Below are 144,179 nucleotides of genomic sequence, written 5' to 3'. Positions count from 1 at the left end.
TTTTGCGAGTGACAATGATTTTATTTATTTTTCACTGTCTCTGCCTTCTCAGTTATTGGTGATTTTATTAATGCAGTTTTAACACAGTTGATTATATATCCAGATCATTTATTATTTATAGGATCTAGGTGTTGTTATTCCCTCACTGATTTCTCATGGCTTAAACATTCTTTAACCCACTAGAAAATAAATATGATGTAGTTCTTAGGCGCTGCTCTCCATGTTTCCCATTTTCTTTTGGATTGTGCTAACAGCTGACTCTTAGAAAGGGGATGGCTGAGACCCCAAGTCATTGTTCGGTCAAATCCTTTGAATGCTGCCTTACTTTTCTTACTTACATACCAGTGATATTTAGCCTTTTCCACTTCAAGGGTTATCCAGGTGCTTTTCTGGCAAGACTGAATCACATCAGAGGCCTCAGCTTCTACTGAAAGGGCACAGGTTGTGGGGGGCTGCCTATATAGAGCAGCAATGTTGGAGGCAGAGAGATCCAGTGGAAATCTTCTGTAGCTCTTCTGTAGGTAGCATCAGCCTGGCTCCAAGGAGCATCTCACTTGGTACTTCTCTTTCTGCTTTCTTCTGACCATTTACCAACATAGCCATCAGCCATATATTTGATCTTTTTTTAAATTTTCACTTTTTAAATTTAACATCTTATGAGGTTTCTGCATATGGATAATTCAAAAGTGGTAATACCAGTGGTTTAGCTAAGATAGATAAATAAGGCTGTGATGAATGTTGGGTTTCCCCGGTGGCTTTGCAATAAAAAATCTGCCCGAAATACAAGAGCTACAGGTGATGCGGGTTTGATCCCTGGGTTGGGAAGATCCTCTGGAGGAGGAAATGGCAACCCATTCTTGCCTGGAAAATCCCTGGACAGAGGAGCCTGGCATGTTACAGACCATGGGGTCGCAAAGAATCAAACATGACTGAAGCTACTTATCATGGACACACAAGATGAGTGTCAGTCTGTGGTAAGATTGATTTATATACTGTGTTGTAAAAAGTAATAAGAAAAGAGCTCTAATTTTTTGAAGTAACAAATAGGAACTCTTTAATCTGAAATGTTTAATGATACTTTTTCTTTTTTTAAACAAATCACAAAATAATAGTATGGCTACTACACATGGTGATAAAGTTTGGATAGGGTCATCTTTTGTGGCCAACTTATCTCAAAGATCAGAGCATTTTTCTTAAAAGAAAAGATTGCATAGAAATGATGAAATACATCATGCCCCTGTATTAAACCAGCATTCCTGAGAGGTTGAAATGTTCCTCCTTAGAAGTTTATACTTGAAAGAGACACTCAAACTATGTGTTTTCCCTGAGGAGCTCAAAGGCCAAGACTGTCAGCCTGTCCAAAGTTCACCTTCCTACAGGGAAGGGACTTGCCTTAAAAAGCGATTAGTAGGATACTATCGACGGTTCAGTGTATAGTTACAGGGAGTGTGGGGTTAACTCAGCCTGGAGGATGGCAACCAAAAGACCCTTTGCTCTTCTTTTCTAAGAGAGTAAAGAGCTCGCTTTTGCTTGGATCATGCCATATTTCACTTTCAATTACACTTAACCATGGGCTTCCTAGGTGGCTCAGTGATAAAGAATCCACCTGCTATGCCGGAGCTGCAGGAGACGTGGGTTTGATCCCTGGGTCCGAAAGATGCCTTGGAGGAGGGCATGGCAACATATTCCAGTATTCTTGCCTGGAGAATTCCATGGACAAAGGAGCCTGGCAGGCTACAATCCATGGGGTCACAAAGAGTCAGACACGACTGAGCAACTAAGTAAACACACTCACTTAACCATAGAACTCCCAAATGCCCCGAACCACCACCATTCATCAAGATGCTTCCCAAGACAGTCCATGGCCAGTGGAATCAACTCCATTCCAAGTTCTTCCCTCCTAATTTGGAGAGCCTCTGTCATACTATTTTTTTTTTTTCGCTCTTTTTTTTTTCCCCTCACTTCTGATGTGGCTGAAAGACTGCACTCACAGCTCTCTCCAATAGTTTAAGGATATTTGATCCCTCAGTATTTATCCATTATTGGCTCTGTTTACCCAAGGGAAAATTAAGTGGTGGGCCTTAGAACACTGAGCACTTTAATACGCGGATGCATATGCTGAGCTCGGACAGATGTTGGTCTTTGGGAACAACAGAAGCGGAGCTACGTCATTTGCTTGGGAAGCTGCTTGTGCAAACTGACTGATCCTGCAGGTGCCTAGGACCACGTGGGGTGAGCAGCCCGCGATGCTGAGAAAAATGTCTGCTGCAGTGGCAACCCTGAGAAATAGTATGGGTTTTCACACACACAAACGCATCCAGCCGGCAAGGAATTCTGAGCAGTGCTGGTAGGAAAAATAGCCAGTCTATATTAGCAGGCTTTAAAGTTTAACTGTTTCTTTTTTTTTTTTCTATTTTTTGTTTTCTAGAAAAAGAGAAATCTTCTTTGTATATGTCATTAGGTATTTTGGGACTTTCTTGGTGACTCAGTAGTAAAGAACCCACCTGGCAATGCAGAACACTCTGGTTCGATCCCTCAGTTTGGGGACTTTCTTGGTGACTAAGTAGTAAAGAACCCACCTGCCAATGGAGGACACTCTGGTTCAATCCCTTAGTCGGCAAGATCCCCTGGAGAAGGAGGTTGCAACCCGCTCTAGTATTCTTGACTGGGAAATCCAGGAACAGAGGAGCCTGGTGGGCTATAGTCCATGGGGTCACAAAGAATCAGACACTACTTAGTGACTGAACGACAGTCTGATTTGTAAATCTACCCTTTCTCAGGATAAAATGTATTTTAGTCAGTGGTTTTTGTACATGTAGATGGTGTGTGTGTCTCTCTGTGTGTGGTCTCATGTATATTTGAGATAGAAGAAAGCCCTTCAGGCAGGTTTTGGTAGACTCTTGTTTCTGATTAAACTTTTTTCCTCCCTATTTTTGCTGCTATGGGAGCCTCTTAGAAATGAGGTGACATGTTTGTGAATGTGATGCTTTTCTATTGTCGAGTCGGTGTAGGGGGGGGCACAGGACTGTCCCTCCACCTCTCTGTGCCAAAGCACCTTGAAGTCTGGGCTGTCTTATTCATCTGTGTGTCCCCTCCCCCTGTTTCATTGTGGGTGCTCATGTGTTCTTCGGAGGCACGCCCCAACCCAGGTAGGCATCCCAAACACCAGATGTCATTGCTTCTGTGTGTCTTGTTCCAAAAGGGGCAGAAACCCGATGAGGGCAGTCACAGCCCTGAGACTTTGTATGAGGACTTTAGGGAAATTTTATCTTCATTGTGCGTGTCAAATTGTTGTTTTCTCAATCACCTCTCATTATTGAGACAGTGTCGATGTAAATTACCATCAACATCTTACCTGATTCAGGTGCTCTCCTTGGGCTCTGTGGAGAGTCACCATCACCTTTCAGAGACCTCATCATGATAAGCAGCAACTGGGGCCAGGTGGCCCATGTCCAGAGCTGAGCTCTGCCTGTCACTAACCTTGAGGAGTTAACCACTCTTTAAATTAGCTTTTGGCATGCAGATTAAATGAATCAGTCTGTGTGAAATGTTTGAGAGTAGTGCTAACATATATTGGGTTGGCCAAAAGGTTTTTCCATAAAATCTTACCAAAAAACCCAATAACACATGCATATATTAACTATCATATCATATCATATCATATTGCTAAGTTCTCTGATAACTTCCTTCTTCTGTTCATACCCAGGGAATGAGGTGAACTCCAATGGTAATCTATGGACTTTTCCTTTACTCCAGTGCCCAGACCATGGCACTAGCATGGCATTGGGTTCCTGAGATCTCAGATCTCCTCCCTGCCCTGCCTGCCCAGCCCAGCTCTGCCCCATCCCATCCCCTCTCCTGGCTCTCAGACTGGACATGAACCCACATCTCCACTCAAATGCCTCCTGGTATCCATCACCACTCTCCCCTGGGTGGTATAACTTTCTGTGGCTGAAGGACTCTGTCATTTTAATTTTAAGAACTTGTATCAAATTCCACTTTCCTCAGGTTGAAACCAGGAATCCACATTTTGAGATTATCGAGTGAATGTCTTACTCATTGGAAGGCATTGTTCAAGCAGAGAACAAATCAGAACACCTTTACTCACGGAATTCTCATTCAAATGAGGGAGTCATAGTAAGCAAATAGATGTGTAATTAAGTGACAGGTTTCTGGTGACCCAGATTTTCTTAGGAGTTGCAGTGTGGCCGTCTAAGAAATAACCTCCATCTAAGAAATGTTTGGCCCCACAAGACCCCCTGTGAAGTCGTACTTGCGAATAACACAGTCATTTCAGTTCATTTCAGTTCAGTCGCTCAGTCATGTCCGACTCTTTGTGAACCCATGGACTGCAGCACACCAGGCTTCCCTGTCCATCACTAATGCCCGGAGCTTGCTCAGACTCATATCCATCAAGCCAGTGATGCCATCCAACCATCTCATCCTCTGTTGGCCCCTTCTCCTCCTGCCTTCAATCTTTCCCAGCATCAGGGTCTTTTCCAGTGAGTCAGTTCTTTGCATCAGGTGGCCAAAGTATTGGAGTTTTAGCTTCAGCATCAGTCCTTCCAATGAATATTCAGGACTGATTTCTTTTAGGATGGACTGGTTGGATCTCCTTTCAGTCCAAGGGACTCTCAAGAGAGTTCTCCAACATCACAGTTGAAAAGCATCAATTCTTCGGAGCTCATCTTTCTTTATAGTTCAACTCTCACATCCATACATGACTACTGGAAAAACCATAGCTTTGACTAGATGAACCTTTGTCAGCAAAGTAATGTTTCTGCTTTTTGATATGCTGTCTAGGTTGGTCATAGCTTTTCTTCCAAGAGAGTTCAGTTCAGTCGCTCAGTCATGTCCGACTCTTTGTGACCTCATGAATCACAGCACGCCAGGCATCCCTGTCCATCACCAACTCCCAGAGTTTATTCAAACTCATGTCCGTCGAGTTGGTGATGCCATCCAGCCATCTCATTCTCTGTCGTCCCCTTCTCCTCCTGCCCCCAATCCCTCCCAGCATCAGAGTCTTTTCCAATGAGTCAACTCTTCGCATGAGGTGGCCAAAGTATTGGAGTTTCAGCTTTAGCATCAGTCCTTCCAATGAACACCCAGGACTGATCTCCTTTAGAATGGACTGGTTGGATCTCCTTGCAGTCCAAGGGACTCTCAAGAGTCTTCGCCAACACCACAGTTCAAAAGCATCAATTCTTTGGTGCTCAGCAGTGGAAACAGTGTCAGACTTTATTTTTGGGGCTCCAAAATCACTGCAGATGTTAATTGCAGCCATGGAATTAAAAGACGCTTACTCCTTGGAAGGAAAGTTATGACCAACCTAGATAGCATATTAAAGAACAGAGATATTACTTTGCCAACAAAGGTCCAAGAGGCAAGCATCTTTTAATTTCATGGCTGCAGTCACCATCTGCAGTAATTTTGGATCCCTAAAAAATAAAGTCTGTCACTGTTTCCACTGTTTCCCCCTCTATTTGCCATGAAGTGATGGGACCAGATGCCATGATCTTAGTTTTTTGACTATTGAGTTTTAAGTCAGCTTTGTCACTTTCCTCTTTCACTTTCAAGAGGTTCTTTAGTTCTTCATTTTCTGCCATATGGGTGGTATCACCTGCATATCTGAGGTTATCAATATTTCTCCCAACAATCTTGATTCCAGCTTGTTCTTCATCCAGCTTGGCAGTTTGCATGATGTACTCTACATATAATAAATAAGCGGGATGACCATATACAGCCTTGAAGTACTCCTTTCCCAATTGGGAACCATTCCGATGTTCCATGTCCGGTTCTAACTGTTGCTTCTTGACCTGCATACAGATTTCTCAGGAGGCAGGTAAGGTGGTCTGGTATTCACATCTCTTGAAGAATTTTCCACAGTTTGTTGTGATCCACATGGTCAAAGGCTTTGGCATAGTCAATAAAGCAGAAGTAGATGTTTTTCTGGAACTATCTTTCTTTTTCCATGATCCAGTGGACGTTGGCAATTTGATCTTTGGTTCCTCTGCCTTTTCGAAATCCAGCTTGAACATCTGAACCCCTTTAAGGAGGAGTTATCACACTGGCAGATGCTCTTCCTTCCAGAAAATTCTCACAGTGCATGCAGAGTCACAAGGTTGAGTTGGAGCTTGGCCTAAAGTTGATCGATCCCTTCCTCCCAGTAGGAGAACAACTTTTGCAAACAAAACATTTCTGACCATCATCAGAAGGTGATTCAACATGATTTAACACAGTACAAAATAAGCTGTAGCTAATATTTAAAATCAGTGAGCTAACTGTTTTAGAGTTGGAAAGAACTCTGCTGTGACAAAATTGGGAAGGTACACTCTAGAGATCTCAAATGGAATTTGATAGTAAGGAATGAGTAGTATTTAATAAAGTAATAAAGCTTTTGCAGGAAGTACTATGATAAATATATTTTGACTACTTTTTGACTCTTACACATGATGGTATAATTTTCAAATAACAGTTTCTCCTGATAGTTGATAAGTGGTATCTACCTGGTCTGTTCTCCCCAGATAGCATCTCAGAGTCCTTCCCTTCTCAAACCACTACTTAGCCTCCAGCTACTGCAGCCAAGGCCAGAGAAGCTGCCACTCTAGAATTTCTCTTCCATTATCATAGCCTTAGAAGTTGAGGTTTCTGCCAGTGACCTATTTGAACCTGATCAAAAACCCAATCCCTATGCTTGTAACACAACACCAAAGCAGAGAATAAGGATGTCTAATATTTCAGCCTAATTTCAGCATTAATATTCCCCAGCAATAATTAATTGTAGAAATACACAGAACCTACAAAAATGCATAGAACATGCTAGAAAAACACATGAGAAGTCATATTACCATTTCCTGTAGATCTGTGGATGTGGTCACACAATATTCTACAAAGAGGAAGTCTTTCCTTTTATGAAATTATTTTATACTCCCCATTAAGCTCATTCTAATATGTGGTAGCCTCGCCAACACCCTTTCTGCCTGTACTATAACAATACCTGCTCATTGATCCCCCTTGTCTTCACATAATGACACTTTGAGCACCTAACCCCATCGGCATCCATTTGTTTCTTTAAAAATATAAATATGCCCATGTATACATATCTTAAAATGTTTCAATGGAATATGATTGTCTGTGGGATAAAGTTTATATGTTTGAATATGATATGCAAGACCCTTCACTCACTGGCCTGCACGTGCTTCTCCAGCATTTTCTCCTGTCTCTCTCCCATGTCAGTTCTGTCAGTTCCTGCCTCCAAGCATTTCCCCATCCTCTTGTTGTGCTGTGAGGCCCATGGTTTCCATACTTCACACCTACGCTCTCTTCTTGAGTCCCCCTGTCAACTGATGCACATGGAGAGTCCCATGTACCCTCCTTCAGTCTCCCTTGGTTTCACCTTCACTTCCAGACAGAACTAACTTCTTCCCTGTCTCTCTTCCCATATACCCTGGTTTCTACTGGAGCATTTCTTATGCCTTTGAATCTATTGATTAATGTGCCTGTCTCTTCATCAGCCTGGGCAACTTAAGGATAGAGATTTTCCCTCTGTTTGTATGCTCCCAGGGATAGGATAGAAGGGGTGTGAAATGTGTGTTAAATTAAGATTAATCATGGAATGTCTCACAGTCCCAAATCTCTTTAATCCTTGATTATTCCAAATCTACTGAAAATGCTTTTGAAATATGAATAATCTTAGTGAGTGGCTTTGCATATTTAGCATTCAACAAAGATCTTATTCTAAATACTCAAAGCCAAAAGATGTTTTCAGCTGGGCAATGCAAAGATCATATAGCTATTTGGTGGTTGAATGGTCAGTTCAGAAGAATCCTGAACATGACTTTGACAACTTCAGTTGTGTCCGACTCTGTGCGACCCCATAGACGGCAGCCCAGCAGGCTCCCCCATCCCTGGGATTCTCCAGGCAAGAACACTGGAGTGGGTTGCCATTTCCTTCTCCAATATAGCATTCTGTATAGTTACAAAGTATTTATTAGCATATTTGCAGACCACCTTATTGATTTTCATTTGTTTTCTTGGGCTCCTCAGCTAGTGAACTTGACCTATGAACTGATTTCGAAGAATAGGTTGGAAATGGAGACTTTGCTGTGCACTCTGGCCCCAGGTGAGCACTGGCAGTAGCTGTCACATTTTGTTCAGCGTTGTGTTTTCTGGCCAAGAAGATGCGTCCCTGGAGGGACCAGTGGACATGGATGGGCGCAGTTTCCACAGCCCCTGACAGGTCACCGTGTCTCTCATAGACTCTTGCATACAGGAGGACTTGTCCATACTAAGGACAAGTTGCCTTACCGGGCTGCTCAGTGTCCTCTGCGCCACCTTGTACATTAAATGGTGCATTTTCCTCTCTTTGCTGCTGTGCCTCAGGCCCTAGAGTCTCAGTTCAGAGTGTTTTTTGTTTTATTGGGTTGTCCAAAAAGTCCATTTGTGTCTTTCCATAACATATGGAAAAACTCAAATGGACTTTTGGCCAACTCAGTACTTTCTGCTTTCTTAGCATTTGGGTGTTAGTGTCCCAGCGTGCATCACACTTGATTTCACTACCTGATTGCTGACTTGTTTCTTCCTCTGGACCGTGGTCCCCTGTCCTCCTCGAAGCCCTTGATTTCTGTCTGGGTTGTGCCTAAAATAGTGCCTACCACATAGTAGGCACTCACTGAAGTTTCTTGGTGAGAGTAGTAATGGGTAAGGAAGCTTATTTACTTACCTAATATGTAAGTTTCTCTCCCTGTGAATATTAACCAAACATTTTTCCTTTCTTCCTTTACCCCAAGTTAAGAACCTCCTCATTGCAGGCTTTGGAAATGCAATCCTTAGGGGGCAGTTTAACTTGATTACCTTCACAGAGGATCAAGACTCTACTCCTGTTCCCATATTTCAAATGATCATTTTTCTGGATTGTGTGTGAAATGTGCTTTATCTGTGGAGGAATAGATCAGTTATGACCACAGCTCACATCTGCATGTTACCTAAGGAAGACCTAGTGCAGTCCGGAAGCTGTGAAATCATTTTAGTTCAAGTGAATGTCTGGGGGTTCTTTTTTCGTGGAGACGGTGTGAAACAGGGCACACATGTTGCAGTGGTAATTGCAGCCCCACTGAGAAAAGGAGTGCTTGAGTTGTGTCTTGAAAAATCATTCTTGCATATGTGCGAAAAGACAGGGTAGGAGAGAGAGCAGTCACTTCACAGAGAAGAAGGTGGACCTCCGTTCTCCTGAAACAGTGGGGTATATCTTGTCGTATCAGTCACTCAGTCGTATCTGACTCTTTGAAACCTCCATGGACTGTAGCGCGCCAAGCTTCCCTGTCCTTCACTATCTCCTGGAGTTTGTTCAAATTCATGCCCATTGAGTGGATGATGCGCACCCACCTCTCTTTAAACTGGCCCCAAATAGCAGTTGTATGTGGTCTGCTTCCAACCCCAGTGTTCTCAGTGAAAGAGGGACAATGACCATAGGGTTTATTTCAGGGCATTCAGGTCTGATCATAGGCAGAAAGCTTTGTAGGTTCTTTAATGTATGGACATGGGAAGGCAAAGTTGACTTGGCAGTTACTTTTTAGAAGAGACAAGTTGTATTGTGAATATCCAGATCATCTTAAAAGGAGAGAAAGAATGGGCTTGCTGAAAGGGATGGCATCTGAGTTAAATTCTGAAGCATGAGAAAGAGCTAGCAGGCGAAGATTACAGGGGAACAGGTATTCTAAACATAGGACACAGTGTGTGCAAATACAAGGAAATGAGAGACCAAGATGCCCCGCTGAGAAAAGTAGTTCTGAAACAGAAAACTGAAAGCAGTTCGGTAGAACTAGAGAGGATAGGGTGAGGGGGTGGGAGATGAACCTGGAGAAGTGGGCAGAGGCCAGATAAGGAGGGACCTTGTGTAACTCCCTGAAGACTGTGCAATTTATTTCCTGGTGAAGGAGGAGCCAGTTGAAGATTTCAAGCAGGAAAGTCACAAGGTTGGGTCTCACAGAAAGATAACTTTGGAATTAGAGTGACCCACACATCTAATTGAAGCAGCACTTGAGAAGACCTGGGAATGAATGCTATACTTCCAGGTTTATAGAGCCGAGAAAGCGCCTCATGTGTGAGTAAGAAGCACTGGCTGAGATTCATTACAGCCTTCTTTGTAGGATCAAAGAATCAGAAACAGTCAACTCATTTTTAAGAAATTGAATATGTCAAATGATGTAGAGTCGTTTGAATATACATGTACTAATGTAACATACTAACATAATTAAATGGTATGAATTTGATTTTTCTATAGACTGACTCTTGAGAGTCCCTTATACTGCAAGGAGATCCAACCAGTCCATTCTAAAGGAGATCAATCCTGGGTGTTCATTGGAGGGACTGATGCTAAAGCTGAAACTGCAATACTTTGGCCACCTCATGCGACGAGTTGACTCACTGGAAAAGACTGATGCTGGGAATGGTTAGGGGCGGGAGGAGAAGGGGACGACAGAGAATGAGATGGCTGGATGGCATCACCGACTCTGTGGACATGAGTTTGAGTGAACTCCGGGAGTTGGTGATGGACAGGGAGGCCTGGCGTGCTGTGATTCATGGGGTCGCGGAGAGTCGGACACGACTGAGCGACTGAACTGAACTGAACTGAACTGACCTTAAATAATGTCACCCTCCCAAAAGTGAAAATTTTAGCATGTGATCATTTATATAAATTTAAAAAACATAGAACCAAATAACATATGACATATGTGTGTAAGTAAAAAATTTTAATGAACTGGAAGGCTGTACACTGATTTCATGATAATGGCTGAGAAGGAGGGCAGAGAAGGAAATATGATTGAATAAGGGTGATGGATTAAAGAAGCTTTAGCTTTATCTGAAATGCAATAATTTCTTTTTGTTTTTAAAGGATAATATAGGATTATTATTACTTATTTAATTTTCCTAAGGTATAATTAGGGGGAAAAACGAATCTGATAGCAAATATCACACAGTGTTCAGTTCAGTTCAGTTCAGTCGCTCAGTCGTGTCCGACTCTTTGCGACCCCATGAATCACAGCACGCCAGGTCTCCCTGTCCATCACCAACTCCCAGAGTTCACTCAAACTCATGTCCACAGAGTCGGTGATGCCATCCAGCCATCTCATTCTCTGTCATCCCCTTCTCCTCCCGCCCCCAATCCTTCCCAGCATCAGAGTCTTTCCCTGTGAGTCAACTTGTCACATGAGGTGGCCAAAGTATTGGAGTTTCAGCTTTAGCATCAGTCCTTCCAATGAACACCCAGGATTGATCTCCTTTAGAATGGACTGGTTGGATCTCCTTGCAGTCCAAGGGACTCTCAAGAGTCTTCTCCAGCACCACAGTTCATAGATATTAATTCTGAGTTGTGAGTCTGTTAAATTATACTTTACATTGTTCTATACTTGAAAAAACAATTCTCTCCTTTTAAGTAAAAAAGAATATTGCGTATGTGTATGTGTGTTTGAGCAGTGGCCTGAGAAGTGTGAGTGCCAATAGTATGATGACTATAAAGCCAAGGAATGTGAAAGTTCAAGAACTGTCAACGGGGTCAAGATGAGAACTGAAATGAGTTGAATTAACTTGTGATTTAGCAGGTCAATGGGGGCCTTGATGTGAATGATTTCAGCACAGTGATGTTGAGTGGAAGTCTAGTGCAGTTGACAGAGTAAGTGGAAGATAAAGACATGACAGCAAATTCCATCTGTTTTCAGAACTTTGACCATAAAAATGAAGAAATAGATGGATTTGTACCTAGAGAGGGATGTCGGTTTAAGGAAAATGGTTGTTATTTTAGAAAAACTTGATATTGTTCATCTGAGACAGGACAAATATGAGAAGGAAGAGGTTGAAGGTACATCTAAGAGATGAGATAACTGATGGGGCAGGAGAAAGAAGGAAGGAATATAATCTATAGTGAGAAGGTGGAACCCTCCCAGGGAGTGGAAGTTGATGGGTATAAGCAGAAACTCAGGGCTCTGGGGAAAGAGGGCTGGAATGATTTTGAGGAAGTTCAGATCAACAGCTTCAATTTTTTTTTAATCAAAATGCAAATTATAGTTCTGCTTTTACTTAATATTGCCACTTATATAGAATAAATATTTTAAGATACATACTTTCATGTACATAGGTAACTGTGCAACTATTTCTCTTATTATTAGAAATGATCAAAAGTAGTAAAAATATTATCCTTCGGGCAATGAGATCAATTTTGGTTTCTGCAGGTATAATGAATATTAGAAAGAAAAACAAATTACCAAGTAATGTAGATAGAGATATGGTTTTAAATGAAGCATATGCCCACGAAGCATGGAGGTTAGGTTTACTTTTCACTGATAGATCATGTGAGGAAATTACATCAAAGTAATATGCTAAAGCTGAAACTGCAATACTTTGGCCACCTCATGCGACGGGTTGACTCACTGGAAAAGACTCTGATGCTGGGAAAGGTTGGGGGCGGGAGGAGAAGGGGACGACTGAGAATGAGATGGCTGGATGGCATCACCGACTCTGTGGACGTGGGTTTGAGTGAACTCTGGGAGTTGGTGATGGACAGGGAGGCCTGCGTGCTGTGATTCATGGGGTCGTGGAGAGTCGGGCACGACTGAGCGACTGAACTGAACTGAACTGAACATGTTCTGCCCTGTCCTAAGCACATGAAATATTTCATAGAACTTGATCATGGCAAAACCCTTAAGGCATCTGTTGCCCTCCTCTTCCTTCCCTGCCCTGCTGAATTAATCTTGTATTTCATCTAATTAACTAGGTTGATTGATATTTTAGCATTTTTAATGACATTTTCCTTTTAAATAATGCAAACATACTTGTAAATACTGTCTATTGATTTTATTCATTCAAGAATACTATTGGGATTTCCCTGGTGGTACAATGGATGAGAATCCACCTGCCAATGCAGGGGACACGAATTCGATCCCTGGTCTGGGAAGATTCCATATGCTTCTGAACAACTAGGCCCATGCACGCAAATACTGAGCTCACACACCTAGAGCCTGTGGTCTGCAACAAGAGAAGCCACTACAGTGAGAAGCCTGAGCACAGCACCTGGAGAGTAGCCCCTGCTCACTGCAACTGGAAGAAGCTTGTATACAGCAATGAAGGCCCAGAACAGCCAAATATAAAATATATAAATCAATAAGATCAATGCCATATTATAAATACAATGCGAATGAACTGCTGATATCAGTGTCTCATTATTGTAACAAATTAATTTTCATAGGATTCCAGGATTGGAAAAAATATTATATGGCTTCTGCTCATCTATTTCAGCTTCCATCCATCGTATTAGAATGAAAACTTGGAAGGATATCAGGACCCCAGTGAGAGAATTAAAAGGAAAAAAAAAGCAACGTTTTCCTCTTTCTCTAGCTAAAGCAATCATGTGTGACCGATTGCTCACTGATGAATATGCTAAGAGCAGCAGTGAGTTGTTTTTTTTTTTTTGGTGAGGAGTGACTGAGCATGTGTTTATCAAATAAATGCAAAGTTATATAGAAAAGGGTTACCTCCTTTGCCAACTGGGAGCTTCCAGTCAAATAAGATATAAAAACCCCCAGAAATCCAGTAAGATGCTCAAATACGCTATACCCAAGGTAAAGCACAGCTGGTTTTGTAGTCATACAGCAACAGTTACTTGTTTGTGGACATATATGTTGCTATAAAGATGTATACTTGACAGAGAGTGGGAATCAGGAAGTCTTTTTAAAATTTCCTTATTTTCCCCTTCTTGGCTGGATCACGAGTAGGTACATGGCCACTGGTTTTACTCTATGTTGAGAGAGGAGAGAGTGTAAATTATGGTTATGTCAGAGCAAGGTGAGTGGTAAAGCTTTGCTCATGGGGGGCTGATGTCTGCAGATCAGTGTGGTGTCAGACCCTCCCTGTCCTCTCCGTACTCTGACTCATCAGCTGTGCTTATATCTGTTCACAGCAGCTTATTTGTGCTAAATCTGATTGGTTGTGTCATATTACCCATATTTTGTGGTGCTGGAGAAGGCCCTTGAGAGTCCCTTGGAGAGCAAGGCAATGAAACCAGTCAATCCTAAAGAAAATCAACCCTGAATATTCGCTGAAAGGACTGATGCTGAAGCTGAAGCTCCAATACTTTGACTGCCTGATGGGAAGAGCTGACTCATTGGAAAAGACCCTGATGCTGGGAAAGATTGATGGCAGGAGGAGAAGTGAGTGACAGAGGATGAGATGGTTAGATAGCATCACTGACTCAATGGACATGAATTTGAGCAAATTCCTGGAGATAGTGGAGGACAGAGGAGTCTGACGTGCTGCAGTCCACACGACTGAGTGACTGCACAACATTTCCAGTTATACTTCTGACTTTCCCTCACAAAACCCTTGCACTCTCAGAGAATTTCTTCTGGTTGTTACCTAGTTTTTTCTGTTTCATGGATCTCTGAGTAAAACGAACCATCGTGAATTAACAGATATCTTGACAATACTTTATTGGAATCAGAAGAGTCTAAGAATTTGAGGGTAAACTCAGCAGAGATACCACAGAGATTCTTTTTCAGCACAAAGGAAAAGGATAGAGTAGAGAATCTTAGGAGAACCACAGAGCTAGTCAAAAATTGTCCTATCAATTTTTGCTAATTTAGGCTATTATTTCAGTTATCTTTCTACTTAAGAGGTATCTTATTAGTTAATTAGTGAATGATCAAAGCCTTTACAGAGCTTCAAGGTGTTTGGTGTGTTAATTTTGTCACTAACCTCATCTAATTTGTATATTCTTGGAAAGCATCCATGTGAAGAATGCTGCGTGAACTGTCATGATAATGTCACAGTTGAATGTCAACATTGCTAGGAAATGACTATGCTTTCCATTCATTCTACCTACTGCCTAACAGCAGTTTCAGTTTCCAATTAAAGCTTGTGTGTCGATGTTCTTGAAAAGAAGGGGCAGAGGAGGTGGAACTTATGAGAGCAGCAAAATTCTCACTCGGGGGAGGCTTAACACTAACCCAAGTTTTCTTCAGAGAATTAGACCCAAAAACTTAGGTGCCAAAAGGAGAAGTAAATCAGTCAGATTTTCAGTCAAGAAGTTGTATTGTGAGGTGGTAACCCACAACTCTTTATTTACATCTAAAGAACTAAACTTTCAATACCCTAATTTCAGCCAAGACCCTTCCTAAATTGTTCTTCCAGATGAATTGCACTGTTTTAAGCAGATCAGTCGGTTTGGAGAAGCAGAAGTTGAATGCACCTTTTTGTTTGGAAAGAATTTTCATCCTATATTATTATACAGAGAGTGAAAGTGAAAGTTGGTCAGTCGTATCCGACTCTTTTTTATTCTCCAGGCTAGAATACTGGAGTGGGTAGCCTTTCCCTTCTCCAGGGGATCTTCCTAACCCAGGGATCGAACCCAGGTCTCCCACATTGCAGACGGATTCTTTACCAGCTGAGTCACAAGGGAAGCCCATTATACAGAGAAGGTATGGGTAAATTGCATATTTGAATTTTTTTCTGATTTAGCATATTTGACACAAAAGTATTTTATCATTTTTTATACATAAGTAAAGTTAAAATGTTTGTTAATGAAAGGCTAATTAGTTAATGTTGAGGTGTACTTGAATTTCTAAGTCACTTCTTGGGAGGGAAGGAGTAAAGGTTGCAAAGCCGAGCTACTGTGCACAAAAGCACCATCTAGTGGCCAGAGTGAATAACTGTATCACACAATTCTTAATAAAAAAGCAGAACTCATAAAAGCACCCATTACAGGGACTGGCTTCCATGTGCTCATTGTTTAACCAGCCTCAGTGTTATTATCAGGCTTCCCTGGTGGCTCAGTTGGTAAAGAATCCACAGTGAGGGAGACCTGGGTTTGATCCCTGGGTTGGGAAGATCCCTTGGAGAAGGGAATGGCTGCCCACTTCAGTAATCTGGCCTGGAGAATCCCACATCCACGGGGTCGCAGAGTCGAACACGACTGAGCGACTTTCACTTTCAATGAAGAATATCTAGTCAGTAATTAGTTCCAAGACAGACCTTCATCTCCTTTCAGTAAATTCTTAGGTTTTAATGCATTTTCCCCCTTTTCAATATTAACTGTTTCAAAATGACCTGACAATCACATTAACTTGTAAATGACTGAAAATTGCTCTAAACTGTTCTCCTCCCAGGATGTACTCAAATTTTGAAAGACAATATTCTGCTAACAATAAAGGTATCTTGGATGTTACCTAGATTATTGTGGTGATCATGTCATGATATATGGGCTTTCCCAGGTGGTGCAGTGGTAAAGAATCCACCAGCCAAATGCTAGAGAAGCAAGACATGCAGGTTCAGTCCCTGGGTGGAGAAGATCCCATGAAGGAGGAAATGACAACCCACTCCAATAGTCTTACCTGGAAAATTCCTTGGACAGAGGAACCTGGCAGGCTACTGTCCATGGGGTGGCAAAGAGTCAGATGCAACTGAGCATACACACACACATGTCATGACATATACATATATCAAAATCATTATGTGGTATACTTAAAACTAATATGTCATTTATATCTCAATTTTTTAAGAGATTTTATGGGTTCATAGGTCCATAACTATTTTTGATAAAGGAAAACTCCATAACCTTTTAAAATAACTGACTAACTATCTATTGTTGTTTGTTGTAGTTGCTAAGTTGTGTCTGACTCTTTTGAGACCCCATGGAATGTAGCCTACCAGGCTTCTCTATCCACGGAGTTTCCTAGGCCAGAATAGTGAAGTAGGTTGCCATTTCTAATTCGGAGGATGTGCTTGACCCGGGGATCAAACCCACATCTCCTGCACTGGCAGGTGGATTCTGTACCACTGAGCCACCTGGAAAGCCCTGACTATTAATAGCATAAAATTTCCCCTGATTTGATGGCATAACCATTAGAAAACCACTTGGAAACATCATCCAGGCATTAAAATTTGTGGCTTTTAGTACTTTTCTATTGCTTAGGAGGGCAATACACTTAAAGCTGATGCTGGGAAGGATTGGGGGTGGGAGGAGAAGGGGACGACAGAGAATGAGATGGCTGGATGGCAACACCGACTCGATGGACATGAGTTTGAGTGAACTCCAGGAGTTGGTGATGGACAGGGAGGCCTGGCGTGCTGTGATTCATGGGGTCTCAAAGAGTCGGACACGACTGAGCGACAGAACTGAACTGAACACTTAAAGCAAAATGCTACAAAATTAGGTTGATATATGTTGACATTACATGTCATCACAATTTTTTGTTGTTTCTTTATATCCAAAATAAATTTTACTACAACTTGAAAGATAGCAAATTCCTCTTATGAAGAAGAAACAGATTTCCTGAGAATATATCCAAAGAAGTTTATTACAATTTTTTTTCAAACCTGGATTTTCAGTTCCTGTTTGCTATACAACCTGCCCATTTGGCATATTCCCACATGCTTCTTGGGCTAAGGAAGTGTCATTTTTATCATTTTTATTTTAGCCAACTGCTTGTTAAGAAAATAGTATACACAAACTAAATGTTAAACAACAGTGGAATGATTAATAAAATACAGCCCATCTCTATGGTGCAGGAACATAAAGACAGCAAAAACAATAAGAATATTTACTGATACAGAAAAATGTTTCTAATTCAGTTTGATGAGATTTTCTTAACCTTCATAACTGTATTTTTTGTTTGCTGTCAAGTTTGAAAAAATAAAATAATTTTTTTTGTATCTCTGGGAATAATACTGTAGTGACATCATTATTAATCCTAGTTTTCTGTGGATGCTGAAATAGGGGATGCATTTTAATTTCCTATTTACCCTATCTTTTTCAAATTTCAGCTACTACAAGATCACCTAACACAAAGTATTTTTTTTTTAACCACCCCTTATATTTGGGTTCACCCAGTGACTTGCTTGGTGGGCTGCAGTCCATGGGGTCACTATGAGTCAGACAGGACTGAGCGACTTCCCTTTCACTTTTCACTTTCATGCACTGAAGAAGGAAACGGCAACCCACTCCAGTGTTCTTGCCTGGAGAATCCCAGGGACGGGGGAGTCTGGTGGGTTGCTGTCTATGGGGTCGCACAGAGTCGGACACGACTGAAGCGACTTAGCAGCAGCAGCAGCGGTGATTTGCTTTGATCAACAGGATGTTAAGAAGCACCCATGAGCAAAGGCCTGAAAAGTGGTTTTGTTTGCCCTCTTGCTCCTCTGCCTTGGAACTCTTTATACTTAGAATAAGGTACTGAGTTTCTCAGTTCTTATCAGCAGGCTGTGTGCATGCATGTCCGGCTCTTTGCGATCCTGTGGACTGTAGACTGCCAGGCTCCTCTGTTCATGGGATTCTCCAGGCAAGAATGCTGGAGAGGGTTGCCATGCCCTCCTCCAGGGGATCCTCCTGACCCAGGGGTCAAACCCTCCTATCTTATGTCTCTTGCATTGGCAGGTAGGTTCTTTACCACTCGAGCCACCTGGGAAGTCCCATTGGCAGGCTGAAGTTGTTCATTCCAGGAACACAGCAGCACTTCCTCCTGCTTGAAATAGGTAACTCACAGGAGTGCAACTCATGCACACTGCCACTTATCTGCCCAGTCAGCCACTTGGTTTGACTCACAGACTTGGACTTGACTTTCATTCCTACCACTGCAGCCACTGAAGATAATGTAACTAATAAAATACTCCTGGAGTGTCTGCTCTATACCAGGTGTTTCCTTGCTTATTGTCACATAAATGTCACCACAGTACAAAGCCTTATCAGTCCATTTGCCAGATGAGGATTCTTTGGCTTGGATCATCTCTCCCAGCCAAGGTCAGAGTTTTAATATTTCTTTCCTGACCTTGTGCTCCTTTGAGGCAAGCCAGGGATCTTCATAGCCACACCCACCCAGGTAGCCACACCCACCCTGCCAAAGAAGGTGTGGACAGGAAGTGATTTTCCAGAACCTGTTACAATGGTTCACAGCAATGATACAGGAATATTCTGTTGACAACAGCATGCAGACTATTTCTATCTTTCTTTCTTTCTTTCTTTTTAATTATTTATTTGGCTGCACCAGATTTTAGTTGCAGCATGTGGAATCTAGTTACCTAAACAGGTATCGAACCCAGGCCTCCTTCATTGGGAGTTTCAAGGGACACATACAGATTGAAAGTAAAGGGCTGGAAAAAGATATTCCACTCAAATAGAGATCGAAAGAAAGTAGGAGTAGCAATACTCATATCAGATAAAATAGACTTTAAGACAAAGGCTGTGAAAAGAGACAATGAAGGACACTATATAATGATCAAAGGCTCAATCCAAGAGTTTAAAGATTTAATATTTGAATAAACCCAATGAGAAACTTTTTATCATTGAGGTTTCTGTTTATAATACAAGCAAGTAGCTGTAGCTGATGTTTGTTTAGTACACTTGGATCATTTTTTTTGTCTGTTTGGCAGAGTTACCTATAAACTGTCATTTTGTTGTTGTCCAGATGCTCAGTTGTGTCCGACTCTTTGTGACCCCATGGACTGCAGCACACCAGGCTTTTTGTCCTTAACCATCTCCTGGAGTTTGGTCAAACTCATGTCCATTGAGTCAATGATGCCATCCAACCATCTTGTGCTCTGTTGTTCCCTTCCCCTCCTGTCATACAGCATGTTAAACTTGATTGCACACCACATTGAAATATCAATAAAAAAAGTAATATTAAGCACACCCAGAGATACTAAGTCCGAAAAAACATTTGACTTGTTCATTTGGAAACAAAGTAGAACCATTGCTCAAAAAGGGTTGAGTCTATTTATTAATACTTTAGGAGTTCTCAACCCTGAGGAATTAATATTCTGAGTGACAGAAAATAGAGTTTAGCCTTTCAGGGGAAAAAAAAAGTTCTTTGAAGTAACTCTTCCTCCTGAAATGTTGCTTAGCCTCTGATTCTGAGCCAGCCCCTATACTGCTCCTTTCTGATTCTAACTTGCAGCCTTTCAAAAGGCCCCTTTCCTTGTTGTTCAAATCACACATCCTAAAATCCTGCAGCTGTTCACTCAAGATTGCCGGCAAGATAACAGCTATAAACCTCCAACTGTAAGATGCAAATGTTTGCACATTTTCTCCATTTTAACCTAGCAAAAATATTCTGCCTGCTTCCCAGGAGCCGCTTGGTGAGGTTTTATGACTCTTCACAAGGAAAGGAGAAGACCCCGCAGACCAGTTATGCTCTAAGACCCTGTGTCTCCATTTCTCTAGAACCTGAGATTGGCCCGGGAGTGACTCAGCTTAGAAATACTGTTTGTTTCAAAGGACAGCAGACACAGCAAGGGCCATCTTTGAAGTGAGGGGGTGCAGACCACCCTTTTGCTCCCTCCAGTGAACAAAACCCCAGCCTTTCTAGTTCTAACAGTTTGGACTAATACAGTGTGAAAAACTAAATATAGAATACTTTTGTTAAAATCAGATTAGACTAATTCTATATGAAGTGCTTTAATGAAAAATGTTTAATGGTTGAAATACTATAACTCTGGCGTTAAAATGCAGGTGCAAGAAGGATATTCTACACTCCCCGGAGGGCAAACCAGTACATACTGTGAAATATCAATTAAAGTTTATAGTTGCCTGGGTTGGCTTAATGTCTTTTTCATGGGAAATTTTCATTCTCTTATGAAATAATCATTTGGAGTTAAAATATGTGCTGAATTAGGTGGGCATTCCAAGTTATTAAGAAATGGATTTATTTTACAAGCAAGCTGGAAGCATTCTTTGCTGTTTTTATGAGGTCATCGACATGACTTTTAAATGGGGCTCCAGGCCAACTCTGATTCTCACATCAGTTCATTAATTCACACAGCTGTCTCTGAAAACTACAAGAATAATATATACTGCAGACAGAGGGGGGTGGGGTGAGATTTCAAGGCTGTATTTCAGTCAGGAGATCCTGCTGACATCATAAACTATGAGAAGACAGCTTAAGCTGTTTGGGGAACAGCAGTAGCCCCCTTGATGGAAATATGGTTGGTCTAATTGATTCTTTTTCATTTCAGAATATACAGAGTGGGGATACCCGGTCGTTTTTATTCTGAGCAAAGTCAACATGAAAGGCAGGCACTGCAGGAATGCATTAGTGGGGGAAACCCAAGCAGCGACCTAAGGTGTGGGGATGGATTTGATTGTGTTAATGACGTCTGAGCAGTCCTGCTGACACATGAAGGGCACTGGCAGAGTTTATTGCACCATGATTTTGTTTTATAGGTGATTGTGAGCCCACTGTGTCTACAAAGAGATTTTCCAAATGAGATGTGACAAGGATGATAGGATTGTCCTGAGTGAGAGTCTAGGAGAACCAAATCCTCTGATGGAGGCCCCTCACGCTCTCTCTAAACTTCCAGATTTATAGCAATCATAGAATGTGAAATACCCTTCGATGGAACTTCTGACAGCTTTTCCCACTTGGTCTGAAAGAGGCATTGCTCAGAGCTATGTGAAAATCTCTTTCTGCTCTGAACCCACGTTCAGAAGGGTTTGATACCAAACCAAATTTGGAGGCTCAACCTGTGCAAAACTAATGTTTATGAGAATGTCCTGGTTTCTGAGGCCTCCTTCAGCCTTAATAGGATATTTTTTTGAAAGGCAATCTGCAGTTTCATATCCTTGAAATTCCAAATTTGTTGTGGTTGCCATGGAAAGGTGAGCTAAGTCTCCTTGAGAGTAATTTCACTTCTGCAAATGAATCCAGCCAAGTTTTTAATGTCTTTGGATAGGGGGAAATTGTATGAAATGTGACATTTTAAGAGTGCTCTTCAGTGACTCTCCATTAAAACCTTGACACCTGAGCACATGTGGATGTCGGAGGTTTTGTGGCCCTTATCTCATCTGTGTACACAAGTGTCTTTCTGTACACGTGAACTGAAGCCTTGCCTGAAAAACAGATGTGTCCTGAAAAAGTAAGAGACTGTTAATGCATAAGAAAGAGTGGAAACGTTCAGAATTACTGAAGAGATCAGGGTTGAATCTCCGTCTCCTCTACGTTTCCCCTGTATACATGCTTTCTCATTCCTTTCCTTATACTTAATTATTCTATGGACAAATGCTGCGGACTATTCTCTTGGAATATTAAAGACTTAAGAGTCTGGCATGTTGGGTGTTGTCTTAGGCCTTTCAGGCTGCTACAGCAAACTACCATAGATTAGGTGGCTTATAAACAAGAGACATTTAGTTATTTCTCACATTTTGGGAGCTGGAAGTCCAAAATGGTACCAACCAGTTCTGTCTGGTGTGAGTCCACTTTCTCATACAATATCTTCTTGATGTAACCTCACAAGACAGTAGAGGTAAGAGGGCTCTTTCTGGGGTCTCTTTTATAAGGGCATGAATCACATTCATGAGGACCCCCCCCTTATGACTTAATCACCTCCCAAAGGCCCCATCTCCTGATACTCTCATGATGGGGATTAGGATTTCAACGTATTCATTGAGGAGAGGGACAGAAGCAGTAGATTTATTGCATCCCACCCCGGTTCCCCCAAATTCATGCTGTTCTCACACGTCAATTCAAAAGTCTAAGTCCAAAGAGGAAAAAAAAAGTGAAAATGTCAGTTACTCAGTTGTGTCCAACCCTTTTGTGTCCCCATGGACTATAGCCCACCAGGATCCTCTGTCCATGGGATTCTCCAGGCAAGAATACTGGAGTAGGTAGCCATTCCCTTCTCCAGGGGATCTTCCCAACCCAGCGATCAAACCCGGGTCTTCTGCATTGCAGGCAGATTCTTTATTGTCTGAGCCAAAGTCCCATCTAAATATCATCTGAATCAGACATGGGTGAGACTCAAGAATGACTCATCATAAGGAAAATTCCTCTCCCATGTGAACCTGTGAAATCAAACAAGTTATATGCTTCCAAAATACAATGGTGTGACAGGCATACGTAGACATTCCCACCTGCAAAGAGAAAAATAGGAAAAAAGAAAACAGTAACAGATCCCCCACAACAAGTCCAGAATGTTAAGACTCAAGAATAATCTTTGACAGCTCTTCCCACCTGTCCCTGGGACTGAGTTTCCACCTTCCAGACACACTGGAAGGGGTCGGGCCCTCTTGGCTCTGTTGGGCACAGCCCACACTGCAGCTCTGCAGTGTAGGACTGGAACTGTGTCTACCAGTCTGGAGTTGTGAGGCAGCTCAGCCCACGTGGTTCCACTAGGTCCTGCCCCTAAGGTCACCCTCTGCCTGGGTCTTGGGGGCTCAGAAGCTCCATCCTTGGAAATCCAGGTGGAAGGACCCACGTCCTCACAGCTTTATGGCTATCTTCACAGGGGCCCACCACATGCATCAAGGGCTGCCCAGGAATGTGGGGATGTGTGGGAAGCAGAGACTATGATGTGAGGCTGTGTGGTACAGTGGGCATCAGTGGCTCCTTTGAAATTGTTCCACTTCACAGACTCTGGCACTCTGGCCTGTGACGAAAGGGGTGACCCTGATGGTCTCTGAAATGCTCTTAGGATCATTCTCCCATTGTCTTGCTAGGTCCTGCCTTTTGTGTGGGTGACTGACTAGTGTCCTCATTGCCTTGATGAATAGCCCTGGACTTCTGGCCTGGTCTATCCTTTCTACTCCCCTGAGTAAATCTGACCACATGTTTCATGTTCTCTCCCAAATAGGCTTTCTCATTTTTAATACACAAACAGACTGAATTTTTTCAAAATTTTAAATTCCCCTTCTCTTCCCATTAACAATTCAATCTTTAAGCCATTTCTCTCTTCTCTCACTTTACTGAAAGCAGTTAGCAGAAGCCAGCCTACACCTTCAACACAGGGCCTAGAAATTTCCTCAGCCAAATATCCAATTTCATCACTCACAGGTTCCACCTTCTACAGAATACGAGAACACAAGCATAATTCAGCCATGTTCTTTGCCACTTTATAATGAGGATGGCCTTTCCGCCTTTGTCCAATAAAGCATCCCTCATTTCCACCTGGACCTCATCACGGTGATCTTCCCTGTTCATATGCCTACCAAAAATCTGTTAAAGGTTGCTTAGGTATTCTCTAAGATTCTCTACAGCCTTCCTCTCTTATTTCTGGGCTCTCAGTGTACATATGCCTACCAGAAAATCGGTTCAGGACTGGGTTTGCTCTAAGAAAATTGAGGCTTTCTCTACAGCTCTCCTCTTTTCTCTCTTGAATTTTCACCAACTTTCCCTTAGTGGTCCATTCATGGCAGTGTAGGGTTTTTCCTGCATGCACCTCAAAATGCCTCCAGCCTCTGCTCATCACCCAGGTCTAATGCTGCTCCCACACTTGTCAGTGTGAGTTACAGGAGCACCCCCACATCCCAGTACCAATATTATGTCTTAGTCCATTCAGGCTGCTGCAACAAAATACCATAAACTGGGTGACTTATAAGTAAATGTTATTTCTCAGGGTTTTGGAGGCTGGAAAGTCCAAGACTCCAGAACCCAGCAGATGTGGTATCTGTGGTGTGCCCTCTTCCTGTTCTTAGAGGGCTGGCTTCTCACTGAGTCCTCACGTGGTGGAAAGGGGGAGAGATCTCTCTGGGATCTCTTTTACAAGGGCACTAATCCCATTCATGAAGGCTCCACCCTTATGACCTGATACCTCCCAAAGGTCCCACCTGTAAATACTACTGGAGGTTAGGATATCAACATATGATTGAGGGAACACAAACACCTATAGCTGGAACCCCAACAAACAGGTGGCAAGTCTCGAGCTTTACCTGGGAGACTTTCAAGTTGGCAGCCAAGACTCTGCACCCACTGTTCTGGCCTTGTCACACCTTCACAGCCTCCTCCACTGCTCTGATCTATAACACAGTGGGTCAGTTGGGAGCACTTCCTCACCAAGAAAAGTTTGAGGACTCCTCATGGAAAACAGCTGAAACCTCAAGATGGCAGCTCTACACTTTAAGGGGCTTGCGTTGAGAAACCTAGGTTTAATTAAATATGTTGAAATTTACCTTAAAATGTTTTATGTTACAGTTCCACATGTAAAGGAAGTGTAAGTATAGCTAATAATGGATTTTTATGTATTAAAAGAGAACGATTCTTAATTTTGCATGCCGGAGGTAGTAGATGGTTTAGGTAAATGACAGTTTCTCATGGGTGAAGAAACCACAGTAAAGCAAAATCAGACAGTTAATTAAGAAGGAGTAAACTTATAAATTAAAAAGAAGAGCAGGAATTAAGAGAAAATTCAGTATATCTAGGAACCTTAAATGTTAAGCAACCAACAATCAGAGAGTGTGTTGAAATCAGAAACCAATCTTGCTGGGTTTTTGAAGGTTAAGACCTCTGAAGTTAATAGTTGGCAGGTGTCACAGACTGATGTTGATGTCCGCACAAAATTCATGGGTTAAGCCCTAACCCCCAATGTGATGGTGTTTGGAAGTGTGGCCTTTGGAAGGTAATTATGCTCAGATGATGTCATGAGGGTATAAAAAATATAAAATTCAACCAAGTAAATTTGAAGACCTAGCTGGCTTTGTTCCGGAATTCACGAATCAGACAGCACTGTTGTTGTTGTTTAATCACTAAGTTGTGTCCAACTCTTTTTGACCCCGTGGACTGTAGCCCACCAGCCACCAGGCTCCTCTGTCCATGAGATTCCCCAGGAAAGAATACTGGAGTGGGTTGCCATTTCCTTCTCCAGGGGATTTTCCCAATTCAGGGCTCAAACTCACATCTCCCACATTGGCATGCAGGTTCTTTACCACTGAGCCCCCAGGGAAGCCCATTGAGCAAACAGAAGAGTGCTGTGAGGGGTTATACAAAATGGAAAGTTTTTATAGAAAGAAGGAAGGGAACTATTAGCAAAATGAAAGAAAGGATTATTTTTAGACCAAGACATTTTTGGGGGAGGAAGGAACAGGCAAAGGTTTTATCATGCAAGTACTCAAAAAGATATTTAAGATCTATCCTATTATCAAGAACAACCATGGCCAGAGAGTCTGAGGATCTTTGCTGGACAACTAATACCTTAGCCAAAGAATCTGCGATGTCTGTAAGAATTAAGGAGAGGGTTCTGATCATATTCCTATTTGTATCTACTCCTATTCAGGGAATGGATTTGTTCACAGGAATCGCTGTGTTTACTCATTTAAGCCAGGAGTCAGTTGTAGACTTTCTCCCAGGCTGAAATAGAGTCATCCTAAACTCTAGAGGTAATTCCCATCCACCCCTTCCCTTAGCAGTGGCCTGAAAGAGACAATTGTGTTATCTTTCTAGGTCAATGCCAGAGTAATGGAAAAAATAGAAAGGGTTCTTAGTTAAAAAATGAAACCTTGATATTGTCTTTGATGGAAACATTCAGCATTGATATGAGCTAGACTTCTGTTTGTCAGTTTGATCAGGAAGTCTCCGGTGTTCGTACAACACCAGGTGTCATGTGGAGCCTTCGTCCGCTGTGAGATGTGTACCCAAGACTCAAATTTCTGAAGTTGGATTGCCCTCTGCATAGTGAGGGGTACCTGGCACAGTCCCTTCCAAGGAGACTTAAGGGCAATCTTTCTTCTAAGTGATTCCACATCCAAAGGGTGGGAGACAATTGGGAATGTTAGTTGGAGAGTCATGGCCAAATATTTGAGGAAACTAGAAGAATGCAGGATCCAGTTTACTGATATAACAAACCTCAAAGATAATAAAACTAGAATCTAGTTTCTACAAAAGTGAAAATGTAGTTTTTCTCTTTACAATACTCCCCATTTTTTTCCCCTACATGGGAAAACTAATTTGTTCAACAATGAGTATGAAAATAAGAATGCTCGCTGAGAGTTTCTGAGTTCTGGAAGGATCAAGTAGGGAGAAAAAGGTTTCATCATTGTTCACAAAGATATATCTTACCAAAATGTTGACAGCTTAAGAGAAAAGATTTCTTTACATATGGAAGATAATTTTAAGAACCAGCAACACAAAGTCAAAAAGATTATAATCATCCCCATCAGTTCATTTAGTCCCAGGTAATTCATTCTTGTTCTGCTTGAATTCAATCTGTCCATTAGTTTTCTCAGACTTGCCTGATGACCAAGGGTGGTGCAGGCACTGAGAATTCCAAGAAGTTGGTGAGGTTTTTGCTAAGACTCACATGGTTTGCCCAGTGAAGGGATTGCCTCGCTCCATGAGGAACAGGTTCTCTAACAGTTTCTTTGCCGTGGTAAGGGCATCAGCTTTGCAGCAAGGGAACACGTTACTCCTCCAGAAAGCATACATGCAATTCCAGGGCATATTGATAGCCCACACTCAGTGGCAGTTGAATGAAGTCCAGCTGCAAGTATTCAAGTGTCCAGAGGGAGAGGTCTGAGTCTTCTCTCTAGGGACAAAAATAGCCTTTTTTTTTTTTTTAAAGTGCACTAGGTAAGTGAGTGCTGCCATGCTAAGTCACTTCAGTCATGTCCAACTCTGCGACCCTATGGACTGTAGGCTGCCAGGCTCCTCTGTTCATGGGATTCTCCAAACAAGAATATTGGAGTGGGTTGACATTTCCTCCTCCAGGGGATCGTCCCAACACAGGGATTGAAACTGTACCTCTTATGTCTCCTGCATTGGCAGGCTGGTTCTTTACCACTAGTGCTACCTGGGAAGCCCAGGTAAGCAAAGGAATTCAAAAAGAAAAAGAAAAATGGGGTTTTCCAGGCAGCCTGGAAGAACCCAAGGACCATCTCAGGCTTCCCAACAGCCACTGTTTACCCATCTTAACTTCTCTGACTCAGGAGCAGACTATTGTCAGTGTTACAAGTTACATCAAGATGGCAAAATTCTGGCAATGAGGAGTCATTTTTTGCCAAATTTTCTGATCATAAAGTTATTAAATCATTTCAAATATCTTGTCAGATTTTAGCCAGCTGCTGCTGCAGCTAAGTCACTTCAGTCATGTCCGACTCTGTGCGACCCCATAGATGGGCAGTGCACCAGGCTGCCCCGTCCCTGGGATTCTTCAGGCAAGAACACTGGAGTGGGTTGCCATTTCCTTCCCCAATGCATGAAAGTGAAAAGTGAAAGTGAAGTCGCTCAGTCGTGTCCGACCCTTAGTGACCCCATGAACTGTAGCCTACCAGGCTCCTCCATCCATGGGATTTTCCAGGCAAGAGTACTGGAGTGGGGTGCCATTGCCTTCTCCCGATTTTAGCCAGAACAAACAATAAATATTATTGGCAATGTTGAATGACCCCATTAATTTTCATTTTAGTTTACTTGGCTGTTTATGGGAATAACATAGTTTTTTTTTTTTTTTCCAGGATATCCCTTAGAATCCTATAAACTTTGGAAGGAATCCATGCAGGGACACTGAAGTTGATGCTGAAGAATTTGCACAGGGCCTTTGAGGATAATCTCTGTTCCTGTGCCCCTGTTGATTATAATTGAGACATCAATCTCTGGGCCAGTGTTTTGATAATGGACCTCTCAGAGTGTGTAACGGGGGAAGCCTGGATGTGGTTTTAGGTCTCTGGCTCTGGTGCTGCTGTAGCTGTAAAGCTATTAAATCGGCAGCTTTCTGTTTTCAGTCCTGCTCTGGGATCCTTTCAAAATGCTCAGTCATAGTCATGGCTTCAGGCAGGTTTGTGGCACCCCATCTTATTTTGTGTTTGTTGATAATGGCTTGCAAAAGATCAGTTGCTATTCTGTGAGCCCTTTCCAGCCACAGATCCGGAATATCATCCTTTTGCTTCTGAAGCCAAAACCTCACCCTCGGGGCACCAGTGCTGATAGAGTCTCTGAGACGGAGCTTTGGGAGAAGTAGAAAATAATAGCTTTATTGCTTTGCCAGACAGAGGGGAACACAGCAGGCTCCTGCCCTTGAAAACTGTGTCCCTACCTGGAGGATCTGATGAGGAGTTTTATAGTAGTAGTTCAAGGGTGAGGGTGCTGACAAGACTAGGGTGTGTGCAGGGCCTCCACTCCTCTAATCTGGTCTCAGGTGGTCTTCTTGTGGAGCTTCTCTGGTTCCTTTAATCCTGCCTCAGATGGTTTCTTGGCTGCTTCGCCCTTGATGAGCAACCAAAGAGCAAGTGCACCTTTGGAAATCAGAGAAGGTCACAGAGGCTGGAATCTTCCCTGCAAACAGGAAACTGGGTGGTAGGGTAGATAGAGAGATTTCCATGCCCAGGAGCCCCACAGGGTCCTGCCCAGTTTCACTAGCAACATGTGCCATCACAAAAGGTAAGGTCAGCCTCAAAATGTGGTTTGGCCAGCTTTTATGGGCTGGGTAATTTCATAGGCCAGTGAATAGGAGGATTATTCCAACTATTTGGGGGAAGGGGCAGATACTTCCAGGAATTGAACCACCATCCACTTTTTGGTCTTTGATGGTTGGCCTTGAAACCGTCATGGTGCCTATGGTGTGTCATTTAGCTTACTGATGCTTTATGATAAATGTACATTAGGCTCAGGGTCTGGTGGAGGTTGACCTGTCCACCATCTTAGAGCCCTCTTCAGTTTATGTTGTGTCCTCAGGCCATGTCATTCTTTCAAAGGTTGTGCCCTGCCCCCCTTTCTTCCTGTTTCAGTGTGAGGAGGTTCATTTGTAACCTGGGTTGTTTTCTTATAAGTGGTAACAGTCTAAATAGTCTCTTCAGAGTGAAAAAGCAGTTCAGACACAGTTAGTAAAACACAAATGAGTTCTCAGGTGTAAAAGGAAAGAACGAGGCAGTAGAAGTCATGTCAGTGGTCTCTCTCTTTTCTTAAGGTATCATTTGTATGTTTAATTTTGTATTAGCTCTTTGCAATGAATCTTTCACTGAAGCTACTTTGCTGTTTAGAAATCTTTTGTAGACTTTTTCATAGCCTTTGCTTTTAAAGTGCACTTTTTAAATGATTTTATCCATTTATATTGTTCCCAAGATTGTTGTAATTCCCCTTATGGCTGGTAGAAGTTTGGTTGGTTCTTGGCCATGAATAGAGTTTAACCCATATTTTTATCCAGCCATGTCTAAGTGCAAATTGGGTGCAACTCACATTTCTATTTGACCATACTTTGGAGCCCCCAACCTCATGGCTACAGAGCCAAGCTGTCAAGATGTAAATAAGTTTCTATGCAAAACAGGACACACATGTGCCCCTTAACATGTCTGTAGTAACCTAGAGATGTTACTGCATCCTGGCCTTTAACAGTTCCCTATATGGAATCTGGGGGAGGATCCCAAACAAATGGGGAATTGCAGCCTAAACCATCCACAGTTCCCAATGTGAAATCTGGAAACAGAATCAAGGGCTGGGGTTTTCCACTGTTGGCAATAACCAGAAGATATTACTGCATCCTGGGAATTGTGGTCTGAAAGACGAGGAGCTTGGCTCTGGGCAGAACTGTCTGCCAGCTCAGTCAGGCTCCAGACTAAATCCTCGACCAGCTCAAGCTGACCTGCCCTGTAAAAGAAAGTCAATTATCTTGAGAGCTTGAATATACAAAAAGTGGAGAAACTTAACAATGACCCTAGGAAATGGTGGGAAAAATAGTGAACCCAAAGTGTTCTCTGGGCTCCATGTCTATGTATCTGGGGGTTGTCCCCAAGTGCCATTGGAAATTCCCTTCAGTCCCACCACTCCTACCATATAAATGTGTGAAAAACAAAACAGAATTCAATCAACAGAAAGAACCAGTTGTCTTTACTCAATGGTTTGTGAATCAGGCAGCATCCTGTCTAGCAACTGGAAGGGTGCTCCAAGGGGCTGTACAAAAATGAAGGACTTTCACCAGAAGTAGGATAGGCAAGGGAGCTATTAGCCAAATAGGAGAAAGGATTATTTTTAGTCAAGGACACCTTCTTTTGAAGGGGAAGAAACTTTGAGGGTTTTTTCCTGAAGGTACCTCTTTTTCTTGAAGGAGTTGGAGAGGGCCCAACTGATAGATTACCTTACTGGTTTGACCAGAAAATTCCAGACTCGTTGATTAAGATTGCTTTTCTGGAGAAGGTCAAAATTGCAGTTAAGTCAGTAATTAAGGCTAGGTTTGGTACCAAGGGCTTTAGCACAAGTGATGCCCTTTGGGGCTTGTGGTTTTCTCTTTAACACTGACTAAGACAGCAGATTAATTATGAATTGTATTAATTTGTTCCAGCAAATGAGTCTTTTTTTTAAATAGTTACTGAATTTTCTTTTTTTGTTATGAAGTTGCTGGTTACAGTTATCCAGACTCACCAATTGTTTCCATATAGCTGATCTGCTCAATTGCATATTTCATGTCATTGCTCGTACTGTGTATCACATTTTTTCAGTAAGTGGTAGCAGCAGAACTAGAATGCCCAGATGACAATGAAGACATCAAAAGAATTCCCATAAAATAAGAGATGTTTTAGAACTTCTGGATCTTTAATATGTTCACCTGATATATAAATCTAGTATATTTCTTGGTGAATAAAAATTGAAGTTTTAAAAAATTTATTAGTTTCTTGTTAGAATGTGTGATATTGATGTAATAATGATTGAAACCCTGTTTTCGCCCTTTGGGTGTTCATCCTTGTTCTTGAGTAGAAAGCAGACCTGGGAGAGGGATTCTAAATACTGAATAGATTCAAATTGTGAACAGTTTCTGATTCATCTGTTTCGAGTATATCAAATCATTCTGATGCCAAATATTTTGCATGTAAGCAATGGTCTAAATCTCTTTTGAGACTAATATTATTTCCTGCTGCTGCTGCTAAGTCACTTCAGTCATGTCCGACTCTGTGTGACCCCCATAGACGGCAGCCCACCAGGCTCCCCTGTCCCTGGGATTCTTCAGGCAAGAACACTGGAGTGGGTTGCCATTTCCTTCTCCAATGTGTGAAAGTGAAAAGTGAAGAAGTCGCTCAGTCATGTCTGACTGACCAGCTATTCTTTCTGAGATTAGATTGCTTTTTTAAGTGATATATCCCTCTGATTCTTTCTTAGAAGGAAAGCAGGCCACTTTATATAATCCCATGACTCATTGGTAAAGGACTTTATTTTATTGCTGATTTTGTTTATTCCCAGAAGCACCTGGAAACTGTTCCTCCCCCACTGCTGGTCTGCTGTCTGGAATCGAGGTTCTGTGGTGAACTAGGTGGTTGGGCCAATTATCCAGCCATCAAGACTGACTGGACTTCAGCCTTCCCCCTTACACAGGTCTCCCTATTCCCTTAGTTCTCTCTCATTTTCATGGTTTTCTCTCACTATTCCTGGAACCCTGGGGATCAGTGTTATCTAGTGGTTAAAAGCATAGATTCAAATTTCAGACTGATTTCAGTTTAAATCTTGGTTCTGCTATGTAAAGATTATGTAACACTGGGAATGACTCTGTGTTCATCTATAAAAAAGGCATCCTTGGGAATTTTCTGGCAGTCCAGTGGTTAGGACTCAGAGCTTTCACTGCTATGGGCCCGGGATTCAGTCCCTTGTCTGGGAACTGAGATCCATCAAGCTTCTATCGCTCATGGAATGTTTAGGGGGGGGAGCGGGGAAAGGGGGTTAAAAAGAGATGACCTGTATGAAGTACCTGGGAGTAGCTGCACACGGGAGGGATGCACTGAATGTCAGTTTCCTAAACCCATTTCTTCCCTTGCTTTTCCAAGTTTCAACTCTAAACTGACCTCAGGTAGCTGTCATTGTAACAAATGTAACAAAATTCAACCAAAAGAAAGATCTAATTGTCTTTACTTAATGATTTTTCCAGTTGAGCTATTTCAAATCCTGAAAGATGATGCTGTGAAAGTGCTGCACTCAATATGCCAGCAAATTTGGAAAACTCAGCAGTGGCCACAGGACTGGAAAAGGTCAGTCTTCATTCCAATCCCAAAGAAAGGCAATGCCAAAGAATGCTCAAACTACCGCACAATTGCACTCATATCACATGCTAGTAAAGTCATGCTCAAAATTCTCCAAGCCAGGCTTCAGCAATATGTGAACCGTGAACTCCCAGATGTTCAAGCAGGTTTTAGAAAAGGCAGAGGCACCAGAGATCAAATTGCCAACATCTGCTGGATCATGGAGAAAGCAAGAGAGTTCCAGAAAAACATCTATTTCTGCTTCATTGACTATGCCAAAGCCTTTGACTGTGTGGATCACAATAAACTGTGGAACATTCTGAAAGAGATGGGAATACCAGACCACTTGATCTGGCTCTTGAGAAACCTGTATGCAGGTCAGGAAGCAACAGTTAGAACTGGACATGGAACAACAGACTGGTTCCAAATAGGAAAAGGAGTACGTCAAGGCTGTATCTTGTCACCCTGCTTATTTAACTTATATGCAGAGTACATCATGAGGAACGCTGGGCTGGAAGAAGCACAAGCTGGAATCAAGATTGCTGGGAGAATTATCAATAACCTCAGATATGCAGATGACACCACCCTTATGGCAGAAAGTGAAGAGGAACTCAAAAGCCTCTTGATGAAAGTGAAAGAGGAGAATGAAAAGGTTGGCTTGAAGTTCAACATTCAGAAAACAAAGATCATGGCATCTGGTCCCATCACTTCATGGGAACTAGATGGGGAAACAGTGGAAACAGTGTCAGACTTTATTTTTTTGGGCTCCAAAATCACTGCGGATGCTGATTGCAGCCATGAAATTAAAAGACGCTTACTCCTTGGAAGGAAAGTTATGACCAACCTAGATAGTATATTAAAAAGCAGAGACCTTACTTTGCCAACAAAGGTCTGTCTAGTCAAGGCTATGGTTTTTCCAGTGGTCATGTATGGCTGTGAGAGTTGGACTGAGAAGAAGGCTGATCACCGAAGAATTGATGCTTTTGAACTGTGGTGCTGGAGAAGACTCTTGAGAGTCCTTTGGACTGCAAGGAGATCCAACCAGTCCATTCTAAAGGAGATCAATCCTGGGTGTTCATTGGAAGGACTGATGCTGAGGCTGAAACTCCAATACTTTGGCCACCTCATGCGACGAGTTGACTCACTGGAAAAGACTCTGATGCTGGGAAGGACTGGGGCAGGAGGAGAATGGGATGACAGAGGATGAGATGGCTGGATGGCATCACTGACTCGATGGACATGAGTCTGAGTGAACTCCGGGAGTTGGTGATGGACAGGGAGCCCTGGCGTGCTGATTCATGGGGTCGCAAAGAGTCGGACACGACTGAGCAACTGAACTGAACTGAATGATTTGTGAATTAGGTAGCCTCCCATCTGGCAATTGGAAGGGTGCTCCAAGGGCTTGTACACACGGATGTCAATAACCGGTACAACTGAGTGTCAGGGAAGTTACGAATCTTTCCTAAGAGGGTAGAATCAATGGCAAAGTCAAGGATCAAACGCAGGGTGGTCTGCATGCCCTTGACCACTGCACCAGACAGCCTCCCGGGAGCTGCTGCCAACCCATACACGATGGGGAGCTCCCCTTAAAGGCAGGTTGAGATACAGAGCACACAAAAAGACCAGAGTGGACACAAGATAGCTGAAAGTAAGCAAAAAGCCGTCATCGAAGGATATATAGCATCCCCTCTTGAAAACACGGAGAAAGCACAACCATTTCTCCACACACCAGCTGACACTGAACATTATTGACCTTTGCTACTTTTGACTTGCTGATGAATGGAAACTGTCACTTTGCTAGCCATTTCTTTTTCCGGAGTAGATTAGATTCGATTTTGGCTAATTTCTAATGTCCGTTCATGCAAAAGCACTTTTTAAAAGAAATAAGAAAATATCATACTGATAAAATGTTATTGGGTTGGCCAAAAAGTTCATTTGTGTTTTCCATAACATCTTAAAAACCCAAATGAACTTTTTGGCCAACCCAATATTTAGATGGCTTAGCAACAGAATTTTGATATGGTGTTATTATTATTAAAAATATAGTGAGCAGTTGTTTTCTGACTAATGAAATAAAGATAATAGAAATTAAGGTGCTTGTTGCATGTTTTTGAGTAAGAAAAACATAGAAATATAGAAAATCCCTAGAACCTGACAGTAGATTCCAACATACCTACACCAAATGTTAGGTCTCTGGTCAGTGTTAGGTGAAGTATTTGTGTCAGTCATTTTTCTCTCTTAGATATCTGTGTTTTCTTCAAGTTATGCCATTGTCTTAACGCGTCACACTCTCAACGTTGGGACCTGAGCATTTAGACAGAAGTAGTATATTTGGGGGCTTCCCTGGTGGCTCAGTGATAGAAGAATCCACCTGCCAGTGCAGGAGACGCGGGTTCAATCCCTGGGTCAGGAAGATCCCCTGTAGTAGGAAATGGCAACCTGCTCCAGTATTCTTGCCTGGGAAATCCCATGGACAGAGGAGCATCATGGGCTACAGTCCATGGGGTCGCAATGAGTCAGACATGACTGAGCACACACACACACACAGTATATTTTTAGAATTTTTCAACAATTAGTATCATAGAGCCTGGGTGTAGGAACAATGCCAAAGCTTGAGACCTCATAAAAGTATGCATATACATTGTTTACTTTTGTGCAAATACATATCCATACAAATCTCTTTTAGTAAAATGTTGTGTTGGGGCAGGTACACCATTAACAAAAGATATTTCACATACTAAAGCACAAAATGAATCTCAACAAATATCAAAGAATTTTTGTACATGGAGAGAGACTATTCTGAGTAAAATGTGATTAAGTTAGCAACAATTAATCAAGATATCCTCCAAATTCTTTTGGGTTATGAAGAACCTTCTAAGTAATTGATGAATCAATAAAATTTTAACTGAAGTCTTAGTTTTGAATATATAAGAAATTCCAAATAAAATATTTGCATATTGAACCACAAATATGCTAGAAAAATATATCAGAACCATTTATTGTTCAGCATAGGAATGCAAAAATGAGTTAACATTAGATACTATTAAAGCAAGTTAGCACATTAACAATTAGTTGGGATAGTGCATTATAAATTAAGAAATATGATCTATTAAGTTAAAAATTCGGGGGAATTGGTTATGATATGGAAAAAATAAAGTTAGGTTCCAGATTCGCACTGCACACAAAAATAAACTCCAAATTGTTTAGTATATTTTTCTAAGTATTACCCTTAAGTGGGGTTATTTGTTGCATAGTTCACACAAATAAATTCATTTAACTGAAGTTCATTCATATCAACCACATTAAGTTAGCTGTGGTTCATTTGTGGTTCTATGTATTTAATAGTATTTTATCTTTTCTCTCCAGTTTGAAAATGAGATGCTCACAATAGAAATGTTACTAAAATATAACAAAAAACGAAAAGCCAAAAGGAAGTTACTTTACATGAAATTTGCCTCTTGCCATGTAAAATTAATGACAGTCAGGTTTATGATGCTGACATTTATCAGGTATTGGGTTGGTAATGTCTGGGTGTTTGCACAGGTAGATGTGTGCACACACAGAATGAGTGTAACTTGATCTAGGTGGAATTTCACGTTGAAAGAAGCAATTTGCTGCATATATGATGCACTAGCTCTGACAAAGGAAAAATATTCCAGAAAAAAAGTGTAGTACCTCTTATAAAGAATTTCTTAGATAACTGTTCTGTGCTATCTTAACTTTGAACAGATCGATCCTTTCTCAAGTCCTTGTCAAATAAAATAAGTCTTCATCAGACCAAAATGAAATTGTCTATTTTAAAGTTTATTTGAAGAGGAGCTTACTTTCTATCCAAGATCTAAACTTATTTTGTAATGTAAATGCTAATTATGGGAAATAGTACGTAACCATTATCAAGGTTCTCTTTCAAAACAAACCCAGCTTGTGGAGTTTGACACAGATTCATTTCCATGTTGTTGGAGTGACTTCTTGAACTGCCACAGTTGTCATTCATTTGAAAGGAGATTTTAAATGAATGTAGGGAACTTCCACCCTCCCCATCCCCATCTGTCTCCCATTCAGGTTGCCACAGCAATTGTCACCAATCTTTCCCATTCCCGTTACCTTAGCAATCAGGAGAGCAAACTCCCATCTAGCCTTCATAGCTATAGAAATTTGCGTGCCTTAGCCTTCTCTCTCACAGCCCCGACACTCCACTTACCACTAATACCGCCTCAAGTCTCTCCTTCTCCACCTTACAGCCATTTCCTGGAGTTTCGGAGGCCCACGTTTCCTCTCCTAGGCTTTTAGAAGGCTGTGCCTAAGCTCTCTCTCCCTCATCTCCCGAGTCACTGAGCACATGTCTGTTGCTTCAGACACACTAGATTCTCACCTTTCTCGGAATATTTCTGCCCGTTTCACAAGTCCTTGACTTTTTCTTCCTGGCCTATTTTTATTTCATTTAGCTGAAAAAAACAAAAAGCAAAAACCAGAAAGCTAGCCACCAGTCAGGATTCATCTCAAATGCCACCACCTCCGTGAAGCCTTCCCTGACTGACACTTTTGTATTCCAACAATGTATATTTTACGGCACACAGCATACTGTAGTGTAACTTATTTTTAATTACTGCCTCTCCCCACTGGACTAAGCTGCCTGAGAACAGGGATGACTTCTTAACTCGTCTGGGTAACTGACACAGCTGCATTTTAGATTACATGTCTACTCTAAGAAATGTATTATTTTTTTATTTTTAGAATTAACTGAAGATATGCATTCTAAGGGCATGGAAGTACCTCTCAAACTACTGTAATCGTCCTGTCCCCAAGGTAAGTCTGTCCTCACATTGTCCACAAATGCTTCATCCAGCATCATTCCAAGTGACAACAGGAAACAGAGGCTGCCACCACTCACATAAACAACTCTCCACTGTGATGGGACTAATAGATTTGGGGGAGATTTATCCTGATACGTGTGCTTTCCTCCCAATAACATTGTGTGTTGCTTGCTCTCTTTAAGGCCTGACTTAATCGATGCTATGAATCCAAACCACATTTGGGGCTCCTGTTAAGAATCCAGTGCTTCTGAGTATTAGCTTAGTAGCAATCAGTTTAACATCCCCATCATGGATTCTATTGTGAGAGGAGATGTAAATTAGGCTTTAGATTGCTTATTCTGAGTAGCTCAGGAGCAGAATTTTCATGAAATAATCTTGAAAATCCAGAAGACCCTATATACCATGGCACCATAGTCCAGTTTCTTTCTCATTCGCCCATCTGATATCTTCTGGGGGAAAAATGAGTATTTTAGGCAGGAGACAAATTCAAGGGAAAGAACGGGTTTGGGGGTGAAATGGGGGTGCAGAAGAGAACTCCTGTTTTGGTGAAATGGATCTTCCCACTTGGTATACCAAGATTCTCCATCTGCCGGCTTCCTCTACTTTTCCACTCCATTTGACTCCCCCACCTGCAAGGTCAGCTGCTCCAAGGAGCAATTTATAAACTCGCAGCTCATATTGTGGTTGCTGTTCCAGGACTGACATGAAATTAAATCAGTCTTGAGTGCTGCAGGATACAAAAGCTACCTTCCGAGTTTACGGAGCCCTCCACGACTCCTCATAAATCTTGGAGAGGTAGCATTCCACCAGTAACTGCCCAGTTTCTCTGCTCACAAAAGGACCTTGAAATGGAAACAACGGAGTTTTCTTTGAGGCCATATTTCATACCACGGAGAGAAAGATGTATGTGGAAGCCACATTCTTAAATGCCCTTTTCCAACTCTAGGTGAGCACTGGGGAAGACAGTGTGAAATAAGCCCTTAACTTACGCCTCCATGTTCCAAATTATGGAGGTCACAGGATATGAAAACACCCACAAAAAATCTGTCTGTACTCACAAAGCTTCCTTATTGTTTTTCAAGAGCAGAAGGTAAGGTTTTAAAAACGCAGTGAGCCTAGAAACATGCCTTTGCTACAAATGTGTCACCCCTCAATGTCCAGAGACTCCAACGCTTATTACTGGGAGGCTCATCAGTAGACTGAGAAGGAAGCAGAGGCTGTCACGTGGTCATGTTGAATCTACCCAATGGTAACTCATTCATGTTTTTTTAAATGTTTTAAAACTTAGTCTTAAACGATGAATCAAATCTGCCTTAACATTGTGGGACACAGAGTCTATTACTAAGTCCTATGCAAAGTGTCTTTTAGGCATTAACATTTATTTTCCCCAAAGCTCTCTGAGCAAAGATTATTATGATCCCCTGTGATGGTTAACTTTATGTGTCAGCTAGCTCAGCCATGGTACCCAGTTTTTGGCCAAACACCAGTTGAGATGTCACTGTGAAGGTATGTTTTAGTTGAGATTAACACAAATCCGTCGACTTTGAGTAACGCAGTTTACCTTCTGTAATGTGAATGAGCTCTTCTAATCAGTTGAAGGCCTTAAAAAATGACTGAATTCCGCCCAAGAAAGAGGGAATTCTGCCTCCAGACTGCTTTTAGACTCAGGCTGCAGAATCAGTCTTCCCTGAGCCTAAGCCCCAGGCCTGCCTTGCAAATTTCACATTCACCAACCCCCACAATCCATGCACCAGTTCCTTAAACTAAATCTCTGTATAAATAAATGGATTATATATATAGATACGTTGCATTATATATATTGAAGAGAAAGAGAGAATTCTCTGGAGAACCCTAATAATCTCTATTGTACAAATGATGAAACAAAGTCTCAGATGGATCCAATAATTTGCCCTCAGCCACACAGCTAGGTGGTGGTGGGCAGAGTATGGGGGCCATCTCTTTTGCAGGGCTATTCTCCCAATCAAACTAGAACCCCCATTCCTTTCAGTCTGTAGCCAATACCACATGAGGGACACAGGAGAAGTTGCTTGTATTTAATCCTGTCATCACTTTATTGGAAAGCTTTTCACTACAGTCCGAGTGAGGGAAAATGATTTGCTTGGGATGAATGTGGCCACCAGTGCGTTATTTCTCTTAATCTAAACAGAGCCTCAGACACACTCCATTGATCACGCCTTCAAGCTGAAAGGTGGCCTTAAAGCCGGCCAGCAAATATTATGTTTCTCAGGCAGCCCTACGCTGTCAACCACATTTCCTGATCCACTCTGATTAGATATATAAACAGCTTCAGTAAAACAGAGCCTGAGCTTTGCTGTTAAAAATATAAGATAAGGTTCCATAAAGATTCATCAAGAGCAGAGATGCTGTCTAAGTGAGGCCAGAACTTTTGTGTGTGTGCATGTGTGTGTGTGTGGTAAGAAGGGTCAGTGGGCAAATAACCCATGATTTATAATCAGTTTTAATAGTGGCTGGTGCTCCAGCTATGGAACACCTTGGTGGGAAGAAAGGGTTAAAAGAATTGGGCAGGATCACAAAGTGGTCTTGCGTTAAGAACCCAGCACATAATTGACATTACTAAAAGTCGCTTAGTCATTTTGTATCTGCTAAGAAGTATCACCCTGTCTTAACTAAGAACAGGAAGAAGTGATGATGCCAGAAAGGTGCAAAAGGCTTATGAAGGAAGGATAAGGATGCAGAGGGACATGAAGTAATGAAATGAACATCTTATACCTTCAAACCATCATGACTGTTTCAATACATCTTGTACTATAAACACATACAAGGCAGGAAAAGTTTTTGGAATTTTATTATAGATATAAGTGTTTGCTTGGTACACATTTCAAAATATCCTAACATTTGTCCCAATGATGGACTAAAGGATTTTTCCAGCTCCAGTTTCTTTAAATGACAACATATGTCCTTTCCAGATAGTTTTTGGTGTGTGTTTTTCAGAAGGATAAAAGGACTATCAATATCAGTTTTAAAATGCAAAATGTAAAAGTGGGAGTAAAAAGAGAGCTCTCCAAAGTTGCTTGGTGGGAAAATGTAAGCAGTTAACATGTTAGATAAAGTTTTAATGTGCATGAATACTTGCATGTAATGTCTAAAAGATATTCTGCTCAAGTGAAGGTTGATCCCCTTTTTAAAGATCACCTCTTTAAAGACTACTTAAAATTTTCCTAAACTAATTAAGCAATGCAGTTTCTCTTCAATACTGAAAATCATTGTTAACATCTTTTAAGCATTTACTGTGTACCCAGAACTGTCCTGAATATTTTATACAAATTAGCTGAGAATATCCTGCCAGCAGTCAAATAAATGGCTGCTTCCCACCTCCCCCTCTAACTCTTAATCTCAGTCTATAAAATTATACATGCTAACTTTAAACCTGTCATGAACTAGAATAGTATTCTCCCAGGCTAATGCCTGGTTTAGGTTCACATCAAATATAAACGTCGCTGGGACTTCCCTGGCAGTCTAGTGGTTGACTCCATGCTTCTACCGAAGTGGGCACGTTCCCATTCTCAGGGTTTGATCCCTGGTCGGGGAAGTAAAATCCTGCATGCTGAATGATGAGGCCAAAAATTAAATACATAAATGTCTTTTTTTTTTCCTGAGATAGTAGTCTTATTTTCTTGGAATTATCAACCAGTGGTTCTTATGTCTAGCTTTTCATCAGAATTGCATGAAGAGCTTTCCAAAAATGCAAGTTCCTGGGCCGTGCCCCAACTGCTGGATCCCTAAGGGTAGGACTACCGGAAGGTGCTGTTTTTCTCCCTCTTACTGAAGATGTAACGGAGTCACATAAAATCACATAAATAATAGCCTGCAGTTGGAATGATAGTTAATAGAACAGCTACCTGCAAACATAGAATGACTGTAGGGTTGTGTTTTTTTTTCACCTTTTTTTAAAAAGCTGGAATATACTTGATTTATAATGTTGCATTAATTTCTGCTGTACAAGATCATGAATTAGCCATATGTATACAAATATCCCTCCCTCTTGAGTCTCCCTCCCAACCGTTATTTCCATCCCTCTAGGTCATTACAAAGCACCAAGCTGAGCTCCCTGTGCTATAAAGGCACTTCCCACCAACTCTCTACTTTACACGTGATAATGTGTATATATGTCAGTGCCACTCTCTCAGTTCATTCCTCCCTTCATCCCCCACCCTGTGTCTACATGTCTGTCTTGTTCTCTACATCTGCACCTCAACTGAAAGCAGTGAAAGTGAAAGTCGCTCAGTCGTGCCCAACTCTTTGTGACCCAATGGACTATGGAGTCAATGGAATTCTCCAGGGCAGAAATACTGGAGTGAGTAGCCGTTCCCTTCTCCAGGGGATCTTCCCAACCCAGGGATTAAACCCAGGTCTCCTGCATTGCAGTTGGATTCTTTACCAGCTGAGCCACCAGGGAAGCCCTACCCTGCACACAGGTTCATAAGTACCAATGGGTTTTTAAAATTATACTTTAATGGGTCTTAATGCTGTTTGTGCTTCTATAACAGCAACATACTTTCTTTGTACAAGGTATACACTCACTAAACATTGAGTGATAACCAGGCCTCTTTGAAGGATACATTTGGGGGAACTTGGGCCAGCTCTCTGAGGCTTCCAGAAAAATGAGCAAACATGGATTAACTTTCATCCTTTCCTTTAGATCACATATCCTTAGGGCTTGGTTTCCATGCGCAAATAGGTTCGATTGCAAGACTGGTTGGAGAGAAGCAGGCAGACTGATGTGGGGAGGCAAGCCCAGCTGAACAGACATCTGGAACCACAGTCATTTTCAGGAGGAGAAGATACAACACAGACCTAGAATCAGAAGCTTAGGGAGGGGCTGCTGTCCTGGTTACTTCCTGTCTGCTCAGCCCTGAGCCAATCTCAGGGTATCTTTGACATCATTTCCAACTTTTGCTTCTGAAGTGTCAGGGACCCCTGAAGAACAGTGCCCCAGGCATTCTCCAATGAGCATTCTGCAGCTTCCAGAACAAAGGTTCAGAATGGAGGAGCGAGGCAGGCATCTGATGAGCCCATTGCTGAATCAAGGCAACTTCTTCATGAGGGGCGAAAAGTGAATCTCTGATAAAATCCAGGTGTGGAGAGCCTTAGAGAAGATTCTCCCCTTCAGTTTAAAGCGGGTTGCTTGACAGGACATTACCAAGCCACAGGTGATGGGGAAGGACATGGTACACTTAATTTTTCATCTGTGGAAGAACATTCCGTTCTATGTGCTATTTTTAAAAGTTCCTGCAACGTAGTTCCACACATTTTCTAAGGAAAGGAATTTTTTATTGTAAACATTGTACTCGGGGCTTTTACTATTACAGTAGGTTTTTTTCTTCATTTTTTTCTTAATTCCCAAGTACACAAGGCAGAGATAAACAGACTTAGTCTTTTACCATTTACAGCTTTGAAGTGTTTATGTATAAATCCAGGAGCATTGCCGTTCAGTATGTAGAGTGATACAGATCACATTACTCTGTCTTATGGTGTGTTCTTTGGTTGTAATTTCCTGTTTATTCAAGGTAAAGAAGGGTCTTACTACCACGGACTGGAATCAGACATAAGCCATTTGCACCTCCGAGAGCTGAAGTTCCAAGGACCATCTCTGTTTTTTAAACAAGTGGTGTTTAACTCCTACAGGGTTTAGACCTGCCCATTTCCTCATTATGTTTATGCTCCATTGCTCTATTTACATATTTCTTCCAAAAGCCTTATGAGAGCAGCTGCATACATTGTAGTTTCTTTCCCTTATAATGTAACACCTTTTCCTGCTGTATCACATGGGCAACAGATACCTTATGGCACCATTAGCTCTCTTCTCCTGCTGTTCATGGCCTGCTGATTACCTAGTAACATCTGAAATAAACATGAAGTTGACAGTGATTCAATTTCTAAAACAAATAAGACAGTTCTCTGCAGCCCCAACTTCACAAAATGCAGTTCATTCCATCATACCTAAGTTTAGTTAAATTGAAAGAAATATTCATCTCCCAAGCTGTCCAGGGAGGCCAGAGCTTTGCCTGTCCTTAATGCCTTCGTTATTATTAACCGGTTAGGGGCCCCTACATTGCTGCCCTTCTTGCTGTAATGCCTTTCAGAATGCAACTGTGATTAGTGACTATGCCCTCTGCCTTCAAAGCAAGTACCTAAGAAATGCTCATTTTTTGTTTCTGACTAATCTGCCTATTTTCAGATGCGATGCTGACTAATCTTTCTATTTTCAGATGTGGTGCTGAGTGGACTTACAGAAATGCAAAGTAAGGAGGCAGTTTAAGAATTAGCAAAAGTCTCTTAATGAGAAATTGACCTAGCATCGAGGGACATCCACATTGGTAGCTAGAACACATTTTGAGAGTGTCATAATCTTATAACTAGAACTACACATGAGCCCCTAGAGAAGGAAATGGCAGCCCACTTCTGGCCTGGAGAATCCCATTGACAGAGGAACCTGGCAGGCTCTAGTCCATGGAGTCACAAAAAGTCAGACACAACTGAGTGACTGAGCACACATGAGCCCATACACAGTGATGGGAGATAAATAGGCCAGATCTTCTGGAAATTCTAAAGAACAGTTCAGTGATGACCCTTCTCAGATTCTGTTTCTGTTCTGACTCACTTTTAACTCTCACAGGGCATCAGAGACTTTTGCAGTGTCCTAAATATTGCTCCTCTAATCCAGTGTTTGTCAACCTTGGGCTATTGAATTCGGGGTCTCTGTTCTTTGGTTCTTTGTTGTGGGATCTGGCTTATATATTTGGGACGCCGAGTGACATAATCATTATATGCAAGTAGCCTCTCTCACTCCAGTAGTGATACCCAAGATGTCCCTGTCTCCCATTTTCTGCCCCCCCATTGAGTACCACGGCTATAATCCTATACAGCAGCAGCCCCTGACCTTTTTAGCACCAGGGACCAGTTTCGTGGAAGACAGTTTTTTCATGGACTGGAGGTGTGGGGGTGGTTTTGGCATGATTCAAGCACATTTACTTTTATTGTACACTTTGCTATTATTATTTGTACACTTTGTCATCTTATTACATCAGCTCTGCCTCAAATCATGTAGCATTAGATCCCAGAGGTTGGGGACCCCTGCTATACAGTAAGTCCGCTACATATGAATGAGTTCCATTCTAAGAGCGTGTTCGTAAGTCCAGTTTGTTCATAAGTCCAACAAAGTTAGTCTAGGTATGCAACTAACACAATCAGCTCCATAATGTAGAACTGTACTATCATAGGTTTATCATATTTTTCTCACAAATAATACATAAAAATAGCAGAAACTAAAGAAAGCGTTTGTAGTCTTACAGAGCAGTGCTTTGAAAAGTACAGGAGTACAGTACGACAGCTGGCACACAGGGACTGGCATCTAGCGAGCAGGCAAGAAGAGGAGGAGGGAGATGAGGCGGGACCTGGGAGAGCTGAAGGATCGGCAGCAACAGGAGACGGAGGGCAAGTGCAGCACCACTCACGCCTGACGCTGACAGAACTCACAGTCGGATCTCAAAGTTCACAACTTGAAGGTTCGTATATAGGAGACTTGTTGTTTAGTGGTCAAGTCATGTCTGACCCTTTGTGACCCCGTGGGCTATAACCTGCCAGGCTCCTCTGTCCATTGGATTCTCCAGGCAAGAATACTGGAGTGGGTTGCCATGCCCTCCTCCAGGGGATCTTCCAGACCCAGGGATCAAACCCACATCTGCTGCATTGGCAGGTAGATTCTTACCACTGAGCCACCAAAGAAGCCCTGTAGTTAGAATGCATGTGTGCTCAGTCCTGTCTGACTTTTTTGAGGCCCCATGGACTGTAGCCTGCTAAGCTCCTTTGTCCGTGGGATTGTCCCAGCAAGTATATTGGAGTGGGTTACCATTTCCTCCTCCAGGGAATCTTTCTGACCCAGGGATTGAACCTGGACCTCCTGCCTTGCAGGCAGAATCTTTACCGTCTGAGCTACCAGGGAAGCCCAATAAGTGAGACTGTAGGCAAAGGAAGACAGCCAAGGTGTGGATTGGTCTAGATAGAATATTTCATTAAAAAATACTGGTGGAAGTGAGCTTGTTTGTACAGAGAAGAGAAAGAATGGAAAAACAGAACCCACACTATTAATTTTTCACTTTATAAAATTACAAAGGAAAAGTTATATGCTCACCAAGAAGGCTAGCTAGGGCAGGGGATAGAGGAAGCAAGTATAAAGTAAAACATGGACCATCTGAGATTTTGCTTGTGCTGGTGATTGATGGCAGGAAAACACTTGAACAGATCTTGAATTGCATAAAGTAATTACTTTAAGAAGTGCATGAAATCATCATTATTGCAGCCAATTCATTTAGCAGTGGTATTTGGGTTCCAGTGGATACTGGGTCTGGTCTGGGGCTCCCTTGGGGGTCGCTGTTTATTAAACCATCTTCACTGCCAGTTTCTTCTTTCTGGCTCTGAGGAAGGCTGAGTGTGCTTTGTCCTCAGACTAGCCCTGGCCCCATGACCCACCCTTGAGCTGCACAGGAAGGCAGGGCTGGACCTCAGAGTGTAGATGATGAATAACCTCTGCCAGCCCAGTGAGTCACTGGCAGATTCTGCCTTTCCTCTGTACTATCAGATATTGGACAAGAAAAAAAGCGGGCTTCTTTTCTTTTCCTGGCCTTACTGAAATATAATTGACACACGTTTAAGGTATATAATGTTTTTATTTATTTATTTTTAATTGATATTTTTTTATCAGAGTATAATTACTTTGCTGGAGAAGGAAATGGCAACCCACTCCAATATTCTTGCCTGGAAAAATCCATGGACAGAGGAGCCTGGTGGGCTACAGTCCATGGGGTCACAAAGAATTGGCCATGACTGAACGACGGAGCACACATAGTTGCTTTACAAAGCTGTGTTAGCTTCTACTGTGCAGCAAAATGAATCAGCCATATACATATATCCCCATCAGCATATACATATAGCCCCTTTTTTTGGATTTCCTTCCCATTTAGGTTGATTTGATACATTTATAAAATGCCACAAGATTATCACCATAGTATTAGCTACCACCTCCATCCTGTCACATAGTTACCATGTCTTTTTGTGTTGAGAACATTTAAGATCTACTCTCTTACTCAGATTGACAGATGAGGGAAAGAGATGGAGGGAGAAATTTTCACTAGGTACATTTTTAGGTCTTTTAGTTTCTGAAACACATGAATGTATTAGCTATTCAAAAATTAAAATTAAATTAAATTTAAAATAAAACTTCCCAAGGATACCAACACACACACACACACAATCTAGTCTTTCAGTTCAGTTCAGTTCAGTCGCTCAGTTGTGTCCGACTCTCTGCGACCCCATGAATCACAGCACCCCAGGCCTCCCTGTCCATCACCAACTCCCGGAGTTCACTCAAACTCATGTCCATCAGGTCGGTGATGCCATCCAGCCATCCCATTCTCTGTCGTCCCCTTCTCCTGCCCCCAACCTTTCCCAGCATCAGAGTCTTTTCCAGTGAGTCAACTCGTCGCATGAGGTGGCCAAAGTATTGCAGTTTCAGCTTTAGCATCAGTCCTTCCAATGAACACCCAGGATTGATCTCCTTTAGAATGGACTGGTTGGATCTCCTTGCAGTCCAAAGGACTCTCAAGAGTCTTCTCCAGCACCACAATTCAAAAGCATCAATTCTTCGGCGATCAGCTTTCTTCACAGTCCAACTCTCACAGCAACATTCAAATATATGGTACAGGATTATGATCTATAATCACCACACAGCTCTTCTTTTTTTTAAATCTTTTTATCTTTTCCTTTTGGAAGTCTAGTCTCTCAAGCATGAACTTCAGATTCTACCCTCCTTCTGCTCTTAACCAAACTCTTTCAAACTGATGATATTATTTACTGTGTCCACATTCTGGGAGAGACAATGTCTCGGGTTGGCCCATCAGCCAGAGAAGTTCATCCTCTGTGTCCACATGTTGGCCTGTGTAATAGGCATTCAATAAATATCTGTTGAATGAATGGTCAGTCAAGAAAGCTGAATTTTATTTTTATTTCTGGGGAAATTTTTGTCATATTCATAACAGTGATAGGATGAAGATGTGTTTTAAAGTCATATCTATCAGTGAAATAGAAGGATTTATTATGTGCTCATTAGAAGATGATTATCACAGTAGTAAATTGTGTTTGCCTTCAGGCTCTGTAGAACTAAAGTCAGTTGAAGCATAACAAGTAGAAAAGACCAAAGTATTGGGTTGACCACAGAGTTCCTTCGGGTTTTCCCATAAGATGGTATGGAAAACCTTGAGTGAAAATTTGGGCCAGCCCAATAGCATGGCCACAGAACTGGCACAAGCTGATCAAAGAAAAACTCCATTAACATCCAATTATTATAGAAAATCAGTAGTTACTTAGAACAGTGGCTGGCACTTGTGAGGTGCTCAGTAAAGGTCAGGATGCTGATGATGACATCATGATAACAAGATAATTTTAAATGATATTTGGATAAGACATTAAATAATGCCCAATCACACTGATAAAATTATTTCCTTTTATTTTGATTTCAAGTATTCTGATGATCTCTAGAAATGTTGCCAAGTGGTACTAACATATCTTGTACACCTACTGATGTTCACTCTTCGAGCTGACCTCAAGTTCAGAGCTTAAATTTAATAACATTATTCTGTTTTCATTGCATTTATCTTTATGATCACTTTCTGTTTATTACAAACAATATTGATTTTGTTAATAGTGATTAAATTTTCCTTTAATATTTCTTTATCTAGATAAAGCAAGTGAGTTTAAAGAAAAATATGAAGTTAGGAATAGAACAGAAGGTAGGTAGATCAGGCAAAATCCTGATGGTGGAAGGCTTAGGTATGTCTAAAATTTGCAAAAGGGACTTTCCTGGTGGTCCAGTGGCTAGGACTCTGGTACTCCCAGGGCAGGGGACCCAGGTTCGATCCCTGATCAGAGAACTAGAGCCCCACATGCTGCAACTAAAGATCTGGCCCGCTGTGCCTAAGACCTAGCACAGCCAAATAAATAAATAATGTAAAAGAAAAAAAAGCCCCAAAAACCTAAAAATAAAGTCTGGGAGAGCACTTTGGGGCAGTGTTACTTGGACCCACTGAACCTCCATATTCCAAATGTTTCTACTCAAAACTGATGCTGTACCACCTGTGGGTGCCCCGTCACCACTGCCTGGCCACCTTATTGACACAGGTGGCCCTGGAAATACTCCTCCCTGAACTGGATTACTAATGGAGAGGAGGAAACACCACACACTAGTGGCTACAGCACCCTTGTCAAATACATTGGCCCCCTTTCCAGCTCTCCCTGCCCAGCTGGTAATTGGATACACTCACAGAATCCTGTTCAGCAGCAGGTAGATATCCTCCCCAAGAGACATAACACTTCTCTCCAATGATGTGCAGGTCAAGGGTAACAGCAGGGTCTCTGCCGGGAGGGCTGCTTTGTGACAGTTGCTGATCTCAGTAGTCTGAGTACTTCACCTTAGTTGATTGACAGCATGGCTGACAGCCCTGCGATTAACACAGGGCTGACAAAATTCCTGAAGATTTGACAATTGCCTGGGGTGGGTGTGGGGAGCCAGTACCAGAGGTTTCAGCACACCACTGTAAGCCATTGGCCTTGGAAGCGTTCGATCATGGAACTGTTCCCCCGCAACCCCCAAGTCTGTCTTTTCTTCTAAACTTCTAAACTCCAGGAAAGAAGAACACACATATGTCTTATTCACCATCCTAGCCTCCATGCCTAGCACAGTCCTGAGGATTAGCAGATGCCCGGCAAATACTCCTGGGCTAATGTTATTGGTGAAGGATGTGAGGGTAAAAGAAGTTCCCACAAAGGCCCCAGTTCCTTAAATACTGCAGATTTCTTCTTCTTTTTTTTTTTTTTTTTTAACCATATTTAACTGTGGAGTTCAGTGGCACTAAATGCATTCACATTGTAGTCCAGCTCTCACCATCATGTATCTCCCCAAGTTTTCACCTTCCTAAACTGAAACTCTGTCCCCATTAAGCACTAACTCCCCATTCTGCTCCTCCGCCATCTACCAATGTACCTTCTGACATTGTGATTTTGACTCTTCTGGGAATCTCATGTAAGTGGAATCAAACAGTATTTGTCTGCACTTACTGTATACTGGAAAAATCTTGCAGATTGCTTAAGCTCAAAAAAGTTTTAGTTTTTAACATTTTAAAAAATTATGTTTCTTTGAGCAACAGAGCATTGTGGTTCCCAGTTTCAGAGATGAGCTGGGGCTGGAAGGAAATAATTCTGGAAGCAGAACAGGTCAGGTCTCTCCCGGTTCAAGGGCTCCCTGAGCCCAGTGCTCTCTCCCATAAGCGCAGTCCCCCTGCCACCCACAGGCCCTCTGGCTTAGTGTCCTACAACTCTGTTCCTACCAGATGTCTCCTAGAGTCAGGGGAGTTGGACTGGCGGTCCTGCCCCGCTGACAGTGGGGGCATTCCTGCCTGCGCCACCCTGGGGTGGGGGCAACTGGGATGAGCCAGGTGCGGCAGGGCACTCATCCCCACCCTGAGGTAGCGCGTCCAGCGGGGACCGGAGGTGGCGCGCGGCCAGGGCGCAGCGCTGGTGGGTGGAGGGCGTGAGCACAGGACGCTTGTCCCCCCAGCGCTGTCTCCCAGGCCACCCGAGAGGCCACCTACGCAGCCACTGTCGCCCCTGGATGTGGGCGGCGACAGGCTGGGGTGTGTGAAGCTTCAAATTTCTCTTCTCCTTTAAGTTTAGGATGGGGGACACCTCTTTCCTCGCAGAAGCAGGGACCTGCACTCACCCTTTGGGGATTGCTTCAGTGGCTTAAAGAAAAGTTGTCCTTGTATCCTACCCGTCTGACCGTTCAGCAGAGCCTGCATGGGACTCGGTACCCTCTCCTTGGGCTTCAAAACCTCGGAAGCCGGCGGAGACTGGCTGAGACCAGAGGCAGGATGTTTCTCCCAAAGCTGGCCCCCAGCCTGGAGAGAACCTACTTTTCCCATTCAGCACCTCTGGCCTGGGATCTTATAAAGCGCTAACGAAGAAGCTATACAGGCCAACATACCTTGGTTCTGTTTCCAACGCCCTCACTAAAGGGCTGCTTGGTGACCTCAGGCAAGTTACTTACCTACTCTGATCCTTAGTTACTGCCTCTGAAAACGGATGGAATTGGACCAAGTGACCATTAATACTAAGGTATTTTTCAGCTCTGATGGTCGAAGATGCTAATATTCTAGTTCCTAAGGATATGAAAATATAACACAATTTCTTCCTTTAGGAAAATTATATACTTATAGGGAAGAAGACTAACAAGTAGAAAACAAATGCCTCAGGCTTCTTTCTCATATGGCAAAATAAAATCTAATACAGTGTGTATTTAAAAGATGCAGTGCTTTTGAGTTCTCCAAGTGCAAGGCAGTTAAAGCACTTGACTAGGAATGGATAAAAACAGTCAAACAAAAGAATGAACAGTCCGCTGTTTCTAAAGATTTTATATATAAACACTTTTTTTGAAAGAAAAAAGAGTATATTTACACTAAGGGATATAAGTGTAAAAGATTACAACACACGACAGCACCCAAAGGAAGAATGGAGAAACTGAGTGTTGTAAAGAACATTGAGAGAGAACTATAGCGGCCACTGGAGAAGGAAAAAAAACCATCATTTGGATTATAGCTAGAACAGGAAACAAGGCAAGAATGATCAGGTGATTGCTGTTGTTGTTGTTATTCTAGGTCAAGACTCAAGACAGTCCAAATATATTCATAGTGTCATTCAGTTCAGTTTAGTTCAGTCGCTCAGTCGTGTCCGACTCTCTGCGACCCCATGAATCACAGCACGCCAGGCCTCCCTGTCTATCACCAACTCCTGGAGTTCACTCAAACTCATATCCATCGAGTCGGTGATGCCATCCAGCCATCTCATTCTCTGTCGTCCCCTTCTCCTGCCCCCAATCCCTCCCAGCATCAGAGTCTTTTCCAGTGAGTCAACTCATCGCATGAGGTGGATAAAGTATTGGAGTTTCAGCTTTAGCACCCAAATCCTATTTTCTATTAAGTACTATCATTCACTGCCATCTAGTGTTGAGCAGATGAATTTTTTTGTACTATATTTCTTAAATTCCTTTCCCAGCCAAGTATCAGGTTAAAGTGAGCATGCAAATTATCTCCTGAACATCTAGTCTTGTGCTGTGATGTCTGTGTGTGAGAACTCCTGTGTTTTTCCCCTGCCCCCAGCCAGGCAAGCCCTGCTGCTCAGAGGCTCTGTTTATTTCCTATTCATCTTCCCTGGACCTCCATCATTGGCTCCAGCCTCTGTCCATGGACATTTCCTTCAGATGCCATAATCTCATAGGACCAGATGCATTAATTGCTGGGCAGAACATTCTTAGCAGAAAGAGAAAGTCTATAACTCACAAATAAATTGGTAAGATGACTAAGAAAAGTGCTCCATTTTTGAAAAAAAAAAAAAAACTCCAAATCAAGAGAAGCCTTTTAACTTTATGTTAAATACTTGAGTTACAAACACTCTGAAATATTTTTTTTTAACTGACTAAAAGTGATTTAAGTAAACGTCAATTTGCTTTCAGTTTGTCTTATGACTTTAGTAAACATGTATCTGGGCATAAACAGAAATGGCCTTTACTTCAAATATCTTCAGTTACATTTGTCGACTAAAAGTCACAACCTGAAAGTAGAGAGTTGCTTTATTTAGTGGGACAGTTTAGGGTATGGAGACAGTATCTCACTAGCTCTGAGGAAACTGCTCCAAGGAGGCAGCACTGGGGGATGGGGCAGGGGTGGGGTGGGGTGGGGGGGTGAAGAGTCAGGATACATACAAGTTTGCAACAAAGGTAGCAGGTAGTCTGGACAGCAGAGATTAGGTATCAAGGAATTTAGCTTTCTGTGTAAGGGAAGATGCAAGCCTCTGGGCTCACTGAATTCATTCCTTTCATGTGCACCTCAGCTCTCTGGGGCCAATCCTATTTCCTTGTTCACCTTAAGAGTGGTACATATGACAGCTTCTTGCATCTCCCTGCTCCCCACCCCCGCGCCCCCCCAACTCCTCAGTAATCACCGTGGGGATTGGTGGCATCTTCTGGATTGTACATTTGGGAGCCCTCAGTCTCATTTGGAGGCCAGAAATGGCTGATGGCTATGACATTTCTTATTTATTGATATGGAGGAGATATTTTCATTTCACAGTTTGTTTGAATTCCCCCATTTTATTTCAAACTATCTCCAATCACTCAGTAAAATTCCTATTATAGTTGTTTTAGTGAAATCATTTAAACAACAAAATTGACAAAATATAAAAATTTGATTACTTGGAAATAGAGTAAAAAGAGAATAATTCACTCACAATATTCAAATTTAAATCCTCTGTATTCATAAAACAGTATCTTAAGAATCAGAATTCTATCAACCTTCCTTTTGAGTAATTTGTATAATCCCTAAATAGAAATAAACTGAAGTAGATTCAAAATCAAATTTTGTAAGAGATAAAAATGATTGTTGTGTTCCTGAATCTTCAGAAGTAAGCTTATCCGAAGGTTGAATTAATTTCTGTGCTGAGGATGTAGGACTAGGAAAAGAAACAGTGTTAGTGGAAACATTTCATTAATATGTTGTGAACAGAAGAAGCGTTAGAACAGGAAAATCCCTGTTCTAGCCACTTAGTTCATTCACTCTCTCCTTCCCCCTTTCCTTTTAGTAAAGCAGATTTATTATTTCTGAAGACGGAGATTTTCATCAAAAGCCTCTTTTTGTTGTTGTCCAGTCTCTAAGTCGTGTCTGACTCTTTGCGATCCCTGGACTGCAGCACGCCAGGCTTCCCTGACCTTCACTATCTCCTGGAGTTCGCTCAGACTCCTGTCCATCGAGTCAGTGATGCTATCTAACCTCTGTTGTCATCCTCTGTCGCCCCTTCTCCTCCTGCCCTCAGTCTTTCCCAGCATCAGAGTCTTTTCCAATGAATTGGCTCTTCACATCAGGTGGCCAAAGTATTAGAGCTTCAGCTTCAGCATTAGTCCTTCCAGTGAATATTCAGGGTTGATTTCCTTTAGGACTGACTGGTTTGATCTTGCTGTTGAAGAGACTCTCAAGATTCTTCTCCAGCATCACAGTTGGAAAGCGTCAATTCTTTGATGCTCAGCCTTCTTTGTCCAACTCTCATATCTGTACATGACTACTGGAAAGCCTCTTTTATGGCTCTGTTAAGCTATTCTTCATTCTTCTGACATATTCAGAAGGCTGTTTTGGCTGTAGCCACTTGAGACTAACTGATTTTGATACAGCTTCTCAAATCCGGAGTAACTCTTTTCTGGAATGTCCATCCATTAGTTCAAGAGTTAGTAATTTATTGTGCTCAGTCACTAGTTGTGATTAGACCTTTCTATACCAGCTTGAGAGCCAAGGGTCAAATTTTCAGGAATTTTGCAAATATCTTTCTCTCTGTTTTTTTCCCTTGCTGTTGATTCCTGAGGTTATGAGAGCAGGAAGACAGTTACTAACTAGTTCTTTTTTGGTTCATCATATTGGTGGCCATGGACCAGCAGGTACTGAACTTGGGAGATGAGCAGAGAATTGGTGGTCTAAGTCCCCCCCAGAAGGAGAAAAAGGTAGAGGAGAAAAGGAGGAGAGAGAAGAGAAAAGGAGGAGAGAACTCTGGGAGTGGATGCACTAGGCTGTATGAAGATCTTAACTCAGAGTGAGATAAGTAGCCTTTATTTGTGTTTTTCATTTTTTGGCCACAAACCTTGTGGGATCTTAGTTCCCCAACCAAGGATTGAACCCATACCCTCTGCATTGGAAGAGTAGAGTCTTAACCACTGGATTTCCAGGGAAGTCCCAAGCCTTCTTTATTAAAAATACACACTCCAAACTTCCAAAGTTCTTTCTAAAGAAAGTTCTACTGGTAGGAAAGGAAGTGGTAATGGGCCACGCCATATCACACCTGCAGTCAGAAAAATTGCTGCTACCTTTACCATAGGGCCCTAGGTAGGCTTCTCTCCATAATTTAGACAGTCTGACCTAAGTGTGAGCAAAATCCCTTGACTCAATAACTGGCTCACAGTTGAAACAGAAATGGAATGATTGAAAATAAACCATAGTAAATTCTTGAGTAAAAAGAGAAATAAACACGTAGAATTTAAAGCTAAATAAATTTGGTTTCCAGAAAACTGTGCTGCTCACCATGGGCTTTCAGCTATTATCCCATTCCCCCATAGACATCCAGGAAGAAAAAGAAGGCCTTTCCTAGGATATGATATTAGCTAGTTTCTAATGTACTTTCTCAAGACTGCTTTTCTGTTTACACCTAATCTCTTTCACAGCGTTGTACCATTTCAAAAACCTGATTAAGCCAAGTTGTCTCTGCCTTTTAACTAACACAGCCTCCCACTGGCTCAGTGGTAAATAATCCACCTGAAATGCAGGAGACAAGGATTTGATCTTTGGGTTGTGAAGATCCCCTGGAGAAGGAAATGGCAACCCACTCCAGTATTCTTGCCTGGGAAATCCCATGTACATAGTCCTTGGGGTCACAAAAGAGTTAGTGACTAAACAACAATAGCTTCCTGGGGAATGCTTCTGTTCTAAGTTTCATGTCTTCCCCACTGAGGTACCTGGCATTAGAAATGGCTCAACACTTTAAGGAGCTGCCTTCTTCAAACAGGTGTTAGAATTTTGTGATTTTCCTCTTCTAATTTGTGGTAGAGATTGCTGGTTGACTGCTGACATCCATTAATCCATTCTTTCAAAGAACAGCACACAGATGCATGGAGTAATGGAGAAGGCAATGGCACCCTACTCTAGTACTCTTGCCTGGAAAATCCCATGGATGGAGGATCCTAGTAGGCTGCGATCCATGGGGTCGCTAAGAGTCAGACACGACTGAGCGACTTCACTTTCACTTTTCACTTTCATGGATTGGAGAAGGAAATGGCAACCCACTCCAGTGTTCTTGCCTGGAGAATCCCAGGGACGGGGGAGCCTGGTGGGCTGCCGTCTATGGGATCTCACAGAGTCGGACACGACTGAAGCGAGTTAGCAGCAGCAGCAGCAGCAGCAGCATGGAGGAAGAACTGTATTTCTCAACTTCTCTCAAAGCAAAATGTAGTCATTCTGCTAAATCCAAATATAATAGTATATATGTGGTATAATACATATGGATCCTAGGAATCTTCTTTAAGAGACCATTGCTGCAGTCCTTTTTCCTGTTCCTTCCTGCAATCCACAGTCTAGAAACTTAGATGCCAACATTTTGGACCTTGAAGACACATGCTTGGATGATGTGCAAAGGAGTCTATGGAGCAAGGTGGCTATATTAGTCCTGTACTCCTTACCTCTAGCCTTTATGATGACACAGAGAAATCAACCATTGGTTTATATCATTTTAATTTTAAACTTTTCATTTATAGGTACGTTATTTTGAGTTTTGCTGTTGTAAGCAGACCTGTTACGAGGTGAATTGTATCCCCTGTGAAATCTGTATGTTGAAGTTCTAACCCCCAGTACCTCGGAATGTGACCTTATTTGGAAACAGAGTCATTCAGATGTAATTACGATGAGGTCATAAGGTGGGCTTTAATCCAGAATGACTGATGTTCTTATAAAAAGGAGAAATTTGGACACAGACATGTACAGAGGGAGAATCCCATGTGAAAATGAAGACACAGATCTGGGTGATGCTTTTACAAGCCAAAGAATGCCAGTCATCAGAAACTAGGTGAAAAGCATGGAGAAGATCCTCTCTCATAGCCCTGAGAAAACTAACTCTGCTGATACCTTGATCTTGGACTTCTAGTCTCCAGAATTGTTGGAGAATAATTTTCTCTTGTTGAACCACCAGTTTGTGGTACTTTGTTATGGCAGCCCTAGCAAACTAATACACTATCCTAACCAAAGTCTGTATAAAATAACCAGGACAATAGCCTTACCATGCAGATAATAGGAAAAACAATGATCTTGAACATCTATCATAATCTCTTCAGTTCAGTTCAGTTCAGTTCATTCGCTCAGTCGTGTCGGACTCTGCGATCCCATGAATCGCAGCACACCAGGCCTCCCTGTCCATCACCAACTCCTGGAGTTCACTCAAACTCATGTCCGTTGAGTCGGTGATGCCATCCAGCCATCTCATTCTCTGTCGACCCCTTTTCCTCCCACCCCCAATCCCTCCCAGCATCAGAGTCTTTTCCAGTGAGTCAACTCGTCGCATGAGATGGCCAATGTATTGGAGCTTCAGCTTTAGCATCAGTCCTTCCAATGAACATCAAGGACTGATCTCCTTTAGGATGGACTGGTTGGATCTCCTTGCAGTCCAAGGGACTCTCAAGAGTCTTCTCCAGCTACCAAAGAAAAGTTTTGGCCACACCTCAGTTTATCTGGCATACCAAACCAAAGGAAGCTGGTGACTGTCCCATGAAAGTACAATACTCTATCACCAGGAGTGTGTTAGCCACAGCCAAGTATTAGTTTATTTTAGTTCCCACATAGAATACTCTCATTTCAGTGGAGCAGCTCTCAGCTGTCAGCATTTCAGTCAAAGTGTTATATTTCCTATCATTGACTCCTCCTGGTAGAGTGAATACGTGAATGAATGAGATGGAGTTGACTGACACTAACTGAAGGAATTATTATACATCAGAACTTTCCACTAAGCACTGGCTATATTGTCTAAAGGCAGGACTTCTAAAGTTATATGTCCTGGGATTCAAATCCCAGCTGTCTTTTACTTTTCACATGATCTTAGAAAACATTTTGTAATCATTCCATACCTCAATTTCCCCATCTGTAAAATGGGGGAAACATAATAATTATTTTCTTCCCAAGTGGTTATGATTTATTTTATGTGAACTACTTAGAATGGTTCATGCCATGATGTGCTGTTTGTACTGGCTCACAAAGACTGATAGTTTACATCTTTTCTGAATCTACAGATCTTCCCACCCCCATATTAGGTGATGTCATATTAGTTGCTTGCAGTAATTGGCCTTGGGGAGAATATTTACACCATGGAAACTGACAAATATTATACATCAGAGGCTGGCTGGCTAGCATTTCTTTGATGAAAAACTACCTATTAATAAGTTCTATATAAATGCTCAGATTATTTTTGTTACTAGCCAGTAGGTACTCCTATTCCCTGTGGGTTTGAGAAGGCATTCTGCTAAGTAAATAAATAATTCTGAGTTAAACTAACACTTATAGGATTCCTTTAGAAGTTGATTATCTCAGGGGAATCATTACATACATTTGTGGTCTTTAGATCTTAATCCTTAATTTACTTGAAATTGATTTTTGGCTCCATGGAAGTAGGAACTGTGTCTGCTTCTTTCATTGCTGTAGCCCCCACACCTACCAACAGAGAAAGCACTCATAAATATTTTCTAAATGAATAAATAAATGAATTAAATTTTCAAAGGGCTTTCACATCTATTTCATCTTTTTCTTAGCTGTCAATAAGTCAAGATTTATCCCCAGTGCATGGGTAAGGAAACTGAAATCCAAAGAAGTACCTGATTGCTGCTTTGCTTTCTTTCATCACATTATGTCCATTAGCTCAGCATTTCCCAAAATATGTCCCATAGATTGTGAATTTTGAAGGATATTAATAGTTACCATGTGACAAGGGATCCGTGGATAGTAAATATCAAACTTATTATGTTATAAAAACAAAATATATTGGTTTGTTCACTACAGGTTTTATCAGAGCCTTTATTAAGTCAGTATGCATTGTGAAACTGGAGTGGGGGTGGTTAAATATGAGCATTTCCTGTATTTGATTGTAGGTTTTTAAAATCATGTATGCAATAATAGTATTGTGAAACAATCACCAGAGCAGTGCTTCTCTAGGTCAGAATACTAGAGTGGGTAGCCTTTCCCTTCTCCAGGGGATCTTTCCAACCCAGGGATCGAACCAAGGTCTCCTGCATTGCAGGCAGATTCTTTACCAGCTGAGCCACAGGTAAGCCCCGGAATATTGGAGTGGGTAGCGTATCCTTTCTCCAGCGGATCTTCCTGACCCAGGAATCAAACTGGGGTCGCCTGCATTGCAGGTGGCTTCTTTACCAACTGAGCAATCAGAGAAGCCCCTGAATCACCAGGAACCTTGTTAAAATGCAGATTCTGACTCAGTGGGTCTAGGTTGGGGCCTGAGACTCTGCATTTCTAACAAGCTTCTGGAGGATGCACATGCTGCTGGTCCAACAGGCTATGCTTTTAATAGCAAGGCACTAGAACATTCCAGAATCAAGAGCCATCTAGCATCTCAGTGAAAGAGTACATGATACCCCTGGAACATGTGCTATTCACCATGAGAACTAACTGTTGAAACAAGCATCCTGTTTGGGGTGGGCAGATGAGGGAATATGGGGGGTTCCCTGGTGGCTCAATCGATAAATAATCCACCTACAATGCAGAAGATGTGGGTTTGATCCCTGAGTTGGAGAAAGGCATGGCAGTCCATTCCAGCATTTTTGCCTGGAAAATCCCATGGACTGAGGAGCCTGACGGGCTACAGTCCATAGGTTTACAAGGAGTTGGACATGACTGAAATGACTAAGCATGCACTTACAAAGGAATATGGGACAAACCCATATGAAGAGCAAGATTTGGAGGGAGCAGAGGGCAAGACTGAATTTTAGTAGCATGAATAGGGCAGGTCCCATACAACTAAAGTTTAGATAGTAGATTAATTGGGGAAGGGACACAGGGAGGAATCAGTATCTTCTCAATTGGCATATGGATTAAAACAGCTTCATTTTGTCAATAAAAATCAGGGAAAAGAGGAAGAAAGCCAGACCCAGTAATGGTTCAGATTTAGTTATTATTTTCTATCTCTACTCACAAACTCAAATTCCAAGGGTTATAAACTCTTTACTATTTTAAACTTTCAAAGCTTTGATTCATTAGGGAAAATGGGATTTTAATGTCAGAAATTGGAAGAGGGAAAAAGTGGGCTGGGATCAAAAGAGGTTAACCTTGCGTCAGATGAGGAAGTAATACTAAAAATATAATCAAGAGTCTAAAGGCTTCCTAAACCCTCCTGTCTCCAAAGACCCATCTTTCTGACTGGGTCCCCTTCTAGTCTGGGAGCCTAATTTTGGCACCTGTGTTACCCCTGCAGCTGCTACTCTCTGCCACAGCCTAGCAGACTCTTCTCTGGTGGTTCCTCGGCAACTATGTTTTAATAACCTTTGTGGGTCACACAATTCATAAACGTAGAGCTGGGATTAGGCTAATGGAGGTGTGATAAGATTCTCCCGCAGTATTTCTATCAATGATTCATGACTACCAGGTATAGCTTGACACATTTTGATAACTTACTTGAAACAAAAAGGTTAGTAACTCATGACTTCCTAATACATCAAAACTTTTATCAGTGTAAAGCAATATATTTTTCTAATTTAAAATTTTTCCCTTGAATTCTTTGTGCTAAGTTCATTTTGTCACTCATGTTGCTTACATTTTCACATTTACCCTTGCTCATCTTTCTATAATGCTGGTTTAGATTATTCTCTAGTTAATTAAATTTGTTAACCCAAATGGAGAGTATTTTTGCTTTTACTAATGTTTATATTTGTTGTCAGAATTGATAGGTTTTATTATTTTTCTGTTGTTTATGACTTTGGATTTTTGTGGGTCTCAATGTTTTCCTTTTTTTTTAATGTTTTGGTTATATTGTTTGTTTTTGCTTATTTTCTTCTCTATTTTAGTACATTGATATGTATTTATTCTGTTTAAATTATGTTTGTAGTTACTTTAAAATCTTTGAAAAATAATCTAACCTATATTTCTTTAGTTTCAAATGTGACACTTTAGTCACAAATGACGCACTATCTTTAACTTTGATTTGAGTAGAATCAACTCTTTGCTAAAATAATGAGTGATGCAGTATGTTTACTATCCCCTGATCACCATGCATAGCTGGGAAATGCAAATGATTTGACCTTTTTTAGTTACCAGAGCTGTCAGTGATCAATACAGAAGATGTTGATATAATCTACAGTTATATTGCACTGGCTCGGTCTTTGAAATCTGTACAGTGGAAATTGACAAAGAGGTTCGTCACTTTCCCGTAAATATCTGTGTCTTGTGTTGTATACATACATGTTATGTTCATGTTACGCTGTTCTTGATCTCTTGAAACATTTGTTGATAAGTGAGAACTCCTAAATGTCCCTTTTTTCAAAGTATGGCACACACTTAGGCATGATCAGTTAAAAATAAGTTTTAAAACATCATAAAACAACTATGTGTGCCCATTAGGACCTCAGAAAGCATTCTTTTCTTTGTGTTTCGACCCTGTGTTTTATTGTTCCTGTCTTATCTAGTGAAATTGTCGTACACGTCAAATGTCCTCCTCATTATGGTGAAAAATGAAACAAAAGGTGCTTTTTTTCCATTACCTTATATCCTGAAATAGCCAAAATATATACACACGGCACCAGAAGAACAGAAAGTTTGCCTTTTTCTGACTTGTTTTTAAAGTGCAGTGCAGACAAGCTAATTCCAGCTGGGATTTCTGTGGGTCACAAGTGTCATTAGCTGTGCAGGGTTGAAGCCCCTGTTTGGGGCTGACTCTAGAATATTTACATGGTCAGGTTAAGCTGGAAGTGTATTTTTGTTTGTGTTGCCTTAAATCATCTTCTTTGAAGGGTATGAGAGCTGCTAAATGACTAAGTAGTTACTTTTTTCTTTCAGTGATACTTTCTTTGTTTAATTCAAAAGCATCTGATTCACATCTCAATAAAAAGTTTCAACTTACACACATAGAATTCTGTATATGAGCACAAGAACCCCAGTGTGTAGTCGTAGTTTGCTATCTACCCGTTTGATCTGTATCATTTGAAATGTACTGTTTAAATCTGATTTTACATTTCAGAAATTATCTTCAGTAGTAACTCAATATATTCACTTGTGAATAGTTCACAGAATGTCATTTTTCAAAATATGAAGATATGTGTATATATATCCATGTGAGCTTACATTCTGCAGCCAGTTACTTTTTCTGATACTCTGTGTATGTGTACATGCTGTCACAATTCAGTTGTGCTTTATTCTTTGAGACCCTATGGACTGTAGCCCACCATGCTCCTCTGTCCATGGGATTCTCCAAGCAAGAATACTGGAGTGGGTTGCCATGCTCTACTCCAGGGGATCTTCTCAACCTAGGCATCAAACCCACATTTCCTGCATTACAGGTGAATTATTTACTGCCTGAGCCACCAGGGAAGCCTTACTCTGTGTATGTAATATTTTTCTATGATAATAGTTTCCTTAAATATTTTTGTAAAAGAAAATATTAACAATAACCAAAAACATTTAAAATTGTACTTATTTTTTGCGAATGCCATTTTTAAATGGATGATTTAATCAAAACACCCATATTGACTTTCCTCATTCATCCTTTCCCAGCAGGTAAGGAACTGAATCTTAGGAAACATTTTATCCAAGCAGTAGAGCTGTGCCCAACCACAGAGGCCTTCCCCACATTGTTTGCTTTAGTTACTTGCTTTTCAAATTATAAACAACCTTAAAAGCTAAAAAATAATTTTTCAAACAACTTAACACTTTTTGGGGCCCTGTTTTATTCTATTTCAAAGTGGATTTCGATAGTTGTGTACCAGTCTTGGGAAAAACAAGAAGCACCAATTCAGTTTTTCACAGATAACTTCTCGAGCTGAATCTCCATGTGCAAAGAAAGCAATGAAGCCCTGGGTATTATATTCATAGCAAGGAACTTGCCACATTTTGATGTTTCTTATCGTAAACCTCTCTTTGTCTCTCGTGTGCCTTAGTCGTGTCCGACTCCTTGTGACCCCATGGACTGTAGTCTGTCAGGCTCCTCTGTCCATGGAATTTTCTAGCAAGACTACTGAAGTGAGTCGCCATTTCCTCCTCCAGGGGATCTTCCCAACCCCGGGACCGAGCCCTTGTCTCTTTCACTCACTGCTTTGGCAGGCAGGTTCTTTACCACCGCACCACCTGGGAAACCCTGGGATTTAAAATGTTAGTAACAAACATACATCAAAAATATTTTCACAGAATTTAGCTTTTTCTCTCACCTGCTTTTCTTCAGGGTTAAAAAAAAAATACTGCCTTAAAAACTACTTAAATGGAAACTACTTTAAAAATGTAGCATTTTGAAAAATTAGACCAGTCACATAGGTGGCACACTTCTACACTTCATATTATGAAATTAACATAGTCCGTGTTTCAAAGTTCTGTGGATTGTTATTCATCAGTTTATGGAAACTTCCAAAATCCCTGATTTTCTCCCAGTTTTTGGCAGTGTCACTTATCAGCTTGGGTCAAATCCGTTTCAAGGCAGCACAGCAATTGTAGGAAGGTAAAATGTGCAAACAGGGCTTGTGTGCTGAGTGGTAAAACTACAGTGATTTGAATGAAAAAGGGCCCCTTCGTTCCTCAAGACTAAGAGGGAAGGACTCTAGACAGCGCTATGCCTGCTGCAGAACTGAGGTTCCACTCTTCTGAGTGGAGGGACGATTTGGATTAACGCATTTCTCATCTTATTTAAATTTGGAAGATTACATATATTTTGCAGATTTATATTTGGTAAGGTTTTCAAAGTGACGCTGCATGGTGGGAACTGCAGACGTTTTTACAGGCAGTTCAGTGTTGTAGTTCTGGGGACTTCCCTGGTTTCTGTGACATACTCAGCATTTGAGGCAAAACCCTCCAGGCCATCAGGCTGGAGCATCTGTGTCTGCCTGAGGTGGTCTGAAAGCAAAGATGTCTGCACTCTTCAACCCCACTTCAGGTTTGTCTCTACTATGGTTCCTTCAGACAACTTTGGCTTCTTCAGAATCAAAGTTTTGTGTCTGTACAGAATGTGGTTCTTGACTGAGCTGGACAGTGTTTGCCTTTACTGAGTCAATCTGAAGCTACTTGATTTGTCACCCATATGTTCCTTTTTTGTCGAAGCCCTTAATGGGGATTAAACTGAGGACTCTGCCTTGTCCCTGGACCATGTCCACTGAAGGTCCTGATGAAGAATTCGAGTTCGAGAACAACTGTCTGAGGGGCTCTAGCGGAGTTGGTTGTTATTCTCACAGATTCCTGAGCTTCAGTATTGCTTCACAATTAGATTCTTGCAGCTGTGTAGAAAGTGCTGGTGAGACCCTCCCTTCAGGTTTTGGTGGTTCTGACATACTGTCCTTCCATTTCAGGAGCTATAATCACCCCTCTCCTCCTTCCCTTCTCTACCAATTTTTGAAAACAGCTGAACAACAACTGAAGTTGTAATTTTCTCTTCCTAGAGTTTTCTTCCTCAACGTGTGTGCTTAGTCGCTCAGTCATGTCTAACTCCGCGACCCCATGGACCGTGGCCCACCAGGCTCCTCTGTCCCTGGGGATTCTCCAGGCCAGAATACTGGAGTGGGTTGCCATGCCCTCCTCCAGGGGATCTTCCCAACCTGGGGATCAAACCCAGGTCTCCCGCATTGCAGGTGGATTCTTTACCATCTGAGCCACCAGGGAAGCCCAAGAATACTGGAGTGGGTAGCCTATCCTTTCTTCAGGGGATCTTCCTGACCCAGGAATTGAACAGGTGTCTCCTGCATTGCAGGTGGATTCTTTACCAGCTGAGCTACCAGGGAAGTATTAATATAAGATTAATGCAGATTGACACAGTGAAAAAAAGGCAGAAAAGTGGTGTTTCAGTGTTTCTTCCACCAGTTAGAGGAAAATCATTCAACTTCTCTAGGACAAGAATCAACAGAATAGGGGCACTAAACTGCTTTTCAGAGGCAGGCTGGACCAGTTTTCTTACAGTATCTCTCAGGCTTATAGTGTTTATTATTTTCTCTGATTTTTATTATTTATGTATTTACATTCATTGAGCATCTGTTATTATCTATTACTCAAGGCCCTGTGCCAGAAACTACACAGGATAAAAAGAAAAAAGAAACAGGATGAAATTCTTTAGATTGCTTGAGACTATTCATGATAGTCAATCACTGACCTCAAGAGTCTACCCTGTAGTGGTCAGTGCAACAGACAGAAGTGGCAAAGGAGAAATAAAGTCTCCAGTTCAAAGGAGGCGGGGAGCACCATCTTGGGGCATTAGGAGAGACTTCTCAGTGGAGGTGCCATTTGAACTGAAGTGGAAAAAAGTTGGAGAGAGGAGACAGAGGACATTCTGGGTGGAAGAGAGATAGTAAGAGGCATGGAGATGGGAAACCATGAAGTGGGTGTTTTTTTTTATTTTTTAATTGGAGAATAATTGCTTTACAATGTTACGTTGGTTTCTACCACACAGCAATGTGAATCAGTCATAAGTATATGTCCCCTCCCTCTTGAACCTCCCTCTCACCCCCACCCCATCCCACCCCTCTAGGTTGTCACAGAGCACCAGCTTGAGCTCCCTGTGTTATACAGCTTCTCCCCATTGTTTTTATTGTTCAGTCATGTTCAACTCTTTATGACCCCATGGGCTGCAGCACACCAGGCTTCCATGTCCTTCACTATCTCCCTGAGTTTGCTCAAACTCATGTCCACTGAGTCAGTGATGCCATCCAACAATCTCACTCTCTGTTGCCCCCTTATCTTCCTGCCCTCAATCTTCCCCATCATCAGGGTCTTTTCCAATGAGTTGGCTCATTGCATCAGGTGGACAAAGTATTGGAGCTTTAGCCTCAGTCCTTCCAATGAATATTCATGGTTGATTTCCTTTAGGATTGACCAGTTTGATCTCCTTGCTGTTCAAGGGACTCTCAAGAGTCTTCTCCAGCACCGGTTTGAAAGAATCAGTTCTTTGGTGCTCTTCCCATTAGCTATCTGTTTTACATATGGTAATGTATATGTTTCAATTCTACTCTCTCAATTTGTCTCAACCTCTCCTTCCCCTGCTGTGTTCACAAGTCTGTTTTTTCCATAATATATATTGTCACTCAGCACTTGACCTGTTTGGATGACAGTGTCTGGGAATGTGTGTGATGGAGGAAGGGGGAGGACACCACTGTGTCCATCTCTGGAGCAGACATGAGTCCTCTGTGGGGATGTACACCATGAGAGTGAGCAGCTGTCAGGAGTTCTTACTAACTGGACAGGGGCAACTCAGTTATGTCCTGCAGACATAATGTCCAATGGAAAGAAGTAAGCAAGAGAACAAGAAGTAAGAAAGAGAGCATGTAAGGAAAAACACACCCCAAACTTAACACTGTCCAACAAAACACAAAAATGCATACCCGATCAAAGACGTTCATTAAAGAGGGTGTTTCCTGGGAGGGGAGTACCATGAGACTTGAGGTGAAGAGGAAAATGAAACAAGAGAAGGACTTTGAAAGATCAATGATGAGGTGTTGGTCACACTTTGTACTGGACATCAAAAGAAAAAGGACATATATGATGGAGGTGTTTTTGCAAATCTCAAAAACAAATGTATTAATAATAGAAGGCTTACACAATAATCCCTGGGGTGACTATATAGATTTTACATTTATTATCAGCAGCAGCAAACAAAATATACAGAAATAACAGACGCTACATATAGTAAAATTCAGGTATAACAGAAGGTCTATTAATTAGGGCCTAATCTCAAAGTGACATCAGGTGTGTTAGGAGCAGCCTGAAGGTGGGAAATTTATTCTGGTGGGAACAGAGCACACAAGGTTCCGTGCACACAGTTTTTCAACACAGAGTTTTAACACCAAGTGGTAGGATCTAATACAATACTTCATTGTCTAATGCATTTCCCTACTGTAAATTATTAAGCAGGGATCCAGTATTGACATTTGTATTCTAGCTTAATAGTTATTACACATATTATTCCTTATCATTACAATGTGTGTTCTAGTAAATGAACTTTCTACCCACTCAAATAATTCGAGGTAAAGTCCAACCTGAACTTATTAGCAAGGATAATCCCTGTACATAGTGACTGGCAGAAAATATGAAGAGAAACAGAGAGTCTACCTTTTTTATAGAATACAGGAACCATGATTTCACATATAGTGAAGTCAGAGTCACATTTCTGCTTTTTCTTCACTCTTGCCAAATAGGAATGTAGACCCAGTAAGTCACATAACCCCTCATCTGACCATCAGGAACCCGCTGCACAGTTGGACAACTAATACTTAAGGGCTGTGTGTTTTTGCCTTTACTGCCTTCAATACACAATTCCATTTGCTATTCCTTTGTTCTAACTGCTGTTTCTTAAACCTGTCTTGAAAAGAACTATGGTAATCTTCATCCTCTGTCTCAGAGATGATTTCCATCTTCTGAATGATGAGTTTAATAAGCTCATGCTGTTTTTCCAGAAGAGAACCGAGATCCTTCAACCTGAAAGGAAACACATTTCATGGGTTAATTTTCAATTATCCTTTCAGTCCTTGAGTACAGAAAGGCTACGTACTGGGTTCTAGATCAGATTAACTGTACCGAGGGCTTCCCTGGTGGCTCAGATGGTTAAGAATCTGCCTGCAATGCAGGAGACCCGGGTTCAATCCCTGGGTTGGGAAGATCCCCTGGAGAAGGAAAATGCACTCCACTCCAGTATTCTTGCCTGGAAAGAATATGGACAGAAATCCCATGGACGGAGGAGCCTGGCAGGCTATAGTCCATAAGGTAGAAAAGAGTTGGACTCGAGTGAGTGACCATCACTCTCACTTTCAGCAGTCATGATCCTCTTAATGAATACATATTTTAAAAGTTTAAGTGGTTCTCCCAAGTTTAATTTTTGTCCCCATTTTAAAGATTAAAACACGGTTGCACAGGAAGGTTAAACGCCTTGCCTAGGGTCATCATGTAGTTAGAAAACAGCTGGTAGGTCTTTGAAAGCAGGTAAATTAACCCTGAAGCCCTTAGGCTTCACCACTGTATACTGCATAGTTTCTCCAAGGATCCTCAAAGCTTCTAGAGTTTTGATGTAAGAATTCAGACAGCTGATGAAGAATTCAGTTTAAGATACTGTTGGGCAAAATGATCTGTCAGTAGCAGCAAATAAGTTGTTGGGTCTAAAAAGAAACAGTCTCAAAATCCTCAGTATACTAGCCACATCATCAATTAAAGCATGACAATATAGATAAACACAATTAGACAATATAGACTTTTACTATTCATCATTATTTACAGTGTTAAAATTTTCAAATACAGATAAAAGGAAAAATACATACCGGTACTTTTGCTTCATCATTTCTGTTTCTAAAGATGTATCAACATTTGGTATTTCTTGTCTCGTTTCATGGGGGCAAAAGATATAATGAAATACACCACGCTATGGGATAAGAGATCAATAGTTATTCAGGTAGAACTCCATTCAGGAACTAATTCCTGAACAGGTGCCATCAGTTAGCTACAAGGTGGGCATGCCAGCACAAATATTCAGAGACACAATCATCACTCTCAAGGAGCTCACGGCCTCTTGATAGAAATAGACAAATATAAATAGCCATAAAATGAAGTCACACATGTAACTGAGGAATGTATAAGATGTATAGTTAATATAGAAGATGGAATAAACTGGAATAGGGGATTGTTTAGGAAAAGGTGTGACTGAACCATATTATATTTTCTCATTAAAAACATCCAACACAAATAGTGGTATTTTACACATGATTGGTTGTTATTTCTCTCAAACTGCTCTGCACCATTATCCAACACAACGTAATGTCACATGGGGAAATTTCTGAAATACAGTTTTATTTAAATTTAGTGTCTTTTTTCTTATTTATTTATTTTTATTGAAATGTAGTTGATTTACAGTGTTGTTAATTCCTGCTGTACAGCAAAATGATTTGATTATCCTTATATATACATTCTTTTTTAATATTCTTTTCCATAATGGTTTATCATAGGATTTTTTGCTTTTCTTAAATATTTTTAAAATTTATTTATTTTTAATTGGAGGATAACTGCTTTACAATATTGTGTTAGCTTTTTAATGTCTTTTAAACCATCTGTGCACTGCAAAGCGTCAAGGGCAGGTGTGAAATGACCAGGAATGAGGTAACTGTAGCCATCCAGGCAAGAGGAGATGGCCACTTGCACAGGCCACATGGGAAGCCAGGTGGACCAAATGTGGGATCAACTGGGTGCGAAGGTGAGAAAGGGAAAGGAGATGGATGCCATCTCTCACAGGCAAAGGAATGGTGCTGACATCCAGTGAAACATGAAGGTCTGGGAAGAGATGGGATGGTTTCACCCTCTCCCTGTAGGGGATGTGGAGAGGAGGTGAAACAAGAGGAGCAGAGATCATAAGTGTGCTTTGCATGAGTTTGTTCTGAACAGCAGTATTTGAGGTACCTTGGAGATACACCAGAGAAGATGTCATATAGACAGTTGGCTACAGGGGCCTGGAACTCAAATGAGCTCCAGGCCAGAGAATCAGCTGCTGAGCGTTCTGTTTCAATGGTGATGGCAACTGCAGTTATGAGAGAAATCAAACAAAAATAATGTAGTGCAGAATAAAGCCTAAGCCCATACTGAGATTGACCTTATCATTTATAACTACATAATGGAAACTCAACCTATAAAGAACTCAGAAAGAATTAGAATCCAGTACTTCTGACTGTTAGTGTAAGTTCTTTTTCCATTATAATGCAATAGCCTTGTTCAGTCTTTGACACTTTGTATATTTTCTGTAATGTACCTGTGTCAGTACCTGTGTATATATACACATGTATTCTATATAAGTACACACATATCTGCACACATATGTAAGTCACACATGACTAGGAAGAACAAATGAAGTATACCTACACTGGTCCACCCACCCTCTACTCTCACTGGGGGGATGTGGTACGTATTTAACATGGAGGCTATGGATGAGCCACTTGGAAGATGGGAACTTTGCCCATAAATGGGCACCCTTAGGAATAACACAATGAATGAATGTCAATATAATATGATTGATGACAGTATTTGTCACATGTACTTACTAATATCCCCCTGCTGTATCTGGGTCTGTTGGGATACACGACGATGGATTTCTGATCAACTTTGTGTAGGAACCAGAGCGGCAGCTTCTTCTCCAAGCTGGTGTGAAGTTCCACCTAAAGTATATTTGGGATTTATTGACAAGAATCACTGATGTTCTTGGTCCAGCCTCTAACTCCCTGGCTGGCCAAATGCCAACATAGAAAGAGGCTCAGGCAATTACCCAGTTTCTCTGCTGAGATTGTTGGGGGAAATCTTTTTCGTGATTACTGACTCTCAGACCAGGACTCTCAGGAATGCTACACTGACACAAAGAACTGGCAGGGTTGGGTACCTCTCAGGGCTAAGACAATACCTAACTGTGTTCTCAGAAATCAGCAGTGTTTATTCATGAATAATTGGGAAGTCATTAGTAAGTTCAGCAAGTCGTAATGAAATATAACACTTACCTGCATGGCAATTCTCTTCAACAGTGCATGTTTCTGGACCTCAGCAATGTCACCAACTGCCAAACCAATCTGAAGGACAACAGGGCAGCGAATCACTATTGGTTTAATGACTCATCTAAAAATGGGTGTGTAGGCCCTTTGACTACAGTCAGAGTGGGCTTGAAATTTACTCGCAGGGCCTCAAGACACTGGGCTTACACACCGTACGGAAACCTGCAAAAGCCTGTAGACCTTTGGAACAGTGGTGGTCACATCAGCTGGTCCAGTAGTCCTAAGTGTTCTCATGAAAAGTGAGGGCACACAGATTAACCTGCACTTCATCTTAACTTAAAATGAAAATATGTTACTTTTGGACAAGACAGGGGTGAATGAAAGTCGCTCAGCCATGTCCGACTCTTTGCAACCCCATGGACTACATATAGTCCATGGAATTCTCCAGGTCAGAATACTGGAGTGGGTAGCCTTTCCCTTCTCCGGGGGATCTTCCCAACCCAGGGATAGAAACCCAGGTTTCCCACATTGCAGGCGGGTTCTTTACCAGCTGAGCCACAAGGGAAGCCTGGGATTAATGTAGCCATGCAAAATGGTTGCAAACTTCAGGAGTTGAACTTGAGGGAAACAACAGTGACCTGACAACATGGAAAAGCTAAAACATTAAACTGAGGGAATGGAAGGAATTTATATCTTCCATATATTTTGGGAGGAAAAGGTACCCTTTAAAGGTGAGTGAGGCTCTGATAAAATCTCCCTCTAGAAATCCATGGCTAGGTAGAATTAACTGAGGTAAGCTGTCAGCTCAGTTCTACTGAACTTGACTTAAATTAGCTACATTCACTCACTCTCTCATCACTTGTTAGGAACTTCATACCTGTCTATGCTGAATCAGTGGTAGCCAGAGAGAAAAAACCAGTCCGTGCTCTCAAGGAGCTCAGAGTCAAGTGAACTCCATGAGAGAAGGACTTTGTCTGCCTAGGACACTACCGTATGCCCAGTGCTTAGAACAGTCCATGGGACTGCAAGAGTCGGACATGACTTAGTGAGTCAACAACAGCATGAGTCAAAACATTAAGTAGTCTGTATTATTTTTTTTTTCTTTCCATCAACCCTGCCTACAACAGTCTCTGCTGCATAGTCAGATTCAGACAAAATGTACTGAATGTGTGCTTGTCCATTTATTTATCTATAAATATTTATTTCTATGGACAGTCACACATTCAGTAACAATTTTGCCAGCGAAGGCTCCCCACGGACCCGGAATTAGGATGTATGTCTGTCTGCATCAACCAAGATGCCCGTGGCCGGAGCAGACTCTCTGTGGAAGAGAACACTTGTGTCTGCTGAAGGCATCCAGGCTCTGACTGGCTTAGAGGTGGCAGCTGAATGCTGCCGATGCCCTCTGCATGAGCGACTCTTTCCTGCTTGAATCTCCAGAGGGTCAATGAGAGACCTAGGGCAGAGATGAGGTCTTAATCTTTCATTCCATGAAGGTCTCTGCCTAACCTCTGACCCTCAGCCCAACTGCTAAGCAGCACTCACCATCATCATTACTTTATTACTCTGTTGATACTTTGTACTTCTTCATGGCATTTATCACCCCTGTGATGTCAGGCTACATATTTATTTGTTTACTACTCATCTTCATGACAAGTTTATAATCATGTCAGGGCTGGGTATTGGTCTGTTTTGTTCACCACTGTTGGGCCTGGATCAGTGTCTGGCATTTTGGTGGGTTCTTGGTAAATATTTGCCAAATAGATGTACCTTAGCATCCCCCCCCCCACAAAGAGAAGGCAATGGCACCCCACTCCAGTACTCTTGCCTGGAAAATCCCATGGACGGAGGAGCCTGGTGGGCTGCAGTCCATGGGGTTGCTAAGAGCTGGACACGACTGAGCAACTTCACTTTCACTTTTCACTTTCATGCATTGGAGAAGGAAATGGCACCCCACTCCAGTGTTCTTGCCTGGAGAATCCCAGCAATGGGGAAGCCTGGTGGGCTGCCGTCTATGGGGTCACACAGAGTCAGACATGGCTGAAACGACTAAGCAGCAGCAGCAGCAGCATCCCCCAGCCTCACACTGCCTGGCTCGCCCCATGTACTAATGAATGTTGAATGAATGAATTTTATAGCAGTTCCTTTTCTCCCTTCGTGAAAGGAGACAAAAGAGGCTACAAAGCATTATCATTCTTAAATGTTCCAAGTGATCTACTGACAGCAAGCAGAAGGATAAATTACTTACAAGTAAATTCATGAGGACAATTGGGACGAACAAGGTGAATACAATAAGGTGTACAAAGGACAGGAGTGGATACTCCAATTCATTCTTCAAATATGGCTCTAGGAAGGCATCGTGATAATTGATGTCTCCTAGCATCATGCTGAAGGTCTGCATTATAGAAAGGAACGGAGAGCTGAAAGCATCCTGGGAAAAGATAGTAAGGGGAAAATGAAACTCAAAATGCATATAATGAAAAAAATGTTCCCTAGAGAGTAAAATGATAGAAATCACATTTTAAATACTTAAAAAAAAGTCATAAGCATATGCTACTGAAATACAGTGATAAGAACTATTAATACTAAGAAAAGTACAGTAATCTTGCCTGGGAAATCCCACAGACAGAGGAGCCTGGTGGGCTACAGTTCATATTGTCACGAAAGAGTTGGATGTGACTAAACAACAAAAGCAACAACAAAAGTCATCACAAAGATCTTTTTTGCACATATAACAAATCATCATGCACTAGACATAAACTTTCTGACAATGGAAGAAGTCATTTACTTTTCCCTGTAATAAAAATTGTGTGAATGCTATTATATCAGATTAAAAATATTCAAATATTGTGAGGTTATTATGAATTTTGTACACCATTAAGATTTATGTGTAAATATGTATTCCCAGTATTCATAGCAATAAAATCAATGACTCATGCAAAGGCCTCACCTGGATATTCAGGAGCACGTAAAAGCAGAGTCCAAAAGCCACAAGAAGGAACACGAACACAATTGTCGATTTCAGCAGAGTTTTCATGATCACCTCCAACATCACGATAAAAATTCCACACTTTTCAAATCTAGGGACGTTTTGAAAATTACAACATTTATTCACTTTTCTGCTGAAGCTAATTTAATTCAGTGTCGATAGTTATGAGGCACCAGGTACTAAGTTTCATAGATGAGATCATTGAGGCCATCTACTTTCAGAGAGGGACACGAGAATGTGTGAAGAGTCAAGGCTTTTATTTTCAAACTGTCAAACTGCTCTGTTTCTTTTGTTTTTACTTCTTCCTAATGTTTATCTTGAATTGTTTTACCACTTGGCCACTGAAAATTATTTCATAGCTTCCCAGTATCAAAGATAATGCTACCAATTGCTTATGGGCTTCCCAGGTGGCAGAGTGGTAAAGAATTCGCCTGCTAATGCAGGAGACGCAAGAGACGTGGGGTCTATCCCTGAGTCGGGAAGATGCCCTGGAGAAGGAAATGACAACCCACTCAGTATTCTTGCCTGGGAATTCCCGTGGACAGAGGAGCCTGGCGGGCTACAGTTCATGGGGTTGCAAAGAGTCGGACATGATTTAGTGACCACACAACAACAACAACAAAGGATGTAGAACTCATTCAAGCTGGTTTTACCTCTGAAGATACAATAAGAAGTTCATCCAGTAGAGGAATATAGCAATTGCTCCACACTGCCACTGCACATATGCTGGTATCCTGATGAACAAGGGTGACACAAATATGATGCTGGTTGTGTAGATGATCCATTCAGCCGCGTTGTCTTTATCCAAAAAGTAATTCCTTTTCTGGGGTTGAAAAGAATAAAGAATTACCACATGTAGAGCCTGAGACCTGGCAACTTATGGATGGTTATATATATGTAACCAGTAACAACATTTTTCTGGCATTACAGCTGGTGAGAAGTTTATGACAAAGGGCCACCAGCTCTTGCCATCCTGGACTTAACTCAGAGTCTTGGGTACAGATCAGTATTAGAGGTGCCCCAGCCTCTCCTGCTGACCTGGCATTTTGGGAGCCTAAGCAATTCTATAAGTTTCGAGGCTTTACTCATAAAGTTCACTCCATCTTAAGGAAACTCCTGGGGGGCTGCAAGTTGTTTTAGTAATTCCTTTCTGTCTATATAAGGACATGCACGTGGATTTCTCAGGATAATGAACTAAAGCTGCTTCTAAGGAGGTTTGGGGCCTGTGCTAAGACTTAATTACCATAATGATTTGGTGTCATCTGTTCTTAAATATTTCATGTTTTGAACATCAGATTTCCTATAGGGTAGACAATTTACATATCAATAAGGAACTGTTGAGACCAAAACTAATAGAGAAATCATACAACTTTACAGTTCAATATAAACTATCATTTGTAATTCTCATCTTTAAAAAATAAAAATAATGACAAGAGAGATTAAATAATATGCCCTAAATCATTTAAGGAACAGTGGAACAACACAGTCTTAACTCTCAGAATTGTGACAATTTAGTGGAAATGTGTATGTGTGTGTACTTGCGATGTATAATATCAGACAAATGCAAAGCACTGTTATTACTACAAACATTCTTTAATGCAAATATCCTTGTGCTTATATCATGTAACATAGTAAATTCTTTCAGAAAATGAGGCATTGTTTAAAAGCTATATGACTTATAAAAAACACAAAATTTATCATCAAAGACCTACACATAATTTATATAAACCTTGGGTTTGATCTGAATGTGTGTTCACCTATTTAAAAAGACATTGTTGTCATTGTTGTCTAGCTGCTAAGTCATGTCCAACTCTTTGTGACCCCACAGACTATAGCCGGTTAGGCTCCTCTGTCCATGGGATTTCTCAGGTAAGGATACTGGACTGGGTTGCCATTTCCTTCTCCAGGGGATCTTCCCTACCCAGGGATCAAACCTGAGTCTCCTGGATTGGCAGGTGGATTCTTTACCATTAAGCCACCTGTAAAAATTATGCAATAAAAAGGTTCCCCAATTTCATTGTAACTTGAAATTTTATCTAATAAAGTAAAGCATTCCTATTAGGAAAGGAATTCAAAGATCCATTTGAAATGGAGTCTTAAGCCAAATAAACAGTTACACCTAAAATTCTGTAAACAGTGACACTTAAAATTATCAAATTTAAAAAAATCTCTGTGTTAGCAAAATATGAAATATATCTCAGAGAAAACACAGAAAAGTCTGTCAAAAGTTCATTGGAGCTGGGCAGACACATATGTACTGATAAAACTGGAACCTCTTGCTTCAGATAAATTATATAGGCACCATCCAATGCAGGAGCCTTATCTGAAATTATGTAATTTCTACATTTCGATGAGTGTATACTTGGTATTTCTGATTTATACATTCATCCAGCTATGCGATTTTATTCTGACATAAATTGCTTCAATAATAGTTTAGCAATTGATCTATATTTTGCATATTAAAATATTTTCAACTGTAAAGACATAAAACATATCATGTACCTGTTGGAAAATTTGGGCCACTTCTTTGCAGTATCCTAATATACTTGATAGCAAAACTAAAATCATACAGAAATTTATAGCATAGGAGTTCTGAAACAAAAAAGACAAACAGTTATAAAGGATATCAAAGAAAACAACACTTTTCTTCATCATTTTCACTATTAAACATTTGTTTTTCTCTGCTTTTATTTCTAGGTACTGGCAATTTTTGCTTTAAACAGATAACTCTTGTGATGCCAATATAAAGACAACACAGTCATTTCATAATGTCTTTATTAATAGAGGTTGCCAATTGAATTCTAAAAGAAAATGAACCTATAGATCTATATAATTTTTTAACTGTGGTAAAATATATATAACATAAAATTTAGATTTCAAAAATGTTACATTTTACATATAGAGTTACCTTTTAAAACATACAATTCTGTGGCATGAAGTATATTCACAATGTTATACAACTATTACCTAGTTCCATGCCTGTTCCATCACCTCCAAATGGAAATCCTGTCCCTGCTAAGCATCACATCCCTCATCCCAGTATCCTTGGCAGCTAGAAATCTGCTTCCTTGTATATGCTTAGTTGTTCAGTCATGTCTGACTCTTCGCAACCCCGTGGACTGTACCCTGCCAGGCTCCTCTGTCCATGGGGATTCTCCAAACCAGAATACTGGAGTGGGTTGCCATGCCCTCCTCCAGGGGATCTTCCCAACCTGGGGATGGAACCCAGGTCTCCCGCATTGAAGGCAGATTCTTTACCATCTGATCCTCCAGGGAAACCCTTGAATACTGAGGTGGGTAGCCTATCCCTTCTCCAGGGGATTGTCCCGATCCAGAAATCTAACCGGGGTCTCCTGCATTGCAGGCAGATTCTTTACCAGCTGAGCTACCAGGGAAGCCCATTTCCTTGTATATCCTATTTTAAATTTTTATACTTCAGCCCCCACCTAAGCTAGGTACATGTCAATGTACCTGATACATGTGAGGTGCATTGGTTCTCATACATGTCAATTCCTTTTGTTAGTTGATAAGCTCATTTATTGATCTATTTATTTATATTCCCTCTCATTCTATAAAGGGTTTTAGAAGTTGCTACATATATGAATTCTATAAGCTCTTTGTATTAAACAAAGTCTTGATAGTTCAGATTTATTATGAGATTAAAGTATTTTCTAAAGAAAAAATGCCCCACAGTTCTGAAAATCTCTTGTTTTAAAAAGTTGGAATATAAAAACCAATTGAAGATACCTTGGTGTCTAAAATTTCTGAATGGTCACTAGTTTCATTGATGATTCCAGTTGAGTTGAAAGCCATACCTGGTCTGATACTGACAACAAGAAAGGTCATGGGAAACAGACCAAGACAGTAAGATCCTAGGTTCAAAACATGGGCTCTAAACCCATAAGCCAACCTACAAAACATAAGCAAACCACAACTGAGTAGTTTCAACCACAAATATTCAGTTAAGATACCTGCAGAAAGAGGAGTTATAGTCTCTTCTGGAAATGTATTTGATACATTCATTGAACCTGAAAGCCAAAGATTTTGGAATTTGCCTTTTTCATTTCCAGAAAAGGAAACATAACTTCCTAGGAAATTATGACTTACTTAAAATCTGTCACCAATTAATGGAAGGAACTTTAGCTCTGACTCCAAGTTGAATGCTCTTTCCAGGAATACTGTTGTTACTTCATTGTCTGCTAAACTGCAGAGCTCAGGAATGCTTCTTTGTGTTTTATATAATGATCCCCCCAAATATTTCATTTAATGCCAAACATAAATTAATATCAACATTTTTAATACCAAAATTTGCTTTTGACATATTTCTTTTTTAAAGTATAAAAGATTAAAAGTAATAAAATATAAAGTATTCCAATACCTTTAAACAATTATTTAGAAGATTTTTTTACAATCAAATATTACTGGGTCAGTTTAGTTTTTGTTTTGAAAGATTTTTAATAAATTTAATGACAGCATCATTCAAAAGAAACACTACTTAATACCCACCATTTCATAAGTAAGTATTCTTTACACACAGGGTGGTTGAGAAGCTCTATGCGGTTATGTTGCACCATCGCCTGAGAAATAATGAAAGATCAATAAAAATACAATCACATTAAACTCGAGTATAAACTCAGCTTTTTGTTTGCTGACTTTATAACTTTATTTTAATTTTATCAAAACATTTGCTTATTTTAAAATTTGAAAAATCAAAAATTATATCAAGAATATATTTCTTTATAAAAAAACACAAGCTAGAGAGAACCATTTTATACAGATGCTAAAATGATTTGCATAGAACAGATGTGAGAGTCAGTTGTCATCGCCAGTCTTACGGGCATAATATCCACACGTCTCTTCTTCCTTCACACTCCAAGTCCTCAGTAAGCCTTTTAAAGATTTTTTTTTTTCCCCCGACATGGACAATTTTTGAAATCTTTATTGAATTTGTTACAATATTGTTTTTTGATTTTTTTTTTAATTTTTTGCTCTTTTTTGGCCATGAGGCATGTGGGATCTTAGCTCCCTGACCAGGGATTGAACTGGTGAACCAGCACCCCCCTGCCTTGGAAGGGGGAGTCTTAACCACTGGATAGCCAGGAATTCCCATCAGCCAGCCTTTTAGATTTCACCTTACATTGACGGCTGGTACCATGGTCTGTATCAAAGGCTTCCACGTAGGGAAATGAACTCATTTAAGGTAAATGAAAGTTCTTAATTGATCTAGAACAGTGCTGTCCAATGGAACTTTCTGCACTGATGAACATTTCTATATCTATGCTGTTTAGCAAAAGAGCTACAAGCCACATAGGCTTCTGAGGGCTTGAAACATGGCTACTGCAAATGAAGTAATAAATTTTTAACTTTATTTTAGTTTTCATTTAAGCAGTCACATGTGGTTCAGTTACTATATTAGAGAGAATAGATCTGGATCCTACGCCACCATTTGCCATCCAGCCTTCAGATATGTTTTCTTTCACCTGCATACAAGTTTTTGTGCTGTCAATATTTACACCACAAGTGTGCCGCTCCACGTGGCTAAAATCTGTTGAAACTAGTAGCTGCTGTCCTTTTAGACCAGAAACCCACCCAGCTGATACCTGTTTTCCTCTGCAGTTATTTGAGTTTGAAACTCCTGGTTTACCTTGAAGCAGATTGTCTTCATGGCTTTCATGACCTCACTTACAAGAAATGTAAAAGCACTCTTTGGAATAAGAACTGGTTTGGATCCAGTCTCTTGAGAAATTTGGGTCCAAACTGTGCGATTAGCACCTGCTTTCAGATTGGGTTCACTCTTCCAGAAGGATATAAGAGCTGCTGAGAGGTTTGCCTTTACCCTGGAGGCCAGTGGTTAGCTGAATTTAGAATCGATGACTGTAAACTATTGCCCCCTGCATTTTCCTGGGGTTTTACACTGTTGGAAACTCTTATGTTTGTATGTCTGCATTGAAGTGGATGGAGGTAGGAGCAGATGTTGATGGTCAGCCTGTGTTGTTCATGGTTTATTGGATTCTGGGTTGGGCAGGTCTAGAATGACCATTAGGACTAAGGTGATCAACAGTGTGGAATTTAAAGGCACCAAATTACAGCAATCATTCCAAATGATTGCTTTCTTTACTAACAAATAAAGAGTTAGGCTGCATGGCATACACAGAGATCAAACTATAAATCTGGAATTCTCTCCAGACTCCTTCCTGGAACTATCATACCAAAACATTTCAGAACTCATGTAGAAACTACCTGAATAAGGAAAATAGTGGACTTACATTGAGAGTTAAAAGAGGCTCATATACGATATCCTGTACAGGTGCTCCTTTTTTGGTGAATTCTAATGGACACTGAAGATATGTGAAATTATACTCAATCTGTAAAAGATAACAATTTTTAAAAATTGCAGTCTATCATAGGCCCCCAAAGTCCTTCTTAACACATCAAATATGCAAACCTATCATTCTGCTGAAAATTAAGTGATTCAAATAAAGTTGAGTCATTTAACCTGAAGAAAAGTAAATAAGTTATTCTGTATTTATTTCAAAAAATAAATGTCCCAACAGGATATTTGATTCCTTTCTAACTCTCTAGTTGTGGGGAAAAAATGTCTTCTAGAAAGACCACTTAGATCTTTTAGAATTTTATTCTTCAGGCAATATTACCCAAGAAAAGATAAAGATATAAATAATAAGGCTAAATAAAACTATTAGAAATAATTAAATCATGAGAGAAAACTGAAGATCCAAGGGAAAAATTATCTCATAAGTAGATAATATAATAATATGGGAAATGAAGACAATTACCATCTTTTGAGATTCTGGAGATCTAGTGACATTTTTACTATTCTTTAAAGAGTTAGAATACATTTCAAGTTACTATGATAAAATAAACTTACATGGTAATCTTGGGAGGACTTGTCTTCTGTGGAGGGCATCACGCAAAAATCTAAAAGTACCTTCGAGAGAGAAAGACTGGCAAAGTTATTGGGCAGGAGACTAGATCCAAGATAGAATTTGGTCCCATTTCTAAAATAATACCCAAGATATTACCTTCCCCTTCCTTTGCTTCTTGTACCTCAAAGACTTGTACACTATGATCTAAGTCATTCACAAACAAAGTCTAAAACATGAAGTATTAACACATACTACTGCATGCCTCAGCAATACCAAGTGATATAAAAAATATGCACCTGAGAATGAAATTGCATTTACTAAATTTTAGGTAAGAAATATTCCATTTGCTTTGCCTAAAACTTGATGTCTTTCTGGGTTTCTAGAAAATATGTGGATGATTGAGGATTCCTTTGCTTAGCATCTTCTCGTGATAACTTAACTGTCTCTAACCGAGACCTTTAAGCTGAGTCCTGTGTTCTTCCCACAGTCTAGGTTGCTTCTTCTGTATCACCTGATCCTGGAATATTGTGTTTGCTTCTGTACCTGTCTTACTGAGCAACACTGACAAAGTTCACATCCAAAGTGGTGTGGACAGGATGTTAGGCCATGGATATTATAATGACAAACAGTTGGAGGCCCTCGAGATGCTCAGTTAAGGGAGAAATCACTTAAGAGTTAAGCATTAGATCTTCCCCTGGGAAGTGTTGCTGCTGCTGCTGCTGCTAAGTCGCTTCAGTCGTGTCCGACTCTGAGCGACCCCATAGACGAAAGCCCACCAGGCTCCCCTGTCCCTGGGATTCTCCAGGCAAGAACACTGGAGTGGGTTGCCATTTCCTTCTCCAATGTGTGAAAGTGAAAAGTGAAAGTGAAGTCGCTCAGTCGTATCCGACCCTTAGCGACCCCACGGACTGCAGCCTACCAGGCTCCTCCATCCATGGGATTTTCTAGGCAGGAGTACTGGAGTGGCTTGCCATTGCCTTCTCCGCTGGGAAGTGTAGGGACAGATATTTTGTGGGGGTTCCTGTATACTACATAAAAATTTGAGTAAACCCAAATCTGTGTGCTGGGACCTTTCTGGTGGCCCTAAATCATGATCCTGAGAAAGAAATTCTGCCCAGTCAGTCTGCCCTCCTGAAACAAGATGTAGACACAAGGCCCCAGGTGACCCCCGTCAGTGGATCCCTTGAAGTTCCTGGGACATATGGTTGACCCCACCTACAGGACATGAGGGTAGAGGGTTGGACAGCACCCTGAAGGGGAGACACGGGGACTCAGACCCCACTGGGAGGGCATGCCTGTCCTGGCTGGTCTCAAGCACCAAGGCAACTTAAAAATTTTGAGGCAGTCTCTGTTGATGACCCAGCAGCAGTACTAGGAGTCATAACAGACATCATGAAAAAGAAATATAAGTCCAGTCAATTGTGCTGTACAAGGAAGAACCAGACACAAGGCTGGCTATTACAGTTTGAAAGCTTTGTGAAAACCAGCACAGGCAAACTGAAGGCTGGGCTACCAGAGGATCACAGGGGAAGATCACGGCGGAAGGATTGTGTATGTTACTCAAATGTGTGATGTGAGGCTAAACTAAAAGACTTTTAATTCCCCCTAGTTAAAAAAATATTCATAATACTAAAATACTAAAATAATACCACGTCATTATAGAAAATGAACTAGAAAATATATAGTAACATGAAGAAGAAAAGAAAAACCAAATCATAATCACAACTGTAATTCTTATTAGCATTTTGGAATAATTTCTATGTTTTCCATATGTGAATATTTATAACTTTTTATTATTACTCATAATGCTGCAGGAAGAATCATTACACATAAATCTGTCTATACATCTGATTATTCATTAGGACAGATCCCAGCAACTGGAATTACTGAGTGAGAAAATTTGAAATCATGTTCACAACTAATAAATGCAAATTTGAAAGAATAACATGCATGCCCCCAAACCCCCACATCTAGAGGCTTTATTCAACTGGCAACCTCCACTAGTGCTCTCTGCTCTAGACTTGGATTGTTTGAATAAAAAAATATGTTTAACATATTTTCCTACATTGCACATAACCACTAACAGGATTTTTTAATCCAAGTAGGTCCTTCTCAAATGTGCTAGCTAGATTCCCTTGTAGCCTATATAAAACTAGACAGTTAACTTTAAAGATGGAAATGACCATGCTTAGGTTGTGATTACAACAATAAATCCTCACATTTTATTACATGTAAAGCATATAGCCAAAGGATTTTTGTTTTTAGAACTTACTTTCATGCATTCAGGGAGGTATTCTACCAGCTCTATGACTGGACATCTATTGGTAGGAGAACAATGACTAAAAACCTTGAAACACTCTTCCCATCTGTAAAAAAATAATAAACACAATTCTTAAACCTTCTGTTGTGTGCAACAACAGAACTACCAGTTGAAATTCAAAATTACTGTCTTTTTTTTTTGTAAGTTCATTTTATTTATTTATTTGGCAATCCTTTACATAACCTACATTTTTTCTTTTTTTTTTTTCTTTTTTTAGGAGAAACAGATTGATTAGTTGAAATTCAAGATTATGATCTTTAGGAGCAACTGACTGGTTCCAGTGGAATCAATATGTGAACTGAAATCAATCCAATAGAGTCCTTGTTCATCATGGAAATTAGAAATGTGGGCCAATTCAAGGATGGCTGTTATAATCACTGTTCTGACTCTTTATCTAAATGCCTTTTCAAGAAGGTAGGTTTTGACCTTGATTTGCCCCTGAAGTCACGAAGGGGTATTACTTGCAAAGCTGGTCATGCTGTATGGCGATATCCACATTCACAAACATACAACAGCATCATAGTACTAGGCACATGACACTTTACCTTTAACTTAGGTGTACATCATGTATTGAATTAAACTACAAAGTAACATATATCAGGGCTTCCCAGGCCTGCCAAGCAGGAGACAGTGGGTTCGATCCCTATGTTGGGAAGATCCCCTGGAGAAGGGAATGGCAATCCATTCCAGTATTGTTGCCTGGGAAATCACGTGAACAGAGGAGCCTGGTGGGCTACAGTTCATGGGGTTGCAAAAGAGCAGGACATGACTGCGCAACTAAACAACAACAACATGTATTAAGTACATTAATAACCATGGGCTCTGTGAGAACATCACTGATTTGCATCTTTCTTTACTGCCATCTGCTTGGACAGGATAAGGAGATTTTTATAACACCAAGAACGAAAGAAATGTACAACAGGAAGTAAAAAAGAGCCCATTTATCTCCAAGATCCTATTTTTGTAATAGGAGGCTAGTTCTAAAAGCTACCCAGACAAATTTGCTGTTAACCCTATCAGTAAAGTCCGTCTAGGATATCTGTACCATCAATAGAAAACTCCAGGTTGCACCGATGAGTGCTTCTAAGGAAGAATGGGCCGGGGGACTTGGAGACTGTCCATGCTTCAAAACACAGGCTTGGTCTGCTATGAATATGAGATTGCTCATCTCTGAGTCCACTACTGGGTGACACTGGGCCTTGGTGAGAATCTATCTGTGATGACTAATATATAGAATAGATTATGTTTGAGACATGGGACAAACTACCCTCCAACTTCATCATTAAAACTCCTTAGAGTATGGTTTAAAATAAAACCCACAGCCACACAAGATCATGGGCTAAAGGAAATTCCATTTCCTGGTACTGGTAACAACAGGGATTTACCTTGGAGAATATTTTCACCAACATCCAGTTTGGGGGTTTCCATTGGGCAGGAGAGCTTCAGGCAAGTTCAGGTGAGTCAGGGCAGAGTTAGCCTGACAACGACCATGGGGCCACAGACTACAGACACCTGGACCCTGGGAGCCTCACAAGAGTGCTGTGAAGTGGGCCTATGCTCCCATCACTTAGAAATGGAAACTGAAGACCGGAGAGGTAAAGCGACTCTTTGGGTGTCTGTGATCACTCAAAGAGTTCATTAAAAAGTTTAGGGAAACAACTGACATTTTTAAATGTTGACTTTTTTGCATCTGTCTCTAAAGCAAGGGAAATAAAAGCAAAAATAAACAAATGGGACCTAATGAAACTTAAAAGTGTTTGCACAGCAAAGGATATCATCGACAAAAAGACAACCTACTGAATGAAAGAAAATATTTTCAAATGATATGATGCAGCTCATACAATTCAACATCAAAAAACAAACAACCTGATTTTAAAAAATGGACAGGAGACTTCTACAGACATTTTCCCGAAGAAGACGAACAGATAGCCTACGGGCACATGGAAAGATGCTGCTAATCATCAGAGAAATGCAAACTCAAACCACAATGAGATATCACCTCACACCTGTCAGAAAGGCTATTGTCAACAAGAACGCATATAACAAATGGTGGCAAGGATGTGGAGAAGAGGGAACACTCACACACTGTTGGTGAAAGTGAAAGTGAAGTTGCTCAGTCGGGTCTGACTCTTCGAGGCCCCATGGACTGTAGCCTACCAGGCTCCTCTGTCCATGGGATTCTCCAGGCAAGAATACTGGAGTGGGTTGCCACTTCCTTCTCCAGGGGATCTTCCCAACCCAGGTCTCCTGCATTGCAGGCAGACACTTTAACCTCTGAGCCACCAGGGAAGCCCATGGGAATGTTAATTGGTACAGTCACTATGGGGGTTCCTCAGAAAGCTAAAACTAGAACTACCATATGATGAAGTAAGTCCACTCCTGGGTATATAGGTATACAGATACATAATCCTAAGGAAAAATAAAAACACGAACACAAAAAGATACATGTACCACAGTGTTCAAAGCAGCATTATTTACAATTGCCAAGATATGGAAGCAACCAGTGTCCATCAGCAGATGAATGGATAAAGAAGATGTGGCATATATATGTGTGTGTGTATATATATATATATATACATATATAGATAGATAGATGCAGTGGAATATTACTCAGATGTAAGAATGAAAATTTGCCATTTGCAACAACATGTATGGACTTGGGAGGGTATTATGGTAAAAGAAATAAGTCAGACAGAAAGACAAATGCTTTATGGTATCGCTTATATGTGGACTAAAAATAAAACAAATTAGTGAATATTTTAAAAAAGAGAGACTCATGGATATGGAGGATAAACCAGTGGTTACCAGGAGGGGGAAGGAAGAGGGGAAGGGCAAACTAAGAGTAGGGGATTGGAGGTACAAACTACTCTGTATCAAACAAATAAGCTATAATGATATAATGTACAACATAGAATATAGGCAGTATTTTAGAAAACTATAAATGGAATGTAACCTTTAAAAATTGTGAATCACTGTGTTATACACCTGGAACTTACATAATATATTCTGCTAAGTCACTTCAGTCGTGTCCGACTCTGTGCGACCCCATAGACGGCAGCCGACCAGGCTCCACCATCCCTGGGACTCTCCAGGCAAAAACACTGGAGTGGGTTGCCATTTCCTTCTCCAATGTGTGAAAGTAAAAAGTGAAAGTGAAGTCGCTCAGTCATGTCCGACTAGTAGCGACCCCATAGACTGCAGCCCACCAGGCTCCTCTGTCCATGCGATTTTCTAGGCAAGACTACTGGAGTGGCTTGCCATTGCCTTCTCCGACATAATATATTGCACATCGACTAAACCTCAATTAAAAAAGGAAAAATAAATAAAAATGTTCATTGACAGCTGAAACTTTTATTCTTTTTCTCTTCCTGCTTCCTCTCAGATTATCCCCAATGCCAGAGGACACTAGACAATTGTGGGCAGGACGGCAGCATACCTTTTGTTCCTGATGGTCGTGAGGACCACCTCCTTTCTCTTATTGTGAATTGCAACGTGCAGGAAGGAGGCCTGCTGCTTGTTCAGGACCACATCGGCATCGTAGCTCAGGAGCAGGGAGACGGCTTTGGCGTGGCCCTCCCTCGCCGCAAAGTGAAGTGCAGTGTTCTTTCAGAGAAAACAGAACATCGACAATCCAGTGACAAAGGCTACTCATCCTTTGGCTATTTTACAGCTTTGTTTCACTGCTGAATTGCTTAAGATATTATTAACAACACTATTTAATGACAAAGAGTTAAAATTTGGGGCTCCCCCAGTGGCTCAGCGGTAAAAAATATACCTGCCAATGCAGGAGACTTGGGTTTGATGCCTGATAGGGGAAAATCCCACGTGCCGTGGAGCAACTAAGCTCCTGCAAAATAACTACTGAGCATGAGGTGGCTGGATGGCATCACCGACTCGATGGACATGAGTTTGAGTGAACTCCAGGAGTTGGTGATGGACAGGGAGGCCTGGCATGCTGTGGTTCATGGGGTCGCTAAGAGTCGGACACAACTGAGCAACTGAACTGAACTGAACTGAACTGTGCTCTAGAGCCTGGGAGTCACCACTATGGAAACCACGCACCCTAGAGCCTGTGCTCCACAAGAGTAGCCACCACAATAAGAAGAAACCTGTGTACCACAACTGCGGAGTAATCCCCGCTTGCCGCAGCTGGAAGGAAAAAATCCATGCTCTTTCAAAGATCTAGCACAGCCAAATATAAAATAAATTTAAAAAAATCACAGGTTGATAAAAGGTTGCCAGTCTCTAGTTTTGCCACAAAAAGACATTTTAAAAAGCAATGGTAGTCCTCTGCTGCTGCTGCTGCTGCTGCTGCTGCTAAGTCACTTCAGTCGTGTCCAACTCTGTGTGACCCCATAGACGGAAGCCCACCAGGCTCCCCTGTCCCTGGGATTCTCCAGGCAAGAACACTGGAGTGGGTTGCCATTTCCTTCTCCAATGTGCGAAAGTGAAAAGTGAAAGTGAAGTCGCTCAGTCGTGTCCGACCCTTAGCGACCCCACAGACTACAGCCAACCAGGCTCCTCCATCTATGGGATTTTCTAGGCAATAGTACTGGAGTGGCTTGCCATTGCCTTCTCCGGGTAGTCCTCTAGGCTCTGTCATTTCGTGAAAGAACGTACATTTCAATACTCATTCTCCAAAAGAGAATGAAGGACATTATAGTGGACTGAAGGACATTCTTTCAAATCGAATACGCTTAGTTTTAGGGAAAACTTACCCTGACCTCTTCATTTCCCTTGGTCCACCAGGGAATGGTGAAAATTTTATCATCAATTCACGTGGGCCTCTAACAGGCCTCTGAGAGACTCACCAGCTCTCCTCAACATATACCCACCCCTTGGGGCTGTCTCCTTATTCTGTTCCCCTCTGACTCTTTCCTCACTAACGGTCTGCATAATAAGGGATAGTTAGGGAGTCTGGGATGGACATGTATACACTGCTATCTTTAAAACGGATAACTAACAAGGACCTACGGTATAGCACAGGGAACTCTGCTCAGTGTTATGTGACAGCCTGGATGGCAGGGGAGTTTGGGAGAGAATGAATACATGGATATGTATGGCTGAATCCCTTTGCTCTCCATCTGAAGCTATCACAATATTGTTCATCAACTGTACTCCAATATAAAAAGTTTAAAAAAAAAGAAGAACCCAATATAGGGTAAGAAGGGAAGAGGGTAGCTAAGAAGGTTTCTGGTAATGTTGGAAGGTTCCTCTATACCAAGATTTGGGGTAGGTATGAGGAACACAGTACATACCCCTTCTTCATCTAGCCGATCTGTGCATTTCATGTTAGTGTCAAGAATGACCTTCATGGTCTGAGTATACCCACCCAAGGAAGCGTGATGCAAAGCAGTCCAGCCATTGTGGTCACTGTTAAAGAAGTAAGAGAAAACATGTGCTTTTACCTTACAGATGAAAAGGGGAAGGACGCCTCCCAATTGAAAGTGGGTCTGATGATCAGAGAAAACAAACCATATCTGAGATATTTGAGTTCTAGCAAGTAATTATGTATTGTTGTTGTTGCTGCATTGCTAAGTTGTGTCAGACTCTTTGCAACCCCAAGGATTATAGCCCACTAGGCTCTTCTGTCCACGGGATTTTTCAGGCAAGAATACTGGAGTGAATTGCCATTTCCTTCTCCAGGGGATCTTCCCGACTCAAGGATCAAACCCACATCTCCTGCATTGGATTCTTTAGCATCTGAGCCACCTGGGAAGCCAAAATATGTATTACCTGGTTAATTAAACATGAGTTAATTTCAGGCTTAATTGGATGAGGGCCTCCCTGGTGGCTCAGACGATGAAGAATCTGCCTGCAATTCAGGAGACCCAGGTTTGACCCCTGGGTCGGAAAGATCCTTTGGAGAAGGTAATGGCTACACCCTCCAGTATTCTTGCCTGGAGATTTCCATGGACAGTGGAGCCTGGTGGGCTACAATCCATGGGCAAAAGTTGAAAACTGTCAGTTATAAGATAAATACTAGAGATGTGGTGTATGACATGAATAAATAAAATTGCTGTATGTTATAAATGAACATTGTTAAGAGTAAACCCTAAGAGTTCTGATCACAAAGAAAAATTTTTTTCTTTTTCTGTTTTTGGTATCTGTATGAGATTAAGGGTGTTCGCTGAACTTACTGTGGTAACCCTTTCATGATACATGTGTTGTACCCCTTAAGCTTGCTGCTGCTAAGTAACTTTAGTAGTGTCCGATTCTGTGCGACCCCACAGATGGCAGCCCACCAGGCTCCTCTGTCCCTGGGATTCTCCAGGCAAGCACATTGGAGCGGGTTGCCATTTCCTTTTCAATGCATGAAAGTGAAAAGTGAAAGTGAAGTTGCTCAGTCGTGTCTGACTCTTGGCAACCCCACGGACTGTAGCCTACCAGGCTCCTCCGTCCATGGGATTTCCCAGGCAAGAGTACTGGAGTGGGGTGCCATTGCCTTCTCCACCCCTTAAGCTTCAGTTCAGTTCAGTTCAGTTCAGTCGCTCAGTCGTGTCCGACTCTCCGCGACCCCATGAATCACAGCACGCCAGGCCTCCCTGTCCATCACCAACTCCCGGAGTTCACTCAAATTCATGTCCACAGAGTCCGTGATGCCATCCAGCCATCTCATTCTCCGTCGTCCCCTTCTCCTCCCGCCCCCAACCTTTCCCAGCATCAGAGTCTTTTCCAGTGAGTCAACTCGTCGCATGAGGTGGCACAGTGTCAATTATAAAATCAATAAAATTATAAAAGAAAAGTCTATAAACACATTATCAAATATTCTGGGTGAGTGAAACTATAGAGTTAGCAGGTCTGTGTCATACATATTTTCTTCAAGGCTGTAATGTATTTATACACACTATTTTCAATATTGCTTTATTCTTTCATTGAATATTGTATCAAAAATTTTTCTATTATGGTGTTATTAGTCCTTGTGGCTACGATTCATGGCTAATAATAATGATGATGATCATTATAATAATAATAATTGTACAAAACATGGATAGAAGATGCTTAGCTTAGTGCCACTTATTTTTTTCTAAGAGTTCAGGTCTAAAGAGATTGTTCTTCTCATGCTCTCAAAAATTCTTACTTGATCCTTTAGGGAAATGTCTGTCTTTTCTCTCATAAATTCAAGATATGAATACAGTGAACACTTGCCTTTTTTCCAAATTAGACATAGAAAAAAATGTGTGAGATACTGACACAATTTAATTTCAGGGCCAGTGAGTAACCGTATTAGGTGCAAGAGACACCTCACTATTACAGTTATGACAGAGTTAAGCAAGAGCTCTTGTCTTCTGGGTTCACCTGGGGTCCCTTTTGTAAGTCTGTTGCCTGGTGTTCATTTGCAAGCAGGAAAGAACTAAGCAGAACATTCATTTCACGGCTTCATCATAGTTATGCTGGGGTTGGTACTCCAATAAAGAGATGTGTTTTTTAACATTAGCCTAATAAACTCTCTGCTACCACACTGGTGCAATTAGAAATTAGCCCATCATACATCTATGAAACGCTTCTGGGTTTTCCTTTTATTTTTACAAAGATGTCATTTAATGATGCCACTTTTTATTGTACTTAATTATTTTAACTTGGGCTTCCCTGGTGGCTAAGACAGTAAAGAGTCCACCTGCAATGCAAGAGACCTGGGTTCAATCCCTGGGTTGGGAAGATCCCCTGGAGGAGGGCATGGCAACCCACTCCAGTATTCTTGCCTGGAGAATCCCCATGAACAGAGGAGCCTGGCGGGCTACAGCCCATGGAGTCACAAGGAGTCAGACATGACTGAGCAACTAAGCACAGCACATTTTAACTTGGTTTTGTTTCATGTGTTAGATTTCTTTTGTAGTGAAATTCAGGAAATTTTTATGTCTCATGTTGCAGCTTAAAGGAAGTTCTTCATGTCCATCAGTCATCATATTGAATGAGATGTAGAGTCTTTGATTTGTATAGCATGTGTATGTGTGTCTATAAAAACACACTGCTTTGTATCTGCCAAAACAGCTGATAGCATGATGAAGGTATATAGGAGAAGGGATATCTCAAAGATTCTGGAAACTACACAAAGCCACTTATTCTGGACTTTGAACAAGGCCTTCAGCTCTATGAACCTCAGTGCTTTCAGTTGGAAATAATACTGACTTCCCATTCAATATTTGAGAAATCATGTTATGTTTTGAGGATTAAGTGAAATGGGTAAAAGTACTTAGTGAGATTGAAATTGAGATATCATAATCAAAAATAAAATAGAAAAACAGCCTGACAATGTTTAGCCAGTTACAAAGAAGATGTAAATACTGCAATCTTATATCCTCACCTGAGAAATAATGCGCCTTTTTTCAGAAGCAGCTGAACAACTTTATCATGCCCGTTCTTTGCAGCCAGGTGGAGAGGAGTCATTCCATGCAGGTCACCTTCATTCAAAAGCCTCGTGTCACTTATGTCTTGCAGGAGCCTCTGACAGGTATTGATACGCCCATAACTTGAAGAAAAAAAGTTTGATATTTTCAAAGCAAACATTTAACAGAAAGAGGACGTGCTCGTATGTCACTTAAAGTGACCCTTACCTGGCTGCAAAATGCAAGGGTGATTTCTTATCTTTGCTTTTGGAATGAATGGACACATTAAAGTTGAGTAGGTTGTTTACAGAGACAGGGACCCCCTGTCGACATGCATAGTGCAGAGGGGTGCACCCATCATTGTCCTCGTCCATCACCAGCTCTTTTATATGTTGCATCTATGGGAAAGAAGGATATTCTAAATATAACTCTGTGATGATGCTAACAGAGTGTTTTTCAACCTATTTTGTAGGATAGTATTTTCTAACAAGGACCAATATATACACCTTGAGTGGAAAGTATAAATTACCTTAAGGGTTATAATACTAGGGACTTCCCAGGTGATGCTAGGGGTAAAGAACCTGCCTGCCAATGCAGGAGATGTAAGATATGCGAGTTCGATCCCTGGGTCAGGAAGATCCCTTGGAGAAGGAAATGACAACCCACTCCAGTATTCTTGCCTGGGAAATCCCATGGACAGAGGAGTCTGGCATGCTACAGTCCATGGGGTCCCAAACAGTCGGATACAAGTGAACAACTAAAAACACACACAAGGATACTAGAGTAAAATAAATGCAGACGAAGATGTGCGCTCTGTCTCCCTATAATGCATATTACCATATTAAAGGCGCTGAGAAATCCTAAGAATAGGAAATGTATTTAATATTTTAAACCCAGCATTTTCCAAATGTATTTGACCTCAAACCAACCTTCTCATCTCTCCTTTCATTCCACCCCCCATGCCTGGCCCAGTAATACTTAACAGCTTAATGTTAATGTGCTCTGTTAGTCAAAATTAGCAAAATTGTTAAATTAGTACCACTTTAAGAAAATGAATAAAACAAAATGAAATTAACATCACTTTATCTTTTAAATAAAAATCAAATGGCAAATGAGCAGCTTAAATCAATCCATAAACATTTTATATTTTAGATATTCAAACATACTTGACTCTTTAAGACACAGACTATATTAAAATCTATTTATTAAAAAAGTATGATGCACTTCAAATGTACCTAATAGTAACTCAGTAAGTATTAGTTGGTGAATATAAATATAGAGATAATGTTTTCAATTTGTCAACAAGCATGTTGAGTAGTTTTTCTTCACTGATTAAGAAGTGCTGCTAATTCAGTCATGTACTTGACTTCTCAATTGATACACAATTCGTAATGGTCCAAGAGTGAAGGAAAGGCATTCTATTATAGATAAGGATATATGGAAACTCTCCATAACTTAGAAAACAATCCCAATGTAATTTATTATTATCATCATCATAATCATCACTACTATATTGTAAATATTCAAATATGACATCTTTCTTTAAAAATAAAATTTAAATTCCAGACTCAGCCTTCAAAGGAATAAAAATCATAATAAATGAAATCACTTTACTCTCTATTGAACCCAACTCACTTTATGGAAATCCACACATATGTATTACCTGCAAAAACTCAGGATGCAAATTTTTTAATCCATAAGGCTGTTGAACAGTCAAATGCAAAAAATTACGTCCAAGATTATCTTTTATGTCCACACGGGCACCTAAAAAGCACAATATAAATATAACTCCTACTCATTTATTTAAAGCATAGCCTATGGTGGATTTTCAATGTACGAAAATAAAAGATTGACTTAAAACTTTGCCAGTGTTTAAGTTAGAGAACTTTATTTAGGTAAGAAAACTAAACATAGTTTAAAATGTGTTTATCTTAGAGTGTGCCTGTGTGTGTACAAAGGGGTAGAGAATGTGTGATTTATTACATTATTTAATATATGAGGTCTCATCTTTTAAAACATAGAATTATAGAGAGATTAGAGATCAAGAGAGAAGAGGTGAAGATATCTCTTTTCTTCATTATCACACTGGGTTAGTATCTAAAATGGGAACAGTTATGGTACCTACATCAGGTAGGATTGGTTCACTGAGAGAATGCAGATAAAGTATTTAGTAAAATATCTGGGATGTAATTATCCCTTATAAAGGTTATCAATTATTGTTCTGAAGTTATCCTTTAAAATATTATGCCCTACTGGGCTGAAAATTATTCTAGATATGGGAAGTATCCCATTTGTTTTCATAGCACCTGGCCGACAGCCTGGCACACAATAAATGGACACCAAATGTTTAACCAAACCAAGTAGTAGTTCTAAAGGCATGGCTCAGTCCCTCTTAGTACCTTTAGAGAGGAGCAAATTTACAGTATTCCAGGATGCAGAAGCAGTTGCTAATAGAAGTGGAGACCGTCCTTCAGAATCGGTGACATCAATATCTGCTCCCTAAAATAAAACAGGTCATTCAACAAAAAGCCTATGAACAGACAAAACAGCTCACACTACAATCTGTAACTTAATGTTCATTCATTGGATCAGAATGTCCAAAATATAGCTAGCACTCATGCACATGACTGCTTGACATTTCCCTGTAATTCACGTTGTATGAATCATAGAGAAATCAAGGCATTATTCTATAACTTCAACAACTGAAGTCCTTCTCACATGTTAATCTTTTGACTGACAACTGGCAGTAGATCTATCTTCCTGCCAAAATCATAAAATGCTGACCTATATCACTAGTTTAGTTCCCACTGTAAGAAAAGATTGTTAAATTATCTGTGGTTTAAAAAAATCTAAGTTTATTGCATTTGTGATTTTAAAAGCATTCACAAGAAATCATTCACTTCTATAGCCAAGAGTGGATCCTGGGAGCTCTCATCATAAGGAAAAACATTTTTTGTAACTTTCATGGTGACAGATGGTAGCTGGACTTGCTGTGGTGGTCACTTTTCATTGTATACAAATATTGAATCATGCTCTACACCTGAAATTCACGTAATAGTATGTGTTAATTATAACTGGTGAAAAAAAAGTTCTCTTTTTAAAAACTCTACTTCCTCTGAAACAGATGAACTGAAATAACTGAATTGAAATCATTCAAATCCTAAAGTAAAATTTTAGTCAAATGTTAAAAAAAATTTGCATTTAAGAAATCACATCTCATATGTATATATTTTAAGGGAATAAGTTGGTATTTACCATTACATATTATGGTTATAATATTTGATATGACAAGAAACAAAAACTTTTAAAAAGTTCATGGAAAGAATTCTATCTTTTGCACAGGGTAATAAAAATAGCTTAAACTCCGATTGGGAATAGGATCCTGTTCTTTTGGGACCCACTGAATACAGCTGACTAGGGCAGCAGGTCTCCATGACAGCCTGATAGTGATCAGTGAGGTCCTGCCATCCTATTACAGGTGAAGAGAGGGCTGTATTTGGAGGAAACTGTGCATAACAAAACTCTGGGCTATAATGAGTCTTCCAGGGATTCTTCTATGTAAATACCACAATTTCAATAGTTGCTATTGACAACAAGCACATGTTAAATACTCCAGGCCAGCTTACATTCATTACTGATATGATGGGGCTTATAAATACATCATAGACTCATCTGTAGAAAAGGCCTACTAAAATTGAACCCATAAACTGACTGATTGCATTTCTTAGAGTGAAAAAGGTCTTATGCTTTCACTTGTAACAAATCTTGGACAGTATTTTTAGTTCTTCACGTTTTCATTGTTTGAAAGCTGGCACGGAGGCAGAGGGGGTAGAAGATTATAATGGAAGGTGAAGGGTGCACATGCTTTCTGTCCCGCCTCCACCTCCACTTTTACTGAAGGGGGATTGACAGAGTCAACAAGCCTGACACTTTCCCAGGACTGAGTCACAGGAGAGCATTCCTTGCCATGAACCTATCAACTCCCCACAAAAAATGCATTGATATGGGAATCAAAAGTACACTCTGGTACCTCTAGCTTCCTGACAATGAGGTTTGGGCATTATGTATTCATATACAATACACCCTATTTGTGAATGTATCAAGTATCTTTTTTTTCTTCTAGTTTTATTGAGATATAATTGACATGTTGTTGTTCAGTCGCTAAGTCATGTCCAACTCTTGGTGACCGTACGGACTACAGCATGCCAGGCTACTCTGTTCTCCAATATCTCCTGGAGTTTGCTCAAAGTCATGTCCATTGAGTCAATGATGCTATCCAACTATTTCATCCTCCACCACCCCCTTCTCCTTTTGCCTTCAATCTTTCCCAGCCTCTTTACATCAGGTGGCCAAAGTATTGGAACTTCAGCTTTAGCATCAGTTCTTCCAAGGTGGCTCAGACAGTAAAGAATTTGCCTGCAATGCAGGAGGCCCAGGTTTGATCCCTGGGTTGGGAAGATCCCCTGGAAAAGAGAATGGCAACCCACTCCAGTATTCTTGTCTGGAAAATTCCATGGACAGAGGAGACTGGTGGGCTCACAGGGTCACAGAGAGTCGGACACAGCTGAGCAATTAACACCTTCACTTTCATAACTGACATACAGCACTGTGTAAGTTTAAGGTGTGCGGCATAATAATTGGACTTACAGATATCATGTAGTGATTATCACAGTAAGTTTAGTGTATATCCCCCACCTCAGAGATACAAAATTAAAGACATAGAAAAAATTTTCAAAATGTTTTGCAAATGTATCAATCATCTTTTTGTAAACTTTTTTTGCTGATAGGCAAGAAATCAAAGTGAAAACAACTATTGAATATTAATGCATATGTGTGGAATATAGAGCAATGGTACAGATGAACCTATTTGCAGACAGGAATGAAGATGTAGAGAATAGATCTGTGGACACAGGGGTAGGAAAGGGTGGATGAACTGGGAGAATGGGATAGACATTTATACTACCATGTGCAAAACGGCTAGGGGGAAGCTGCTGTATAGCACAGGAACCTCAGCTTGGTGCTCTGTGGTGACCTAGATGGATGGGAGGGAGATCCAGGAGGAGGGGGATGTGTGTATTCTTGTAGCAGATTCACTTAATTGTACAGCAGAAACTAACATAATATTGTGAAGCAAGTATATCCCAATTTGAAAAATTTGGTTGAATTTTGAAGATTCATGGTATGTAATTATATGATTTTTCAACCGTAAATAGTAATAAAAAATAAATTGGTCAAAGGAATAGTTACCACTGAAATTAAGTAGTCAGCTAGTTCATGGTGATCAAATAATGAGGCTCTGCAAAAAGAGAATTATAAGCATATTAAGGAACTATTGATATAAATATACAAAATAAAGCTACTATTCAATATATTCAGAAAGTGAATTTAAAGGATCATTGAATAACATGACAAAAGGCTAGGGAGTTAATAACCTTTCAAAATCTACAATTGGATTCTGATTAGGGTAACTTTTCAAGTAGGAGTAATAGAGAAAGACCAAATACATCACAAAATTTTCTTCCTCATCCTTCTGCAAACCTATTTTCTCCTTGTAAAAACCCATCATGAACATGTTCTGAAGTGAACAGTAAAATCTGTCCTAAGAGTTTAAAATAAAAGGCCAAAAAACTGGCTATTACCCCTGTGACCATGAGAAATAGCAACAATTGCATACAAGGTACAGCTAAAATTTACTTGCAGGGTTCACAATACCCCTTTGTTGGCAAAAGTTAACAAGGCAGTGTTAGCTTTCCTAAAGTTTTAGGAAGCCAAAAAAAAAAAAAAACGATAGATATAATTGAAGTCACTTGGTATCATCTCACAAGCAGCCATAAGGATAATGTTAATTAATACAGCAAATACAGATTTGTAATCTATATTAAAGCATCACCATAACAAATGTTAATACCAATGATTTAAAAGTCTGTTTCCTAATGCAAATCTTATTTCTTTGTTCTTATTCAAGATTATCTCCTCTATTCTTAATGTTCGGTGTATAAGTCAGTATCAGTTTGCCAATTTTCATTCAAAATTCACAAGAGATTGCATTCAAAATGTTATCAGATGTATTGAGTAATTTTAACTGTCAAATAACATTAATTTAAGGCCCCATTCAATTTGTTCTGTATCTTCTAAGTCTAGAGCTCTGGTACTCCAAGTGTGGCCTGCACGCCACTGAGATCTTTGCACTACAGCAGCAAAAGAAACTGTAGACCAAGGAACTAACTTTCCTTTGAAGCTCAAAATAAGCTCCAATGTCACTGGCTATTAAAAGGACATTCCAGGATCATAGATCAGCATTAGGTTCATCAGAATTGGACTGAACTAGTCCAAGAAATCTTCAGCCAACTCAAGTTGAAAGTGTCCAGCTAGTCACCCAGCTAAGTATATTTTTTGGTCAGGTAGATGGGTCTGTTATCCTAAAATAACTCCTTCTTGTACATATTTGTATATTAAAGCTCCAGTGTAAATGTACACACTTTAACTACACTCAGATCACTAGGTTTCTGAATTGGCTAAACATTGGCATCACAAAGAGTTTTTAAAAATTCTTGAGAGTCATCAGCAATTCTGATGTAATGTGAGTATGAATTAATGTTGGGATTTTATAAATTCCTCACAGGATTCTAACATGTAGTAGTTTGAAAAATATCTGGTCTAAAGGTTAATCTGTCTACTGAGTTTTTGTTTTATTTCACTATTTGTTTTTTTTTTTTTTCTATCTAGGGTTTCCAACTGCATCTTTTTCCCATCACCAATCTTTGATTCATAAATGCCAATTTGTTTTCCATAATGCCTTCTTTTAATCCATTTACTTTACATAACTGACCATTCCTTCTTTTAAATTTCTGAAAGTTTTAAATGCCTTTATTATGAAATTATTTGTAAATTGCCCTGTTACTTCTGTTCCTTTGGAAGTAAATTAGCCTTTTGTTGATTTCATTGTCGTAATCTTATAAATTTTCCTTTATGCTATGAAATTTTAGTTTACAAACTCTTCCTGCATGGAAGTTCCTTGGAGTTCCTTCTGTTCATGCATAGCCTATTATGGCTAGTGGTTTTGCTAATGTGTACACTCATGCCTCCATCTCCCCAGTTTAGAACCAGATCTTATATTGGTAGCTAGAGTTTCTTTTTCACTGTGGGATAGTGTAGAGTTCTTGGTTCAGTTACTTATTGAGACTATCTCAGCTCTTCTGCCATTCCATGCTTCCAGCTCTGCCTCCATGCGTGGTGTGCGTATGTGTGTGAGAGAGAGAGACAGACAGACAGACAGATAGGCAGAAACAGAGAGAGATGGTGAGAGAGAGACACAGAGACAGCAAAGCCCCATCTCAGCCTTTTCTTTCACTCACACAAGGAACAGGCAGTTTTTGTCTTCGCAAGGAATTGACCTCTACACTGCCTTTTCCCTGTCTTAGCAGCTAGTAAGCCTTAATTTCAGATGCTTTTATCTGATGTATATTTCTGTTAAACTCAACAGAAATATATATCTTCTTTGGAGCTTGACTATCACTCCTTAAAACCAAGTAATATATGTTTTGAGAACTTTTACATGTAATTGTGGGACTAAGTGGAAAGGGAAATCAGGTGGGAAAAGTGGACCATTCATATGTATCTGTTCTATTATCCCCACTGAGAATGAAGAAAACACACATGTGAGGACCTGAAACAGGTTAGAAAGGTTTTGAAAAGCCATGTATGTTGACCTGCTGAGCATTTGGGAAATGAATCTTGAGCCTATAGCCATTGGACAAAGAACTGATCCAGAATATGCCACTGGGGAGTTTATCCTATGAAAATCTGTTCAACTTTCTACTTTTGATTCCCGAAGAACATAGAGATTGCAGTTGAACCACAGAATCTTTGTTATCTCTGCTCTTTTCTTTTGAACTATGGAGTCTCTGCTACCATAAGCAGTAACTTTGTCTTGTCTTCTTAATTAAACACATGAAGATGAAACATCTGTACTCAGAATAATAGGAGGGAAACTTGCCTGTGAAGCAATGTCTCGTGATTTCCATCCACCTCATTAACAATATCGCTGCTGCCAGAATAGGAAGATACCATCAGTTTAACAATCTCAGTGGCTCCCTGGGTGGCAGCAAAATGAAGGGCTGTGCACTTCCCTTTCTGTGAAGAGTTGTGATATCAGCATCAATCACTATTCCATCCCAATGTAAGGATCAAACCTAAATTCAGTTGTTTTTTTCTTCCCAGTCCAACAAAATCAGGGAGTGTGGAATTTAAGATGGCAAAGAGTAATCAGTTTCACCTATTGAGAAGCCTCAATATAAAAGTCATAGCTAGCGACGCTATTTCCTTGCAAGGTGACAGCTCTTGACAGCTCTGACTGTGCTTAGCTTCTATCATCAGTGTCTTTATCTCTACTGTATCTGTATATGTGTTTGCAATTGTCTTTGGTAGCTCTTAAAATTCTTTGGAGAAGGCAATGGCAAGCCACTCCAGTACTCTTGCCTGGAGAATCCCATGGACGGAGGAGTCTGGTAGGCTGCAGTCCATGGGGTCGCTAAGAGTCGGACACGACTGAGCGACTTCACTTTCACTTTTCACTTTCACACATTGGAGAAGGCAATGGCGACCCACTCCAGTGTTGTTGCCTGGAGAATCCCAGGGACGGGGGAGCCTGGTGGGCTGCCGTCTATGGGGTCGCACAGAGTCGGACACGACTGAAGTGACTTAGCAGCAGCAACAGCTCTCAAAATTCTTTAGATAGATTAAAATTTGAGAGAATCTCTCGTTCTGCTTTTGCATGAATAGCAGGAAGTAACATCTGTCTAAATTAACTGTGAAAGAGCTGTAGGGCACTTTGACAAATAGAACATGAACAATTCTACAGGAGGGATCTGAACAGTTACCTCGAGCAGGTCCAGCTGTGCACCATTGTCCAGGCACATTTTAATCATGTCCAAGTCCCCACTTTGAACTGCCATGTGGAGAGGGCTGGCTTTCCCACTGTTCACAAAGTTAATGTGAGACAGTCTGCTATACCCATGCTCCTCACCTTTAGGAGAAAATAAAATTCAAGAGAATAAATACTATAAATAAATAAATAAAAGGTATTTTTTTTAAGAAGAAAGGACTTTTAGACTTACACAAAAGCCCAGGTATAAATTATATTAAATATTTCTCAATAGCATCCACCAGAATAGGCTTCTTTATAGTACATAATGGAGGAAAGCTTCTACTCACCAAACTTTAATATTATTTCCATGCATTTTTTGGCACCGGAAAATGCTGCCTGGTGAATAGGGAAGCACCCCCATTTATTTGATTTACATGGCTTAGCTCCTTTATTTAACTGGAACAAAAGAAAGAACAAAAGAAGTCAAATGACAAAAGATAAACCTGTCACAAGAATGGACAAGAATGTACATGCCTCTCCCATAACTTTTCGCTACTCTGTGCCTATGAAAAATTATTTACATAGAAAAGCTTTGTATGGTATGAAATCTGGACAAAAAGGTAATTTTGGAACTAGGCTAAGATTCTGAACTAGAGATACTTTAAATTTTCTAATGACAAAGTAACAACATAGACACAAAAATTTCAACTTGATCTTCCACCAAAGTCAACACATATTTTAGTGAAATTTAAGAGATTTTTAAAAACATTATCACGATTGCTCCTATACAAATTCTCATTTCCTTATACAAATAAAGTGATAATATTTCCCAGATCATTTTCCTGTCATTTGTGCAATTAACAAATGATTAGACCAGCACTTGTATTAAATCATGAAAATCAAACATTTTCACTAATGAATGTTCTCTACTAAAAAGTTGTTAAAATGAACAGAATGGTATATTACCTTCATCTCTGAGTCAACCATTCTCAATCATCATTTTCTATAGAACACTGGATTTCAGTTTTAAGTACCTCTTACCACAAAATGAGAGATTTTGAAAAAGCAAAAAAGTGTGAAGAAGCAAATACATGTATCATCTTGCTTTCTAGGGATAGCATTGTTTTACATTTTAGAAGACAATATTTTCTGTCTTCTTTGCATAAGTAATATTTATGTGTATACTATGAGATCACACCATTTTAAAAAGTATTTTATTTAATATTCTTAAATTATATGATTTTATTAAACACATATTCTATTTGGGGGTACATAAAACTTCATACAATAAATCCCTATTACTGAATTTCAACTTTTTCTCAGTTTTCTCTGCTATATATAACACTGGTGTTAATATCAGTGATATCTTTAATTATCTCCTTGAGAGGTATTCCAAGAATTGGGACGGATGAGTCAAAATACATTTGTGTCAACAGTGAATGAAATTCCCTGACTCATTACATTTTCTAACACTCATTACATTTTCAATCAATCAATAATTTTTGTCCTTTCAACTTAAGAGGTTAAAAAAAATCTCATTGTTTTAATATCTTCCTCTTTGATTACTAGAGAAATTAAATAAACTTTATGTACCCCTTGCCAATTTTCTATGGAGCACTGTCTTTTCCTTATAAATCTGCGAAAATACAGATAATTTTATATCCATTTAAAGATAAACAGATCAATATAATCATATGCTTTGTTGGCTCAGGTCAATCAATGGCTTATAATCTAATCTAATACTGAACTCTCTATACAGTCCCTGGATAAGGCCAATGTGGTATTACATGGTACTTTTCATTATTTTGATGAATTAATTGCTAGTATTTTTAAGACTGCATCTATGTGAAGTTGATCTACATTTTTCTTTGGGGGGAGCTCTCTTTGGAATTATTATTATGTCTACTTTATAAAACTAATCTGCACAATGTCACTCTTTTCTTGTGCTATAGGAAGATTACCTGAAACAGAAACTTCTTTACAAGTTTGAAAGAAACTATAAAATCTATAGAAGCATATAAAATTAGCTGGTTCCAGAGCTTTAACAAAGTATTAGCAATGCTTTTTTTCCTAAATGCTTTTAATAGTTCCTTACAGATATTTAATTTTGTAGTCAATTTTAACACTTTAATTGCTTTCAGTTATTTACCCATTGGGCTTCCCTGGTGGCTCAGATGGTAAAGAAACTGCCTGCAATGCAGGAGACCTAGGTTCAATCCCTGGGTTGGGAAGATCCCCTGGAGTAGAAAATGGTACTCTTGCCTGGAGAATCCCATGGACTGGGAAGCCTGGCTGGCTATATATAGTCCATGGGGTTGCAAAGAGTCAGACACTACTGAGCAACTAAGCACAGCACATTTATACATTAAAAATCATTTTCAAATTTTTAGATAGGATTGCATACTGATCTTTTGCCATTTAAAAATTCTCTTTCATCTTCAATTAAATCCTTTCTAATTTTGTTGATTTTTGCTTGAGGTTTTTCCATTGTGGTTGGCTGGTTACTGGTTTAGTTGCTAAGCTGTGCCCGACTCTTGTGACCCCAGGAACTAGCCCACCAGGCTCCTCTGTCCATGGAATTTCCCAGCATAAACTGTCATGATTGGACCAAAAAAAGTTAAATCATTTTAAATTCTTTTTTTGGTCTAATCATGACAGCTTATAAGAATATATATTTTCATCCACGTATATTTAGTAAATATGTTAGAAGGTATTTGTAATTTGAAATATCCCACAGATAGTCTGAAATTATTTTATTTCATTTTATTTACTCCCTGGAGGTGGTAAAGAGGGAAAATCAAGTGCTAAAAATAGAAAATCTGGCCTGAATAATGTACAAGTGATCAAGGAATATTTAAAAGAAAGCTCTTTGATGAAATTCTAATACCACACTCAGAAGGGGCACTCCGTGGAGCAGGACACAGTCATGGTGATAGACACCTAAAAAGTCGGACTGGATCATCCCGAGATATCTCACTGGAGAGAAGGCTGGCTCTTCTTGTCGGGCTATGGCTGAGGAGCTCAGTCATTATATCATGCAAGGGTCCCTTTCTGAGAACCCATGACAGCTGTTTCTTCTCATCTTGGAAACAGATATGGCTGTTTTTCCTGGCTTTTATTTCAGGGCCCAAAAATAATTTTGCAGATAACAATCTTCATCTTTCCTTTGACAATTCAGAAGCTCAGAGTCCCAAGTATGATTCACCTTTATGCATATACAGGCCATTATGCTTTGTCTTTTGTATTCTGGGCTTCCCTGATAGCTCAGCTGGTAGAGAATCTGCCTGCAATGCAGGAGACCTGGGTTCAATCCCTGGTTCAGGAAGTACTTCCTGGATAGGCTACTCACCCCCTTGGGCTTCCCTGGTGGCTCAGCTGGTAAAGAATCCACCCACAATGCGGGAGACCTGGGTTCGATCCCTGGGTTGGGAAGATCTCCTGGAGAAGCGGAAGCCTACCTACTCTAGTAGTCCACGGGATCACAAAGAGTCAGATATGATTGAATGACTTTCACATTCACTTTCATTCTAGGTCTGACCACCAGTTTCACGTTAATTTTTCTTGTTGATATTTTCTTTTCACTTCAGTCATCTCATGTTTTCTGTAATGCTTTCCTATTTGTCTTCCAGAAGAAATTTCAGACTCATTTAAGACTTAAGGGGTATGCTCAGTTGCTTCAGTTGTGTCCGACTCTTTGTGACCCCATGGACTACAGTCCATTAGGCTCCTCTGTCCATGGGATTCTCCAAGCCAGAATACCAGAGTGGGCTGCATTGTCCTCCTCCAGGGTATCTTCCTGACCCAGGGATTGAACCCGAGTGTCCTGCATTGCCTCCAGATTCTTTACCTGCTGAGCCATCAGGGAAACCCTAAGGGGTGTGAACATGTACTCAAACACACAGAACTATTTTTTTCTGACACACTTTCTACATTTTGTATTTTGCTAAAAGAGAAACTGAAAATAGTTTTATTTATTTTTTATTTTTTGGCCATGCCACATGGCACATGGGACCTTAGTTCCCCGGCCAGGGTTCGAACCTGTGTCCCCTGCATTGGAAACATGGGGTCTTAACCACTGAACCACCAGGGAAGTCCCTGAAAGCTGTTTCAAAGAACAAAAATTCATGTTGTACTAAAGGATAAAGAAAACAGGAAAAAAAATATAAATAAAATACAAACCAAAAGCTGCATGGCTTCACTGTTATCTGTGAAACATGTGATTATCAGAGCTGTGTTTCCATTTTCTCCTTCCAGATTAACATCGGTACTGCTGTGCTCAATCAAGACCTATATAAAAGAGGGAACAGTCAGTCAAAAGTTAACCTGCAGGTTTTCAAATAGGGTATTTGTCTTCCACTGGATGTCATGCTTTCAGAACCAAGAACCATGTCCTTAGCCATCTTTTCCATCACTCTCCCATGGAATCTGACATATAACCTTGTACCTAGTGGGTGCTACAAAAATTTCTCATGTAGATGAAATAATGGCAATTTCTATAGCTCATTAATTAAGCCAACATGGAGCTTTAGAATTGAAAATAGACTAAAAATCGTAAATACTAGTTAACATTGCTCACTAAATATTTTTCACTTGTATTAAGTAAGCTCTCTCTCTCTCTATATATATATATATACACACACATATATATAATTTTTACTGGAGTATAGTTGTTTTATAACATTTTGTTAGTTTCTGCTGTACAGCAAAGTGAATCAGCTATATACATATATCCCCTCTCCCTTGGCTTTCCTTCCCATTTAGGTCACCACAGAGCAGTAAGTAGAGTTCCCTGTGCTATACAGCAGGTTCTCATTAGTCATCTATTTTATACATAATAGTGTATATATGTCAATCCCAATTTCCCAATTTATCTTACCCTCTTCACCCCCTTGGACTTCCCTGGTGGCTCAGACAGTAAAGCGTCTTCCTACAATGAGGGAGACCCAGGTTCAATCCCTGGGTTGGGAAGATCTCCTGGAGAAGGAAATGGCAACCCACTCCAGTATTCTTGTCTGGAGAATCCCATGGACTGAGGAGCCTGGTAGCCTACAGTCCATGGGGTCACAAAGAGTCAGACACAACTGAGCGACTTCACTTTCACTTTTCACTTCCCCCCTTGGTATCCATACCTTTGTTCTCTCCATCTGCATCTCTATTTCTGCTTTGTAAATAGTATCATCTGTACCATTTTTCTAGATTCCAGATATGTGATCTTAATATATGAGATTAACTAATATCTACCAAAAATAAATTGATGGAGCCAAAAGATAAATTTGGAATGTGTGGGTGGTGATAAGGGAGAAATGTAAGAAAGGAGAAAGAGAGAGAGAAGAGAAGGAGGGAGGGAGAAGCAAACATGGGAGGGAACTGTTTCCTTTTCCCATCTGGACATTTTTCTTTGACCCAGATTGCAAGTATTCTGGGAAATGTCCATTAAAACTCCATTCCTTCCAGGAAAGAAAAGAGTCTCATGTAACAGAGATATCTTAACTCAATCGTTCAAACTTAGTCTGGAACCAGAAACTTTCTCCGATGTAAGAAATGAGAATTCCTGCTAAAATGGTTAAGCAATTTTTCTAATGGAATTTAATTGAAGACCTGTTACCCCTTCATCTGGCTGACTTACAGCTGATTATTGGCTAAGAAGCTATTGATCTTGAACTAGTTTTCTTCTAACAAAAGTTTTCTTACATAAATGTCTCCCTCAAAAGAGAAATCTCTGAATTAGCCTTCTAAAGGCCTTTTCTTTTGCATCACGACTCTGATAAAATTATATCATGTGCTCACAACTAAGTTAAGAAAGAATTTATTAAACAAGCTGTTTCCTAAAATCTCTGACTTTCAAAAGAAGGCACACAGAGCTCCTAGTTAATAGAATATGTCCTGATGTGTCAGCAAATGAATCAGGCTTACTAATCAGCTCTTCTCATAAAGGCAAATTACACTGGAATTTTAGGCCATAAGAACACACAGGAAGATTATGGATGAAGGAAAATGAGAACACACAGTTCAGTCAATGGGCTTGAGGCATCACCTTCTGTTCTTAACAAAGTCTGGATTTATTTGCATGTGAAGTAATCTACCCAAGTCTACAAGGAGAGGTTTTTTTTATCTCGGCCCTCTTAGAATCACAGCTCATATATTTGGAGCATCTATTAGGGTGTTTCTGCTCACTGCCACTAGCACAGTCTTTCCTAAAGCTGGGTTAAATTGTAGGTAGCAGGGGGCCCAGAGAAAGCAACTAAACTGTGTGTCTAGTTCAAGCTCAGTCGTGACCAGAAAAGTCTGGAGACTGGCAGGTGAGACCTCCAGAGATCCCTGTGATGAGAATCCAGGAAGCCTCATGGGAGGTCCAACTGTATACTTTGGGGTGAAGCCAAGAACTGAGACCTGCAGGCTACTGAGAAGCAAGGCCAGCCCCCAACCCTGGTCCAATGTACTCCAGAAAAAACTATGCACACCAGTGGTATCTGTGTAAGAACTTGAGGTCACACAAGGTCACACATGGGTAACAGTGTTTTACTTTACAACCACAAGGCAGCAGTGGAAGGTTTGGGGGAAGGCTGAATAATGGAGATTGAAATTGGCAAGAGCTGGTGTTATAAACAGGGCTTCCCTGTGGCTCCCAAGGTAAAGAATCTGCCTGCAATGCAGGAGACCTGGGTTCAATCCCTGGGTCAGGAAGATTCCCTGGAGAAGGAAATGACAACCTACTCCAGTGTTCTTGCCTGGAGAATTCCATGGACAGAGGGAACCTGGTGGACTGTAGGTGGTATAAATGGGAGAGGCAGGCCCTGAGGATGCAAGCACACAGAGAGACCCTCCTAAATTCCTTTTCCTTCTTCTCTGGTGAAGCAAAAGGGCTTGAGAACATTTTTTGATGAAGTGATGGTTGGTAAGACTAAGCAAAGGAGAGACAACTAATTTCAGTTCCCTTACAAGCCTTTTTTTTTTTTTTTTCTTGTTCTGGTGTCACAAAGGAAAATCTGTTATACCCACCATCTAGTTTGTAAATCAGTTATGGGTTAATTTCTAGACTTTCTTCTATTTCAGTGTGATACCTATCCTTCTGTATTTGTTAGCCTGAAGATTTGATTTCTAGTTAACAGTAGCTTTCAACTGTTACCTGCCTTTGAGTTCCCAAATCACACTTTCAGAGGTGAGATTAATTAAGTCAATGGGCCTTTGTTCCTGAAAAGAGCCTTCAGAGGAAGCACAAGGGTTCATTGGGGAAACATGGCATCTCTCGGGGGGAGGGGTCAGCAGTCACTGGTGGCCCAGCACAGACGATACAGAAGTAGCATCAGTCTCATGAATAATGTAGACATCAACAGAAACTGACAGCCTATTGCCAAGGGCGTGTTCTGACTTGTCTTCTTAAGCACAGATACCTAAACTCTCCCCTTCCCCTTCAGCCAGAACGCTGAGTTACTAATTTATTCATTCAAGAGCCATCATTTAGCAGCAATGCTGAGGACTGGAGATGTTCCATTAGTCACATACAGTCCCTTCCAGTATAAGCAGTCAGAGTGGGAGATGAGTGTGTGAACATTTGATTGCTATATCCTGTGCTAAGGATTATGGCAAAGCTACATACAAGGCACAAGGGGAGAGTGGAAAGGGGGCTCCTCTCACACCCTATCTGCCTGGCTTATAGGAGCCAAGGACTCAGGGGGCTGAGAGGAAGGGGTCTGAACTAAGGAAGCATGGAGTTCATGGACACCCCTGAGGTACTGCTGATGTATTATAGGCTGAGTAGGTTTGGGTGTGGTGTGATAAACTGAATGTTTTTGTCCCTCAAAATTCATATATTGAAATCCTAATCCCCAGGGTGGTATTAAGAGGAGGGGCATTTGGGAAGTGCTTAGGTCTACAAGATGGAGCAGAAGGACGTACTCTCATCTTCTCCTGTGAGAACTCCAAAATTACAACTCGCTGCTGAACAACCATTGACAGGAGAATGTTGGATCCCACCAAAAAAAAGATAGCCCATGTCCAAGGGCAAAGGAGAAGCCCCAGCAAGATGGTAGGAGGGGTGAAATTCCGTTCAGAATCAAACCCCATACCTACCAGAGACTCTTGGAGGGCTCAAACAAAACCTTGTGTGCACCAGGAGACCCCACAGAGACTGAGCCAGACCTGCCTCTGAGTGTCTCCTGCGGAGGTATGGGTCAGCAGTGCCTTACCACCAGAATAGGGGCTCTGGGTGCAACAGACCTGGGTGTGGGTAAGGCATAAGTCCTCTTGGAAGAGGTCGCCATTAACCCCACCATAGAGGCACCAGAACTTACACAGGACTGGGGAAACAGACTCTTGGAGGGCACAAACAAAACCTTCTGCACACCAGGACCCAGGAGAAAGGAGCAGTGACCTCACAAGAGACTGACCCAGACTTGCGTCTGAGTGTCCAGGAGTCTCTGGCAGAGGTGTGGCTCAGTGGTGGCCTGCTGCAGGGATGCGTGCACTGAGTGCAGCAGTCCACGCACAGGACCTTTTGAAGGAGGTCGCCATTTTCTTCACTACCTCCACCTTAGTTTGCGCTCAGGTCAAACAACAGGGAGGGAACACAGCCCTGCCCATCAATAGAAAATTGGATTAAAGATTTAGTGAGCATGGCCCCGCCCATCAGAACAAGACCCAGTTTCCCCCACAGTCAGTCTCTCCCATCAGGAAGCTTCCATAAGCCTCTTATCCTTAACCCTCAGAGGGCAGACAGAATGAAAAGCACAGTCACAGAAAATGAATCTAACTGATCACATGGACCACAGCCTTGTCTAATTCAGTGAAACTATGAGCCATGCCATAGGGCAACCCAAGACAGACAGGTCATGGTGGAGAGTTCTGACAAAATGTGGCCCACTGGAGAAGGGAATGGCAAACCACTTCAGTATTCTTGCTTTGAGAACCCCATGAACAGTATGAAAAGGCAAAAAAACTATGACACTGAAAGATGAACTCCCCAGGTCAGTAGGTGCCCAATACACTACTGGAGAAGAGTGGATAAATAACTGCAGAAAGAATGAAGAGATGGAGCCAAAACAAAAACAACACACAGTTGAGGCTGTGACTGGTGATGGAAGTAAAGTCTGATGCTATAAAGAACAACACTGCATGGAAACCTGGACTGTTAGGTCCATGAATCAAGGTAAATTGGAAGTGGTCAAAGAGGATATGGCAAGAATGAACATCGACACTTTAGGAATAAGTGAACTAAAATGGACTGCAATGGGTGAATTAAATTCAGATGACCATTATATCTAGTACGGTCGGCAAGAATCCCTTAGAAGAAATGGAGTAGCCTCATAAGTCAAGAAAAGAATCCAAAAATGCAGTTTTTGGGTACAGTCTCAAAAATGACAGAATGATCTCTGTTCCTTTCCAAGGCAAACCATTCAATATCATAGTAATCCAAGGCTATGCACCAACCACTAATGCTGAAGAAGCTGAAGTTGAATGGTTCTTTGAAAACCTATAAGGCCCTCTAGAACTAACACCCAAAGAGATGTCCTTTTCATTATAGGGGGCTGGAATGCAAAAGTAGGAAGTCAAGAGATACCTGGAGTAACAGGCAAATTAGGCCTTGGAGTACAAAATGAAGCAGGGCAAAGGCTAACAGAGTTTTGTCAAGAAAACGTACTGGTCATAGCAAACACCCTCTTCCAACAACATGGAGAAGACTCTACACATGGACATCACCAGATGGTCAACACCGAAATCAGATTGATTATATTCTTTTCAGCCAAAGATGGAGAAGCTCTATAGTCAGCAAAAACAAGACCAGGAACTGACTGTGGCTCAGATCATGAACTCCTTATTGGCAAAATTCCGACGTAAATTGAATAAAGTAGGGGAAACCGCTATACCATTCAGGTATGACCTAACTCAAATCCCTTACAATTATATAGTAGAAGTGACACATAGATTCAAGGGGTTAGATCTGATAGACAGAGTGCCTGAAGAACTATGGACAGAGTTTCGTGACATTGTACAGGAGCCAGTGATCAAGACCATCCCCAAGAAAAAGAAATGCAAAAGGCAAAATTGTTGTCTGAGGAAGCCTTACAAATAGCTGAGAAAAGTAGGAAGCAAAAGGCAAAGGAGAAAAGGAAAGATATACCCATCTGAATGCAGAGTTCCAAAGAATAGCAAGGAGAGATAAGAAAGCCTTCCTCAGTGAGCAATGCAACAAAATAGAAGAAAACAATAGAATGGGATCTCTTCAAGAAAATTAGATACCAAGGGAACATTTCATGCAAAGATGGGCACAGTAAAGGACAGAAATTGATGTGGACCTAACAGAAGCAGAAGATATTAAGAAGAGGTGGCAAGAATACACAGAAGGACTATACAAAAAAAGATCTTAATGAGCCAGATAACCACGATGGTGTAATCACCCACCTAGAACCGGACATCCTGAAATTCAGTCAAGTGGGCCTTAGGAAGCATCACTACGAACAAAGCTAGTGGAGATGATAGAATTCCAGCTGAGCTCTTTCAAATCCTAAAAGATGATGCTGTAAAAATGCTGCACTCAATATGCCAGCAAATTTGGAAAACTCAGCAGTGGCCACAGGACCAGAAAAGCTCAGTTTCATTCCAATCCCAAAGAAAGGCAATGCCAAAGAATGTTCAAACTACTGCACAATTTTGCTCATCTCACATGCTAGCAAAGTAATGCTCAAAATTCTCCAAGCCAGGCTTCAACGGTGTGTGAACCGTGAACTTCCAGATGTTCAAGCTGGTTTTAGAAAAGGCAGAGGAACCAGAGATCAAATTGCCAACACCCGTTGGATCACTGAAAGAGCAAGAGATTCCAGAAAAAACATCTACTTCTGCTTTATTGATGACACCAAAGCCTTTGACAGTGTAGATCACAACAAACCGTGGAAAATTCTGAAAGAGATGGGAATACCAGACCACCTGACCTGCCTCTTGAGAAATCTGTATGCAGGTCAGGAAGCAACAGTTATAACTGGAGATGGAACAACAGACTGGCTCCAAATTAGGAAAGGAGTCCATCAAGGCTGTATATTGTCACCCTGCTTATGTAACTTATATGCAGAGTATGTCATGCAAAATGCTGGGCTGGATGAAACACAAGCTGGAATTAAGATTGCTGGGAGAAATATCAATAACCTCAGATATGTATATGACCCCACCCTTATGGCAGAAAGCAAAGAACTAAAGAGCCTCTTGATGAAAGTGAAAGAGGAGAGTGAAAAAGTTGGCTTAAAACTCAACATTCAGAAAACTAAGATCATGTCATCTGATTCCATCACTTCATGGCAAATAGATGTGGAAACAGTGAAAGACTTTATTTTGGGGGGCTCCAAAATCACTGCAGATGGTGACTGTGGCCATGAAATTAAAAGATGGTTGCTCCTTGGAAGAAATGCTATGACCAACCTAGAGAGCATATTAAAAAGCAGAGACATTACTTTGCCAACAAGTCCGTTTAGTCAAAGCTATGGTTTTTCCAGTAGTCATGTATCGATGTGAGAGCTGGACTATAAAGAAAGCTGAGCGCTGAAGAATTGATGCTTTTGAACTGTGGTGTTTGGGAAGACTCTTGAGAATCCCTTGGACTGCAAGGAGATCCAACCAGTCCATCCTAAAGAAAATCAGTCCTGAAAATTCATTGAAAGGACTGATGCTGAAGCTGAAACTCCAATACTTTGGCCATCTGATGGGAAGAACTGACTCCTTTGAAAAGACTCTGATGCTGGGAAAGACTGAAAGCAGGAAGAGAAGGGGCCAACAGAGGTTGGATGGCATCACCGGCTCACTGGACATGAGTTTGAGCAAGCTCCAGGAGTTGGTGAAGGACAGGGAAACCTGCTGCAGTCCATTGTGCTGCAAAGAGTTGGACACGACTAAGCAACTGAACTGAACTAGGTCATGAAGGCAGAACCTCACGAGTGGGATTGCTGCTGCTGCTGCTGCTAAGTCACTTCAGTCGTGTCCGACTCCGTGTGACCCCATAGACGGAAGCCCACCAGGCTCCCCAGTCCCTGGGATTCTCCAGGCAAGAACACTGGAGTGGGTTGCCATTTCCTTCTCCAGTGTGTGAAAGTGAAAAGTGAAAGTGAAGTCGCTCAGTCGTGTCCGACTCTTAGAGACCCCACGGACTGCAGCCCACCAGGCTCAACCATCCATGGGATTTTCTAGGCAAGAGTACTGGAGTGGCTTGCCATTGCCTTCTCTGCACGAGTGGGATTAGCACTCTTATAAATGAAAGCCCAGAAAACTCTCATTCCTTCCTCAACATGAAGACACAGAGAGACAAAGGCCACCTATGAACCAGGAATCAGGCCCTTCAGTCAGTTAGTCAGTCAGTTCAGTCGCTCAGTTGTGTCCGACTCTCCGCGACCTCATGAATCACAGCACGCCAGGCCTCCCTGTCCATCACCAACTCCCGGAGTTCACTCAAACTCATGTCCATCGATTGGTGATGCCATCCAGCCATCTCATTCTCTGTCGTCCCCTTCTCCTCCCGCCCCCAATCCTTCCCAGCATCAGAGTCTTTCCCAGTGAGTCAACTCGTCGCATGAGGTGGCCAAAGTATTGCAGTTTCAGCTTTAGCATCAGTCCTTCCAATGAACACCCAGGATTGATCTCCTTTAGAATGGACTGGTTGGATCTCCTTGCAGTCCAAGGGACTCTCAAGAGTCTTCTCCAGCACCACAGTTCAAAAGCATCAATTCTTCGGTGATCAGCTTTCTTCACAGTCCAACTCTCACATCCATACATGACCACTGGAAAAACCATAGCCTTGAGTAGACAGACCTTTGTTGGCAAAGTAATGTCTCTGCTTTTTAATATACTATCAAGGTTGGTCATAACTTTCCTTCCAAGGAGTAAGAGTCTTTTAATTTCATGGCTGCAATCAGCATCCGCAGTGATTTTTGAGCCCAAAAATAAAGTCTGACACTGTTTCCACTGTTTCCCCATCTATTTCCCATGAAGTGATGGGACCAGATGCCATGATCTTTGTTTTCTGAATGTTGAGCTTCAAGCCAACCTTTTCACTCTCCTCTTTCACTTTCATCAAGAGGCTTTTTAGTTCCTCTTCACTTTCTGCCATAAGGTCCTTACTGGATACCAAATCTGCCACTGCCTCAATCTCGGACAACCTGCCCTCCACAGCTGTGAGAGACAGCTGTTGTTCAAGCCACTGGGTCTGCAGTTTTCTGTGATAGCAGCCGAACTATGACACAACAGCCATGTCATCCTTCTCAACGTTTTCCCTACAGGAAAAATTATTGCAGCGTCCAAATTACCTACCTCAGAAATGAATTTCCAGAATATAATTCATTTGTAAACTGCGTTTCTCAAGGCTTCGTCTATTCGACCGAATTCACTCTCTTAAAAAATATTAAGAAATTTCCCCATATTATTATTATGTCTTCTGCTAAGACATGCCATCCACTAAGGCCTGTCACTGATTCTCACAAAGACAATAAATCCTAATTATATTTCCTCTCTTCACCAAGGCACTGGTCACCTCCTTTTTTTGAAGCATTAGATCAGCCATGTAAAACCAGTAAAACCCTGACTTGAGAAACATAAAAATGAAGACAAATTTCCTAACTCTTGCTTTCTCCTCCTAACTCTTATGCACAAACTAAGCACGTTATTTAATTCTCTCTCTTCCTCAGTTTCCTCAGCTATGAAATGAGGATAATAATGGTCTTACTTTATAGATTTTTTAAAATGAGGATTAAAAACTGAAAACACAGAAGGCTCCGAAACACGTAAAAAGGCTGGTAGCTGATACATAAGAACTAATCAAGAAAATAAGACGGTGGTTATTATTCTTCACATCATCATCATCATGATCACTATGGAGATGGTTTTGGGCAGAAGAAAAGTCAACTTCAAAATCATCCCATGTTGTTGGCCCTGGCAGCTGAGGTTGGCCTTTTGGACGAAGCAGACACAGCTGGACATGAGGCCTGGCCCATGCCTCGTTGCTCGGTACCTGGGGAGCCACCAGCAAGCCCACCTTCATCACATCGTTGTACGCGCCCTGCACAGCCACATGCAGCGGGGCCATCATGCTGCAGTTTCGGAGGTTTGGGTTGGCTCCTTTGTGAAGAAGAAACTTAACACTTTCCACCTGGTTTTTTCCTGCGGCCCAGTGCAGCGGGGTATTTCCATAATCATCCATCACATTCAATACTAGAAAAAGACACCAAAATACAGGTGAGACATTGCTTGGATTGTACTCGGCACCTACTGCATGCCTATTTACTGCAAAGCTCGGTGCCAAGTGCCATGGTAGAGGCTTCACCTTCTTTAGGAGAAATAAAAAGATAGCTTCAGTTCTCAAAAACATCTAACAGACACCTTTGGGGATGAGTGTCAGTGATGGCACTGACTTTGTCAAATGAATTAACTGTCAATCTGTAGGATCCATAGGAAATAGGTCTTCCTATTGCTACATACTTTTATCTGTGCCATGAATTTGGGGATTTGTTGCAAAGCATTGAGTTGATATAAAAGTAACAACTCCATACCAGGCAACTCTAAGTTCCACGCAACCATTATTTCATCCAGCCCTCTAATAACTCACAAGGGGCCATGACCATTTTTCAGAAAGATGAGGACTAAAGAGGTTCAAAATCCTGCCAATGTTATGCAGCCAGTGAGGAGCTCTGTCAGCTGACTCAGCTCTTTGAATCTCAGTTTTCTTATATTCAAATTCGGTGGAAGGAAGGAAAGAGGGGAGGGAGGAAGAGAAGGAGGCAGTGTAACAGATAGGTACAGCTTGCAATATTCCTAGGAGAAGAATATCAAATCATGTCCTTAAAGATCTTAATGCCTTTAACAATGGTTTAAAAAAATGTTAATGAGAAAAAAGATGCACCACTAACAGACACAAGACTGGAATTAGAGCTTGTGCACCTTGATGCCATACATGGTTTCCACATATTTCTACAATATATCGATGTATTATTTACCCTGTGACTAGCATGCCTTTTGACACTGCAGGATTTACTTATATCTGCTCTAAAATAGACAGGACTGTCTGCTTTATCAACCATTTTAATTGGTGGTAGTATATTTTTATGTCTGAAGAGAAGGGAAAAGAGCTCATTCATAAATATGACTTAAGGACCACCTACAATGCCTGGAATCATGCTGCAGACATATTTCTCATTTCTCTCCTTTTTAACATTTACTCCACTATCTTCTCTCAGTCACTCCAGCGCCTCATTCTCAACCACACACACACACACACACACATACACACTCTGTCTGTCTCTCTCTCTCACATACTTACACACTTTGCTTGACCATTCTGTCTGATCAAGACAAAGCACCACACTCGGCATTTCATTTAGCACCAAACCTCATGAAACCATGGCAAAAACTTACAAACTCCCACTCATCAATTAAATAACTTGAATTTGGCTTTTACCACCACTGCTTTTCATAAATCACTTTTAAAGAGGTCAGGAGGCCTTCTAATGTCAAGGCTATTGTGTCTTCTTTCTATGTGATCTCTTTGTGGTACCTGATCCTTCTAACCAATCTCTCCCTTGGCTCATGTGCCATCAATCTCATGCATCACTGTCTTCACCATAGTTTTTCTGGCTTTTCCTCTGACCCTGAACATTGGTGTTTTACCCTTAACCGCCTTCATTGGCAATTCTATGGTCTTCTAAAGGACTTTCATGCATTTACACAAGTTGAACTACTTCCTATGCAATACTGGCCCTGTGGGGTGACCCTTTCCTTCTATATTTTTGGTCTATTGGATACAAGGTATTAGGCTACAAGTCTACTAGAAATTTTCAAGTGGATGTCCCCTGGGCCTTTTAAACTACAAGACTCTTGAGAGTCCCTTGAACTGCAAGGAGATCCAACCAGTCCATTCTAAAGGAGATCAATCCTGGGTGTTCATTGGAAGGACTGATGCTAAAGCTGACACTGCAATACTTTGGCCACCTCATGCGACGAGTTGACTCACTAGAAAAGACTCTGATGCTGGGAGGGATTGGGGGTGGGAGGAGACAGGGACGACAGAGAATGAGATGGCTGGATGGCATCACTGACTCGATAGACATGAGTTTGAGTGAACTCCGGGAGTTGGTGGTGGACAGGGAGGCCTGGCGTGCTGTGATTCATGGGGTCGCAAAGAGTCAGACACGACTGAGAGACTGGACTGAACTGAACTGAACTGATGACCATATTTAAATTATCTCCTCACACTCACTTTTCTTCTGTTTTCTTATAAACCTTCTTTTCCAGATGGCTAGACTATTAATCTAATTCCTAAATTAAGAATGTCAACATCAGTCCACCTTTTCGTCACTTACTCTTTGCATTCAATCTTTATCAAGCACTTTCCGCTCTACATGGGAAATAGCCCCTGAATCCCTCCCTTTCTCCTTATTCCAATCTCAGAACGCTAGTGGATGCTCAACTTCTCTTTACTACTAAAATAGCTTTTTAACTGACCTTCATCCTACCTTAAATAATAATGGTCTTATTACACCACCTCACTGCTTAAATCTCTGTGGCATCCTGCTTCCTTATCAACTACAGCTGAGTTTCTCAGAGAAGGCTGGGGGCATGAGGCTGGGGAGGATGTGACATCTTCTTGGGGTGTCAATTTTACTGACACGATAAGGGTGGCACTAGAGGTAAAGAACCCACCTGCCAATGCAGGAGACATAAGAGATGCGCGTTTGATCCCTGGGTCGGGAAAATCCCCTGGAGAAGGAAATGGCTAGCCATTCTACTATTCTTGCCTGGAGAATCCCATGGACAGAGGAGCCTGGTGGGCTATAGTCCATAGGGTCCCAAAGAGACAGACACAACTGGAATGACTTAGCATGCGCACACAGCAAGCAAGCAATTTAAGTATGTGATGACCTCAGTGGAAACAGTATATAAGAATACATGAAATATACATGAATTTTTAATGATCTGTCATGCAATTGCAAAGAAAATCTGCACTGGCAGTGGGCTGTCCCAGATCCCTGCCCCGTCCTCTGCAGTACTTCAGTGGAAAAGATTGAAGGGCACTGGCTAGAGGGAAGACCACATTCCTGAGTGAGACATTCAGGCCCTTTATAATCTGGAACTAATCGACGCTCCCGAATCACTTCATTCCACTCTTTCCAAATGCGTCCAATGAGATCATGAAATGCATAGCACTAGCTGTAAAGTTCTGTTACCTTCACAGGAGGATTCATTGACAATCATCTCCATCAGTTCCACTTGACCTTCTTCTGCAGCATGGTGCAAAGGGGAGGCATTCACATCATCATATTTTTTTAATCTCTTTTGTTTCTTCACAAAGTTTTGTAAACCACATTTGTTTCCCTCGAACACCACCTGGAAGTATATACAAAATTGTTACCTTAAATAAGCCTATGTAAAACTTATTAGTATAATAAGTTCATTGTCAAGAGATTATCATCCAAACTAGTTCTTGTGCTTGTGATAAATATTTTTTTTCTGAAGGACACAAAATGCTTAGACATATAGAGCATGCCCCAGAGCATGCATGCTCAGTTGTGTTTGACTCGTTGTTACCCTATGGACTGTGGCCCACCAGGCTCCTCTGTTCATGGGTTTTTCCAGGCAAGAATACTGGAATGAGTAGCCATTTCCTACTCCAGGAGATCTTCTGAACCTAGGAATCGAACCTGTGTCTCCTTAATTGGCTGGCTGATTCTTAGACATATAGAAAGAAAGTGAAAGTGTTAGTCACTCAGTCATATGTGACTCTTTGAGGCCCCCTGGACTGTAGTCCGCCGACCTCCTCTATCCATGGAATTCTCCAAGCACGAACACTGGAGTGGGTAGCCATTCCCTTCTCCAGGAGATCTTGCTGACCCAAGGATCGAACCGAGGTCTGCAAATGCTTTCACATCAATAAGCACATTAAATAAATAATTTGATTTTCTGATCCCAAACCTGTATATGCTATAGAAATAAAGTCCTTGAGAAGAGTTTGGAAGTAAATGTAATAGATGTGAGCTGAAAAGAAAATAAATAGAGTGAAAACATAGAGGCATTGTCTCTTCCAGTTGAAAAATGTACTGAAACCACAGCATAACGGATTCTGGTTGATGAAAAAAGATTTTTGTGAATGCAAGGAGTAAGAGTAGAAGCTAAATTACTGTCCTTTCTTTGACTTTCCTGCTGATAGTCAATTCCCATCCAATGTATTCCTAGGTAATGGAGATAGAATCATATTGAAGGATGGTCATGTAAGTCTCTTGGTCAGTTATCTAGAACAGCTTCCCACTCTCCTCTGGGAATGAACAATCCCCCCTCTTTTGACCACTGGGATTCTGAGCCAGGCCAAGTCAGGTCAGGTGCAGTGCCTCATGGTTCTCTGCAGGCAGGAAGGGCTAGCATTTAGTTTAGTTCAGTTCAGTTCAGTTGCTCAATCATGTTTGACTCTTTGTGACCCCATGGACTCCCATGCCAGGCTTCCCTGTCCATCATCAACTCCCATAGCTTGCTCAAACTCATGTCCATCGAGTTGGTGATGCCATCCAACCATCTCATCCTCTGTCATCCCCTTCTCCTCCTGCCTTCAATCTTTCCCAGCATCAGGGTCTTTTCCAATGAGTCAGTTCTTCACATCAGGTGGCCAAAGAACTTGAGTTTCAGCCTCAGCATCTGTCCTTCCAATTGAATATTCAGGACTGAGTTCCTTTAGGATAGACTGGTTTGATCTTGCAGTCCAAGGGACTCTCAAGAGTCTTCTCCAATACCACAGTTCAAAAGCATCAATTCTTTGGCACTCAGCTTTCTTTATATAGTCCAACTCTCACATCCATACATGACTACTGGAAAAACCATAGCTTTGACTAGATGGACCTTTGTTGGCAAAGTAATGTATTTTATATGCTGTCTAGGTTGGTCATGACTTTTCTTCCAAGAAGCAAGTGTCTTTCAATTTCATGGCTGAAGTCACCATCTGCAGGGATTTTGGAGACCCCCAAAATTAAAGTCTCTCACTGTTTCCATTGTCTGTGTACTTACCACCAGAGATCAAGACACTGAGAGGTTACATTGTTTGCCCAAAGGCACACAGTAAGGAACAAAGTTAGAATTTGAACGGAAGGTTCATGGAATACAGATTTTGTCTGACTGATGAATGCCAAAAATCCAACAAACAGTGGAGACTGAAGTTATGATAGAGAAACTGTGTGATAGAGTAAGTTTCCAGATCATAAGAACAAACTTTGCAGGACAAGTTCCATAAGTTTTGGGCATAGTTGGCAGTTGTCACTGGCCTGGAAAAGTATGATTCCAAACAGACATTAATGTCCACTGATGTCAGGGAAGGAGCAAGAACTTTCTAGAATATCTAAATTTTCTCTAAGATTTGTTTCCTTTATGCTCTTTATATTCTTTATTATAACTGCACTAAAGATGACTTATCATGGATGACAGTTTATCTCTTCCCTGTGAAATTTCAAGGTGTTGATATTCTGCTTTTGATTCATTCTCACAAGGTATGAAATTTCCAAATTTATACATATTCAGCAATAAATTTTAAATGAACTCTTCACAGAAGCAGGCTCTTTTTCAATGTCTCACCCCATCAAAGGAAGTGTTTACCTGACTCCATTAGGAAGTATTATAGCACTTGAAATTGATATGTTCTTCCAGTACTAATAAAGGAATTCTATCATCTACTCCACAGTGTCAAAAAGAGCAATTTACAGGTCTACTCAGTGATGTGCTGTCAACACAAACCCAATTACACACTCTTTGACAGCCAGGCAAGAGAGGCTCATGAGGTACTTCTGAGTTCACAATCATAACAAAGCATCTAAATATTTTAGACAAGTTCATTATATGTGCTGTCTGAATTTAGTTCATAGCATGTTACCTAGGCTTCAAAGAGATTTCTTTAAAGAAAGTACTGAAAGTCAAGGATGTCACCTAGACAAGTTATTACATATTCAGTCAATATAGTTTTCTACTGTCACAGGATCACTTCAGATTCTTTCAGATTCTGAACTCCATGACTAGATACAGAATGTAACAGACTAGATCACGTTTGCTGTTGTTAAGTTGCTAAGTTGTATCTGATTTTTTGCGACCCCCATGGACTGCAGCACACCAGGCTTCTCTGGCCTTCACAGTCTCTCAGAGTTTGCTCAAATTCATGTCCGTTGAGTAGGTGACACTCTCTTAACCATCTTATCCTCTGGCTCCCCCTTCTCCTGCCCTCAATCTTTCCCAGCATCAGGATCTTTTCCAATGAGTTGGCTCTTCACATCAGGTGGCCAGACTATTGGCGCTTCAGCTTCAGCACCAATGGTTATTCAATATTCCAATGAATATTCAGGGTTGATTTCCTTTAGGATTGATTGGTTAGTTCTCCTATTACTTTTAAAGGAGCTGATTCTGAGTCCCTTAAACTGGAGGTATCAAATACACCTGTTTTAGGTTGTTTTAATGAAATACATGTAAGCAGTATGGGGCAAAAAGGAAGGAAATTATTACAATGAGAGATTTTAACAAATGGGAGATTATAACTATGAGAATAAGTAAGTGTTAATCACTCAGGCATGCCCAACTCTATGCAATCTCCCATGAACTGTAGCCTGCCAGGCTCCTCTGTCCATGGAATTCTCCAGGCAAGAATACTGAGTAGTTAGCCGTTTCCTCCTCCAGGGGATCTTCCCGACTCAAGGATTGAACCCAGGTCTCCTGCATTGCGGGTGGATTCATTACCATCTGAGCCACCAAGGAAGCCCATCAGTTCAGTTCAGTTCAGTTCAGTCTCTCAGTCGCGTCCAACTCTTTGCGACCCCATGAATCACAGCACGCCAGGCCTCCCTGTCCATCACCAACTCCCGGAGTTCACTCAAACTCATGTCCATCGAGTCGGTGATGCCATCCAGCCGTCTCATTCTCCGTTGTCCCCTTCCATAACAATGAGAAATTAACTCCCTTGAAAGAAAGTCATTGGAAAAGATTAAAAGCAACAGTCAGATGATTCATATTCCACATTTCTAATCTTGTAAGTTTTCTGCCATACTTTGATTTTGTCAGGATTCCTGAGATATTGTGTTTGCATGATGGAGAAAATATTGTACACCATGTCTTCTTAATGAGGAAATCCTTAGAGTTCAGGACTCTCCAGAGTGCTACATGTATTCATTTGTAATTAGTCTCACTGATGAGATTTCTACAGGATGATTTAAAGTCAGGTAACAAAATGAACTCCGGGAGTTGGTGGTGGACAGGGAGGCCTGCCGTGCTGTGATTCATAGGGTCGCGGAGAGTCGGACACGACTGAGCGACTGAACTGAACTGAACTGAACAAAATAAACATGGGGTTGCTCAGAGTCGGACGACTGAGCAACTTCACTTTCACTTTTCACTTTCACACATTGGAGAAGGAAATGGCAACCCACTCCAGTGTTCTTGCCTGGAGAATCCCAGGGACGGCGGAGCCTGGTGGGATACCGTCTATGGGGTCACACAGAGTCGGACACAACTGAAGCGACTTAGCAGCAGCAGCAGCAGCAACAAAATAAAATATATAAATCCCTCAATCTACAAGCTTGACTTTGGTTTTCAAAAGCCTTAGATAACATAAATGCTTCTGCTGGATTTAGGCAAGAAAACTAAACAAAGACAAATAAAAACACAAAGAAAAGTAAGTTTGAGACTCTGTATTGCAGAATTCCTTCACTAATTATCTCCAGAAAACACAGACCACATTGATAAGTAAAGAAAGTACATTTGGTGTGATTTTCAAAATTTAAAAATTTCTTCCAGTCCCTTAATGTTAATTCCAAAGATGCTATCCTAGTGTTTGACATTCACTTATAACATCAGTTCTTTGTATGAATTAAGCTAAAAGACCATAGTTATTATGCTAATATTAAGGAGGAGGAAAAGTATTTAATCTGGATTTAATCTGGAGGCACCTTGGGAGGCCTGGTTTGTGGTTTTATGTAATTTTCTATGCATGCCTGACTCACATGCAGGATTAAAAACACTGTCTATTCACCTGAGCTATTTAGAGGGCAACTTGGCGATTTCTACCAAAATTAAGCCCATAGGTGACTTTCTATCCTACTAGGCCTTTAACATTACTCATTAATGTACTGTAGACAGAGGAAGCCATATCTACACCCCCAGACACTCAGTCACGTGTGTAATAGCAAAACAAAACAAACACACACGTGCTGGTCTGGTAAAGCATGACACATTCATACAAGGGAATATTATAAAGCTGCTAAGAAGAATGAGATACATCTCCAGCGGCTGACTTTGAAAGTATTCTAAAATATATTCCATGACAAATCAAAGTGTAAATGGTTTCACCATGCAAAGAGATTTGTGCTGGCGTTGGAGAGAGCTTTTAATTCTTTTAACGTTTAAAAAGAGATACTTCTTCCTACTGACAACGTGAGGCATCCAGCGATGAGTTTTCTGAGCATCCGACAGCCTCCGCCCTCAGTTAGCGCCATCAGCCAGCAACCTGAGCTGGTGCAGCCTTTTGGTCAGAGCGACTTTGGAATCCGCAAAAGAAACAGAAGCCCCATCCTAGCCAGTGGGACCTCCGGAAGACCACCTACCTAGCTTCGGAGGGTCTCCTCCCTCAAAGTCCCTTCCGACTGACTGCCCCAGCCCCTGGAGGTGTCTGCCCACCTGTCCTCCCAATCCCTGCAACACCTCACTGTTAGGTTCTGCTTCCATTTCCCTCTGCAAGACAAGCGTGCTTCTGAACCCCAGACTCTTATTGAGTAGCTAGCTCTCCGACCGCCAGATTCAGCCATCTAGCTATTTGATTCTAAATAAAATCTATAAAAAGGAGAACAGCACGCACTCCAAAACTGGTTCCGATTTTGGAACCAGGCAGTTGCGGCCAAATGCTGGCGGTACTTTGGGGGTAGGTCTCCCCACGCTGCAGCTGCCCACCACAAGCCACAGCAGGGTGAGCAAACAAGCAAACAGGAAGCACAAAGCCGGCACCAGCCGGCGGGCGCCTTTTCAGAACGCGGCTTCCCGAGCTCCCCACTTCCCGAGAAGGTCCATCCTGGACCGCACGCACACCCCGAAGCAGACAGCCCGCTCCTGGCCGGGTCCTCCCACTCCGGGGCCGCCCGCTAGGAAACTTCGAGTCGAGGAGGGTAAAGTTAGGAAGAGCCGACCCGCGCACGGACTTCCAGCGCGCCCGCCCGGGTACCTTGAAGTCATTGCTGTTGTCCTTGTGGTCCTCCACGCCCAGGCAGACGAAGTCCCGGGGCTCCTTCTTCTCCCCGGGGCGCAGCATCTTCCTCAGGCTTCGCCTCATTGACCACACCCCGGACGCCACCTGCGGCAGCGGCTCCCCTCGGGCGCGGGCACCTAGGGCGAGACAGCCGCGCTGAGCCGGCGCCGGGCGCGGCCTGGGCTCTGGGGGCGCGCGCCGCTGGGGTCGGCGCCGGAGCTCCGAGCTCTTCCGCACCCGGCGGTCCCCGCGGAGGAAAGAGGTTTGCTCGGCGTGAGGCCTGGAGGACTTCTGGCCAGAGTTGCCCGGCTCAGGCTACTTGTAGGGCAGGAAGCAGGAGGGGCGCATGGAGGGGTGGGGACGCGCCATCGTGCCCACGCGCGGCCAGGGGGAGGCCGCGCCACGTGTGTCCCCGGGCGGTAGGCGAGAGTGGCCCGTCCCGGCTGCAGCAGCGCACCCTTGAGTCTAGGTGTCAGATCAGACTGTCTCCACCGAATCTAGACTTGTAATAAAAACCCTGAGAGCCCCCGTCCTATCCTGCAATCAGAGAGAAAGGAAGGGGCGAGCAGGGGGACGGACGGGGAAGAGAATGACAAGAGAGTTACTGAGTACACTGGGAAGATGTTTATTTTTTTTATTATTTAAATTTTTTTATTTATATATTTATTTAAAAAAGAAGAAAATCACAATACTCAGACCATTCTTAAAATGGGACCATCAACTCATGTAAAATGGGTATAAATCAAAAGATTACCCTAGAATTTGAGGCATTGTGTTCTAAGGCTTCCAGTTTTGAGATCAGTCCTGGCTTCTTGGAAACTAAAGCAGAAAGTTGTTACATTTTTTAATGAAAGGCTTTTAGTTTTGTCCAGTTTTATTTTAGTAGAGTTTCATTTCTATGCAATGCAAAATTGACAGACCTCTATTCTCTCTTCCTGAAACATAGTATTACATACAGTTTTAAAGTAATGATGATGTTTACAGGTTTGGGGGGGGGAATGTTTCATTGATCTCAAATTATAAACACTACAAAATGTCAAGATTGTGAGATCTGACACAACTTTGCCTTCAAGAGTACTAGACTGTGAAACTTGTCATATTATGTTTAAGGAAGACTTGGAGTGTTCACTAATGGTTAAGATTTTAATATTTCTAAAGGCCATTACAGTGACTTGGATATGTGCTGAAAGCCAAACTTAGCATTTTTTTTATTTTGTTCTGTTTTGTTTTAACAAAAAACTATTTCGAATAAATCCTATTTCAACACAGTGGAAAAAAAAGTTTGTTGTGAGACTTCCCTGGCAGTCCAGTGGTTAAGACTCCGGGCTTCCAATGCAAGGGCCCTGTGTTTGATCGCTGGTAGGGGTACTAATCTCATAAACCATGTGGCACAACCAAATTTTTTAAAAATAAATGAATATGCTTCTTTGTTTTCCTAAATAAAAGTCACCAGGCTTCAGCTTCCTGTGTCTGCATCATTGTTGAAGGCTCTTTGAGCTGGAGAGGTTTTTAGAAATATTTAGCTTTCCAAAAGAAAAGAAAGTGAAAGTTGGTTGCACAGTTGTGTCCGATTCTTTGTGATCCCAGGAACTGTAGCCTGCCAGGCTCCTCTGTCCATGGAATTCTCAAGGCTAGAGTACTGGAGTGGGTGGCCATTTCCTTCTGCAGGGGATCTTCTCAACCCAGGGATCGAACCCGGTCTGCTGCATTGCAGGCAGATTTTTTACCAGCTGAGCTACTGGGGACTAAAAGGGGAGTGATTAAATCCTAGCAGTGGGTTGAGGGATTAGAAGTCACTTTGAACCTCTGGCCCCATTTCCTGTGCATAACAATACTAATCCCCTCGGGGACTGGTGTTTCAGCAGGGCTAATAAAATGACTGTTAGCTTATACAAGAAATCTTGATGACTAGTGTCCACTTGTTCACCCTCAGCACTGTTTGAACAGGCTTATCTTCATGGGCCAATGCTGAGTTTATTAATCAACAGAGCTGGTGTAATTGTGGAGTGGAAGGTGTCTACTCTCTGTGAGAGAGGCTAGTTTTACATCTACCTACAGATAATATAGCCACTGAAGCTATGTTTGCCACGTGTTGCCACTATGTTTCTGTACAAGTTTAGAAAGAAAAAACTTCCTTCCAAAGCTAATTACTCTGCACAGTCTTGAATTTAACTGACACTCTTTTGGCAGTTGGAGAGCTTCTCAGGTCGCACAATGGTAAAGAATCTGCCTGCCAGTACAGGAGACCCAAGAGACAGGAGTTCAATCCCTGGGTTCAGAAGATCCCCTAGGATAGGGAATGGCAACCTGCTCCAGTATTCTTGCCTGGAAAATTCCATGGACAGAGGAGCCTGGCAGGTATAGGGTCCCCCAAAATCAGATACGACTGAGCACTCATGCTCTTTTAAAGACTCTGGATCGTCATAGTCACCTGTAATCTCCAGAGCCTAATATAAGAGCCCTGTGGACCCAAGACCTGACAGAGAGCAGGCACTAAATAAAGGTTTGTGGACTGCTTACCCTGCAGGCTACATTGGGAATCATTTAAGGGTAGGTAAGGCAATGCCAAAGAATGCTCCATCTACTGCACAATTGCACTCATCTCACACGCTAGCAAAGTAATGCTCAAAATTCTCCAAGCCAGGCTTCAACAGTACCTGAACCATCAACTTCCAGATGTTCAAGCTGAATTTAGAAAAAGCAGAGGAACCAGAGATTAAATTGCTAACATCCATTGAATCATCAAAAGAGCGAGAGTTCCAGAAAAACATCTGCTTTATTGACGATGCCAAAGCCTTTGACTGTGTGGATCACAACAAACTGTGGAAAATTCTAAAAGAGATGGGAATATCAGACCACTTGACCTACCTCCTGAGAAATCTGTTTGCAGGTCAAGAAGCAACAATTAGAACTGGACATGGAACAACACACTGGTTCCAAATTTGGAAAGGAGTACATCAAGGCTGTATATTGTCACCCTGCTTATTTAACTTATATGCAGAGTACGTCATGCAAAATGCTGGGCTGGATGAAGCACAAGCTAGAATCAAGATTGCCAGGAGAAACATCAATAACCACAGATGTGCAGATGACACCACCTTTATGGCAGAAAGCGAGGAAGAACTAAAGAGCCTCTTGGTGAAAGTGAAAGAGGAAAGTGAAAATGTTAGCTTAAAACTCAACATTCAGGAAATTAAGATCATGGCATCTGGTCCCATCAACTTCATGATAAATAGATGGGGAAACAATGGAAACAGTGAGAGACTTTATTTGGGGGGGCTCCAAAATCACTGTGGATGGTGACTGCAGCCATGAAATTAAAAGATGCTTGCTCCTTGGAAGAAAAGCTATGACCAACCTCAACAGCATATTGAAAAGCAGAGATATTACTTTGCCAACAAAGGTCCATCTAGTCAAAGCTATGGTTTTTCCAGTAGTCATGTATGGATGTGAGAGTTGGATTATAAAGAAAGCTGAGTGCCAAAGAATTGATGCTTTTGAACTGCGATGTTGGAGAAGACTCTTGAGAGTCCCTTGGACTTCAAGGAGATCAAACCAGTCCATCCTAAAGGAAATCAGTCCTGAATCTTGATTGGAAGGACAGATGCTGAAACTGAAACTCCAGTATTTTGGCCACCTGATGTGAAGAACTCATTGAAAAGACCCTGATGCTGGGAAAGATTGAAGGCAGGATGAGGAGGGGCCGACAGAGGATGAGATGGTTGGTTGACATCACTGACTCAATAGACATGAGTTTGAGTAAGCTTCGGTAGTTGATGAAGGACAGGGAGGCCTGGAGTGCTGCAGTCCGTGGGGTTGCAAAGAGTTGGACAAGACTGAACAACTGAACTGAACTGAAAGTAGCATGATGATACTGTGAAACTACGGAAAGGTTCTATGGAAAGATTCCCCCCAAATATTCCAGTTGTGATGGCAGGTTGCCATCAGTGCCACCCTTTGAATGGAATTCCTTGGAAGGATATTATTGAAGTAGTTATCACTGGTCATTGACCCATGAATGTGGACTTTTGAAAGACTGGTGAAGAATACAGCATTCAGCTTTACCACCTGCACAGTTTTCCCATTAGCATCAGTGTCCAGGGAGTGCAGAACCAGGGGTCAGCTGCATACCTTATTATTATTTAGCTGAAGCTGGGAATGTATTTGGGATACCAATAAAGGAAAAAATCAGAGGAACAGGGGAAAAAGAGACTAATCTTGAGTCATTGCAGTCTGCCTGGCATTTAAAAAATAGATGCCTCATAGGAATATTAAGACTTTTTATTTGTGATTATCAATTACATTGATCAGTTGCTTTTCTACTAATTCTTAGCTGAAAGGGGTCACTAAGGCAAAAAGAGAACTAACAGGAAGGTGTTTCAGAGGTTTTCAGGGATCATTTTGGAAGCCTGGCAGACAGTGTGTCACGGTGGTAAGCATCAGTTGGTTGTGTTAGCCTTAGAGAGCAATCTGGACCCAGGGAACTCCAGCATCACTGGGGGTGCTGGCAGGAGGGTCACAGGAGGCCAACACTCCCCCTTTGTAATAGTCACTGGCTTTAGCTGCCAGCTCAGCATCTCTCTCGAGGATACCTTTTGCATTCTTGTCCCTATGAGCCATTTTTATCCCCCAAAGCAAAGAATTGCTGCTTCTGCTGCTGCTGAGTCACTTCAGTCGTGTCCTACTCTGTGTGACCCCTTAGACAGTAGCCCACCAAGCTCCCTGTCCCTGGGATTCTCCAGGCAAGAACACTGGAGTGGGTTGCCATTTCCTTCTCCAATGGATGAAAGTGAAAAGTGAAAGTGAAGTCACTTGGTCGTGTCTGACCCTTAGCGACCCCATGGACTGCAGCCTACCAGGCTTCTCTGTCCATGGGAGTTTCCATATTCTTTTAATTTGTCCTCTAGTTTTTTAATACTGAAAATTGAAGATGGCTAGTGTTATAGATTTGACATTCCTCCCCACTGCTTTCTGCTTATGAAAACAAAGAGATTGAAATATTATTTAATTTTTCCTTTTGTCTTTGGCTGGACTTATCCATTTCAGGCACTTTTCAGGCAGTGTTCTCTCAAGACCTCAGATATGCAGATGAGCCCACCCTTATGGCAGAAAACAAAGAAGAACTAAAGAGCCTCTTGATGAAGGTGAAAGAGGAGAGTGAAAAAGTTGGCTTAAAACTCAACATTCAGAAAACTAAGATCATGGCATATGTTCCCATAAGTTCAATTCAGTTCAGTCACTCAGTCATGTCCAACTCTTTAGGACCCCATGGACTGCAGCACACCAAGCCTCCCTGTACATCACCACCTCCCGGAGTTTACTCAAACTCATATCCGTTGAATCGGTGATTGCCATCCAACCATCTCATCCTCTGTCAGCCCTTCCTCCTCCTGCCTTCAGTCTTTCCCAACATCAGGGTCTTTTCCAATGAATCATTTCTTTGCATCATCAGGTGGCCCAAGTATTGGAGTTTCAGCTTCAGTATCAGTCCTTCCAATGAATATTCAGCACTGATTTCCTTTAGGACTGATTTGACTGGTTTGATCTCCTTGCAGTCCAAGGGACTCTCAAGAGTCTTCTCCATGTATACCTATGGCTGATTCATGTTGAAATTTGACAGAAAACAGCAAAATTCTGTAAAGCAAGTATCCTTCAATAAAAAATAAATTAATTAAAAAAGAGTCTTCTCCAATACCACAGTTCAAAAGCATCAGTTCTTCAGCACTCAGCTTTCTTTATAATCCAACTCTCACATCCATACATGACTACTGGAAAAACCATAGCTTTGACTAGATGGACCTTTGTTGGCAAAGTAATATCTCTGCTTTTTAATATGCTGTCGAGGTTGGTCATAGCTTTTCCTCCAAGGAGCAAGCATCTTTTAATTTCATGGCTGCAGTCACCATCCACAGTGATTTTGGAGCGCCCCCCCCCCAAATAAAGTTTCTCACTGTTTCCATTATTTCCAGATCTATTTATCATGAAGTTGTTGGGACCAGATGCCATGATCTTAGTTTCCTGAATGTTGAGTTTTAAGCCAAAATTTTCACTTTCCTCTTTCACTTTCATCAAGAGGCTCTTTAGTTCTTCTTGGCTTTCTGCCATAAAGGTGGTGTCATCTGCACATCTGTGGTTATTGATATTTCTGCTGGCAATCTTGATTACAGCTTATGCTTCATCCAGTCTAGCATTTTGCATGACGTACTCTGCATATAAGTTAAATAAGCAGGGTGACAATATACAGCCTTGATGTACTCCTTTCCCAACTTGGAACCAGTCTGTTGTTCCATGTCCAGACCTAACTGGCCCCATCACTTCATGGCAAATAGATGGGGAAACAATAGAAACAGTGACAGACTTTATTTGGGGGGCTCCAAAATCATTATGGATGGTAACTGTCACCATGAAATTAAAAGATGCTTTCTCCTTGGAAGAAAAGCTATTACCAAGCTAGACAGCATATTACAAAGCAGAGACATTACTAGATGAAGGTCCATCTTATAAAAGCTATGGTTTTTCCAGTAGTCATGTATGGATGTGAGAGTTGGACTATAAAGAAAGCTGAGCACTGAGGAATTGATGCTTTTGAACTGTGATGTTGGAGAACACTCTTGAGAGTCCCTTGGACTGCAAGGAGATCAAACCAGTTAATCTTAAAGGAAATCAGTCCTGAATATTCACTGGAAGGACTGATGCTGTTGCTGAAGCTGAAGCTCCAGCTTCAGCTGATGGGAACCTGATGGGAAGACCTGACTCACTGGAAAAACCCTGACCCTGGAAAAAAATTGAAGGCAGGAGGGGAAGGGGACAAGAGAGGATAAAGTGGTTGAATGGCAATACCGACTCTATGGACATGAGTTTGAGCAAGCTCCAGCATTTGGTGATGGACAGGGAAGCCTGGCATGCTGCAGTTTATAGGGTCGCAAAGTGTCAGATGTGACAGAACAACTGAACTGAACTGAAGTTCTTTATTCTAAGAACGACTTATTACTTAATAGAAGTCTTTATATCCAAGACTTCTATTAAGCAAGTGATTTGCAAATATTGTCTTAGGCCTTGTGGATTCATTTTATTTTCTTAATGCTGTCTGTTAAAAAGCAAAACTTTTAAATTTTGATAAAAATTTAATTTGTTCATTTTATGGATTGTGCACTGTGTCATATGTAGAAATTTTTGTCTGCTAAAATTATAAGGTTCTCCTCAATGTTTTCTTCCAGCAGGTTTATGATTTTAGCTTGTACAAAGATTCATTTTGAGTTAATTTTTGTGTGTGCTGTGAGAGTCCAGAGTTCCTTTTTATTTCATATGGATATTCAGTTGTTACCATCTGTTGAAAAAAACCTGTATTTTCTTCATATTAACCTTGGACTACTGTCAAAAATCAATTGACCATAAGTATAGGGACTTGTTTCTGGACTTTCTGTTCTATTCCATTGATAGATATATTTGTGTTTAAGTCAATACCATACAGTTTTGATTTCATAGCTTCATGGTAAACTTGAACTCAGATGTTGTAAGTCCTCCAAATTTTATTTTATTTTTCTCTAAATTGTTTTGGCTATTCTAAGTCCTTTGCACTATAAATTTGGGATCAACTCATCAATTTCATGGAAAAGCTTGCTGAGCTTTTGATAGGAATTGCATTGAGTCTATAGATCAGTTTGGTGAGATGTGCCACCTTAACATTGTCTTCTAATCCATAAAAGTGGTATTTTTACCCATTTATTTCGATCTTTCTTGATTTCTGTCAGCAATATTTTATAGTTTTCCATGTACAGATCATACACTATTCTTGTTAAATGTATCCTTAAGTATTTTTTTGTTGTGCTGTGCTTAGTTGCTCAGTTGTATCCAATTCTTTGTGACCCCATGGACTGTAGCCCACGAGGGCTTTTAATTTTCTTTCTGGGAATATATTTAATGGCCAATTCACTTTTATTTTATAGAATTTTTTTTATTTTATATTTTTGCTTCAGTAAACTTTGGTGGGAAATCAGTCCTGGGTGTTCATTGGAAGGACTGATGCTAAAGCTGAAACTCCAATACTTTGGCCACCTCATGCGACGATTTGACGCACTGGAAAAGACTCTGATGCTGGGAGTGATTGGGGGCAGGAGGAGAAGGGGACGACAGAAGATGAGATGGCTGGATGGCATCACCGACTCTGTGGACATGAGTTTAAGTGAACTCCGGGAGTTGGTGATGGACAGGGAGGCCTGGCGTGCTGTGACTCATGGGGTTGCAAATAGCCGGACACGACTGAACTGAACTGAACTGAAACTTTGGTGATTTGTTTCTGATTTGTTTCTCTTCAGAAATTTGTCTATCTAACTTGCCTATTTCTTGCTGTAAAGTTGTTCATAAAATTCTCTTAAAATCCTTTTAATTCTTGTAGAGTCCCCTCTTTCCTTCCTGATTTTGGTAACTTGTGTCATCTGTCTCTTCCTAGAAATAGTTTATCAACTTTTTTGATCTTTTCAAAGAAGAAACTTATTAATTGTATTGATTTTTCTCTATAGTTTTGCTACTTTTGGTTTCACTGTTTTCAATGATTTTTCTCTTCAATTTGTTTTTCTTTCTGATAGTTTTGGATTTGACTTGATCTTTCTTTACTTCCTCGTTATGTAACCTAGAGGCCGTTGATTTTAGATCTTTCTAATATACGCATTTAAAGCTACCAGATACTTTCTAAGCATTGTTTTAGTTCAGTCAGTTCAGTTCAGTTGCTCAGTCGTGTCCAACTCTCCGCGACCCCATGAATCACAGCACGCCAGGCCTCCCCGTCCATCATCAACTCCCAGAGTTCACTCAAACTCAGGTCCACAGAGTCGGTGATGCCATCCAGAGTTCAGTTCAGTCGCTCAGTCGATTGTTTTAGTTACATCCCATAAATCCCATGATTTGTTGTGTTTACATTTGTGGCTTCTTCTTTAATTCACAAGTTATTTTTTGGAAATGTGTGTTTAATTTCCAAGTATTTGGGGTTTTCCCAGATTTCTTTCTGTTGTTTTTGACAATCTGGTTGTGGTCAGAGAAATACTTTGTATGATTTCAGTGCATCTAAATTCAAATGTGAAGTCACTAAGACTTGTTTTATGGATGTCATGTGGTCTCTCCTAGAAATTGTTTCCTGTATACGTCAAAATAACGTGTTTTCTCTTTCTTTTGGTAATGTTTTTGCATGTCTTAAAGTCCGTTTGGTTTAGAGCATTGCTCATGTCTCCATATTCTTAGTGATCTCTTGTCTATTCTTCTATCAGTTGCTGAGAGAAGAATATTAAAATCTCTAGTTATAACTGTGTGTGTGCCGGCGTGCTCAGCGTTGTCCAACTCTTTGCAACCCTATGGGCTGTAGCCCACCAGTCTCCTCTGTCTATGGAATTTTCCAGGCAAGAATACTAGAGTGGGTTCCCATTTTCTCCTCCAGGGGATCTTCCCAACCCAGGGATGGAATCCACATCTCCTGCATTGGCAGGCAGATCCTCTACCACTGCACCACCTAGGATACCCCCAATTAGAACTGTTAATTGTTGATTTATTCTTTCAGTTTTGTTCAGGATTTACTTCTTTTTGGGTAGCTGTGTGTTCTTAAATACATGCATATTTGTAATTATTGATATTCTGTTACATTTCCCCTTTTATTATTATGAAATTTCTTTGTCTTTAGTAATATTTTTTGTGTTAGTCTGTTTTGTCTGAAATAGCTATTCCAGATCACCTATATTTATTGTTTACATGGTAGACCTTTTTGTATCCTTTATGTATCTTTAAAGTGTTTCTAATACATTGTATCAAGTTAAATCTTGCTCTTTTATCCAATTTCAGTCTCTGTCTTTTAATTACAATGTTTAACCCTTGAAATTAACTGTAATTGTTTCTATGGTACTGCTGTTTTGATATTTGCTTTCTATGTTTCATATCTTTCTCTTCTACTCTATTCCTCTTTTACTGACTTCTTCTGTGTTCAACAATTCTTTTAGCAAACTATTTTTATCCTTTGGTAGAAGTTATTTTCTTTGTTTAGTGATTACAATGTTCAACTTATCACTGTCTACTTTAGGTAAGCACTTATTTAATTCCAGTAAACTATATCAACTTTGTTCCAATACACCTCCATTTCCTCTCCTATCTTTATACTGTTATTACTATTTGTAATACATGTATGGATATATGCTATATCTATGTATATTATATACTTCAAAATAAAAGTGTTATAATATTTACCGTATTCAGTGCTCTTCATTTCTTCCAGTAGATTTGCACAATAGTCCGGTATCATGTCCTTTCAATCTGAAGAACTTCCTTTAGAATTTCTTGTCAGGCTGTTCGGCTTGAAAAAAAAATTATTAATGGATAATTTTGCTAGATGTATATCTTTTATTCAACAGATTTTGTAAAGCACTTTAAATGTTACTACATTGACCTCCATTGTCTCTGATGGGAAATAATCAAAATATTTTATTGTTGTTCCTCACTTAAGATTGTTTTCAATCTCAAAAGTTAATGCTTGTCTGTATCTCCCCAATTATAATACAACAGCTTACATTTCTCTCTTGCTGACTATCCCTGTAACCCGTATTAATATATCCAGGGTTTTAGTTTCAAATGTAAAAAAATTAAGCTTTATAAAAGTATTTAAACAATTGTAAATTGTATCATTATTTTTTATATTACTGTTTCTCACAATCCTTATCATTCCTTTTCTTAGAGTCATATGAATTTTTCCTGGATTCCATATATAAGCGATTCTTCTAGAAAATAAGAATTTGTTGAAGAGAAATTGGTGGTAAAATATTCTAGGCCCTACATGTCTAAAACTTTCCTTATTTTGGTTTTCTATTGGATGATAACTCCAATACTTTGGCCACCTGATGTGGAGAGCTGCCTCATTTGAAAAGACCCTGGTGCTGGGAAAGATTGAGGGCAGGAGGAGAAGGGGACGACAGAGGATGAGATGGTTGGATGGCATCACCAACACAATGGACATGGGTTTGGGTGGATCTGGGAGTTGGTGATGGACAGGGAAGCCTGGAGTGCTGCGGTTCACAGGGTCACAAAGAGTCGGACGTGACTGAGTGACTGAACTGAACTGATTGGATGATGGTTTTAATAGATATAAAACTATTTCAAAGTCATTTTCTCTGAGAAATTTGAAGACTTTATTTTTCTCTTTCATCATTCATTTTTACAGATAAAGTATCTTATATCAATCTATTATCATTCATTTCTTGGTAATTTTTTTTTATTTTTCTCTCTGGAATGCTTTCGGATTTTCATCTTATTCTAAGTGTTATGAAATTTCACCAATATGTAACTCAGTGAGGCATTTCTATTTTGCCTTGTTCTGAACTCTGTGGTACTTCTAATGTAATGATTTTCTTTGCTCTGGGAAATTGTCTTCCATTTTATTCATTGTCTTCTTTTGTATCTACAACATTAGTTATCTTTTTATGGCAGATAATAGAAAAACACAACCAAAACTGGCTTAACCAATAGTAGAATTGATTGGCTCATAGAACTAAAAAGTCTGTGTTAATGTAGTGTACTAGTGTAAGACAGACTGATCTGGAACTGAATGTCATCAAAGCCGTTTCTCTCTCCTCTTCTCTTTTTTCATCAAGAAAGAGAAATTTCTCTACCGTTTGACAGCTCCCACTCTTCCAAGTTTATGACCATCAGTATGATCACTGAGTTTTCTATCAGCTCTATAAAATTTCATGATGTAGTTTTGACCTCCCATCTTTACAGAATCCTTTAACATTTCTAAACTGTTGGTTGCATGCATTGTTTTTTTTCTGTTTTCATTTGGATTTTCTCTTTATTAAAAAAATATATATTTTATTATTTCACATTTTTAGATGGGAAAGAAAGTAGATGTGTCTCAGACAACTATCTTAATTCAATCACTTTCTCTTATTTTCTCTGTAATTTAAAAAATTTTATCCTGTGTCTGCCAACTTGTGTGGAAATGTCTTTTTATTTATTTTTTTGTATAGTGCATCTTGAAATGATTAAGTTACATTAGAAAAGGGTTGGGTTTGGGAGGAAGGGGAGAAACTAATATTTAATAAATTATATTTCTCACTAGGCCATGTCATTAGTTTGGTGACAGCAAAGTCCCAAATGGAAAATTCTGCTTAACATAGATATATAGATGTTACACACATATGTGTGTGTGTTAGTCGCTCAGTCGTGTCTCACTCTTTGTGACCCCATGGACTACAGCTCGCCAGGCTTATCTGTCCATAGAATTCTCCAGGCAAGAATACTGGAGTAGGTTGCCATTCCTTTCTCCAGGGGATCTTCCCTACCCAGGGATCAAACCCAGGCCTCCTGCATTGTGGGCAGATTGTTTACTGTCTGAGCCACACATACATGCCCAAGCACAGAGACACACAGACATGCACACGCCATACATATATTACTGTGGACACCTGTGAAATACTCTTTTCTATCAGGAACCAGAGACTGTCCATGAGCTTTGATACAGAGAAGCCTGAAGCAGATTCTTCCCTCTCTACCTCCCAGAAGACCAACTGATAGACACAGATTATCCAAACCAGCCCCATTCCAGGGCCCTTGGCAACTATGGTCTAGAGAGACTATTAGTACAATTAATAAAAATGCAAATCTGATAAGGTTATTTCAAAGGTGAGATATTAAAAAAAGCTAATTAAGTTGGCCCCCACACCAAGAAAACCTTGCAAAGAGTCAATTGTGTCATGGCAAATAGTAATTCAAATTTTAGAATAAAGTAAGATATATAAATTTATTTTACTTGTATTCTATTCCTGTAAATTCTATTCTATAAAGCTTAATCAGATGGTGGGTTAATCTTCATGTTCTGAATTTTTATTTCTAACTATTTAACCTGAAGCAACAGTCAAAATTTAAACTACATTTCCATGATATCTTCCCATGAAGGAGATAATGGTAGATTTCTCATATTAACGGTATTACTCTATAGGAGTACAGTTGAAGCTCCCTGATGATTATGAAAAGCCTCTGTGGTACAACTTTACTTGCTATACACTTAATTCATTTATACCAAGTTCATTGTTGACTGGGGCAGTAAAAGTACAATAGAAAGCACCTCTGCTATTTACCTTAATAACTTTATTATATATGGAACATTTTAAGCACAGGGATATTTTAAACTAATATATGAAAATGTCTTATTGAATTTATCTTAAGCAGTTAACACAAATAACATCTGTAGTTCAATGTATTTTCAGTATATAGAAATATTATTGTTTTAAGAATACATTCAATTTCCCAGTCTGTAAAGAGAAAAACTTTTTAGATTTCCAAGTCTTAATTAAGCTTCTCAGTAATTCTGGACAACCATAGCTCAAACAATTCGAATAGAATTATATGTAAAAATGAAGTTTTTATTTCATCCAATTCATGATGGTAACTAGGCCAGATTGAAACTAAGTAACATCAAATATAAAATGAGAACTTACATTCCTCAGAGTTGAAACACACTCTAGCCTTTGAAGTATATAATTAGTATTATCATTATGTTAATTTCTTATATCAGAAAACTGGACTCACCTAACATCTGAAATGTTCAGTCTGAAATGTTAGGACATTTAAAATCTTAAAGTTACAAGATAGTGAATAAAAATCATGTTTACCTTTATGCGTGGAAATTGACGTCTTGTACCTGATGTTACCCAGGTAAAGAGCTGTTCCTTTTCTCACACAGTCTGTAGGTTGCACCCACTTTTATAGTCGTATATAATTACACAAAGGGTGGTTCATTCTAGGAGTCAATATTGTGTCTTTTTATTAGACTACCTTATATAAATGATGAGTGAACACAAAGTTTTCATACTTTGAGCTTTAAAATTTGATTACTGGCTACTGAAAAGGAGTCACCTGATCTATTATTGATTAAAGTTTATCTCACTTACTCTTATAATGTAATATCACAAATCAAACTAGTTAAAAGTGGTACCCTCAGGAGAGTTGTTTAGCTTCTGCAGGAAACTAATCACCATCCTTCTACTGAATAAAAGACGGATCACCAAGAAAAGTATATAGAAGTTTACAGCATTGTCATTTATGTATAAAATGTGCTATATACCAGTAAAAATGGGGACAAAACTGAGTTATTCAAGAGAAAATTATCCAAAATAGAATATGACAAATGCCTCATGCCATAATCATATATTTGAGTCTGCCATTATTTTAAGAAAAATAAATTTCTTAAGAAAGTAATTAATAAGAAACTTTGTGAAAGCTGTAATATCTTTTAAGTTACACTAGCTTTGTACATCAGATATGACAACTTGATTGGAGATGGTCCATCTGATAGGTCCTCTGTTTTCTAATTCATTTTCATTGTCAGTCAGTTATTAACTCAGAAACATTTTTTGAGCAAAAATTGTATACTAGGTAGTATATTAAGATGTCCTAAGGAACTGAGATCTCCTCAAGAAAACTGGAGATATCAAGGGAACATTTCATGCAAGGATGGGCACGATAAAGGACAGAAACAGTAAGGACCTAACAGAGATTAAGAAGAAATGACAAGAATACACAGAAGAAATATTTTTTAAAAAGGTCTTAATGACCAGGATAATCACAATGGTGTGGTCACTCACCTAGAGCCAGACTCCTGGAGTCTGAAGTCAGGTAGGCCTTTGGAAGAATTACTATGAACAAAGCTAGTAGAAGTGATGGAATTCCAACCGAGCTACTTAAAATTGTAAGATGATGCTGTTAAAGTGCTGCATTTACTATGTCAACAAATCTGGAAAACTCAGCAGTGGCTTCAGGATTGGAAAATGTCAGTTTTCATTCCAGTCCCAAACAAGGGCAATGCCAAAGAATGTTCAAACTACTACACAATTGCACTTGTTTCACAGGTTAACAAGGTTATGCTCAAAATCCTTGGCTTCAGCAGTACATGAACCAAGAACTTCCAGATGTTCAAGCTGGATTTAGAAAAGGAACCAGAGATCAAATTGCCACATCTGTTTGATCATAGAGAAACAAGGGAATTCCAGAAATACATCTACTTCTGTTTCACTGACTACGCTAAAGTCTTTGACTATGTGGATCATAACAAACTATAGAATATTCTTAAAGATATGGGAATACCAGACCACCTTACCTGTCTCCTGAGAAGACTATGTACAGGTCAAGAAGCAACAGGTAGAACCAGACATGGAACGACAATGGTTCCAATTTGAGAAAGAAATAAGACAAAACTGTATGTATATTGTCACCCTGTTTATTTAACTTATATGCAGAGTACATCATGTGAAATCCTGGCCTGGATAAATCACAAGCTGGAATCAAAATTGCCTGGAGAAATATCAACAACCTCAGATATGCAGATGATACCACTTTGATAGCAGAAAGCAAAGAGAAACTAAAGAGACTTTTGATGAGGGTGAAAGAAGAGAGTGAAAAAAGTTGGCTTAAAACTCAACATTCAGAAAACTAAGATTGTTGCTTCTGGTCCCATCATTTCATGGCAAATAGAAGGAGGAAAAGTGGCAGTGACAAATTTTATTTTCTTGAGCTCCAAAATCACTGCAGGTGATAACTGCAGCTATGAAATTAAGATGTTTGCTCCTTGGAAGAAAAGGTATCACAAACCTTGAGAGCATATTAAAATCAAAGATATCACTATGCTGACAAAGTTTTACTGTGTAGTTTTACTGTATGATTTTACTGTGTAGTTAAATCTATAGCTTTTCCAGTAGTCATGTATGGATGTGAGAGTTGGACCATAAGGAAGTTGGAGCAACGAAAAATTGATGCTTTCAAATTATGGTGCTGGAGAAGACTCTTGAGAGTCCCTTGGACTGCAAGGAGATCAAGCCAGTCAATTCTAAAGGAAATCAACCCTGAATGTTCACTGAAAAGACTGATGCTGAAGCTTAAACTCCAATACTTTGGCCACCTGATGCGAGGCATCCACTCATTAGAAAAAACCCTGATGCTGGGAAAGATTGAAGGCAAAATGAGAAGACAGAAAATGAGATGGTTAGATGGCATCACTGACTCAGTGGACATGAATATGAGCAAACTATGGGAGACAGTTAAGGAAAGGGAAGCTTGGCATGCTGCAGTCCATGGGGTTGCAAAGTCAGACACGACTTAGAGACTGAACAACAATTACAGAGGGGAAAAAAAGAAGTAACTGTTTTTCACATTTAGTTGTTTTGGTGTTGTTTTTCTGTGGACTTTCCAGGGATGAAATGAATACAGTAATTTCATTTTAGAAATTAAAACAACTATAGACTAATATAATTGTTGTTGTTCAGTCACTAAGTCATGTCTGACTCTTTGAGACCATATACAGAACACTACAAAGGTTGGTCTATGGCCCCAGTAGGAAATAAGCAAACCTATGGCCAAAAGCAGAGACATTACTCTGCAAACAAAGGTCCGTCTAGTCAAGGCTATGGTTTTTCCAGTGGTCATGTATGGATGTGAGAGTTGGACTGTAAAGAAAGCTGATCACCAAAGAATTGATGTTTTTGAACTGTGGTGTTGGAGAAGACTCTTGAGAATCCCTTGTACTGCAAGGAAATCCAGCCAATCCATTCTAAAGAAGATCAATCCTGGGTGTTCATTGGAAGGACTGATGCTAAAGCTGAAACTCCAATACTTTGGCCACCTCATGCGAAGAGTTGATTCACTGGAAAAGAGTCTGATGCTGGGAGGGACTGGGGGCAGGAGGAGAAAGGGATGACAGAGAATGAGATGGCTGGATGGCATCACCAACTCAACGGACATGAGTTTGAGTGAACTCCGGGAGTTGGTGATGGACAGGGAGGCCTGGTGTGCTGTGACTCATGGGGTCGCAAAGAGTCAGACACGACTGAGTGACTGAACTGAACTGAACTGAACTGATGGCCAAAATGCCATCCACCCATAGAAGATCCCCCACATGCTCTATTAATCTAGCCTTTTCCAGGCCAGGAGATCAAAGGTCATGCAATGACATGGAAATTGAAGTAATAAAACCAAAGGCTGAGTCCCAGCATGCTATCTGGCAATTCCATAATCCTTGGTTGGTAATTTCTCTGATTTTCTGATTTCTTATGCACAGAAGTAAAGCCAACCCCACTAGCATTCTGTTGAAAGCAAATTAGACAGTGTATAAGAAAATGCTCTCAAACTACACAATTCTGTGCAGCCTAATCTGTGTTTTATGAGCAGCATTACAAAAATGCTTATTTATTATGCTGATGATCCTTTTAGTAATAGGAGAAAGCATTAGGAGTTCAGTACAAGACAGACCATTATGAACCTTTCAGATGGAGAAACATTTAATCTTGGACTCCTCTGGACTCTTCTGAAGTCAAAGGTGCTTTATTGTGGTTCTTGGGAATAAGATAAACCATTGAGGAAATGACTACAATTTTTTTTAATTGAATCACTCTAACAAAAGGGAAGCAATACTTTATGCTTTTTATTCCAGTGTCACAAGATATTTACCACAATTACCGGACGGTATACACTAGATGGATGGCTAACATTTATTAATGATCACAATGAGCCAGATTTCATACTTATTATCTCATTTCAGTACTTTAGATTTATTATGTCATTGAATTCTCATGACTGCTTATGAAAATAGGTCCTTAATTTTTTCCCATTTTACAAATGAGAAAGCTTAGGCATAGAATTGTAGACTGACTTTCCCAAAGTCCATAAGATGTTATGGAAAAAAACAAACTTTCCGGCCAATCCAATATATGATTTTTAAGGACTGTTAGGGATAGAGATGGGCTTTCCAGGTGGCACTAGCAGTAAAGAACCTGCCTCTCAAAGGAGGAGATGTAAGGGACACAGGTTCTATTCCTGGGTAGGGAAGATCCCCAGGAGGAGGGCATGGCAACCCACTCCAGTATTCTTGTCCGGAGAATCCCATGGACAGAGGAGCCTGGCAGGAGAGAATCCTCCTGGCAGGAGAGGTCGCAAAGAATCAGATACAGCTGAAGCAATTTAACATGCATGCACGCAGGGATAGATATTCCTTGACATCCTTGACTGCCAACTCCAACATTTAATAATCTCCACGCATCAACAAGTTGCCTCACCTACTCCTTTCATCCCTCTAATCATGCAATTGTTATTTTCAGCTGTAAACATTGAAATTTCGTAGTCTGATTCATCTTGACTCAGCTCAATAAAAACTTCCCAGACAAATTGCTTGCCCAAGAGCCAATCCTTCCAGATATAAATTTCCTGTGTTGTGGTTTAAGAAAATGAAACAAAGTAAAAGTACGTTCTTGCTCGGGAAGGCACAGAATCAATCCAAGTTAGGGTTAATATTGGACAAATTGTGTACCGTCCTTGTTGAGAGAGTTCAAGGGAGAAGAGATTTAACCCAGAAGAGTTCAAGGTCTATCAAGAGATAGACCCAAGGGAGATAACCAGTTAATCTCTAATAAAGATCAAAATGAGAGTCAAAGTGAACATCATTACCCTCTTTCCTTATAAATCACTTCATAGATGAACAACAAGGTCCTACTGTATATGGAAGAGGGCTTCCTTGGTGGCTCAGGCAGTAAAGAATCTGCCTGCAATGCAGTAAACCACCCGCAGTGCAGGATACCTGGGTTTGATCTCTGGGTCAGAAGATCCCTTGAAGAAGGAAATGGCAATCCAATCTAGTACTCTTGCCTGGAGAATCCCAGGGACAGAGGAACCTGGTGGGCTACAGTCCATAGATTTGCAAAAAGTCAGACACCAGTGAAGCGACTGAGGATGCATGCGCACAGCAGGCAGGGGATGAGTCTGACTGGGGGCAGTGGAGCTGCAAATGGCAGCCCTTGTTCATCTCTTCTTATCCCCCAGTTGCTTCCCAGTACTGTTTTCCTTTCACTTTCTCTCCTGCACCCTGCATTTCTAGATTTATGTGTTGGTTGTTTTTTTTTTTCTTTTTTTCTCTTGAGAGAGCATCATTTAATGAGAATTTCAGTCACATTCATGGGAATAATCTGATCCAGTTCCATCCATCCGTTTCAACAGCAAAACTCTGCTTCCCTATGGACTGCAGTCCCACAAAATGCTGGCCAATCTGGCACCAAGGATGCACTGCACACCTCAGACTTTGATGCTCCCTGTTTGAACTACTAATTTTCTTCCTGTGCAGATGTTAATCTTCCATTAGGATTAATATAGTAGGTGTTTATATTACCAAATGTTGCCTGCTTATCTGTAAAGTTGCCTCCTCACTATTTCACAGGGTTGCTGCCTAGCCACAAGGGTGTCTAGACACATAAAATGTCAGAAAAACTATCTTAGCAAATGAAACACACATTTGGGGAAAAGATAAGCTCAGATGTGTTTGTTCTGGAATAGAAACCAAGATAAAATCTCCAACTCCACTTGTTGATTTTTCCTTCTTTCAGTGGATTTTCAGGCTATCTTTTGAGTTCTTTGATACATTTTTACAGTGTTGTTTTGATTTCCAGAAAACTTCTTGGTGACTTGGTGTCTAAAGATGAAATATCATCAGAGGTAAGTATTTTAATTCTTTTTAATGGTAGTGATTAAAATTGCGTTCATTTGTTAGTACTCCTTCCTATCGATTCTTTATAGTGTTGTAGGATTGAAAATGTCTGCTCAAATATTATCTACCTCTCAACTCATGCTTGATCTAGAAAAGTTTACTAACGTGACATGGCTCATAAACCTTCCATAAAATAGACAAATAAAGTGTACTGTTGCATCTGTGCATGAAAAGTTTTAATAATTAAGTTGTTTTTGGTTTTCTTTCTTTTCATGTTGATTTCTGTTGTTCTACATCTGGTGTATAACATATGTTGACACATGCAAGGTTGGAAACCTTGTGTGAGGACTTTGTTCAAAATGGTGCGTGGCAGAAAACCATGATGCAACCCAGGACATTCCATTCCATCTTTTTCTTTGATAATACTGAGTTTTGTTTGATAAGCCCCAGGGACTGAACCATAATAGGTCTAATTATGACTGTTCGTTAGAAAGACTGATGCTGAAGCTGAAGCTCTAATACTCTGGCCACCTGATATGAAGAACTGACTCATTAGAAAAGCCCCTGATGCTGGGAAAGATTGAAGGCAGGAGGACAAGGGGACAACAGAGGATGAGATGGTTGGATGGCATCACTGACTCAATGGACATGCGTTTGAACAAGTTCTGGGAGTTGGTGATGGACAGGGAAGCTTGACATGCTGCAGTCCATGGGGTCACAAAGAGTCGGACATGACTGAGTGACTGAACTGAACTGAACAGATAATCCTGTTCTACTTTGCCAGTGATTGGTTTGGGCATGAACAACTAGAACTTGAGACATGAGAAGGTTTACTCCTTGTTTGAAGAAGAACCATATGAAAGGCCCTTTTCTTTCTGCCTACCTCCTTTTATTAGCTTGGGACATGAATGGTACCAAAGGATGAACAGAATCTGTGTCTATGACATGATCATTGAGCTACTGAAGCAACTTTGAAATTGTTCTACTCTGTACTTTTTGTTAGTATAACAATAAAGACCTTTTCCCTTGCAGTTAAAAACAGTACTTCTCTTTAGATTCTTGGATCCAGTATCAATGTTTGGCAGAAGAGGTTTCTGCACACTAACAAACAGTTCTCCAGACACCATCAGGGTTTCCTACAAGTCATTCCTGATGCCATCTACTGGAGGTAGCATCAGACTCCACTGGCTAGGCATTCAATCCCACAGTACTCCTCCACCCCTATTTCAAGTGCCAGTAGCAAGTCCGGGTTGTCACTTGTGCTTCTGACCCACTGGCTACAGATTGGTGGTCCCAATGACCCTCTTGTTGGACTTCAGATGACAGTTACAAGTCCAGGTTGGTACCTGTCCTTCCATCTGGCTATAAATCAGAGGTTCCTACTACCTCCTCCTTGGGTTCAATTAATTTGTTAGGGTGGCTCACAGAACTCAGAGAAAAAATTTACTTACTAGATGACCAGTTTATTATCAAAGGATATAAATCAGGAACATCTGGATGAAGACATTCTAAGCCAAGGTTATGGGGAAAGGGTGTGAAGCTTTTATGCTCTCTCTAGATTCACAGATCTTCATGTGTACACCAGTATGGAAGTACTCCAAACCCTCTCCTTTGGGGTTTTAATGGAAACTCATCACATAAGTATGATTGATGAAATCACTGGCTACTGGTGATTGAACTTCACCTCCCCTCCTCTCCCTAAGGGTCAGTGGGGGTGGAACTGAAAGTTTTAACCCTCTAATAATGTGGTTGTCGCCATTGAACACCATCCCCCATCCTTAAGTTACCTACCCACTTCCCAAAAATCACATTAACCATGCAAAAGATACCTCTGTGGGTCTCAACATGTAGGTAATTCCAATGGTTTTAGGAGCTCTCTGGCAGAAAAGGGGACAAAGACCAAATATACATATATTATATATATAATATATATAATAAATCATAATATCACATCTCCTAATACATCAGTTCAGTTCAGTTCAGTTCAGTCGCTCAGTCGTGTCCGACTCTCCACGACCCCATGAATCACAGCACGCCAGGCCTCCCTGTCCATCACCAACTCCCGGAGTACACTCAAACTCATGTCCACAGAGTCGGTGATGCCATCCAGCCATCTCATTCTCCGTCGTCCCCTTCTCCTCCCGCCCCCAACCTTTCCCAGCATCAGAGTCTTTTCCAGTGAGTCAACTCGTCGCATGAGGTGGCCAAAGTATTGCAGCTTCAGCTTTAGCATCAGTCCCTCCAATGAACA

General features: G+C 40.8%; 1 protein-coding gene across 1 annotated transcript; it reads right to left on the bottom strand.

Annotated features, from left to right (window-relative positions):
• Positions 1-65,661: 65,661 nt before the first annotated feature.
• TRPA1 (transient receptor potential cation channel subfamily A member 1) lies at positions 65,662-122,725 on the bottom strand. Its single transcript, XM_055431955.2, has 27 exons — positions 122,416-122,725; positions 116,414-116,573; positions 113,230-113,405; positions 103,404-103,511; positions 99,572-99,680; positions 99,238-99,383; positions 98,355-98,491; positions 95,606-95,654; positions 92,758-92,857; positions 92,022-92,122; positions 90,587-90,756; positions 90,337-90,501; positions 87,290-87,404; positions 85,468-85,634; positions 81,984-82,077; positions 79,714-79,773; positions 79,094-79,192; positions 77,334-77,404; positions 76,575-76,737; positions 75,330-75,419; positions 73,481-73,650; positions 72,789-72,918; positions 72,087-72,269; positions 69,848-69,916; positions 69,401-69,514; positions 67,637-67,737; positions 65,662-66,803 (listed from the first exon to the last, which is right to left on the bottom strand). The coding sequence occupies exons 1-27, from the start codon at positions 122,521-122,523 to the stop codon at positions 66,599-66,601; spliced, it is 3,360 nt and encodes a 1,119-aa protein (XP_055287930.1). The 5' UTR covers positions 122,524-122,725; the 3' UTR covers positions 65,662-66,598.
• Positions 122,726-144,179: the final 21,454 nt, after the last annotated feature.

Source organism: Moschus berezovskii, chromosome 16 (assembly GCF_049115385.1).
Source record: "Moschus berezovskii isolate FMDL1 chromosome 16, NW_MosBer_1.0, whole genome shotgun sequence".
NCBI classification, from domain to species: Eukaryota; Metazoa; Chordata; class Mammalia; order Artiodactyla; family Moschidae; genus Moschus; species Moschus berezovskii.
This window is presented reverse-complemented; position numbering and strand designations above follow the sequence as displayed.

What these genes read in the sequence shown, in the direction of transcription:
- TRPA1 (XM_055431955.2), bottom strand. Translation starts at nt 122,523, where the DNA reads ATGAGGCGAAGCCTGAGGAAGATGCTGCGCCCCGGGGAGAAGAAGGAG. An exon ending in GTGAAGCCATGCAGCTTTTG is followed by an intron (nt 99,681 to 103,403) that starts GTTTGTATTTTA and finishes CTTTTGTTCCAG; the next exon opens with TTAAATAAAGGAGCTAAGCC. An exon ending in GGAAATAATATTAAAGTTTG is followed by an intron (nt 99,384 to 99,571) that starts GTGAGTAGAAGC and finishes TTTCTCCTAAAG; the next exon opens with GTGAGGAGCATGGGTATAGC.